Consider the following 144,179-nt stretch of genomic DNA (forward strand, 5'->3'; position numbering starts at 1 on the left):
GGTTAACACAAAAATAACATAAAAATTATGAGAACGTATTTTGGGCTTGAGAGAAGAAAATATTTTAACAGAGATAGTCAATGTCACTGAATTCGATGGCTAGAGGTCATTTATGTATGCGTATTCAGTTGTCAAAATTATTACTACAACTTTAAAATAAATGACACCATATTTAGGATTTCCGATTGTCAAAAGAGCTCCTTGAAGTCTTGGCGAGCGTGACAGCAAACTGTTACCGCAGCAGAAAGGGGAATTGTACAACTAAAGGGGAATTGTACAACTAAAGGGGAATTGTACAACTAAAGGGAAATTGTACAACTAATTCCTCAGGAAAGCACAGAGAAGATGGAGCTCCGTTTTTCTTGCGCTATTTCGCATAGCCTGTAGCCCCAGTACAATAGACAAAGGACTCAAAAAATCCTGGGGACTCCACGTCATTCAATTTTCAAAACTCGTTGTTGTATTTATCAGTCATTGGACGATCGGCACATACGCGGAAAGCTAGGTTTACCATTTAACCTCCATTGCAGAAGCTGTGGGGGCCTTTCAGAGAAGGAGGCTGTTGAGCACTTCCTCTGTAAATGTCCGAGTTTGGCAGCTAGACGATTAAGATCACTGCCTGTTGGAGGTACTGTATTTACTTTAAATTTCTGTAGGACAATTCAACGTTTTTTTACGAACTTTTATTATACCTATGTTACGGGGCCAGAAACCATATTTGAAGTGGCTTTCTGGATAATATTTTCGATAAACTATTTCCTCTTTCGCCCAAAACTCTAAAACTTTAGGCCTATGAAGCAGTGCTGCTTTCGGTCTTTCATAGTTATTATCATTTACTTTTGTTGAGTAACATTTTTGTAAAAACGTTGGGATATGTAATGTATCGCTGGCGCAATAAGTAAGGTTAATATTACCGCCATGGCGGTTGAAGACCTTGAAGTCAGTGCTAAAAAGTATTATATCAACTATTGAAATTAATAAATAGATATATAGGTAGTTGGCAGGTATTCTTCGAGTCTGAACAGAAGAGGTCTGAGCCAGATACCAAAGTGTGCGTTAGTCCTGCTTCAAAGAGAGCAAATTTAAACAAAGCAGACCTAAGTTTTTATACCCCATGCAAAATTCTGATTAGAGTCAATAATGGTTCCTGCATGAATATTTCCTCATACTTAGTTAGTTTGCTGGTTCTCCTATATTCGAAAGATAAATTATATTTTTTAGCATTTCTCTACCCCTGCGTCACTTGGGGATTAATCAAAGGTATGTTCACAATTCACAAAAATTTCTTCACCATCGATTAATTGACACAGAAACGTATAAACTACAACAAATAAAGAAACTTTCACATGTATATATGTATTTATATAAAGAAGGGGATAAGAGGAGATAGCGTAGGATTTTTCACGGATCGAAAGTAGCCTTGGCACACTCCAGGTCATGGTATACTCGTATGTGCGTGTAGAACTCCACGTATAGTTCTCGCTTACTATTAATAAATCTAAGGCCCTTAAACAACATCTGTGCTCTCTTTGTCTTTTACCTTTAATATTAATAATTGGGATATAGTTTGCTCTAATCTTTTAGAGAGAATTAACTTACGAAATCTTTTGCAATCAATTTTATAGATATTATATTATACTTTCGAGTTGGTCTGAAAGAAACTTTGTATATTCATAGAGTCAATAAATAAATAAATATGTTCAACTTTCACGTTTATGATATTAGAAGGATATGATAAGATTCAAACTACTTAAAAGCCTCCCTAAGGGCGAACTGAGAATGTTCACAGACATTCTTACTGGTCATTTGTCATACCGTGTTGATTATGCGTATTTTTACAGGAAACAACGTCACGATTGATTCTCAAATACGTTGCCTTATCCGCCTGGTATGATCGGAAGAGAGTCGTATACGCCCAGCCCAACCCAATACCGTCTTAGGTTTATATAGTAAAAACTGGGTTCAAATGACGGATTGCGAAGAGCAGAAAGCACAATAAATTTTAAGGTCAAAGTAATAGAGATAATTTTCGTTCATTTCACCTTTGTACACTCTAGTGGTCAATTTTATTGAGCTCTGAATGTCATTAGATACATAAAGACTCTTCTATTCGCCTTTTCCCCGCCCGCTATCTCTATGCTGGATTAACTTGGCGAGAAATTTTTATGCGAAAGCAACAACGAAGTTATTGTTTAAGATACGCCGCCAGCGATTATGGCTATAGCTCATTAGACGCACTGCCCTTCCAATACATGTAATTTAAGGCAGCTCTCTTCCCGCATTGCCGAACTATGTTCATTTGTACCAAATGTTTCATCTCTTCGCCATTGCGAAGTCTTGGTGAAAAAAAGAGGCCCATAGTTATTTTTCTGATTTTAATTTTCACTTCAATTTCTCGGTCAAGTCGGTGGTCAAGATCGGGTCTTCCAGTCTATTAGACAACCTTATAACTATTATTGAAAATTATCACAAATTATCAGCTTCAAAGTAAAGGAATTGAGAGCGTAATGTGACTGTTGACTTAAAGGGAAACTTATTAATTCCTGCTGAAAAGTTTTAACTGTCGAGAATGTGCAACAGCTGATTAAAGACAGTTGGCATTTAATCAATCAAATAAAGCGACAAACTGATTTTAAAATGCATAGTAAATAGAAATGCAATAAGCAGATTATTAGAGTTTATTTAGTAAGTTTGAGCTGTTCAAAAATTGTGCCTGCAAAATACCGCATGAAATTAACGAAAGCATGGCGCTAATCTGCTGTTATAGAGATTTACAAGTTTTTACAAATTTGGCGTTCGCGTGCTTTTTGGATATTTTTCTATTTAAGAGAGAATTGTGCGCTACTCTCTTGCAAGTTTCTGCTGAACTAACTATTTATTACAATAAAATGTTCTGCGTCATAAAATTTAATATCCCCCCATAATTTTTGCATTGCCTAAAAGTTTTTAGATCCATTAAACCTACTTTATAGTACAAGGGGATAATAAAAATATAAAAATAGCACGATTATAAAAACGTTGTTTTATTCCCCAAACAAAGGCAAACCCTGAATTAACTATAATCCGGGTTCAATACTGTTTTTCGTGCTGTAATGGTTTTTTTCGCTTTTCAGCTGTAGTATTTGACCTCATTTTTATTTGAACATTTCTTTAGATAAAGCTTTACAATTTTTTTTTCTTGCTGTAGGTCAGTCTCAAAAATAACTGTATTTACTGCATCAACGCGATTTAAGTAAATAAACAGAGTTATCATATGTACTTAAAAAGAAATATGTAAAAGTGTGGGGTCACACTGCACAACAGGTGTATGCAAAAAGCATCGAATGATTAAGTATATAAATCAGTACTGCGAGCTTTAGCAGAATAATTGTAAACGGTTAACAGAACAGAAATCTAGTTAGCAAAAACATGGTTCGCGCAGTTTTTGGAATTGTTGTGTTGATGTTGGTTGTGATGGTAAGAAAGTATTTACATACATATATGTCTGCACTTAATTTTTGCTATCATAATAAAGTAGTAGCCTAATGTGTATAAATATAATATTTTAATTTAACTATTTTATTGCAGACATTCACATTTGCCTCAACAGTAAGTATTCTCTTCGAGCAGCACGCCCACTTTTTAACATTTATGTTATCTCTAGCCACCATTGCCGTGGGGTGTACCTGGGATTAAAGAAACACTAACTACAACGCAAAAGCCCGATACCCAAGATGCCTGTCCCGAGCCCACTGAGGAATTGAAAGCGGTATGAATAATTAGAGCCTCACACAAGCACCAAAATTTATGATTTCAAGAAAACTGTAACTAATTTTTATTTATAACAATTTTTCTTTCTTTTTTTTTTGTTCAAATGATCCGAAAAAATTCCCTTCGATCACAACTTATTAGACATGAAATATCAAAGGACTGACCATCCTTAGAGCTCAAGCATATTTCATAAAAGCTATTTACGCTCAAAAAGGGTGTAAAACTGTCTTGCATAGATTTACACTCTCTTAGTATGGTGGGGTTTCGTAGATTGATTGCTTTCAGTTTTTATACAACAAAGAAGCATACCTGAAACGTCCACTAGAAAGCATGCTGAAGCTTAAATCATTTGTTTTCCATACAAGCTAATTGTCCAAATACAATATAACTTCATATATGAGTATACTAAAGAGCTCATTATCAAAATCGAACCTATAGATCTTTTTGTGAATTGTTCCGATATGATTTTTAAAACAACTTAATCAGACCGAATTAAAGGTTGATGCAGCCGACTTCAAATATCTTCCTTTTTAGCTCGACTCTATTCTTGATAATACTCTTCCTCTATGTGTGGACCAACATCAAGAAGCACCGCACAAATAGGAGGAGGAACTCGTTCAAATACCCCAAAAGGGTATAAGCGCCAATTATTTTTATTTTTTTTATTTATAGAATAAATTATTATCAAATTGTAACATTCATTTTAAAAAACTAAGTACCGAAGATAAGCCAATCACTACTTATCGAAATTGCTTCTCTCTTGTAAATATCAGAAATTTAGCAAATTCTGTAATCGCTAAGAAAACCATTCGAGGCTCTCATTATTATGATATGTAAATGTATATTTTATATTTCACAGTGCATGCGTAAATGGGCTTGCCAAACCTTGATACGTCTCGATTTACGGTATGTATTAAATGATATTATAATGAATACTCGTAATAATACATAATCTAATTTTTAATATTGGACTATAACATTATTTTACAGTTGTCTGCTGAACTTGAATGGTCTCCCACTGGTTGGTAATGCTTTGGGTGGTCTTCTGGGTGGTGGTGGTGGTGGACAGTCACAACAACCAGCTCTTGGTGGATCAGGTGGTGGCTTACTAGGAGGTCCTGGTGGTGGTTTACTTGGTGGCACTGGTGGCATACTCGGTTCACTACTAGGATAACTTCCTTACTTTATTTACTTCTCACTTTTACTCTATTGCACATTCATCGAAAATTAAATAAAAGTGCATATTATGTGTGTATACATATTATAAATTTTTGTTGTTTAATGACTTTGCCTGCGATATGAAACCATTTCAGAATCAATGACTGTGTTAACATTTAATATCCGAATATGGGCGTATGCGTGTGTCGTTGACAACAACCACCAGGTGGTAACGCAATAAAAAAGTTAATTCGTTCGTTCGATATTCATTTTTTTCCACTTTATCTGAATTATCAATGTACCAATTTTGCCAAGTAACTCCCAAATTGCTGTCGCCATTGATTGCCAACCGTGGTAGCCCTGTAATTAAAGTTTACACGGTTTCAGCCATTACGAAAGGATAAAATGATTATCACCATCTCAGTGCGATGGTAGCAGTGTTGGTTACCAGCAACGATGAAGTCGTTTCCAATATTCGATTATCACTGTAGAGAACATTGCGAATTTTAGTTAATTTTCTTATATTGCACAAACGTAATGCTGATAAGCGCGAGTAGTAGGGAACAGTTAATTAGTGTACTCATATATAATACTTATAGAACTTTTGATTAATTATTGCACACAAACCATCACCAACTAACTTGTTTTTTCTATTATCCTCATGCGGATCTTTGCATGTACTCCAATTAGTAAGTTCTGTTGGGATATTTGTGCATAAATTGTTTTTAAAAGATTTTATTTGCAGTTGCCCAGAGACGAACAACTGCATAAACTTTACATCAACAAATATACGTACGTCATTATAATTTACTATACTTGTAAGTTAACTATTTTTAAAAATTTTGATTTACATGTTTTTGATTTTTTTTTCAAGTGCACCAATCCAGTATCTGCACGCACTTTACATCTACATATACAACATTTTTATATTAGGCGCATTTTTCCGTCACGGCGCATTGCATTCGATCCACGTAAATTTACAAACACGCCTTAGTTTTTTCTAACAACTGTACGAGAATACTACAACTGAATTATTTTAGCAAAGTATTAAACTTTCAGATGTATTAGTTCGAATTTCCTAATTTAATTTAAGAGTTTTCCAATAACAGGTGTTATTTAAATATAAAAAAGGCTATCAAGAGATGTTTAACGACTTTTTATGGCCGGAACTGGATGGTGTTGATCTGGACAATGTTTATTTTCAACAAGACAAGCAACGAAACCATTGATCTTTTACCGTAAAAGTTTCCGGACCATGTTATCTCTCGAAGAGGTGATCACAATTGGCCACCGAGATCTTGTGATTTAACACCTTGTGACTTTTTTCTTTGGGGCCACGTGAAAGAAAAGGTCTACGCCAACAGCCCAGAGTCGATTCAAGACCTCCAAGATGGAATTCGTGAGGCTATCGAAGACAAAGGGCAACCACTTTGCAATTCGGTTATGGAAAATTTCATAAAAAGGATATTGTCCTGTAAGCGTGTTCAAGGTGGTCATTTGCCTGATGTTATTTTCCACTATTGTAATGAAATAAACATCCGTTCATTTATATTAAAAAATAGCATTTTTTTTTTAATATCAAAATATCACCTCTTATTTCAAAAGCCTTTAATAGAGTTGTAATATTTGTTGTAACTTTTTTTTTCTTGCTCACTCCTCTCAGGAGCATAAAGCCTCGACAAGACTCTTCCATCGTACACGGTTCTGTGCTCTTTTTTTTTTTGCACCGTCCCATCTGCTAGTTCGCGCAGTATCGACCTTCTCCTAGTGTTTTTGGTCGACCGCGGCCTCTTCCTCCTTGCGGGTTCCAGTCCAATGCCATTCTTCTGATGCTATCTGGTGGTTTTCCTAATGTGTGACCTATCCATCGCCACTTTCTGTGATTTGCTTGATTTGCCTAAGGATAAGTTCCTCGTTCGTTAATCTCCACAATGCGTCGTTACTGATGATGTGTGGCCAGAATATTCTGCAGATGATACGAAGGCATTTGTTGATGAAGGGTTGGTGATGGTGTTAGAGACCAGCCATATTTCGCTTCCATACAACAATACTGCGTTTACGTATGAGCCGAATATTCGTAGTTTAGTGCGCCTGGAGATTTGCGAACTCCCCCATACTGTATGCATTCGTCCGAATGCCGCCCTTGCTTTGTTTGGCCTGCAGTTAACATCATCATCTGCTCCACCATCTGCCGTGACGATGAAGCCGAGGTAGCAGAAGCTTTCAACGAATTCCACGGGCATCCGTTAACCAAGATCTGCGTTGCGTTATTGTGGTTAGCTCTCATGGCCTGGGTCTTAACGATGTTGACCTCCAGTCCGACAGTGCGTGCCAGCGCGACTAGTTTATCCAATCTCGTTCGGCTTTATGGCAACTTGCATACTTACATATACATAAAATTTATCAAGAAAATGTATTCAAGCTCCTTGCACTTTTTTAACCAAAAACGATCCCTTTCTTCTGAATTTGGAGAGCTTTTCAACTTACATAGTTACCAGTAGGTACCTATTTCGTAACGGTTAACTTTTAGAATCCATCAAAGTAAGCTAAACCAAAAATACAAAAGCTACAAAAATGCTTCTCTCAGCTGTCAAGTAAGTGTTTTTATATATCTATTTTCGGCATCGTTTGCTAAGCGGATTTGATATACGGTTATTTCACTCAGTTAATACTGATGCGTTGATCAAAATATCAAATCGTATGTAAATTATAAAAAACGCAATATTATCTGGAAAACGGACATCGTTCGAGGTTAGTCAGTCGCCTTCAAAAAAGGCTCCATTCGAGACAATACACATATGTCAACGATTAGTCCAGTCATCAAATCACCTTTTAAACGCGTTTGAAGAGATCTTCTTCAGCTCCTTCTGCAAATTCTCCCAAATGACCTCTATCGACTCAAAGCGACGTCCGCGGAGTGTCAATTTAAGTTTTGGGAAAAGGAAAAAGTCTCAGGAGGCTAAATCCTGTGAATACGGTGATGATATTTGCCGAGTTTTTGGTCAAAAAAGTGTTCAAAAGATGAGCCTTGTGAGACGGTGCGTTATCATGCACGGTGCAAGATCCATGAGTTTTGCTTCCACAAATTGGGCCGTTTCCACATTCTCTCTCAAACGTCGCATAACTTCCAAATAATATTCTTTATTTACCGTAGAAACATTTGAAACGGATTCCGAGCGCACAACACCATGATAATCAAAGAAAACGAGTAGCATGATTTTCACTTTTGACCGACTTTGACGTGTTTTTTTGGGTTTCATTCAGCCGCCTGTTAAGTGGTTTGCATGTCAAACTCATCACCTGTTATGATGCGCTGGATAAACGTTGGGTCCGAATTTACTTGCTCAAGCATGTCGTCAGCCACCTTCTTCTGATGAATTTTTTGAAAGAAATTCAACTGTCTTGGAACGTGTCGAGCAGCCACACGTCTCATGCCCAATTGATAGTGTAAAATGTTGCGAATTGATTCGTGAGACACGCTACGGTCACAAGCTACCTTCCTGAAACTTAAAATGGTTTTCCACCACCATTTCCTTGACTTTTTGGACGTTTGCTTCCGTTGAAGGCGTTGATAGGCGACCAGATCGGAGCAAATCTTCCACGACTTCTCGGCCTTCTGCAAAAACCTTATACTACTCATAGACCCGCACTCGCCATAGGCTTTCTGCAGCATTCTCAACGATTCGGCACACGATATCCCGTTCAAAACACAAAATTTAAGACAAATTCTTTGTTCGATATTTTTATCCAGTGAAAATAGCTGAGCACACCTGCGGTTGGCTGATATAATTAAATGTCAAAAGCAAGCTAAGCAATAGGAAAAAGTGTGAAATGTTTTATTTAGCCCAACGAACTAATCATAACATAATAAATTGTGCAAAAAATTAAAATATGCTGGAGTCTAAATCTGCAAGTGGAACACTACGGAAAATATTTAACCGCACCGAACGTATTTTTTTGTGAAAAGTAGCCTCAAACCCTCAGATTTCGCCAAGAAATGTTGATAGTGGGCTAAGAGAAGAGTGGGGTGTCGAAGTTTCTCGCGAAACCGTCAGCCAAGGTTTTTGAAGAATACAATTATACTTCGCGTGTTGTTCGAATAGGTCTTGTTCTCTGCACAGCAGAACAGCGGTTATCTTTCGCTAGAACGCCTCTACCATTCGGAATTCACAGAGAGAACGTTGGTTCGCATCTCGGTAAAACACCAAAATTAAAAAAAACATTTTTCTAATAGCGGTCGCCCCTCGGCAGTCAATGGCAAACCTCCGAGTGTATTTCTGCCATGAAAAAGCTCCTCATAAAAATATCTGCCGTTCGGTGTTGGCTTGAAACTGTAAGTTCCTCCATTTGTGGAACAACATCAAGACACACACCACAAATAGGAGGAGGAGCTCGGCCAAACACCCAAAAAGGGTGTACGCGCTAATAATATATATATATACATATAAAAACACGAGAAACTTATATTTAACTTCTTTATTGCCCATTTTCAAGAAGAACAAGTATTGCCATTCTGATACATTTTCACTATTTATGAATACACCTAACAATCCCTTGTAGTCTTTTAATTTTTCATTTTGGTATTACATATACTTGTATTTACTTATTACATAATGTAGTACGTCAATATGCATGGTTGTTACATATATATTGTATATGTATAGTATGTTTACTTATATATTGTAGATCTCTACTCGTTCCGTTAAACATATTGCAACTTCCTGCAATTGCATAGCCATTTTATAATTCGAGCATTACGCTCAACAATAGATGGTGGCTCAGAGGGTCGATATGGTTGTGCGGTTTGTGGCTGTGTTTCAGTGCTATCCGGAAGTCGCATCGAATCCACAGTACTCACATCAGAGAAGAAAACGGTACTAGAGCCTTCTGAGTCGGTATCGGCGCTCTTACGCCGCCTGGGGACACTGTATATCTCGTGAAACTTCTCATCATTTAAACCAAGTCGATCAAAAAATTTTTCTAGTTCTTCAAAGTTCCCTTCTGCTATACCTAGTACTACAGCTTCGCGGTCATTTGATTGACTACCATTTAGTTGCATAGCTAAGGCTGACGTCGCCTGAGATACGGGTTCTGCATAGTTTTTCCCTAGTGATGTATATGAATCCGTAGAGAAACACCTTGGAAAGAAGTACGAGTGTTGATCCAAGCCAGCATGGTAAGGTTCCACACGTTCCACACATTGTGCCGCAATGCTACTAGGAAGTGATGGAGCGTTTGGCAGTGATATACGATTTCGGCTTTTAAAGCGAATGCAACGTTGTCGTTTGAATTCTATAGGCGGTGGACTAATGTCTTCAACGGAAGGTGCTGAGCCAGGACTTTGACCTGCTGGACTTTTAGGTGACTTTACACTACCGCTACTATAAACAGAAGTACTAAAGAACTGCTGCTGGTCTTGCTCTCGAGTTTGTGTCTGTTGTTGCTGATGAAGTTGCAGATTTTGAAAGCTTGGTATATTAGAAAAACGCGACTCGTCTATATCATAACGGGGCACTGAAGGCGAAGGTGGCGTGTAGTCATCCTGAAAGGCCTCCGGTACTTCTGGTGTCGGAAAATTAAACAAATAATCATCTGACTCGAAACGTACAACATTCTTGCAACGGCATTCGGTACAATCACCGATCCCCGATCGCAAAAACGAAGGTGAAGCATAACCTACTCCGGCGCCATTTGAGTTAGCACTATGTTGTGTTGAAGAACCAGAATCCCGACGGTACTCCATAGGCGTGGAAATAGTGTTAATACAACAGTTGTCAGTATTAGCCTGTGCATACATATCGCGATCGACACTGTCGCGTTGCTGTCGATAACAAGGTTCGCTACGGTGAGTGTAGTGGCCCGAAGAACCGCCCGAGTCACGATTAAGAGACGACTCACCGGCAGATTTGATTGAGCGATTGCCTCTACTGCAACAGCTGAGGATTTCGCTATGCGGGGAATGACGACTTATTTGCGAATGCAAGTCAGGTAATGACTTATGACTATTGATGTTATACTGAGAATTACGATCGGCGGCAATTTCGTGTGAATGGGAATGTGAACGCTGGTAATTATATCTGCAAAGAAAGTGTTCAATTACACATTTGCCAAAAAATTCAAACCTGTACTAAACGACATACCTGAAGCGGGACTCGGTTTTGTTAGACTCTGCTGCGTATTCGGCTGGCGGACTAATAGGTCGGTAGTTCTCAGTCAGTACAAGTGGTTCATCGCCACTACTATTTTCAGCGCCGTAACTGTAGATATTATCAAATGACTGCGGCGTTATAAAAGTGGGTGGGGGCAGCCGTATGGTTGCATCATCGTCATTGGAGAAGCTTACAGACGTTAGCTGCAAAATAATAAGCCCGTAGTTAAAAATTCGAACATGCTTATGAACTAAAAGGGATTCACCTCTTTGCCAGCAAGGCATCCGCGACCACTGCTTTTGTTCTTGAAATCGATTTTTCGCAAAAGATCTCCACGATAACTCCGCCCAATAACTCCGATTGTGCGATCTCTTGCCGATTCAATGCTATTACCGCCAGCCAACAACATCCGTACCTTATTTTGCAACAAGCTGCTGGAAGAAGGATCACTGTGTCGTGTATTGCTGCTTATGTGCGCATGATGATCATGATGATGATGGTGATGCTGAAACGTACTAGGGCGACTACTTTGATGAAGAGTTCCAGTGGAAGAAGTTGGAACGCTAAAACGATGTTCCGTGCGCATATCGTGTGCATCTACTATTTCAGTTGGATAACCAGGTGGCTTGTACCTACTAACACTTCCCAATTCATCTCGTCCATCACACACACTGCTACGTCCCCGTTTCCCAGCACTGGCGATGGTAGCAGCGCGATAGCTAGATTGATGTAATCTTTCCATAACAGTGTCTGACTTTATAAAAAATGGCTTTGTCTCAGCCAATAGCTCCACAGCCGATTTTCGTTTATTGTGATGACGACCACCACGATAGAGGCTCGGATGACCCCAATAGTTGCGGCACGGATCCGCTGACACCGGTGCCTGGGCGCTCGAGTAGGAATGTTGATGTAAACCCCCACCACCAACACCAGTAGTAGCCATATATGTGATAGGTGGTAAGGAGGTATTAAAGGACTGAGACTGATGAGTGGTGAGAGCAAGAGTGCTACTGAGTGTGCCAGCGTTACCACATGCACCCAAACCTCTTTCCACACTTCCAATTCCAACACCATAGAGCTGATGATGCTTACTAATCGACGTATTGGATCGCGAATATTTCGGTATTTTATTGGTTGTGGAATACATGGGTGTGGGTGGCGGATGCTGTGAACGATGAGCCAAACCAGCGCACGAAATGTTGCTGCCATGATGTTGACGTGGACTAGAGCCACTACCACAGCCGTGCACAACTGCAGCCATTTACGGGATGTGAAACCAATTTGTTAAAAAGGTGCTGTTGAAAAGAAAATATTGAATGGTCAATATCAAGCAAATACCCTAATCCGATAAGTATTCAATAGAATATTTTATTTCGAATGTCATTACAAGATGTGGCCTTTACCAGTTCCGAACAAGACCTTGCAACAAAAAAGCTCGCAGACACAGCAACAAATAAAAGCACTTAAGGGAGGCAAAATAGCCTGGTAGTGACATGCGCAGCAGCAAGACGGCTTGAGATACTGAAATGTTGCTTTTTTACATGTAAAGGAATTCAATTTGCCACAAATTTCACTATAGAAAATTCCACAACTAACTTTTTAAAGAATAATTTAAATAAAGTTCGACAGATGAGCAATTTTTAATATTTTACATTCCTTAAAGTTTCAAAACAACTATATGGAGAACACCTGGTTTATTCAACGTACCTGATTATTCAACGTATTATTTATTTCACAGCGATAATTATATACTGTGTCTACATATAACTGAATGTCTTTCAACCATTTCGTACACTAATTTAAGTAATCCGCTTTTCCATAGAACTACACATATTTAGATTTATTTATTTAGTAATTATTTACAAATTTCCTTAGCCGTTTTACTGCGTTTATCTGAACTGGCTTTTTGGTCTACTGACAACATTTGCTCAATAACTTTTTGCTCAGCTTTTGCATGATGAGAAAGAGAGGCAGGCCAGGCCGCCTGGTGATTTTAAAAAACTTTTTCAAAAGCTTCGTAGTGCTTACGCCTTTTTTAACTTCATGCACAACTACACATGTAAATGGCTTAGCCACATTTATGCAAAATACAGTTGTTCCATAAAAAACAGTTAAGAGTTTAATATTGAATTGCCTAGTTTTGTACTATTATCGATATATTTAGACTAAAAATCAAATATTAACATAGATAAATAAGTAATGTAAAAATTATTTTAACCATATCAGCCCTGTCGACATTAGTGATATGAATTGTTTATTATATCGTCCTTTTTACTTTTCATTAAGAAGCTTTGAAAGTTTTAAATTCATATACGTACGAAACACTCCTGAGTGATGAAATCTGCTGTATCATATTTGCATTTCTATCCGAGCATCCAATGAGTAAACAATACTTTGGTGGTTTAGATAAATGGCAAGATGAGTGTCAGGAAGGTAGAAATATAAACTGTTGAACGCCATCTCCATTCTTGTGGAATATACATAGCTGTTGAGGCATTACTTCAGATACAAGGGCGAATTGGAAGATACCCCAAGCCATGAAATTCAAATAGGTTAAGAGCAACGAGGTGGGACTGAATGTAAATCCACCATTGTACTATTTACAAGGAAATATAATCTTGATAATCTAAAATCGAATCGAATAGATGGAACAAATATTAAAAATCAAAACGTTATTCATCTAGGAGAACCGTTGAGTGAAGTTATTTTGAAACTAACACCATTTTATATTCACATTTAGACCCAAGCGAACAGGAATATCCCGATGATGACTGGTACGAATATTGGCAATTACGGATTTTTTCAGATTTTTTAAGAACCTTAGCAGTTTGCGCATGAAAAGAGAACATCGATTCATATATTTTCCATCTACGTCTGGCGAAAGCCCGAAGGCGACAGCGAAAATGATCTTGACTATCCTCATCCTCCGCAGAACCGCAGTCTACCAATTCATCAACTAGTTCGTTGCCTTGATAATGCTAAATAAGGGTGGGGTTAAGGTAGTAGTATACGCCGATGACTTTGTCCTAATGGTATCGAGACCGTTTCCCTCAGTCATGGCTGATATTTTGGAAAGGTCAATGGCTGTACTCAGTCGCTGGGCTACCCACTTGTGGTCTCGGAGTCAACTGTGACAAAACGGAGCTGGTGCTATTTACCAGAAAATATAAACCTCCACCCTTTCGACGCTTTCATAGGAAGTTAGGTATCTTGGAATAATCCTTGACTCCAAGCTCTATTGGAAGCTACACAGGAAGCTACATAAGGACGGCCAGTATAGCCTTCTATTCCTGCAAATCTATGTTCGGTAAAAAATGGGGATTTAAGCCATAGGTCATAGATTTTGGAAAGGTCAATGGCTGTACTCAGTCGCTGGGCTACCATTTGTGGCCTCCGAGTCAACTCTGACAAAACGGACCTGGTGCTATTTACCAGAAAATATAAACCTCCACCCTTTCGACGCTTTCATAGGAAGTTATATTAGGTATCTTGGAATGATACTTGACTCCAAGCTTTATAGGAAGCTACACAGGAATCTACATAAAGAAGGCCAGTATAGCCTTCTACTCCTGCAAATCTATGTTCGGTAAAAAATTGGGACTCAAGCCATAGGACATGCTGTGGATGTACAACGCAGTGGTTTTGACAATTTTAACGTATGAATGCCTGGTTTGGTGGTAAGCTATTCGGAAGGGCTATAATATCAAGAAACTGAGGAGTGTGCAAAGGACTACATGCAGTGGCATTACCGGAGCATGTAAAACTTGCCCCAGTGCTGCCCTGAATATCGTTTTGCACTTACTTCCCATCGACTTTTACGTTATTTCCTCCGGAGCTCAAAGTGCAATCAGGTTAAAAGAGGTTGGCCTCTGGAGGCAATCTCTCAAGGAATATGGTAGCATTTTCGGGCGGTTAACACCGTATTTCTCCGAACTTCGGACAGATCTCTCTATCCGCAAACTAGAGTTTGAGAGTCATGCTAGGGCAATCTTTCCAAATGGGTAGGATTGGATCGAGGGAAAATTTGCACCGAAGCTTGCATCTCTATCTTCACTGAAGGTTTCAAGATGGAATCGGGAGGCAGAGAAGGGGTTTCCTCTAAATCAGCCAATTTATCTAATATATCTCCTTTAGACTGCCGAATACTGCTAGTGTTTTTCAAGCAGAAGTCTTTGCGATCCTGCAGGCATGCAAAATGCTTAGGGAACGCGAAAGCGAGGGAGATATTAACATTTTCTCCTATAGTTAAGCCGCGATCAAGGCTCTGACGACGCCATAGTGCAGAACGAAGTTAGTAAACTCCTGTAAAGAGATCAAATCTACTGGGTGTGCAGATAACATTTCTCTGATCTGGGTTCCAGGACATAGGAACATAGAGGGAAATTAAATTTCTGATGAGCTTGCCAGGAAGGGGACTGAATTGGCCTCAGAGACATCCTCCCCGGTCATGGAAATCCCCCTGATAGTTGTTAAAGGGAAACTGCACAAATTATTTCTCACGGAAGCGCAGAAAGATGGAGCTCCATTTTTCAGTGCTATTTCGAAAATCCTTTGGCCCCAATCTTATATACGAAGGACTCAGAATGTCCTTTGGACTCCTCGCCTTTCAATTTCTAAACTCGTAGCTGTGTTTCCCGGTCACTGGACGATCGGCACACACGCGAAAAAGCTAGGGTTACCATTTAACCCACATTGCAGAAGCTGTGGGGACCTTTCAGAGAGGGGGATCATAACCTTGTATGATAACTATATACACAACACCAAAACAACAGAACTTGTCACTAAGCCAAACAATAGCTACCTATATTACTAGTAAACAGACAACGACCGACGTATCTCAATAGTGTAAGTCGCACTAAGATTTATGTAAACTAGTCAGTCTAAAGGTTATGAATAAAGAGTGCACATTTCAGTGTAACCAAAAAATATTATTTTTGCTCAAATATCACCAAATGATATTAACTCGCGTACCCCCGTTTGGTTTTTTGGCCGAGCTCCTCCTCCTATTTATGGTGTGTGTCTTGATGTTGTTCCACAAATGGAGGGGCCTACAGTTTCAAGCCGACTCCGAATGGGACATATTTTTAAAGAGGAGCTTTTTCATGGCGGAAATATACTCGGAGGTTTGCCATTGCCTGCCGAGGGGCGACCGCTATTAGAAAAAAAAAACTCTTTCTTAGTTTTAGTGTTTCACCGAGATTCGAACCTACGTTCTCTCTCTGAATTCCGAATGGTAGTCGCACACCAACCCATTCGGTTACGGCGGCCGCCTTCCGTGTATAACATACTTATTTTTAAAAACAATGATCACCGAGCTTACTATGTTTTGAAGTATTGCCAAACCAAATTTGCTTAATCTTCCGTACAAAAAGTGTGATTTCGGTGCTTTTGGTGAGGATTACATGCTTACCATTATAAAAGAGAAAACCTCCTAAACCACTCCAACGATGTCCTTGAGACATGAATTGCTGTATTGCCCTGTTAGAAGACGCAATCATCACCCATTTTTCTTTTCCGTAAAAGTTATAAGGATGCTTTCTAACATTTTGTTAACGTTGTTGTTAACAACGCACTCACTCCTAAAGCTTCTTTTCAACAAATTAATATTATTACTTCGAACATAATGAAACAATTTCGGCTCGTAAATTCGTCGAGACTACTCAAACTACTAAGGATGATCTAATAATAATATTTGTTCTCCATACTTGCGGGCAATACATACTAATTGCTTTATTTTTTTGGATCCGATCTACAACCAAACCTGTATAAATGCGTAATAGTAATATAGTAAAAAATAAAGAATTTCACAGGGTGAATTAAATTGTATAAATTAAAATATATTGTATTTAATTTGTATTCTCTACTTTATATAAAGAGTACTCTAGAAATTTAGTGAATTAATACCTGTCTGCGTTCTTGTACGCAACGTAATAAAAATTGTTTTTGCTCCTCTTGAACAGTGATCAAACCATGGAAGTCTTGCATTAACTTAACCGCTCTTTCTGCCGTATCATTAACTGCTTTCAGTCCTAGCAATCCTTGGAGCAAAGGTTTTACGTAGGATGTCACGATGAACAGACATACGTCCAATAGAGCTGCCTTATCCTTGTTTGAAATTCTGAATTGAGAGCTAAGTAACGATATTTTTAATGAATAAATGGCTCTCGCCTTCCATCGAGCCTGGTGCATAGCACCTGAAGGCCGAATCTTATATTTCTTCTCTGAATCTCCGCCAAGAAATATAATTGAAAGCTCAATTAATTCGCGATAGTCATCTCTAACGATTTCTTTGGTTAATTCAGTTTTGTAGAATTCTAGCAGCTTGTCAATTTCCGAAACATTAAAACAAGATAGCTTTTCTGTACGGCTTTGTTTTTTCTCGGGATCGACATTTTTCCAGTTTTCTCGGAATTTCTTGAATAATGGGATGTCTGGGCTTGTAGTTACTTGACTGATTTTCGCTTCACACGCCTTTAATTACTAGTTCGTAAACGTGATGACGGCAAGCAAAAATAAGCACTTCTCTACCCAGTTTTTGTTCGAGAAGCACACATGCTCCATTTATGCGGCCTGTGTTAGAAGCAGTAGTATCACAACAGAGAATCTGCGCTTTGTCTTCAAGGTTCCAGTTCGTAATAGCATCCCAAACTGCGTCTGCCTGTTCCCTTCCTGTCGAGCTATCCAATTTAGGAACAGCAATAATTTGTTCTTTACTATCGTACGTTATAAATACCGGTAGGCGTTCTTCTTTACTTTTACGTAAATCTAGAGCTGGCAACAGTTTTGCGTCCCAGTGGACAGTTACCGTGTTCGCATTTCCGTACGAACTCTATGGATGGAGGACTTGCTTATAGGGAATTCATCCGTATTGTGCCCCAGAGTCTCAATAGTAGCTTCAATTATAAAGACAGAATCCCTCACACTTAACTGACACCTTTCTAATGCGGCAACTAACTTGGGAGTTATGATATTTTTCCGCATAGAAGTTTTATCGGGCTGAGAGGAGGCTTCTCTTGCGCTGGGCCTATTTTCTTCTAATTCTATTATTTCAGAATCAGAAGATGACTTTTCTAGTGGTGGTTCACAAGATGATGTTGATGGTGCTAAGGATAAAAAATTTTTACCACGTCGCTTTTCCTCCTCGATGATTCTAAGGCGCGTCCTTTCCTCTTTTTTTGTTAGTTTTTTGTCCACTCCGGCTAAGTGACCGGGCCGACCTGGTTCTCTTTGGCGCTGGAAGAAGATCTTATCTTCATTTATTTTAATCGATTGAAGAGTATGGGCATGTGCGATGTCAAACAAATTGTTTAAGTTTGAAACAAACTCCTGTCGACGCTGTTCAAACACTTCTTGAGTTTTTTCGCATTTTTTTGCAATTCTCTCCAAACTTGGTATAAGTTAACTAGTTTCTTAACACAGTTAGATATTGATCTGGTCGGTATACGTGCCTTTTCCCAATAAATAATACACTCACGAATTGTGAGATTAGCACTTTCATTGACACTTAAGTTCACTTCACGAATGTTATAGAACAAAACTGCCAGTACTTGCCCGTTAGAGGGAAGTTTAGAACCGGTAATTTGATGTTTTACGTCCACTATTAAAAATATCTCCTTTTGGAACTTCGAAAGTCCACTGACATGTTGACTACATGAAAAAAACGCGATTACTAATATAACAAACAAGTAATTACACGCAATCAATCCGACAGTTCGCGCGCGCCGTACTATACAAGTACCGTTAGGTTTCCGCGCAACTCGGCACGGGTTGCCGTGATTCTAAATAGACGAAACTTTGTTTTTAAATGTTTTGAGACCATTCAAACAAAATAAGAGGGTATGCGTTAAAAAAAAAACACTTTAATTTTTTTGGGACACTCTACTGGTTATGTCTTGCGCTTTACACTCAATGCATTGCATTCGAGTTATAAGAGTAAATGCAAAACATTCGTGTTATAAATAAGACTTATATTCAAGTACTTGTTTGGAATCTTCTGGGCGGCGCTGAACATAAGAGGATATGAATCTGAAACTAAAATAGAAGGGAATGCTCACCCCATTGCAAAAAATAATACACGATTGACCAGAGAAGTTTGAGCCAATTTAAGCGATGACTTTTTACCCTAGATTTTTTTGCACATTCTCTTTTAAAAAAGTCAAAGTACCACTTGAATAAAAATACGAAAATCTGAATACAACGAAAGCAAAATGTCGAAAAGGCCTTCGATAAGGTCACTACCATGTTTGGTAAGTTTTGTCAGATGAAACAGAGAGACAGAGCTAGAAGTCGACTATTTCAGGCAATCCCGGAAGACGCTGAAACAGCAATCATTCCAAGTAAGAAAGAAAAATGGGAGGAACTACGAAGTGATCTAAACAGCAACCCCTTGACTGAGCTATAAGATCGTAACGGGAAAGCTATGTGCAAACTTTACAGTCCCACATCTAGACAGCAATACCATCAGCAACATCGTAGACGAGATGCTTCCGCCCTTCACTAAAGAAGAGCTTAAAACTGCGGCAAGAAGTCTCAAAAGGCATGAAGCTCCTGGCCCAAATGGTATTCCAGCTGAAGTCCTCATGCTTGTGGCCGAAAACTGATCAGACGTGATGCTCGAAGTTTATAATTCGTGCATTGCTCAAAGCATCTTTCGAATGCTGTGGAAAAGGCAGAAGTTAATGCTAATCATATAGGGTGAAGGCGACCCAGATCAACCGTCAGGTTGGCGAGCAATTTGCATGCTGGAGAACGCCAGAAAACTTCTGGAAAAAATCGCAGATTAGCAGAGTCTGTTTAGTGCGCAGGAGGAATATCTGCAACGCAATACAGCTTTCGACCCGCGCCCGAAGCGCATCGTCGTCCTGGCAACGCTTAATGTACGAAACGCATTTAATAGCTTACAATAGGCAGACTTGATAAAAGCACTGCGAGAAAGGTTTCGAATACCCGCATACTTGATAAGGATCCTCTAAAACTATATGAGCGAGCGTGAACTTCTGTACGATACACCAGATGATCAGAAAACTAAAGGGGTAACATCTGGCGCAGCCCAAGAATCTATTCTCGGCCCCGATCTCTGTAATATGAGCTACCATAAGACCCTAAGCATAGAAATGCCAGAAGAAACATATTCCGCAGGATACGCGGACGATATAGCGGCGGTCATTTCAGCGCTAGATACCGAGGACGCCAGGAGAAAGTTGAAGAAGCTAAGACCGGTGATATTAGACCTCAAAACTACTTTGAAGAAAGCTTTTTTAATTATTCATAGTATCTAATTCTAAAATTGCTTTAGTGTATGATATTTTGTAAAACAGTTGTTTTTGTAATGCTACTTTACAAAAATTACACAGTTTCGTGCTTCCAAATATCGATGCTTCAATTCATGTATCTATTGACCAATAACTACGTAATATAGCTTTTTTCATCTGACTCATTAAATACAAGAAATCGCTTAATTTCAAGAATAATAACACCAACCCACTTCAACATGTTTTTCTCAATTTTAGTCCTATGTTTTTGTATCCATCTGTTTCACGGCCCAAATATGCAAACAATTTTTCGTTAAAGGACAAATTAATTATATCTGCAATGTTTTCCAAAATTGTAAGCAATTCTTGGTATGCCCTCATATGTTATTATTTAGTTGCATGCACGCGTTTACATAAGCATCTATAATATAAAAATGAATCGCAAAATGTGTTGGTAAGCGCATAACTCAACAACGCATAGACCAATCTTAACAATTCTTTTTTTAAAATGTTCCTAGAAGTCCAAGGATGGTTTGTACGGCGAGAAATTTCCGGGAAACCCCTAAAACAGCCCTTTTCTTTTTCCCATACAAATATTGCGCGTTCGTGTGTGTGCGTGTTCGCATTGGATGATCTAATGCGTTTACACAAAAGTGATAATATCGTGAACCTGACCAAATTGAAAAGTCAGAAAATGTAAGAGCTATTGATTTAATTGGCCTCGCAATATTCTTCCTTCTGTTTTAGTTTCAGAACGAATTAAGGAATATTTCATACACAAATAATATATAAAAATTGTTAAGTAAATTCTAGGAATAATCATGCAGGCTGAACAAATCCAAACATATTTTAAGAATACCAAAAGATAAACATTATTAATTAATCTAGAATTCAATTGATTTACAATAAAGCGATTACTAAAAATACTTATATACGTTTTATTTCATTAGTCTTTATTATATCGGTTATTAACCCTATGTTAATAATAATATTAAATAATTAATTATCTCTATGTTTTGTCATTGAAGCACCCACTTTATAAATATTTGTCACCTTTAGGTTCCCCTATCCATTTAGATTATTTTTCAATCAGGTTTGAACCTTAAGTTCCCCTCTTATTTAGTTTGAAGCCCTCTGGCAGACATCCCAGTCGGGGTTTTTGGTGGGTCCCAAAAGGGTGGCCAAATTTCGAGTAAGCGAAGATACTTAGGTCACCCGAGCTGACCCTTTTTCTTAATTCTCCTGAACAGAACCGTCACCACGATGATAGGGTGGTGTGTGAAAACGATGATAGGTCAGCAGAGTAAAAACTTTTTAAGGTCGACTTATAAACTGCCACATTCAAAATCTATTTGACAGAACGAAGTCTGTCGGGTCCGCTAGTATATACATAGATGCATGTACTTAATAACTATCGTAATTTCTAGTTTCGACAGCTCGTATATACTGGCCTTCTTAACTCGATTTTCTATGTACAGCTTCCAGTGGAGCTTGGGGTCAAGTATTACACCAATATACTTGCCTTCCGATGCGAGTGTAAGACACTGGTTTTTTAGCCTTGGAAGCTTAAAAGGCGAAGGCTTGTATTTCCTGGTGAATAGCATCAACTCCGTTTTGTCAGAGTTGACTCTGAGACCGCAACTGGCAGCCCAACTACTGACTGTAGCCAGTACAACTTCCAAAATTTCAGCCATTACTGATGAGAAGGGTCCTGAGACCATTAGGACCAAGTCATCATATGCTACCATCTTTACCCCTCCCCTGGCTAAGCGAGTTAACGCTTCATCAATAGCTACTAGCCAAAGGAGAGGCGAGAGGACGCCGCCCTTCGGTAAACCGCTATGTACGAACCTAGTGATTCTATCCCCTCCTGCCACAGCATTTATTTCCCTATCGCCAAGCAGGGACGAGATCCAAAGATAATAGATAGGTCTTGTTCCAACGAGATTCTAATTTATGAACCCCATACCTGAAGTGAGAATCTGGAAGGGCTGCAAAATACGCTTCCACAGCTTTTATAACCTCATCATTTGATGAAAAACGCTTTCTATGCATGAATTTTTTTTTCATGTAAATGAAAAAATCCTTCCTTCCGTACCGTAGTATCGTAGATTTTATTTCACGATTTTTGAAAATTCCCGTAGAACCATGTCAGCTGATTGCTATCTCACCACACAGTGTTGCCAAGCAGTACATTTCGAAATCATTTACAAAACAAACTTAGAAAAATTATATTTTTTATTAAAATAACTTAAAAACACTGTTAAATAATGTTAATTATAGATAAATGAACTATTTGCATTTGTTGGTTTTTGGCTTTGGTTTATTAACCAATGAAAAATTGTAACTGATAACGCGGATGTGTGAAAAAGTTTGTAAGGAAAAATATCAATGGCAACATTGTGTAGATACAACCAAACACATACACACAAACCGATGTATTGTGTAAATATGTAACTAAAAGAACGCAGTTGTTCTCTACGAGATGAGTTTTGCTCAGTTTTGTGCTTGTTAGGGGCTGTGGTAAGGGGCTACGTACGTCTATCACTGTTTTCAGCATAAGATGCTCGAACAGGGTTGACATAAAATAAATAAAAGCATTTTCTAAAAGTAGTTTAGTTAAACAAAATTATATTATTATTTAATATATAACATCATTAAAAAATTTATATATAATATAATGAAATGTACTTAAAATAATTTATAATGTAATGTTTTAATATAATTGCATGAAATAGGTTCGCTTATCTTATTTACCACCCTGTTTGGCCACACCAGTTTGATATGTCATAGAATTAGTGGCAAAGCGTGCGCGCTAGAAATAATGTTTCATCGTGTCTTTCGTTGGGAAAGTTTTAACTTATTTGTTTTGATTCTAATTTTATTCAAGAAGTAAAATTATAGGCACATGTATATTCGTAACAATGAAGTAATATGAATTTTGTGAATATCTGCTAGAGGGTGTTAGTTAGTGTTAATACACAGAACGTTGGTCAATAATGTCTGGAAAGCGTAACATATCATACGTAAAACCTCAAGATCCAAGTTTTTTAGTAAAGTTAAAAGCACAAATCGGGTTTAAAGAGTCCCCAACTGTTGAAACTAAGGTAAGAGGTGTTCAGATGGGTTATGGTGCATTAAATAAATTAAACTTTTAGCGTCAAAAACTTGATACCGATAATAACAGTTCAGATAGCGAAGGGTGCCCAGATCGTGAAGACGAGAAGCCCCAAATCGTGGTTTTGCAGAGTGGTGATTTAACCGCCGAGGAGGTATTGGAAGAGGAGACACGAATCGCAAGAGGTAAATATGCATTTGTATAGAACAAAGATAAAAAAATTTTGCGCCCAGAAAATCTGCCGTGTATATGTAGATGCACAAAGTGATGCCCCGTTCCCTACTTCAAATTGCTTGTTCGTCTAATCTGTTATTTGTTATTGTATTTTTTCTTCCTTGTTTTTTTTCTTCGCGTAGAGTGTTGCCTGATTGGCTGCATGCTGTCAATTTTAGCTGTCATTTCAGTTCAGTTGAGTCAGAGTCGAGCGTTGTGTCGTTTCTTTGCTTTAACCGTTTCGTCCACGCTTTTTCCTCATTTTCGCCAAATGCAAAATTTAATTTAACAAAAAAAGTGAAAAATCCCAAGGTATATGAAAAAGTGCAATTTTTACATTATTTATTTGTGTTTAAGTAATATTTTTCTTCAAATGGAGTTTTAATAAGGATACAAGTGTTTCGGTCTTCAATCTTGATTGATAATTCAAAAATTGAGAAAATAAAAAAAGTGTTCCATATAATGAAAAATCCAATTGGGAATAGTAAAAATTTGCACTCACCACAACTATTTTTATAATACAAATCTGTTGATGTTTGTCAATTTTAAGTTCTTTGAAAGTTGAAAATGCGCAATGTCCTCGGTAAAATATACCTAACCTATAAATTTTGGCCCAGAGGAGTCTCATTTTCGCTGTATCTCATACCACCTCCTGCTTAATATTTTCGCAAAGCCACGCCTCGGTGGTCTGTCGTTTTCTTAGATGCGCGCCTGCATCTTCATCAAGGCTGCGTGAAATGCTGTACATCAAATTAAGGCACCTCCACTACCACTGTCGTATATTGTATGCCAGCGGAGCACCCTTGATGCGGTCACACACGCACACGTTTAGACAGCATACTGGGGCTCCGCTAAAGCAAACGGACCGATGAAAATGGTGTTAAAGAGAATTTGATGAAGCAGGCAATAGCTGCAGTAGTAGCAGATGCCATTGTAGCTATGGTGTAGTGAGAAGTTGGAAGGGAAAAGAACAGCAAACGGTCGTGCAAAAAGCAAAGTAAATGAAAGAGAAGTGGAAAAAACAGTAAATGAAAGAAGGAAAGAGAATGGCAAGTGGTTTTGTCCAAGCCAGTAATGAATAGAATTTGGAGCGTTGAATGTGGCAGACGGTGCGCGGTGGATTAATGTTATAAGGCGTGAGGAGTGAAGAGCGTTTTCCATGAGGTAGCGAGTTGGCAGGCTGAAGGCTGTCACCACAAATCCAAACTATGCAGACTGGCATTTTCGACTCTAGTACATATGTATGTATGACATTTGTAAATTTGTAAGCTGGTAGGCCGAACGGGGAGGGAAAACAGATCAATGAAAAGCCAGTAACCGAAAGAAAGTCAAGAAGGAATAGTACAAATTACGAAAATATTACAAACGTATAATTTTAAGATAGTTAAAAGGGGATAATAGCGGTGTGGAGTAGTTCGGGGTAGTACAGCTTGGCCCGTGAGTAAGTTGTACGCGGGCGAAATCCATGTGATGCCAAAAAACAAAATTTCATGGGTTCGGGTTTTTAAGATTTTAAGTTTTCAATGTGTAAGAAAGCCAAACACTACTTAATGATAATAGTAAGAATTCAAATTCTATATATCTTCTTTTATAAATGATAAATTTATTACATCATATACATATATTTGTTTCTCCAAACAGAAGCAGCGGAAGCTCGGTCCGATCTGAGTAGGCCAATAGTGTTCCAGAAGCGTAAAGAAAACTGGAACCATACATCAACGTCCAATTATACCAGCTCAAGATCTACAAACAGCAGTTTGAAAGGGACTAGATCGAACAACCCAGAAGAAAGAAAACAAATTAATAAGGAGTTAAAATCAACTAAAAATAAGAAGAAAATTCACAAAAGTACATTATCATTTAATATTGACGAGGAAGACGAAGAGGAGTAATCCTCTTTAAAAACTACAACTTTAAATAAGGCATTGTTTACAAAATAAACAGTGTCCTCCACTTCCATTTGATGATCACAATGTAAGTAAGAAATCATAATAACAGAGTAGTTTACGGCTTAATTATGCTATTATTTTTCACATTACATTTTGCATTAAATCGAAAATGCTTAATACAAAGGTTAACTCTTTTTGTTTCTAAAACCCAGCAGATGAAAATGTCTTAGGTGACATGTAAACACCTAAGCCATCGGTTTCAACCGAGCTCCACTTTCTTCAAGTTTCTTGTTTCCGAGACCAAACAGGCAATATGAAGTTCGCTCCTGCGTCTTATATTAGGATGTACATTATTGTACTATTCCGTCTAGAGTTGGTCTAACCGATCTAACGGTAGGCCCAAGAAACGTGCTGTTTCGACAGGTTGGGTCCAGAAGGAGAGAGGCTTTAGGCGAGTGGGTTTGAGAGGGTATGTGAATAGGTGGTTAGAATCGTGCGATGTGCCTTCACAAGCAGGGCATATATTGAGTATGTCGTGGTCTATTCGGAATAAGTAGGAATAATGAAATAATAGGAAGTAAGTTTAACCTATTTCAATATGCAGATCGTAATTGAATCAAAGTTACGTGTGTTTCGCCAAGCAGATGAAAATACGGAATACTACGTTTCCACGACAGTCGGTTCTACGTTACCGAAACGACCCGGATTTATATCCGGCCAAGGACTGTCACTCCAGCAGCATTCTCTGTGTGTTAGTATGCGGAATGTTTATGCTGCTACAATAACAACAACAACACCGGTATACTGAGCTGCTTGCTGAGCAATTTGCTAGGCTCCTTAATCGGGAGCATGTAAGGCTCTGGTTGCACAACTGTTGCAGGGATGACATCAAGAGGCATTGCATGGGTGTTCTGGTTTCAGTATTTTGACAGGTCTGAAGCTTTGTCCACTATGAATCACTAGTGGCCGGCCAATCGCTTTAAATATCGCCAGCCATATTTCTTTGTCTGCCCCAAGAGCTACCGGTTGGTAATTTGAGGACCTTGTTGCGGTTTTGGTCCTTAGTGTTTCTAGTATTTGCGGTTGTAATGCTGAAAAGGAGAGCAAACTATCGAAGGTGACACCGAATCGAAATCAAAAATTAAAAACGCTCTATTAAATGTGTGCCAACCTCAACAATAATTTATAATCTTCATTATTACATTATCTAACTTTTGCACATTTTTTAGTGGAAATTGTATTCCGCTGCGAACACTTTTAACCAAAACAGGGTGCAGCAAATGAAACCACTCAGTATAGCAATTTACTAGTTTAAACAAGAAGATTATGAGGTGGTGGCACCACCTTGTATAAATTAGTTCGTCCCTCATAAAGCCAAAAGCTGGCGGTTGAGTATCACAATAATTACTTATCGTTACATCGAAGTATAGTAGAATTGGTAGTACAAAATATTTGTAACAGTTTTATCGACTTAATGGTTGTATTTACCGGTTCTACGTTACCGGAGCGACCCGGGTTTACTATACCTATATCCGGCCAAGGACTGCCACTTCAGCAGCACTGTCCGTACATGTATGGGAAATGTTTTTGCTGTTGACGCACAACATAAATTGGAGGAGTTGCTCGGCGCATGTAGCAGGTGTGTTCAAAAAGAATGAGGCTTTATTATTACAAATCAGCAAGAAATTTCAGCGCTGATAAATTGGTGTCTCTGCAACGGCCTTTCCTAGAATTTTTCAAAGTGTGTTACATTTTCCCGTAAAAATGTTGGTTTAATGTATAAATCGTGGATTTAGGAGTGTACTTAGACTAAAAACTTATCTTCGAATTTCACGAGAATCTAATGCATGAAATGTGAAATTCTAAACTTTGTTTTCTTTAATGAAATTCGAAGAATTTTTTAGATTCGCATACGCTAGTCTTTATTCATGTTTGCTGAGATCTATTTTGGAATACGCGTGCATTATTTTGTTACACATTCTAACCGCATTGAAATTTCCCTTTGAAGGATGTTTTCTTGTCATTCTATACCTTCTTATGAACTGAGGTGTAGGATTTTGAATTTACAAAATCTTGTTAGTCGGAGAAAAGCTTATGGTGTTACTTTTTATGTAAGACATATTTGACAACAAAATCGATTCTCAAGAGGTACTTTCGCTTCTTCCATTTTTATGCGTCGGTACGGTGTTAAGAGAGAAGTACATTTCCAACGTTTCAATGCGTAAAAGAGGTTTACTAATAATGAGGCGATTCACAAGTCTAGTCCTTATGTAATTCTGTTTCTATGTGGATGCCTTCTTTATATATGTGGATGCCTTATTAAAATTGATTTTAATTATTTTCTAATTTTTTGTTATTATTTAATTTGTTATTGATTAATTTTTGTTTAGTTTGCTTTTGCTTTTGTAATAGCATAAACATTCCCCATAAATGTTTAGGGAATGCTATTGTAGTCATGGTGAACAGAATTTTAGAGGTGTCTCCAAGACCATACCGTTAGCCGGCTCCCAGCGATTTTGAAAGAATCAGCTGATCGACTAAGGTAAGAGGGGTCATGACGGAGGTTTGTTTATAAAAAACTGAGATTGTGTTGGTGATATACGGAAAAAATCAATACAGTCTACGCTCAACTGAACAACGAGCAACTGACTGATTGAAGGAGTGTGTGATATGAGTAGACAGAATTCTTCTGCTGAGTCCCCGATGATTTGGCAGTCGTAGTTACTCGCAAAATTTTCTTTTCCGCTATAGCTGATGGCCAATCCTGGATTTTTTTTGGATTTAAATCTAAGTTGTTCTGGTAACGTAGAGCCGACTGTCGTTGGAACGTATAGTTTGTCTTTTTTCTCTGCTTATATGTGAGGACAGGGGTAGATGAATAAATCCGCTTAATATGGAGGCTGAGGCATGATTGTTTGTTGTTTTTGGCAAGCAACAATTAGTGAGAATAGATAATTAACGCATTTTAGGGCATGTACAATAAACGACAATTTTCAAAATTTTAATTTATTGTATTTTCCCATTCATTGGACATTAAAATAGGGCCAAAAGAAGAAAATATTATAAAACGTAAAACAATAAGTTATGTACATAATTTTTAATGTCGACTAAATCCTGACAAGTATTCTACGGAATGGAGTACCAGGTATTATTTACTGTTTCCCATAGTTCATCTTTCGTTTTGGATTTATTGGTCCAATGCGTTCCTGTAATATTTTCCACAAATTCTCTATAGGATTCAGGTCTGGAGATTGTGCAGATCTCTCCATTAGTTCCACTCTGTTGTCCAAACCCATTTTTTCTCCAAAGCTGCCGTTTATTTTGCCTTGTTGTGCTATTGGTATATCCATCTTAAAGGCATTTCCCGCTTGGTAAAGGGCAGCATTGTTTCCTGAAATATTTGAACGTAAAAAATATTACCCAAAAGTAATGGATTTCTTTTCCCTAAAACCAATATAATGCATAATTGGTATGTACATCCCTCATTGGGTGTTTGGCTGAGATCCTCCCCTAATTTGGGGTGCGCGTCTTGATATTGCTCCACAATGGACGGACCTATAGTTTTATACCGCCTCCGAGTGGCAGATGTTTTTATGAGAATATTTTAATTCCAAAAATACTTTACATAAAGACATAGCATACTACTTTTTAAAAGCCTGTTAGTGCCACGTCATATTTTTTAGGGTTTCCGACAACACTCCGTACCATATTTCAGGTTCGCGCTCCATAAAAGACCCCTTAAAAATATATGCTCACATAACTATTTACTACATATTTGTATACGAGTATGTATGTATATATCGATGCACAATTTTATCAGCTATAAAATATTATATAACTAAAAAATCGAGGTCAATAAGAATGAAGAGTAAAGCTCATATATGAATATTACTTATGCACCGGTTGCTATAAGAAGGTGTTTTCATTTACATTTCATAGGATTTATATTTTTAAAGGCTAACATTTCATAGGTCGGCGTGCTTTACATGTTGGTGTTGTGATATGAAAACGAATCAAAATCGTGGCATAATTGTTAAATTTTGAATGTTTTTAACCAATAAAAACCACTTGAAACCTTTTTAAGTACAAATGTGTTAAAGTGCTTATGTCAAAATGACCTAAATAATTGTATTGACATGAAGGGCAAGAAATACGCTGTCATTGGCGTGACGACGAAAATATTGTAATAGTAATATAAATAACAAATGTATTTGCTTTAGAATGAGTTCCTGATTTAAAAGAGTAATCAATGGTCAATGCGTGCTTCGAAAATATTAAATAAAAACTCAAAAACAAAAATATAATGATATACCGTGTCTTGATAATCCCTGTGAATGGAGGGAACGGCAGTTTTATGAAACTCCGCGCGGCAGATTGCTTTTACATTTCCTATAAATTAATGTTGCACTCGAACCAAATACTTCAGACTGACAGCCGATCTGCTATGCACTAACAATCGGGCATAAAATGAATTTACATACAGATTTTACATTTTTCAAAATATGTATATACATTTATTATTAATGATTGGAACACTTGCCTATATGCACAATTATATAGTAATATAATAATTCGCTATCCTGATGGTTCTATTTAATAATGTGATAATCCGTCCAATATTATTCACATAGTATGTATTAATAGAATAAAACTTACTTTTAATCATAATAAAAAGTGCATCGAAAGAAGCTATCGACTTGAGTTTTAAACTCGCGTGGGTTTAGGATGCTTCCACATAATATTTATGGCCGCTAAAGTATATATACATGTACTTACATATTTATTTAAAAATGAAATGAAATCAAAGAAATCTCCAAAACTGCAGCTAAAACTCACATGTTTGGGCGAGTATCGGTTTGTACGTATACTTAGTCATTTATACGCATATTTGTGTGTATGTATATACTAGATCTTAGTAGTTCAGCGCGCCAGCAAAGAGCGAAAGAAACACCACAGTCATCTACTTTGTTTTGTTTACCACTTTCGCAAGCAGTTTTTACCTATTTGACATTCTGCTTTGGCCAAGTAAAACATTGTGTTTGCTTTTACACTTTTCTATGCCGCTATGCTCAATGTTTAGGAGCGAAAACTAATCTGAACCAGCTGCCGTTTGAAGCATGGAGAGGCCTTTTAGCGTTTTGTTTCTGATGCTCATCAGAAAACAAATGCGAATGTCAAATAAGCCAGTCAGAGAACAATTCGATTCGGCTACCGGTGAGACTATGCAAAAAATACAAAGTTGCTTTACTCGAGAGAAATAGAATCTGAATATTTTATATACTTATTTATGTACAGTTAAGAAAAGGAAACGGAAATAAAATTTTGATGTTTGCGTTATCAAATTTACTTTTGCGTATTTAAATCTATTATTTCTAAAATATCCCTGGCATTCTATTTGTTAACTAAAAAGTCAAATTGTTAAAGATTGAATTTTGAATAAGTTCTTCAAATCGGAATGATCAAAACATCATTATTTTATGTTTATAAATGTTTGTGTAATATATTTTTTACCATTACCATTTGATTTTATAAATTTTTTCTTCAACATAATTAATTTTTGATTCTCGCTTAAGAGTAATAAAGGCCACTGGTTTTTATTCCCTTATATAACTACAAAATAAACTTTAAATATTGTTGATTGTCTCTGATGTCGACATATTACTACTCCAACGATATTTAAATAGCAAAACAGCAACCCTGGTTGCTACTAGTTATATTGGTTCGCCAAGCTGATTAGACTCTCGCGCCAATATGGTGTCTTCAGTAGGTATCATAAGTTGGCAACGAGTACGGTGAACGATTGTATTTGTATTTACTTCCTCCGATCATTAGACGTCTCCAATCACTGGTTACTTTTAAGTTCAATTCTACATGTTTTGCGCTCTTTGTGCTACAAATATTGCCGCCAGTTCTTTTTTTTTATGTTATCTGTGCCTTCATATTTAACTACAGGAGCGCTAAATGCTGTAAACTGCGAACAATAACAAAAAGTGACTAGAAAGCGAAACAGGGGTATATTTGTTGAAAAAGAGGGCACAGAGGTGAGAAGAAGCTGTCGGCTTGTAGGGTAGCGTAACTAAAACAACAGCGCTAATAATTGTAGCGCACATATACACGCTCAAACTAGCTTTACGTGAATGCAGTGGATGACAAAATACTTACGAAAATATATATATTTATTTATAAGTAAAAAATATATTCAAAACATGCAGACAAACAACATTACCACTACCAAAAATTTGCACAGCATCTTGTAAATTTTTCAGGTATGTCTGAACATCTCCTTTTTTTTGTTTACAATCGTAGATACATATTTACAAATGCCGGTTATGTAAAATTATTGTTAACCAATTTATATAAAAATTATAAATTTAAATTAATTAATTTCGAACTGATATACATATGTATATGTATGTACATATGAACATGTATGTATGTATAACTTATAGATATGTATGTAAGTAAGTACGTATAATATAATAAATGAATTTCTACATACATATTTATAGTGTATACGCTCATATTTCGTAAGCATACACCAGCGAGTATGAAACTCATTAAAGGATGCAATCTTATAAGAAAAATAAGAACTATACAACTCCATATACATATCTTGAAAGTTGTTGTCCAATGATTGCCGTAAGGATTTATGAGTTATTTTTACATTAAAGATTGCAATTTTCAATTGGTACCAGATTTGTTTCTATTATTATTATTATTAAAGTTCTCTTGCAACACTAAAATCCATTCGACATAATGTACATAAATATATATTGCATGCACTTATGCACAGGACAGCATTTGAGTTCATATGTGCATAAGTACTATTTTAAAAAATGTATTTAAATATATGTGCTATATGTGTTTTATATAAATATGTACAGTTGCATATACATAAAAATTATATTATATTTGCATGCACATAAATATTTAGTTGTATCAATTTAAGTAGTTGCGCTTAAATTGCTCCAACTAGAAATATAGATAATCGTAAGTATGTGTACTTATGTATCCCATGAACATAATATCTACATACATACATACATACTGTATACGTATGTATATGTAAATAAGGTGCATTAACTTCATGTCCAAAATATGTATGTACCTGGAAGTTTCCAGTATCCTGTTTCTATCTATTATATCCATACATACATATGTACGTATAAGTACTTTTACATGTTAAAGTTTTAAGTTGTACGAGTATATAATAAGTGCATAAATATGTAGGTAAGTATGTACATACATACATATGTATCCAACTACGTATACATACACAATCGCTTTTGCGGACTTATCTACATACCTATAAAGATACATACATATATGGATGTATATAGGAATATTCGTCTATATGTATGCGAATGAATGTACAAACTCATGCGGATACCTGTACATTTAATGTTATATACATTTATATTTTTATATGTCATATATGTATATGCATATGTATGTAGGTAAGTATGTATGTATATGCCTGCTAACGTTTGTATAGAAAATCCAATATGGCGTCTAATCGTTTGTTTGTCTCTGTCGTTCCGTCCGTCCGTCCGTTCAACCATTTGCTCAATTCTCTTTTTGCGTCTTTTCATATTCTATCCCACTGTTAGTGGCTATATCTTATGTGTGTATACTTGTTCGTACTTTCGAACGTCCGTCCATAAGTCCGTCTAATAGTAAGTTATTCTTCTGCAAGCTATTCTTTATAGCTTCTATTGGCCAACCATTTTTTACCAATTTCATCGATTTTCATCGAAAATTTCCTTTGGCCTTGGCCATTTTCGACTACTTATTTTATATCTTTATGTGTATTTATACATATGTATGTACATAGTATGTATGTATGTATGTATTCCCACACAGTTTTCTTCTACCCTTTCGACCCTTATTCTTACCATCATATACTGCCGTAGACCGAAATATTAACTGATATGTCTATATGTTTTACTGGTTATATTATTTTTTCTAAACGTTATTTTACTTTTAGATCTTGTTTTTTTTTTTTGTTATTCCATAGTTTTTATTTTTAAATGAAGTGTACATGTACATATGTATTTAAATATATATATATATATATAATTGGCGCTTACACCCATTTTGGGTTTTTGGCCGAGCTCCCCGCGTGCGTATTGATTTTGTTATACATATGGAGGGGGATCTACAGATTTAAGCCGACTCCGAACGGCAAATATTTTGTATGAGGAGATTTTTCATGGGCAGAGGTTTCCCATTGCCTGCCGAGAGGCTATCGCTATTAGAAAATACTTTTTCTATCATTTTAGTGTTTCATTCATACATATGTATTTACATACACGTGTGAAAATATCACGAAAAACTTAAAACGGTTTAGTTCAATGCATTTTATGGCGCTGGAGAATCTAACCCTGATCCTCTAACAAATAGGATCCATTCGGCTTATAAGTAAAGCTGGACTATGCTAGAAAAATCCTCCAACAAATAGGATCCATTCGGCTTATAAGTAAAGCTAGACTATGATAGAAAACTATTTGAAATTCCAAGCGGCCTTTCTGCATATTTTGTATTCGTCTTTTAATGTTTGTAGTGCCCGGCCCGCATTTATCAGCTTGAGTTTAATATCTGGATTTTAAAATTAATTCCGTGTGAAATGATTATCATCCATCTTGTGGCATCACTTAGCCTTGAGACTGGCTGTTCATTTATTACTTCCATCTTCGGGCTGAGACAAAGAAAATGCTCGGTTGAATCTGTATTACTTCTGATTCTTAGGTTGATGGGGCATAAACACGGTACTGTGTGGCCATCTTCCGCACTTTGGCTTAATTAGTACATATGTAGTTTATCCAAAATTCAGCTACGCATAGTTAGCATAGATGCACATTTATCCAAAAATTAACAGTTGGGTATGGGGTATTGGCGCAAACAAAGTTTAGCATATTGCGAAAGTTAAATAAATATTCAGATTCGTATTCTTAAAGGAAAAGTCAATTTATGCACATAAGGATACCATATTGTTTAAATCAAAAGCTTCCATTATATTTGTTTTATTCAAAGTTTTATAATATTTTCTTTCTTTGCAGTTAAACTTGGTGGGAAAATAAAGGCGTTGCAAGCAAATGACTGAAGTCGATGGTATAATGCCAGAGGCAACAACACAACCCGTTTCCTCATCTCTCGGCTTAACTGAGGAACATTCAGCGCCCACCAGTAGTAGTTACGCCGATGGAACTACATCGGCAATAGTGTCAAATGATCGACAGGAATTGACAAAAGAACAACATAATGGATTAAACAAAGTCATTAATAGTAGAGACGTCAACTCGTGCATTGAGCAAATGGACGTGGATGGCCCCGATACCGAAGAAGAGGATTCTCAGATGACGGCGTCATCAACTACGGAAAATGGTATTGGAGTCGATGGCGGTGGGGGTGAAGAGGGCAAGATGTCAACATGTGAAGAGGATGGAAGCGCAAATAGAGCATTTCCTGAAGAGACTAACCGGCTCAATAAAGAAATTAAAGCCGACACATTAGCCACTACAACTGCTCCCATTATTGCAACTGTAAAAGAAAATTTAACAAGCATTTGTAATGACGAATTACAGAATTCTAACACTTGCACGGACAAATCAGTTGGTGGCGAAAGTGATGGAGATGTCGACGACACTCAGCGATCGCGAAGTACTCCGGTAGAAGCGAGTGATCCTAAAGACAGCAGTAATGCTCCGAGCGAAAGCGTAGAAAGACCAGCCACAGTCAGCAGTAACACAGATAGTGTTAGTGAAGTAGAGGGCGCAGATACCACAAGCCAAGATGAGAAGGCAATTAATTGCAAAGAACTTCAACTAAATGCACCAAAAGCTGTAAACGACGACAGCAGGAGCGTAAAAGGTCAAGAGGCGCTGGATATCTCAACGGATCCACTTTCAATAAGCAGTGAGTTTAAATCAAAATCTCAAAAGAAAGAGAACGGTGTTAAAAAAAATGAAGCCAGCGGCTTTGTGGACTTAGGAGATGACTCAGACGACGAAGGGACAATCCCTAAGGGTACTGCTGCTGATACTACAGTTAACATCTCTGGAAGCAATACAGCGATATCGAAGACTGCTTCGGTGCGTAAAACGCATTCGGTATGTAGCGACTCTGATGGCGCCGTAGTTATAGCTTCAGATTCAGATACAGAAGCAAATATGTTGCCCGCAAAACTAAAACAATCTAATGAAACACAAATCATTGACGACGACGAAGATGATGATTGCGTAGTAATAGAGGATGATACACCGGCACCACCACACTCTCAAACGCCAAGTGATCTGAGCAAGCGCAAGAGTCTTGCAATTGACTCGCCACAGCATTCGGATGATTCGCAGCCACCAAGTAAGCGTCAGCGCAGCGTGGGGCCTGGACCCACTGTCAATCAAATATCCATCAAAGATGCACGATCACTTATGACTCATGAGGCAGCAGCAGCCACTGCAGCTGCTGTTGCCGCTGCCAAAAAGGTAGCTGAGAGTAATATATATCCTGTGAACATTACACCAGCGGTTAGTGGTACAGCATCTGGAGGCCCACCAAAGCTCATGCCTGTCATAAATCCAGTGGGCATTCCAATAGCGGGTTCTGGTATCACCAACCCTACATCATTTCCTGGACTTAGCTCTGCAAATACAGCCAATTTGCTTCCAGGTTTAACGGACGATATGTTTGTTCTAGAAGCACCTTCGTTCATCGTTCCCTATATTTATGAGAAACCGCCGGTGGACAATCTCAGGGATATTGTTAAAGATATCGAAGAAAAATATAAATTGTCAAAAGAAGATCTGGCTGAGGCTGATAAACCAGAAGAATTTGATATGATGACGGAGCAGAACAAAGAGGATAAAGAGGAAAAAAATGGTAAGAAGAAAAAAAAGAGACGTGGTGCGGACGATCCCGACGAATCATGGTCAGAGGAATCAGATGAAGACGATGACGATGACGAAGATGAAGATTCAGGATCAGATGTACGTACTAAAGTCCTAATCAAGGAAGTTTCCGACGATTTGCCGGCACTGAAAGGTGCTATTAAACCGGCAGCGGCGCTTGTGCAATCGCCCAGCTCGTCAGCACAAAATGCCATTGTGGCCTCGAAACCCGGGCAAGAAAATTATTTCGAGAGCCCGCTGGGTAAATTTTTCATGGACATAGGAGTGGGCCTCGTACAAGAGTTTGTTCAATCGGATTTAATACGATTGCAAAAACGTAAAATGCGTAAAAGTCTTGGCAAGAACATTACCGAGTTTGAACGGGCTATATCAGCACTATCTGGCAACTTAGAAGCATCCCAAAAGAAAAATTCACCTTTCAAATTCACCATGAAACGCTGTGAGTTCTGCAATTTCAAATCGGAGTCTGCTCTTGCCATGGCGAATCACTACGAAACGCCACATATGAATGGAGCTCTATACAAGTGTAACTTTTGCGCTTTTGAGATACGTAACGCCACCGAAATTGTTTATCACATGGAAGCGATACACAACATCAAGGCGCGTCTCATTAAGCCCCTGCCGTATCATCAGTGCCCCAACTGTGGATTTGAGGATAATGGTAAAGCTAAATTAGCACGCCATCAACCAGTTTGTGCGAAGAAATTCCGGCCTGAGATAAACTTAGCTCCTCCTGCTGATTGGGAAGCTCCAGCAAAGATACCACGAATCAAGCCACGTCATGGACTTGTGGGTACTGCGACGGCGTATCAGGTAAGCCAAGTGTTTCTCGTTCAAAAATTTCCACAAGCAAACTAGCTAATTGAAAAAATGCTCATATTTGCACATAACTAAAGCATCAACAAAGATCATTTTAAAATATTGCTTTGTGGAGCATTGGGCTTTTCCCGAGCAACAGAATACGCTGTATATATAATATTTATCGAATCTCTTTTTTTTACGTCTTTTAGGCAATGGCTGCGCAAGCTGCGGCACAAAAGGCGGCACTTGCTTCAATACAACAACAGCAACAAGCAGCAGCACAGGCACGCAGCATGCAAGCGGCTGCGCTAGCTGCCCAAAACGCAGCAAACAAAGTACGCGGTCGGCCACCAGTTATGACGTCACAAAAAACTGGTCCCTTGCCAGTTGGACCAATGCTCCGTGGGCCGGCACCGATAAGATCCCAAATGGCTACAAATGTAGTTCAACCCAACAACTATCAAGTACCAGGAGGACAACTGTTACAAGTATGTCTACAATGCAAACTGTTATTAATTGTAAAATCTAAACGATCATTATTTCTCTACAGGCAGCCAATGCTTTTGCAAAAAAGACGCTTTCCGGTCAACCGAGTATTTCAATAACTCCACTACCTCGCCAAAACAATGCGCAGTCGGTTGTGACATCGCCATCGACAAGCAAAATGCCGCCAGCTGGTATGAAACCTGGCCAGAGTCCTATCGTTGCTGGTGGAGGTAATAGCAAAGCACAGTTTGTCATCTGTGAAATATGCGACGGTTACATTAAGGATCTGGAGCAACTACGCAACCACATGCAATGGATGCACAAAGTGAAGGTAAGACTTGTATCTAAATATGGGCTAGTTTAAAATATTGATTTTATTTACAATACAACTAACATATCTTACACATATTTTTTACAGATACACCCGAAAATGATTTACAACCGGCCGCCATTGAATTGTCAAAAATGCCAATTCCGATTCTTCACCGATCAGGGTCTGGAAAGACATTTGCTGGGCTCTCATGGTTTGGTCACAAGCTCGATGCAGGAAGCCGCAAATAAGGGAAAGGATGCTGGCCGATGTCCAGTTTGTGGCAGGGTAATATACTGGGCATTTTCTTCAATTAATAGGAAATGGAAATATATTTGTCTTATTCCATACAGATGTATCAATGGAAATTATTGAATCACGTGTCACGCGACCATCATATGACATTGAAACCAGCTCATTTGTCCTACAAATGTACAGTGTGTACCGCCACTTTCGGCATGTACAAACAATTTGAGACACATGTGTATACGGCGCACAGCACCGTAGCAAAGAAGGCCATGGATGGCAAAAAGAATAATACATCTGCTGCCGTGACAGGAGCTACTGGTATGCCAAGCGGAAGCGGAATCGGTATTGGAGGCGGACTTAATCATCAGCAGCGCGGTGGTTTAATGACAACGAACGACTCGTTACTAAAGCCGCTGAAAATAAATGACGAAATCACAATTATACCACAGCCTGCGTCAAAACCACGTATCACGAATATGGAAAGTCACATCATAGGTAAGATGACCTTTTAATTGCGATTTTTTAATGGCATAAACGAACTAGGAGGTTTGTCAGTGCCGACCAAATGCTTATTGATGTTTTATGCTCGTATTAAGCATATCTCGTTGTCTGATAAAATATTGTGGTATGCCCGTAAAAATCTCAACCCACGTCGGTCTGAACTCCATCAAGACAGGATATATTCAAAAAATATCGTTAATATTACTGAAGAAAAGCTCTCAAAAGAATTCGTCTCTGAGAAAGTAATCAATATCAAAAAATTATAAAGAAAACTGACGACAAGCTACGACTTTGATTGCATACGGCGATCTGAATACTTAAAGATAGGCTGTAAGAGAGTCAAGGTACAGGAGTACACTCCAAATCCCATGAGTTGTAATTTTTAGGTAGCATATGTGTGTGTGCTTGCATGAGCCGTAGTAATTCGACGGTAGTTCATTGAGAGTAATTGGCGAAACAATTTTGTAGGCGGATTCATGGTATTTTTTAGTGTCGATTTAGATGTTGAATCTTAATTGGGATCATTTACATCGTCGCCTGATGAGAAATCGCTGCAACTTTCATATGAAACATACTTTGTTTGTACAAAATGAGTTTCCCTTTCGTATGAAAAACGATTTGAAGCAGTGTTCCTATGTACACACCCTAAAGGCCCAAAAATGTCACGTGCAGCTGCAGCAAATTATTTGAAGCAGGCTAAGACGTTCATAAATAAATGTAGGCAACGGTATGCCGATTTTAAAAACATTGACGATTTTCCTAAACGAGGCCAAAGAAAAAAAAAATACCTCCCCAAAGCAAGGTCAGGAGATTATTAATTTGCTTGTGACAAAGCCGAACTTATCGTTGCGTGAAGTTGAAGCAGTTTTAAGGAAAAGTGGTGTTAATAAATCCAAAGAAATGATACGGAGCACATTGAAAAAAAGCGATGATCTCATTATCACGCATTGAAAAAGACATGCATAGGTTAAGGCAAATTCAGAACGGAATCGGGCAAACGTAAGCAGTTTGTTAGAATAGAATGGGTAAAATAGTTTCTAAGTTGTGTCGGCCACGCTTCTATCAAACAGGCTGTACAACAAAAAAAGCGAAAAAGCTGCTACTGGCCTTGGATATGCGACAAAATCATACTATATATCTCGTGGAATAAGCGAGATATCGGAGAAATGATAACATTAATCGGAAGATCTTATTTTAAAATATATAATTGATTATACTAAATATGTTATTCATCTGTTTCATTGAGATCTCCATTATGTTGCAACAAAACCAAGTAAACCTAAGGGGTGACAAGTTTACCGGAACGACCCGGATTTATATCTAGCCAAAGACTGTCACTGCAGCAGCATTCACCGTACATGTATGGGGAATGTTTATGCTGCTACAAAAACAACAAGGGGAACAAGTATTAACTAACGATTTTCTTAAAACACTGGAGCAATAAAAACAAATTAGTATAATCCGTATTTTATTTCCCTCCTTGGGAAATAAATACCATTTTTACTTCTCCCCATTTCTTGGGATATAATTAAGTCGTATCGCCGCCTCAAAAATCAAGGCGAGTATAGGTAATATTTTTTGTATGTTTCATATCAGTTGGGATGATTCCATCTGGCTGGTTTGAAGCTGCCAATGGCAAATTTTATGTTACCCTTCGTTTTAAATATAGTGGGGTATTCCCGTTGTGAACTATCTGCTGTTTTCGTTGCAGAGATCCTGTGTCTGGATTAGTGTTTTTTCACTGCTAGTTGTCCAATTGCCATTCTCTTTTTTTCTTTTTAAGTCCACCATTTTTTTATTTGCGTCGGCGCTGTACGCGCATCACTCATTGAATTTCGGTCTAGTTTTATGCCTTTGTTGACGAGGCAAGCTCGGTAATCTTTAAATTTTATGGGGATCTCAAAAGTCCGCCGCGCCAGCGCCCCTTGCCCCGGTAAGGCCACAGTTACTCCTCAATTCGGCCTGGTGTAGACGATGCGCCGTTAAAATACAGCCGAATATACCTCCTGGCTGCAAATCATGCGATGGTCACGGTGACGCATAACACCCCGGATTAGGAGGTGGCAGCTCTTGGTCATCATTCTCAAGCGGTACCAGACATCAGTATGAGTGCCAAGGTGCCTGCCGTAGCAAGAAGTTGTAGCACTACATCAAGCCCTGCCGATACGGTATAGTCTCCGTCGGTCATTTTCGGAGGTGCTCCGGCCTGCACACCACCCGTGAGTGGACACGCGACTACGTTGCCCCCTGCTGCAGAGCTCTGCACCCGCAACCGCCCCCCGTGACGCGGCCATCTGACAACATCAGGCCACTCCCCATTTTGCGGAACGCACAGCAGGACCAACGCAGACAACATCACGCATCCCTCACCCCCCGAATTACGACGACACTACCGCGAAGCTTCAAGCTTCTGCAACGGACTCACGAGTAAGATTGGCGAGATAGTCGACTTCATGAGTCGGTTCGGAATCAAGATAGCTGCGATCCAGGAGACAAAACTGCACGCTAGCTCCCCCCTGATTACCAGGGACGGCTACAATGTGCACCGAAAGGACCGCGAGCGAGACAACGGTGGTGGCCTAGCGTTCATAGTACACCATTCAGTGCAGTATCGTCTTATTGATGAAGGCATCGACCGCAGGGACAGCACCTTAGAACGTCAAGTTATAGCTGTCCGGTCAGGCGATGCCGAGCTCGAAATTTACAATATTTACATACCCCCTGTCACCTGCTGCCCGGCAGGATATCTCCCCGATATTGGTGCGCTCATCAGGGGAGAAAACCGATTGGTAGTAGGTGACTTTAACGCGCATCACGATCTTTGGCATTCAAGCCTGCCAAATGATCGTAGGGGACAGCTATTGGCAGAGCAGATAGACGATTCGACGTTCAGCACTGTAAACGACGACGCCCCCACCAGGGTAGTGGGCAATTGTAGCAGCTCGCCTGATATAACAATTGCTAGCGCTGGACTGATAAATAGCATAACCTGGCGACCTATGCTATCGCTTGCATCAGACCACTTGCCCATTATCATCTCGATCGAGAGACCTGCCGATTTTGTTTCCGCGGATCACCGGTCATACATCAACTTCAACAAAGCTGATTGGACCAGATTCGCGGAATTTACTGAGAACATCTTCGCAGCCCTACCCACTCCCACCGATGTGCGCGCAGGCGATCGCGCATTCCGCAAGGCGATTACAGCCGCCGCGGCTCGCTTCATACCTGCTGGACGGATCCGGGAATTACGTCTCAATTTCCCAGCCGAAGCAGCCGTTATGGCAAACGAGCGTGACCGCCTACGCCAGGCCGATCCCGGAGATCCTCGTATAAAGGATCTCAATTTGGAGATCCGGCAACTAGTCACCCAACACAAGCGGGCCAAATAGGTAGAGCATCTGAAGTCCTGTAACTTCACCTCTGGTGTGAGCAAGCTCTGGTCCACCGTAAGGTCCCTGTCGAACCCGACGAAGCACAACGACAAGATGGATATCACCTTCAACGGTCGTACTTCGTCGGACCCGAAGAGATGCGCGAGCTATTTTAGCCGGTCGACAGATCTAAACGTTGTGCCACCAGAAGGCTGCGCAAACTGCCCTACAACAGTGCACCGCTTGCTTTCACCAGCGACGAGGTTCAGGGGGCCATCAAACATATGAAAGCATCAAAAGCCATTGGCCCCGACGGACTAAACATGCTGATGCTGAAAAAGCTGGGTCCATTGGGAGTAGAATATCTCACAAAGGTCTTCAACCTGTCCATGGCCACTCTCATCATTCCTGATAAGTGGAAATTAGGGAGAGTGGTCCCACTGCTGAAGCCTGGGAAACCCGCCAACCAAGGGGAGTCTTATCGTCCGATAACTCTCCTTTCCCCAGTAGTGAAGACACTTGAAGCCCTTCTACTCCCACTCCTCACTGAACACCTGACTCCAGCCCCACACCAGCATGGTTTCCGTAGAGTGCACAGTACCACCACGGCACTCACCGTCATAAACACCCAGGTAAACCGCGGACTAAACCAAAACCGCCCCTGCGAGAGGACTGTTCTAGTAGCGTTGGACCTACAAAAGGCTTTCGACACAGCCACGCCACGCTACTAGATGACATTATACAGTCGACACTCCCGCCAGGGCTGAAGAGGTGGACCGCGAACTACCTCAGTGGTCGTCACTCGTCGGTAGTATTTCGAGACCAAACCTCAAAACAGAGAAAAATAAAGCAAGGAGTACCGCAGGGTGGTGTCCTTTCACCCTTGCTTTTTAATTTCTATATTTCGAAACTCCCCCAGCCACCAGAGGGAGTCTCACTGGTCTCATATGCCGACGACTGCACGATAATGGCGTCGGGCAATGACATTGATGGCCTATGCTCAAAAGTAAACGACTACCTCGCCAGCCTTTCTCGCTTCTTCACTGCGAGAAACTTAAAACTTTCTCCCACTAAATCCACGGCGACCCTTTTTACTACCTGGACAAAGGAGGTCAAGCTGCCACTTCAGGTGCACGTCGATGATACCCCAATACCGACGGTAAACAACCCCAGAATTTTGGGAGTCACCTTTGACAGCTTGCTCTCCCTCAGCGCACACAACCGCTATTGCAACGAGAGTACAGAATCGCAACAAGGTCCTCAAGTCGCTCGCCGGCAGCACTTGGGGCAAAGACAAAGAAATGTTGCTGTCGACTTTCAAAGCAATAGGCCGACCGGTTCTGAACTATGCCGCGCCTGTCTGATCGCCTGGAACCAGTGATACGCAGTGGGCGAAGCTTCAGACCTGCCAGAATAGTGCCATCAGGACCGCGACAGGATGTCTCCTGATGTCTCCTATCCAACATTTGCATGACGAGGCGCACACGCTCCCGGTTAAGGAGCACAACAAAATGCTTGGCAAGCAGTTTCTGCTTGGGTGTCACCGTAGGCCTCACCCATGCAGACACCTGCTCGAGCCTGAGCCACCTCCCAGGCACATCAGGAGACACTTCCTCAACTACGTGGTCGAGATCCTGGACAAAACGGACAGACCACTCCAGGATCAGACAGTATACAGACAGGCAATTAACGACATTCATCGGGAGACCCTTACCACCTTCTTAAGCTCCCGACCCCCGAATGCCGTTATCGGAGTTCAACCACCACCTATCGCAGACGAAGAACTCCAGCTTCCTCGAGAGTCCCGCGTAATCTTGGCACAATTACGTTCTGGATATTGTAGCAGGTTAAACTCCTACCTATCCAGAATCGACCCCGACATACTAAACATATGTCCAGCATGTGAAGGTACCCCGTACGACACTAACCACCTCTTCACATGCCCCATCAAACCCACTCATCTAACACCCCTCTCCCTCTGGACCCAACCCGTCGAAACTGCCAGTTTCCTGGGCCTACCGTTAGATGAGCTAGAGGAAGACGACCGGTAATTACACTACACTGACAGGGCGAAGATACTGCTACAACATTAGGTATTTAGTCGATTATGCCGGACATATGTATACAATGAAACCTCTCCTAACGGACACCTCTGTTAGACGGACATTATTCCCTTGGGCGGACATTTTTTCCTATACCCAGTTTTAAGTATAAATTTCGGAACAAAATACTCTCTCTTAGCCGGACGCGGACAGTTATTTTTTCATAAAATTTACACAGAAACCTCTATTCAGCGGCCCTCTTATCAAAACACATTAAGATTTCTTTTCGTAACAAATCAAACGAAAATCTCTGTTGAGCGAACGCTCATAGACCTCGAAAAAAATATAAGTTACTTACATACATACTAAATGAAAAAAGGGGGCTTCCCGGATATAGTGTAATGTTGGTAAATTAATTTAAAAAAATTAAAAGTTATTGAGCGAAATCTCTTTTGGGCGGTTTCACAGTATTGAGTATGTCGGAGTCGATTCTGGATAGACCGGAATTTAAACTACTAAAATATCCTAAATTTTCTTAGTCCCTGGATATACATATATAAAATAAAAGTGCAAAATAAATTACATTTAAGCAATCAAAAAAATTACAATAGTTTTTATTTTATTGAATACATTGAGTGCCATTGGCCGTAGCCAATTCTTCTCAATAGGACCATTCACGATTAAGTGCAAATAACCTAGCAAAGCTAACTAATGCTTTCCGTGTAAATACAATTTTCTATAGTTCACTTTGTATGATGGTAGCGCTTTGTTTTAACATGTAACCCGTATTTTTTCGTTTCAGATTAAACCTGCTACAGTTTATCTAAAGGGCAGTAGAAAATATTAAATAATAGGATGTATGCAGAGAATAGTGAAAGAAAACCGCGTGGAGGCGTAAGCGTTCAATAAGTTAACCGATCAGGTCGCATTTTGTACTTTGCTTTGTTTCGACGCTACCAGAATCCAACCGCACACCTGTTGAAGTACATACCACACACATGTAAGCTGTAACATACGTACGAATACCAGCAGCCAAGCTACACTGAATCCCAACTTAGTTTCGATGAACAGAATGCGCAGTCATCTTCATTCAACCTAAGAAATACTATTTTAGGCGGCATGTTGAATGGATGTCGAGCCCAAAATAATTTTAAATTTACCTATCATTTTAAATAATTTGTCCAAGGCAAAAACACACTTAATTTAAAAAGTGTGGTTGCTTCACTAGGGGGTGATAAAGCAAATACACATTGTGTGTTTTTGTGGGAACATAATTTTATTTATTAATTCTGTTAGTATGTAATGAAATCTTAAAAATGTGGAAAACCAGCGGTAAGCACATTAATGGCGTGTAAATTAGTAAAATAATGAAAGATAAAATATAAAAGTATAAGTGAATACATATTATTAGTTTATAGAACAAATACAAATCACACACCCAAACTCACACTCAGAATTAATATAAAAACTTATAATAAAATCTTAAATTAAAGTTTTTTTAGAGCCAAAACAAAGTAATTCATTTAAAAACCCTTCTATTCGGAATGTGTTATGAGGTTCTTAGGCAAAAATTTAAGACTTGGGTGAGTTAGTGAGAATAGTTAGTGCATTTAAGGAAACATTTTAAGGCTAATATGTTTGAAGGGTTCGGTTAACGAGCGCTTTATTCCTACGCTGCTGGGTAAAATAAAATTGCACTTCTTCTCTCTGCAAAACTGCGATCTCTTCTAATTTTCCAAGGAATTCCTTTAAATCAATGCTCGCTCAGAAGTGCTTCATTTGCTGAGCGCTCTTTCTCTCTTTCTGAATTTTTTCGACAGAGAAGTAAAGAGCGTTGCTATGGATGACTAAATGAGCAAATCGATAACAAAATATTTGAATGCTTTTTTTTCTTTTCACTGATTTAAATAATGATTTTGTTTTTAATATAATTCTACTCACCGTCCTCAGAAACTGCTTTCAAAATAACTGTAAAACTTCTCTAAAACATGTTAGGGCCACAAAATATCCTAATGAGAACTTATGCATGCGCAAAACATTAATTGTCATTCATACTGTATTGAAAGCGCAAGGCTTAGGCAGTGGCTTAACATACATATACATTATTATTTAATATATGTAGGTACTCGTATAAGGCACTAATTATAATAATTATCTATTTTTTAAATAATGATTAAAAATCCTACAAACAAGTATATGATAAACATATACATACAAAGCATAAATAAAAATAAATTAAAGAAAAAACTTTGCAAGGTATACAGAAGGTAACTTTATGCTATTATTTATATATTATATGTGTATATCATAATTTTAATTTCAATTTCTTACTTCACGTCATCAATAATAAATAATAATAAACACAAAATAACGATTGCAGACGTTTTAAATAAAAACATTAGTTACTATTACAGAAGCAAAAACAATGAGTTTATTTATTTATTTATTCTATACTTTATAAATTTATAAAGTATATGTTGGGGCTGAGCAACTAAGGCCATATTGCCCCAAGGAAAGCTGATTTACACTTCATGAAGTAAGTTATGTACACTAAGAGCGTCTTTAAGGATTTTCATAGCACTTTCCTGGCTACAGTTTAGGGCTTTTATTAGATTGATGTTTTGGTCTCCTGATACTGGACACTGTTTGAGTATATGTTCAACGCTGAGGATGGTTGAGCACCATGCGCATTCTAATGGCCTTGGCTGTTGAAAGTAATGTTGGGATGAGAACTTTGTTACGCCAACTCTCATGCGAGCCATGATTATGCAATCTGTTCTGGATAAGTTTGGGTTGTATTTGGGTCGGTTGATGCCGGTGTTGTGTTTGTTCAAAAAGGATTCTGATAGAGACCATTTTTGATTTTCATTCTCTTGGACGTATTTTTTGTAATAATTTGTGATAATCGTTCTTAAACATGGAACTTCTGATATTACGGGAAATTGCTGGCATTTTTGGCGGCATCATCGGCTAGCTCGTTTCCCTTTATCCCTGAGTGACCAGGTATCCATAACACTGTAATGTTTGCTTGGCCTGGCAGACCATTTGTAAGATATGTGAACTGCTCGCTGTTTTCATTAAGAAGAGATACAGCTACGCTGAGGCTGTCGGTGCATATTAGTGCACAATTATGTTTTGTTGCTGCATAGTGTGCTGCAAATCGTATGGCTGCCAGCTCCGCGTTGTGAATTCCAGTATTAGGTGGTAATAGTGATTCGTGAACGACATTGTATTCATCCTTAGAGTTTTGTTCGACTACTGCGTATGTTGCTGTTTCGTCGAGCAGGGAACCGTCTGTATATATGGTTATATCTGGAGCGTGCCTATTTTTGTATTCTAGAAATGCTTGTTGGTAGATGATTGCGTTGGTGTTGTTTTTTTTTGTCTACTTAAGGAGATGTCAATCATTAATTTTGAATGTACTGTGATCTGTTCTATGGGTTTGGCCGGTATTGGTATGTTTGTACTTCGCATTTTCGTTGCTATCTATCTAATGCTACACCAACTTCTGTTTATTTTTTCTTTGTTTTGATTTTTGTTTATTACGTTCCAGAATTCTGTATGCAGAGCATGTACGGGAGACTTTAGGGCCTTTGCCACCATATTTATAGACCTGGTGCTCAGTAGCCAGTCGAAATCTTTAAAGCATGCCTCTACTCTGGTGGCATCTAGCGGTGTTGATATTAGTAGCCCAGACGCTGTTCTGAAACAATTGTTCATGGTTGTGTTTATTTTGCTTTTATTTGCCTCGGATGTCCATCCGTATAGGGTCACGCAGTGCTGTACTGCTCCTTCAGCTAAAGATCTACATATTGCGAGTGCCGTATCTATATGTGGGCCTTTTTTCTTTGTGCATATTATCTTCAGCACGTTGTGCACCTTGCTAAGTTTGTTAACTATATTTTTGACGTGGTCATTCCAAAGAGCATTTCTAGTGAAAGTGACACCTAAAATTCTCATATTGCTTTGTAATGTTATCGTGGTGTTTCTAATTGCAATATTATTTGCGTGGCAGCTTCTTTTCCTGCATATGGTCTTCTATCTTGTTAGCTGGAATCACTGCTCCTGTCATGTTTGCCCAGTTTTGTATCTTCCTGTCCAAATTATTCAAGTTTCGTTGTACTTCAGCTTCAGCTCCTGAGACTAATGCAAATATGTTGTCTGCGTATATCCCTATAAAGTTTACACCGAGTGTGTTATTAACCAACTGGAAAGTGTGTTTGTGTACGCGCTGAAGAGGAATACTGACAGAGGTGAACCTTGTGGGATGCCATTGTTGAGAGTAAAGGGGCGTGAGAAGTACCCGTCGACTTTGACGGTGATCCCTCTATGTGAAAGGAAGGATAGTATAAGCTTTAAAAGCATTTGGGGTACACCCCATATATTTAATTCTTTTATTACGTGTGTTGATATGACCCTGTCAAATGCCTTCTCGATATCTTCAGAAACTATGACATTGTGGTTCTGATTTCCCAAGCAGGTTTTCGTATTTGCTTCAAGTAGGTGACAAAGGGTATATACCCCGTGTCGAGCTTTGTATGCGTGTTGCGATGCATGAATGTTGTGTCCATAAGCTTTCCAGAGCCTTTGCGTTATTATTTTGTCCAAAATTTTTGCTAGGACTGTTATTAAGGAAATAGGACGATAACCTTCCGTGGAGTTCTGATTTTTTCCAGCTTTTGGTATGGGTGTGAGTGTTGCATGCTTCCAGTCGTGTGGATATGTTCCTGTTCTGAGGATTTCACTGTAAAGCTCGCATAAGCGGTTTTTGATTATGGTCGATGCGTTTTTGATCATGGATTAAGTGATTTTATCCTTTCCGGGTGTCTTTCCTTTCACACGCTGGAGAGTGAGATTTAATTCGATCAATGTTACTTCGTTCATTATTCCATTAGTGTTATTGTTGTCACAAACATTGCTGAAATTTATTTGTTTTTTCGTGGATTAGTTGAGGACTGAAATTATCGTTTGATGCTATTGAACTCCATAAATTAGCGAATTTCTCAGCTATTACCTCTGGGTGTGACAGTATGTCATTATTTTCAAAAATGGGAGGGAAGTCTAGTGTTTTAGATGATTTTATCTTTTTGACCTTGGTCCAAATTGTTTTTGTGTCAAGGGTAGGGTTAAGTGAGTTAACAAAACAAGTCCATGTTTCCTTTTTAGCCTGTTTGCATGCTCTTCTAACTTGAGCTGAGATCTTTTTGTAGTTTAGACTAGTTACTGGAGTTTTTTTCGCTTTAAATTTCTGCCATGCTTTGTTTTTTAGAATCACGAGCTTGCTTATTTCGGAGTTGAACCAACTTGGTGTTTCCTTTTGTTTGAGGGGTTGGTCAAGTGGCATAGATTCGTTGGAAGATTTCCGAATTATTTTTTGATCTGTGCCGCTTCCTTATTCACGTTTCTAGTTAGTTCAAATTGATGGTTTAGGATGTCATTTTTCCGCTTGAACAGATCCCAGTTGGCTTTACGTTCCTGGAATCGCTTTTCAACTTTTTTGAGGTATTTTGGTCCGGTATTAGTTATGAATATAGGAAAGTGGTCTCCCGCGATTGATTGAGCTGGGCAGCTCCAGTTTCGCGTTGATGCGAGTTCAGCGTTTGCCATAGATACGTCGACTGAAGTGAGAGTGTTCCTTGTGCTTAAAAGTGTTGGCGATCCGTCATTCATAATGGTAAGATTTCGTCGATCTGCGAATTGTTCCCACAGTGCACCACTTCTTGAACAGTATTTCGAACCCCATAAGGTGTTTTGGGCGTTTAAGTCACCTCCTATGAGGTGGTGACCTGTGTTTATTTCGGGTATGTCGTCGAGAAGTTGTGTAGTTAAGTTCACATCAGTTTCTTTGTATATATTTGTAATATGCAAGTCTTTTACCCCGTGTACTGTAATTGTCTGATGTAGAAGATTACTAGTAGAAGTCCTGTGATTGGATGTGTTGACTGTATTTTTTACCAAAATCGCTATACCGGATTTGGCATATGGTGATGTTTTGTTGTGATGATAGGCTTTGTAGTTTGGTAAGTGCAAAAAATTCAGTTTTTTTTGTACAATGTGCGTTTCTTGTAAGAGTAGAACGTCTGGCTTATGTTTGTTTACGAGGTATTCGAGTGCAAATTTGTTATTTGAGTATCCTTGTATGTTCCACTGTAATATTGATAAGTTAGTACCAATATCCATTTGAGTCAAGGTTATGATTATTTTTGTTTTGTTTTTGGTTGAGTGTTTTGTATTTATTTAATTTGTTGCTGTTGGTTTGAGTCTGGAAGTGTGTGTTTGTATGTTTTAGGTGTGATGATGGTTTTGAGATCTGGAAATCTCTTATAAAGTTGAGAGCATGGAGACATTTCAATGTCACTACTCTCTGAAGGCGAAAATTCAATTTCATTGTTTTCTGTTTGTGTTTTTTCAATTTCTTTTGTAGTAGTAGATGATGATGGCGTGATGTTTTGAGTTTGTGTATTTGGTTTCGTTGTAATTGGTGTTGTAGTAGAAGTAGATGCATTCTTTTGATTTTGTACTGTTTCGCTTGATAGTTCTCGTTGCTTATTTTGGTTGTATTTGATGTTGTTGGTGTAGTTTGGTTGTTGTTTTTGTTTAGACTTTTTATATTTTTTGTAGTTGTGATATTGTTTTTGACTATTGTTGGTTTTTGAAACGGTGCTATTTCGTAGGCTGATGGGTTTGTATTGAATAATTTCCATGCTTGTCTTACTGTGCACCTGTTTTCAATTTTTATTTTATTTATTGCTTTGTGTTTGAGAAAGCTTGGACATGCGGGATCGCTGGAGGCGTGCCTGTCATTGTTACAGTTCACACAGAATTTTTTCTGGCAAGTTTCATGTGGTGGTGGTTCTGCGCATTCTTTGCATAGTTCTACGCCTTTGCACCATTTTTTCGTGTGCCCTAGCTTTTGACACATTTGGCATCTCATGGGATTTGGAATGTGTTCCTGCACGCGAACTCTTTCCCAACCTAGCATGAGTGTGTCAGGTCTGCGTATTAGATCGAAAGTTATCACTGCGGCGCCGGTTGGAACTAGTTTGTCCTCGACTTTCTTCATAATCTTCTTCACCTCGACGACTTTTTGTTTAGCCAAACCTTCCACCAATTCGGCTTCCGTTAGGGTGATTATATTCCTCGAATATACTCTTCCTTGAATGGTATTGAGTGTTTTGTGCGATGTGATTTTGACGGGGATTACTCCGACGTGGGTGGCTTTCATGAATTTTTCAGCCGCTTTTAGGTTATTTGTTTTGATGAGTAGATCTCCAGACTTAAGTTCTGATACGTGAGTGTATTCAGTGCTTATGTGCTTTAATCCTCTTTCAGTTTGGAACACATTGTATTTGGAGAGTGAACGTATGCCGTCTTCCACAATTGGGCCCGTTGCCGCTGCCACAAGATAACGGGGAATATGGTCGTCGGATTGTTTATGTTCTGGTAGGTACATAAAGTTCGTCTCAGTTTTTTTTAGTCGTTTTCCTGGGGGGTTATCCGGATCGAGGTCTCGGAACCGGTTTCTTTTGGGGTGGTCAACCCCACTCATTTTGAATTTAGTTCATTACAGAATACGTGTGTAATTTTTATTTCGTATGGAAAAAAAAGAAACAACGGTTTTTCTCTACCACGAAAATATCACTATAACTTCTAGTTACTAACACACCGATTATGATACTCGTTCTTAACGCGGCGACTGCCCGAATAAGACTGTGAACAATGAGTTTAATTCAACTCCTAATTTTCCTATGTGAGACGCTTAGGGTGGTTGAAAGAGGTCAGTATGAGAAAGTAATGTATGAAGATACGCAAATTGCCTGCGTTGCAAAAAATTAAAAAAAATGTAAATTTTACAGCACTGTAAACGTTAAACATTCTAAAATGCCATTTTTCTCTCAAGCGTCACATATTATTTGCATCAAAGTTATTTCGCTGAGCTTTTAACGTTTAAAAAATGTCTGTTGAAAAGTGAGTTGACAAAATTTTGTGTTTTGGTTTTTAAAGTAACGATTTCTTTAATGTTTAAATTCTTAATATTTTTTTGTTTTTAGCGAAACCCTATTCGCCTCTCATTCGCGATTAATATGGAGGAAGAAGTTCGCTGTTGGCTGCAGGAAAAAAAGCGTATTTGAACGCGTTCTGCAAAACATTTCCTAGTGAATTGCAATGAAATGGTCAGAAAATTTCAATTACATAATAATTGCATACTGTTTTTGTTCAATTTAATTTTGTAGAAGGTTAATTAATACAACTTATTTTAGTTTGATATGCGCACTTTCATTTAATGTTTTTAAATTTAAAAAAATCCTTACTTATACTGTAAAACAGATTATTGATTTTTTATAAATCCTCAAAAAATGCGTGGACAAAACAAATGTAGCACCACTTTATAACGGTATTTTATTTTTACTTTTAATTTTGTTGTCACTGGAAATAATTCATAACTGTACAGTGGAAACAATTCATAACTGTCAGTCGGAAGTGAATTGCAGAACCAGCCCGATTATGGAATAAATTGTAGAAGTGGAAAAATTAAACGGAGATATACTCGTACAAGAAAATACACAAAGAAAGTTTTCAAAAGCGGTATTGACACACAAAATAACCTTATGGTTACATTACGAATATTTTAAGGTAAAAAGTTATGCAAAAATTTATATTAACACGCATTTGGCTCAATGACCAGTTTTTAACGAAATTTCGAGAAATCATAAGCCCGATTTATTTACGCGTTCAAATAGTCGTTTGATTTCGCAATGAAAATTAGATTTTTATTTCTGGTGATTTTACCGATACGTACTAAAGTTCCCATGACAGTCGGTTCTACGTAACCGGAACGACCCGGATTTATATTCGGCCAAGGATTATCACTTCAGTAGCATTCCCCATATATACATATGTGAGGAGACAAACAAAACAACAAAAGTATATTTAAAATCGAAAGGAACTACCTCCAATAACACTAGAGATGAAAACGAAGCCGCTGTACCATTCGGTGTAGTGTAGTGCACCGCTATTGCCACTAAAGTACAAAATCGCTTGCCGGCAGCACTTGGGGCAAATACAAAGAAATGTTGCTATCGACATTTAAGGTAATAGGCCGGAAGGCCTGACGAAGCTACAGACTTATCAAAACACTGCGACAGAATGTGTACTGATGTCCCCACTACTACATCTACATGAAGAGGTCCATATGCTCCCTGTAAAGGAGCATAATAAAACGCTCAGCAAGCAGTTCCTGTTACGGTGTTACTGAAGGTCACACCCATGCAGACAGCTGATTGAGCCTGAGCCACCTCCCAGGCAAGTCAGGAGGCACCTCCTTAACTACGCGGACGAGATCCAGGACAAAACAAACCGACAATTACTGGATCGGACAGTGTACAGACAGACAATTAACGACTTTGGTTTCTGATGTTAAAAAGAGACATAAAATTGTAACTTTACTGAGTACTACGCACAGGACAAAGCAATTCAATGAGAACGAAAAGAAATCAGAAATAATTAACTTCTATAATTGAACGAAATGTGGCGTGGCACATTGGTCGCGATGGTGGGGACCTATCGCAGCAAGCGTGAATTAAATCGGTGGCCCGCAAACAGAGAAATAGGTCTGCCTTGTCCGTGATAAATGAAATTCGTAGCAATCCACGACTACCAAAACATCTCCGAAAATATCTGGCCCTCGCGGCATCTCTTGGTGCATCATACCCCGTCGAAGAAACGCACTTGGTGCCATATACATAGAGGCCAAGTCATATGCAACTATTGCCTTTTTACAGCATAATTACATATTTTTTAGTACTGTTGTATTTTTTTTAGCACTTTGTAAAATTTTGATTGTATGTAAAATTACTTTAGATGCGTACTTTTATTTAATGTTTAAATTTAAACCAAGTCTTTTCTTATAGATACAAATAATACGTTTTTTATAACACCTATCTCTTTGTTTGGGGTTTGGCCTTTATCAGTGGTGTTCGTCTTGATGCTTTTATGCAAATGTAGGATCCTACGGTTGAATACTGCCTCCGAACTGCAGATGGTTTTTACGATGATCTTTTTCATGCTAAAAATACACTCGGAAGTTTACCCCTGCCAGCCGATTAGAAAACCACTTTTTCTGTCATTTCATAACCGGGTTTTGGATGGAACCTGTTCTCTACCGAATGGTAGTCACGCACTAAGCTATTCTGCTACGTCGGCTGCCTTAGATTAAAAAATTATCGCAACATAGGTGTCGGTTCGGTTCGGGCTGCCATGTAGTCAAAATTTTAAAGCTACGCACTATATCCATTTACATAATTTTTTCGAGAGAACACCTGTTTTAAATAATTGTATTTTTATTATGTTGGAATTCCGTTTTCTTTTCAGAAATAAGTGTTTGATTTAAACAAAAGAAAATTGTATATATCGTCTTAAATCCCTTATCCCTTAGTATTAAAATAGCCTATAAATTTTTTGATGCTTTGAGAAAATGAATTTCAAACTTTTTGTCGAAAGTAGCTCTCACTCAAATCTCGTTATGTCTGTAAATATTTATTATTTTTGACTGACGTTTTGACGCACTTTGTGGAACTAGAATTTGACCAAATTTTGACCACATATAAAATCGACGATGGAGAATCCAAAAATTCAATAAAAAAATAATAGCCTATGAGCACATAGGCTATTGTTATACTAAGGGGACGATATATGCATATTTTCTTCTCCCGTGGAAACTCTCCAAAACGGGTTTCCTCGCATAATAGCCCTTTATAGAAGTGGAGAAACATTATCATATAGGAAAGATCCGTGAGAGAAGGAGCAATTTGTTTGCTATCTTTGAATATTACTATTAAAAAAAAAAAAAAAGTAAGTATTTTGTGACGAAAAGTACTAAAATTCAAGGGGGTACCGATACAATTAGAATTTTTTATATCTCATTCTTAATTTACAAATATATCTGTGGACATTTGACTAACCACCCTTTCAAAAATAATAATTTTTTCAGCAAGGCGAAACCTTTTATGCTTAACAAAAATACTGGAGAACTAAAGTTCTCAGGCGATATGAATAATAATAAGAAAATTAACGTAGTTAGTTTTGGTGTTCTCAAAAACGAATTTTTTTTTTTTTTTTTTTTTTTTTTGCTTTTAACATATTATTATTTAAAAGATACATCCACACCAGCACAACTGCAACTGGCGGCCACACTGAGGGTTTAGGCGGAAGGTGGCCTTCAAAAGGATATAGAAAAGATAGTCGTAGTACGTTTGCATGCTAATTATTTTAGACAGTTATTTTGCTGTCGATGGATAGACCTAAGCATGACGGAGTACGAGACAACGAAATCAAAATAATGTTTTCTTAAATATTTTGCGCACTTTCGCGTTATTACCCTCACGAAGCGTCCCGCAATATTCTTATGGTCTCCCATAAGTCTGAGGATGAGTAGAGTTCTTATGTTTTCCCATTAAAAAAGTCATATGTTAATTTTGTTACTCTGTTATTGCGTTCCTCAGAACATCGAAATTCATTTTAGAAAAAGTGGAAAAGAAGCCGTGAAAGTGGGCACCAAATGTCGAATTCAGAGTCACTGAGAAGTAAATTACAGATTGTATCCGTTTAATGTAAAATAATTTTTATTATTGCCTTCCCATATATGTACATATATATTTTTGTACCTACATCAGTTAGTGGTCAGTAAAGGTGAAAAATGAGATAAGTAGTTTTGTGGGAAAAAATTTTTAAATTCTGTATTTTCATGTTTAAAATTGTGTGCTGGAAACAGTTCAGTTTCATATTGAACTAATAATTGAGCTTATACGTGTACATTTAAGATTAAGTCACATTGTAAAAAGGCATTTTAAAATAATATTGTCATTAACTCATTTCTATTTATTTTTCCCGAAAATTTTCTTTTGGAAAAAACCCACCCATATCAAGAAGCCAAATCAATTGATTTGACTGTGAGTATATCCTTGGAATTGCCACTTCTAGAAACATGTTGATAAGCCCAGAGACGGGCATTGAATTTGCTAGTTTAAAATCATGCAAAATGTCTTATTTCAAAATTACTACAATTGCTACATGCGTCTCCGTACAATAAGCGCATTAGCCACATTTAGAATCCTATTGAACTCAACATTTGAGTGGGCTCTCCAATACTTGCAACGGCCCCAAATAACAGCAGGAAAGTTTGGGCTTGGTATGCCATGAAAAATGCGAGCAACATTACGACCACAGAAGTTATTATCGGGATACATGCCAATGAGCGAAAGAACGTCGTGTTCAATATCTGCATCGGATATATTGGAGGCCTGTAAATTAGGAGAAATTAATGCATGTGTTGGATTTGAAAATCGTTAGTGAAGAATTCACACTTTACTTACATCAGCTTCTAATTTCAGTTCTTTTGGATAATCGTTTTGGAAATAATCTCGAATAATGCCTTTAAGCTGATTCGAACGATCTGGGGCATAGTTCGCATTTGTGCACGGCACATAGGTATTATAGGCCACCGATGATAGACCTTGAAAGACATACTGGAGTTGTATCAATTGCGTTCTTTCTTGCTCGACGGTGCGATTATAAAGGGTGTCAAGTGCATCATCTATCTCCTCTGGTACAAAGTCTCCTGGCGCTTTCAAACGAAAACCAATGTCATGAAAGTTTACGTTAATGGGTGAGCGGCGCGGATTGCCATCAACTGCAATTTAAGGTGTAAATATGAAGAAAAAAATAAGTTACGACTCTAATATTTGACGTTGAATACTAATGTTTATTAATGCATTCATTATTCCGTTTCTGAATGACTGATTCAAATATAATCTGAATATATGATATTATGTGCTCGGTAGTTCGAAGCTTAAGCCGGACGATAATCAATTCGTTTAATTAAATACAAAAGAACGTAACCGAGAGATTAAGTTCTGCAGTTCTCCCACATGAGATTGCAGATTGAGCAACTGGCAGCCCGTCAGCCCCCGCAGTTATGGTCAACAGAGCTCGTATGATATTTTTTTAGAAGTCAAAAATTTAAAATAAAACCAAAACATTTCCCTTTTCAGAGAAATAAAATTATTTAAAGATTGAAAAATATGAGGGGAAAATATGAAATCCATTATTTTTTGCGCAAATGGTTTAAAACTGTTTTATGGTCGATCTTTAACTCCTGCGCGATGCTACGACAATTTTCTCCTTGCTGACTTCCATTGTTAACACACTGTAACTCACAACTGAATGGAACAAACAAAAACGCAAAACATGTTTTTAGTATAGAATGTCACCTTGACAACAAGTATAAACTTTAAGTTGTTTGATCGATACTTTACGAGAAATCAATCACTGCATCCATCTACCGAGAAAATAATGGATATCTTCTTATGGTCTCACTTGATGAAACGAGAATGTTGCGACAATTTTATGTTTACGAATTACCTTCAGTCCATTCTAAATTTTTCAATTGATATTTCACAATGCCACTATTCCAACCAATTGCTGCAGCAACATCAATCACGGAAAATTCGATTATATTTGAATCTTCAACAAATTTATCCTGTTTAATTTCAAGCGCAATAGCCATAGCTAATGGTGGACAATTTTTGGCGGCATGTCTGGAATATTTCAATGTAATAATAAGCAAATTAATTTCAACTCGCCTTTTTAGTTAATTATACGAGTACTCACTTCAAATACTTTGCACCCCCGTATGATATGACCTTAGCCATGGTATAAGCATTACTGAGCACATTAATGTTCCAACGAGCATCCAATTCTAGATAGCATAGCAATGTAGAAATATTTTCTTGTGGTATGTCCAATTCTTCAACGGTGCGTTCGACAGAAAACGCAATCTCGTGGCCGGGACACATGCGATCGTTCTCCTTCGAGTAAGCCTTAACCACCAACTCGCTGCTCGAAACTTTAGTTTTATGATATTGCTCTTCCGAAGTACTCTTCTTTGAGCAGGCACACGGAACAAATACATGTTGCAACAGTTTGCGTATTACATGTCGATCGATTGAGTTGGCAAAGATGTGCCGCCGCAGCTCACATTTATCACCTCCCCGTGCATCTAAAAAGAGATGACAGTGTGCCGGTTTGCCATCTCGTCCAGCACGACCAATTTCTTGTACATAACTTTCGTAGTTGCGGGGCATATTGTAATGAATAACTGCACGCAAATCTGGTTTATTGATACCCATACCGAAAGCGATAGTGGCCACAACGATACGGAGATCATTACGCATAAAAGCGTTTTGTATTGTGCGACGACGCGAGGCAGGCATGCCAGCATGATAGGGCTCCGCAGCCCAATTAACGCGCTTACGCTTTCGCTTACCACTCTCTGACCCATCCCTTTCGTTACATTGATTTTGCATGCAGGTACGGAGATATGACGCTATTCGCTCGCACTCATCACGACGCGTGCAATAAACAATTATTGATTGGCAATCACTGAATCTGAAATTAATATGAAAATTGTCTTATGTAGGAATATGTTTATACTTAGATGGTTTAGGATATAAATATATTATTATGGTATTATAGAAACACCTACAAAGGATGCCATTTCAGCAAAAGTCGTTCGAAAGAATTTATTTTCTACAACTCTAAATTTTCACTGTTATTCGAGCTTCTCTGATATCATAAGTTGACGATTGTTCGATATTAGCGTCCGACATGGCATTGATGGTTTTTGCTCAAAAGTAGACGGTAACCTTTGCGATCTTTTTCGATTCTTTACTGCGAGGAACCTTACATTCTTTCCTACTAATACATCCACGGCAACCTCAACTTCATTCTCCAAAAGTTTGCTCTCCTAACTCGTGCGCGTGAAAACAGACAAACTGGTTCTACTTCTAGGAATGCCGTATGCCGCTAACTGGACCTGTGTAATGGTGTCACTGGCCTAGGTTCGCTTTATTCGCGAACCCAATCTAAATAATCTTCAAAAACCTTATGAAATACTCCACAAACCTAATAAAACTTTCTTGAAACTATATCGATGTCTATGAAAGCTCGACAACCGCGATTTCCTGTATTATTTAAAAAAAATTATGAGATAATAAACTCTTTCAATTAAATGTGTTTTAATTAAGAGATGGTCTTCCATAGAAAGATTCCAACAAGCCTCAAACATAAAATTAATCTTCCAAAATGATCTACAATTTACTTCTGAATAAAATCTTTTTGGAAGATCAATTTTTTGGTTTGTTTTTCACAGTCTCTCAATTATTATAGTATTAATTTTGGTATCTTACCGATCACTAGTCAGCAAGGCTAATAACGCTGCGTCCTTATTCTCGTCCTTCGACACGGATAACAGAAGATTATCTGGCAGTGGAGTGTCACTTATTATACCCCGTTCGCCATCTTTAATTCCTAAATGACTAATAATGCTTAACCTCGTCGGTAATGTTGCTGTGGCAGTCAAACCCAAAACTGTATTAATTCCTAAGTTCTGCTTTAGAACTTTGCAAATCATCAAGTAGCTAGGGCGAAAATTGTGACTCCATTGGGACACACAGTGCGCCTCGTCAATACAGGCAAATGCAATTGCAGGCAGTTGTCGCAGTATTGCACCAAAACCAGTGGAACGTTCACCCGCTACTACTGCTTCAGGTGACACCAATAAAATATCCACCTCTCCAGCAGAAATCATTTCCATTACCTTAAGTCGCTGTTGGGGTGTTTGATTTGTGTGCAGGCAATGTGCGCGCAAAAAGTGTGGCACACCTGTCACCTGATCTTCCATAAGTGATACCAGTGGAGATATAACTAATGTTATTGCTTGTCTTCGATGACTGTACAAGTAAGCAGGCAATTGGTAGCATAACGATTTTCCGCTACCGGTGCTGAGTGTAACTAATGTTGAAAGACCAGACAGAATGCGCATAATTGCACGCTCTTGGCCCTTTCGAAAACTTGTATGCCCGAACATACGTAATGCATCTGTCACTTCAGCAGGAATGTCATCACGTACATTTCCATTGGCATTCAGCTCATAAAGAGGTGTAGTGCCACCAAACTTCGTGTCGGGTGTTTTGGCTTCTGCAGATGACACATGTAGACCAGCTTTTTTAAGAAAATCTTCTGGAATTTTATGACCCACATATTTTTTTATAGGTGACTCTTGAGTAACTGGTGCAGAAATAACATCAAGGGCAATATTTTCCAGATCCTCGTCGCTTTCAAAGCACATATTATCGTCATTATCACTAGCACTATCACTCAAGTTGTCCTCACTTTTATTACCAACCATTGCTACTTGATCTATTTCTTCGTTGTGATCATCCAATTTTTGTAGATCCTGGCTCACAAAACCATCATCAGTGCTCTGATATAAAGCTGTATTTGGGGCTTCTGGTAATTTCGATATATTTCTGCTGTGCAGCACGGCGGCACTCTGAGCTGCCATTCGTTCAGCCTCTTCGAGAGTTGGAAATGGCGACGGATCCTCCTCGAGTTGTGCTGACAAAGGTAGCAAAGAATCACCCTTCAATTTACACTGAGCAGCAAAATGGCCTACTTGCCCGCAAGTGAAGCATGTGAGGACACCTCCGTCACAGCCACCCATATCCATATCGGGGCCAATGAGTGCAGCAATTTTCTTTTTGTGACGCCATTGCTTTTTCTTAAACTTAGAGTAATTCATATGGCGTTTTCCACGAGCGAATATTTTTTTTTGCAGGTTTATTGAGACATAGTTTTCATTCAGTTTTCCTGATGCGATTTTTTCTTCGAGCTTCTTTCGGGCTGCTGCACGTTTCTCATTAATAATTGGCGTGTGTGAGGGTTTACACTTCGCAGTTGCCTCTCCTGCTGTTGCAGTTGTCACTCGTGCACTATTTATATATCGCTGTGCTATATCATCCGCACTCTCCAACTCACAATTTGGCACGCGGGGAGTACAGGTGAGATCTCCACGCTCGAGCAGCATGGTATAACGCAACATGGCTGCTTCCGGTGGCTTTTCTTCTTGCTCTTCTGATTCTTCTACATTCGTTGCTGTAATATCCAAGGTATCTTTAGAGTCCGCTGCTCTTGAATTCTTAGCTCTACCCCGAGTCACTCTTTGCGACGCTGTTTGTTTTGTGCCATGTTGTTTTAGCTTTGACTTTGCTTCTCTGGAAACTTTTACTCCACCAACGAGCTGAGTTTTAACTTGTTTTTTAACAGTTTTAGTGTTTTTGCGAGTTGCCTTAACATTTTTAGGTGGAGGATATTTTGATTCCTCATTGTCATCGAAATCAAAAACATTTTTACAATTTCCTGATACTTGCTTTATTTCGCTTTCTATATCTTTAGTAGGTGAGTTCCTCATTCCATTGCTGTGATTTTTTTCAATGGTCTTAAGCACTCTGCGCCTTTTGGCTACGTGCTTATAAATCTGATCCTCCTCTTCACCAGCACTATCCGAAACAACTGAGTCTGAGTCCCCATTGGTGAGTGTACTTAGTTTAACCGATACGTCTTTAGGGCTTTCCGATTTAATGTGTATTTCCTTTTCCTCTAAATTATTTTCATTCTTTGTCTCGTTAGCATTGGGAAATTGTTCTAACGTTTTCACATTAATATTACTCAGACCATATCGTTTTTCTACAATCGGTGTTTTTGGAAGGGCGGAACCAACCGATTGGACGAACTTAGTTGCAGCTGCTACACCTCCTTCTAGTCCCTCATCAATGGTATTACGATTAAGCCAGCCGGAATCCACTTGTATCTGTGAGGGAACTTCTTTACCTGAAAAAAAAGGAAATGCCCCATTATATACATATGTATTTATAATTGTCAGTCAGCATGGCTCGGTAGCGTTCGTCATTCACCGATTTCGAAAGAAATTTGGAAGCGTTGTTCTGGCATTGAACGATTCATGATGACCTGCCAAACCTTACTGAATAGAAATATCAGTTTGCCAGTCTCAGCTGTCAAACCATAGTTATCGATATCGTTAATTCTCATACGGCTAAACAACACACCCTATACCACACTAAATCTGTCAAAAACGCGCATTTATTAAAAAAATTATGGGGAAATTGAAAAATGTATATTAAGTATTATAATAAGAGTTGTATACGAGTTTATACGATTTGTAAGTTTGTTGATCAACTGAAATAAACAATGCATTCGACCACAGACTTTGTATACTTATATTTAAGACGTCTAGAAAAAATATGCATGTTACAATAAAATTATGTATATTTTGATTAACTCTATACCTTACACTGCTATATTTTGTTGGAAACTTCTATGTCGTATAACTTCCGCACATTGTTTGCTCATTGAGTGCACCTGCTTTTGGTAATAACCTGGAGGAATCTTGTACCATTCTTCCTAGATGATCTGCTATAAAGAAGTTGTTGTTGTAGCAGCATAAACATTCCCAATACATATCCAGGGAATGCTGCTGAAATGACAGTCTCCGGCCGGATATAAATCCGAGTTGTTCCGGTTACATAGAACTGACTGTGGGAACGTTTAATGATTTTCTCGTCTCTATTGGTGAAGCTTCCGTGCCAATTACCAGTTTGTTACACTGATGGTGTAGTACTAAGCCCTATTTACTCAGAATGCACACCTCCAGTAAGTAGGTTTTTCCTTGACCCAATATCTGGTTCAGAGATTTACAATTTAAAGAATAATCTAAAAAAGCTCTGATCCAGGGGGAAATGATGATATTTCAAACCAACGTTAGAAAAAATAACTACTTTAGACCAATGCAATACGGTTTCAGGCCTGGAGCTTCAACTGAAGACACTCTTCTTGAACTCTATTGAATTATATAATATATAAAGCAATGGATGATAAAAAAATTACGCTACCAATTTGTTGATATAACAAAAGCATTCGATATAGTTGATCATAACGTTCTTTAAGTAAACTTAACTCTGATTTAAATATTTAATGAATAAACACTTCCAATTTTGTTTTTGCTTTACATATATTAATTCACTGTTTTCATTACCTTTAATGTGAAAAATTAAATATTTGCTGACGACTTGGTGATTACATACGGTTCAATCAAGGCTTTCAATCTTTTTGTTGATAATATATATTAATCACCTGCTAAGAGAGTGGTTCGCAAATCATAGGCCAATTGTAAGCAATAAAACTAAATTAATGTGTTTTACTCTTCGTAACAAGCAAGTGCCGAATGGTGATGTTTTTTCCAATCTACAGCGATACTTTTTTATCGGTAAATTATTTACCCATTGATGTATTTAAAACGAATCTCGCATCAATTTTGCACCGAAAACAGTTATTGACAGTAAATGTTTTAAGGTCGAAGTAGTTTCTAATTTCAAGTGTCTGGAAGTTTTAGTCATCGCATATAACTACTTTGAAGCGATATATGTTATCCACTGCACGTTCATTTTATCGTCTTAGAAAATTGCGTTCAAGCAGTGTACTAAAAATGGTATATTATGGGCTTGTACAATCTAGATTACAATATGGTATAAGCTGCTAGGGGGAGTGCATACTTTATTTTTTTATGTACTACTAAAAGTCGTCCGCTATTAATTTCGACCTCTATGAATCTTTTTAAGGTATCGTGAGACACCTGTAGTACAACAAAGTTTTGAAAAATTTCTTTACAAGGAGTGGATATTTACGAAGTCCAATATACCATTCACACAGATTATGAAGTAATTCTTTAATCACATGCCGCAGTTCTAGGTCTTATTCACATTACCCTTTTCCATAGTTTCTGAACCATAATATCTTGTACACTTTTCAATAAACTTCCTAAAGATATACAACTTGTTAGAAGATTAACCTTTTTCTGCTTTCACTTGGCTTTTTAATTTCAAACATGACGATATTGAAGTACTTTGTGCCTGTCACACAACCTATCTTTTCATTTAAAACCATTCCAATATATTGTCCTAAATTTGTTTAATACATTTTATTGCATAATTAATTAATTTATTTAATCTACCATTTAATTTCATTTAGATTTTTTATGTCTTCAAAATGCGTGCCACATCATTTAGCATCCATTAATATATTATATTTATATCTAAGTATACTCATAGATGTTATAAGATAATGAAGAATTGTAAACAAACTAAAACAAAACAATTTACCAGGGGAATGGCACTAGGCACTGATGCTACCATAACGATATAAAGACCTCACGTTATTGTAACAAGATTAATTATATTTTACCATAACTTAGTCGGAATCCCGGTACAGATACTTTTACTCACCTGTTAACAAAAGATTCACAGTAACGCCTCCTGCTCCTTGCTGCTCTTTCGCCTTTTGCACCAATATTGTTTCTAAATCAGGCAGTACTACCTCAGATCGTTGACTAATATGTGGTGCACTTACTTGTCGCGTTAGCTGTGCACTGATTTCTGAGTTAGCACGCGAAAGTGATTTTCTTGGATTGCGTATGCAAAACGATGTGGATTTGAAAAGCTTTGCAGATAAATTGGATGTGAATGGTTTTTTCAATGTACCAGAATCATTTAAGTTTTTTCTCCCACTCTTTTCAACCTGCTTTTTACTTTCCTCGGGGCCCCATGCTTTTTCATTCAACTCGCGTATTTCTGTATCTTCAAACTCTTTGATACCCTTTTCTTCGTTATCTGCACACATTATATCCTTTCGAACACTTATTGTAGGATCTTGTTGTTGTGCAGACTGTTCGTATTGATTCAATTGCCCAAGAACGTTTGTGCACTTTGTAACACCCACTAACGCTGCGATGCTGCTGGAAATACCCGAACTTTCATCATTATAGTTTTTTGCAGTTGTATCATTGTCAGGCGGTGATATTTCTAAGACATTAAATCCGTCATCGTCAAAAACCTCGTTTAATGTATCCTCCAAAAATGATGTTTTCAACTTATAATACATTTTGTAAGCATCCCGTATTTCTTGCGGCGCCTCACGAATATCATACTGAAAAAATTAAAATATTGAATATTTCATAAATAATTTATCGAGTTGTTTACTCACTTTGGACGGAACTCGTGAATGTTTACTCTTGAAATCTCGCTCCCATGTTTTTACACGTATTTTATATTTCTGGTATTTATGTTTATATACGGAATCACTCATTGCCAGATCAAAAGCTTAATTTTAATTTTAACTGCTGTGAATTACAAACAAAATATTACCTAATTTCGTGTGTAGTCAGTCCATGCAAATAAAATTCAATACCTGATATTTTGTAGTTCCACATCAAATGTCAACTTTCGCGCCATTTAAATTTTCCCTAAAGCAACCCCCAAACAAAGTAATTCATGCATTCAACTAATTGCACAACTAGTTGGATGTTCGGGCGTAACAACTGCGATACAAACGACATCTAGGCTGTATGCAAGCTGATAGCATAAGCTACAAAGCCAAAATAGGCAGGTGTTTAATTTTCGAAATTTGGTGGCTTTAATGTCAAAATCATGTAATTGTTTTCCATTAATTCTACGACCGTCAATCAGATTGGAAACAAATATATTACTTTGGCAAATACCAAAACGAAAAAAAACCAAATTAGCTGTTCTAGTAATGCCTCCTGGAAAGAACCGAGGCGAGTTCCATGTGTTAATTCGCCTAAAATTTAGTACTTAAATTTAAATCCACTTGAAATTTCCAGCAGGAGCTACATCAAATTTCGCATGCAGTTCAAGCAAGGTAACGACCATTTAGCAAGATAACGACAAATGAGCAAGATAACGCCGATTGAGCAAGATAACGACGATTGACCGACACATTTTTTCGTGCGTGCAGCCGGCTAAATCGAATTATAAGACGTTATCACGTCAAAAAGCAACAATGGCAAACCTCCAAGTGTTTTTTAGCCATGAAAACCTCATAAAAACCACATGCCGTTCGGAGGCAGCACTAAACAGTAGGCCTTCCTCCATTTGTGAAAAAACATCAAGATGGACACCACAAATAAGAGAATGAGACATAAAGAATTATTGTATACTCATATTTCATTTGAGAGGTATTTTGATGTTGAAGGGAAGACAATTATTCAAATTTCAAACTAGTTCAATATAAAGCAAAAAATCAATTAAAAAATGACGCCAATATCCTCCTTAATGTATGCTATAATTTTGATGCTGAATTAAAGAAACGTATTAAGCAGCGAGAATATGTAATTTATTTTATTTCAATATTTAGCGATTTATATGATTTTTCTTTTCGCAATAATGTCGCATTTGTTTCGCCCTGTTTTTTCTCAACATATTCATAGGGTAACGTTTTCTTTTCTCAAACTGTTGTACTCTGCCCAAGGTGGATTTAATAAGGTGACAGCATTCACCCAGCTGAATTTTTCGCCGTAGGTATGGCTTACGTCAAAATGATATGCCTTGTTTGTATGCATTGGTATGTTTACATTCGTATGTTTACATTTGCTTGCTGATTTTGACATGATGCTTGCACCAAACGCAACAACAAATACATGTAGGGTTTTACTTATATGTGTTTGCTGTCACCTGTAATAAATTCGCCTTGACTCTGCCCAAGCGAATATGTGGCATTTTCTACCTTCTAGAAAAAGCATTGTTCAGGTGATTTTTGTTTAGCAGTGTACACAAGTTTGTCAAAATAGTTGTACAAAAACTTTAATTGTTACAAAAAAAAATATTTGTTTGTGGAAGTATTAAATTTTACTTGTTTACTTTCATATCAAATACGCAACATTTTCACAGGGAGTATGGCAATATTTTCGTGAATAGAAAGTACTAAAGATTAATAAAAGGATGAAAGTTAAGTATTTATGAAGGCGAACATGAAAGACGTCATAGAAAGACTTACGCTTCAACAACGTTTACAAACCATACAACTGTATTACTAAAATCTACGCTCTGTGAAAGGTTCATAGCGTTCTCAGGCCAACTTATGGTGTACATAGAAAAGGTCCGTTTTTGGCTTTTTGCTACGTCAAAAAGCAAAATTGCTGTAATTGGGCTGAAGAGCAACCTGAAGCCATTCAGGAACAGCTATTACATCCATTAAAAACAACCGTTTGGTGCGGCCTATGGGCTGGAGGAACCAGTGGCTCGTATTTCTTCAAAGACGAGGCTGGCGCCAATGTAACAGTGAATTGCGAACGCTATTGCGTCATGATAAACGAGTTTTTGATGCGGGAATTGAAGCCCGTGACGTCCACAATATTTGGTTCCAACAAGACGGCGTTACTTGCCATACAGCCCGTGAAAGAATGGATTTACTGCGTCGTCGATTCGGTGAGCAATTTATCTCTCGACTCGGACCAGTGGATTGGCCACCAAGAACGTGTGATATCACACCTTTGAACTTTGTTTGTGGGGATATGTAAAGTCTAAATGCTTTGTGGATAAACCAGCTTCGATTAAGGCATTGCAAACCCACATTACTAAAGTTATTCACGAGATACCGACCGAAATGTTCCAGCGAGTCATTCAAAATTGATATTTACGGATGACCGCAGTTGCGGGATTATCTTAAAAAAAAATTAATTTCATGAATGGTTTTACACAAAAGTAATAAAGATCATTCGACAATTTGATGTTTTATTTCAATTTAAAACCCGATCTCTAAATTGATCACTAATTATAAAGACAAAAGTTAAGGTGAATATGTAGACAAATAAAATAATAAAAACAAAGATAGGGATACAAATCAAGTAAAAAGATAGGTATTGCATTATTTTATCTCCCATCTGCAAAAAAAGTACCCGAAATTGTTTTCTTTTATATTAGCCACATTTGTTCCATTTTGTTTTTGTTTCGTATTATTTGTTTATCCAACAGAACGTAAACAAACAAGCTCAACAACATCAAAAATCATATCAAGATAAACATATCAGATTTTCTATTGCTGTCTCCTGGTAGGGATGCATCTTGGTTTTATTTGCGTATCTAGCAGTTTGAGGTTTAGCTGGAATTTCTCATGTACTTTCCGGGGGCTCATACACAATGGTCTCGTTTTTTACTATACGCTTTCAACTCAAACGGGTTATATCAACCAAAAATGGGATCTTTTCTGTTATTTCTTTTCATGTAAAAATTCCCTAGTGTTGTTTTGCAGGTCGGATGAAAAAGAAGACGGCTTAAGATAGAGAACAGGATAGAAATAGAGAAAATATAGAGGAATGGAGATAAAGATATAACTGGTTCAATTTCAACAAATAAATGTTTTTGATGTTTTTCCACAAATGGAGAGACCTACAGTTTCATGACTACTCCGAACAACAGATATTTTTGTATGAGGGGGTTTTCCAAGGCAGAAAACACTCGAACGCTTGACATTGCTACTAAAACATACGTTTTCTATCAACGTATATTTCATACCCACAGTTGGTTTTGAACCAGGGCCCTACCGAATGGAAATTAAATAAAACTACTAAGGTCCTAAGAACGACAAATGGGGTATTTGTTATAAATATCGCTAAGGTCTCCGTTGCAAAATGATGGAATATAAATGGGCCCGATGGTAAATTTGATGCTACCACCAAAAGTTTCGAGATTGGTATGATTTATGTGGTATGAAATTTTATGAGTATCGCAGTGCCTTGTTTTAACTGAGGATTTGATGCTGCGTTAGCAAAGTAGCACGCATAGTTCCTTGGGAGTATAATTTTGTGTGTGCTCAATTAGTGCAATTGGTGCGGAGGGTTCTTATGGTAAAAGGTTGCAGATATTTCAAACAGGATAACCTAGTCATTGCCAGTTTCTGTAGGGTCTTGGGCTCGGAGTAAAAGTTTAAATTTTAAGCTTGTATCACCCGCCTTGGACCTGGCGAGAGAATTCGTAAACCCGTGTAATTATTCCTCTCCAATTCACTTTCGACTACTTTTTCCGACACTCGTTTTAAGCAGGGTGGATATATGACATTTTTTGCTTTTTAACTGGATTCATGTCAAATACTGGCAACGCGCCAAATCTATTTGGTGGCCTATCGGTAGGGCTCGACATGCCTCGTGATTATTATTTAAAGACTAAATCTAAAAACAACTATTAAAAGGAAAATATAAGGGAGAAAAAATGCGAGTTAATATTGAAAGTAACGGAATTCAACACAGTTTGAACGATAGCCGGCGACTGTCTTTTTAATAAAAATAGTAAAACATGCTATGTATGCATACAGATACTATATTTGTACACACAGGAATTCCAGCAGAAAATCGCATATGAATAAAAAATAACATGTCAGAAAAGACTAATAGCTCGGAAAAAACACAAATACAATATTTTTTCCATTAAATAAATCAAAGTAGTATAATCAATGTGGAAATATGTCGAAAAAAAAAACAAAACAAACAACAAACTTTTTGTGAAATTTCAAGTGTCAGGTTTTCAAAAGAATTTTATTTATGAACTTTACGGAATGCACTCCGTACAGTTTTGTAATGCTTTTAGACTTATTAACTATTTTCTTATTTATTCAACCAAATAATCTAGAGAACCAGTGGTGAATTTAATTGTATTGCTTTTATTCGTGGTTTGAATAGTGGCCCAGAGTTAAACGGAAACCAAGGATTGCACTCTTCGAAATTACGTCACCATGAGATTTTTACAAATTCATTCTATTTATTCTTTCTTAGCTAAATAGGTGTAGCAAAAATATTAAATTAGTGTCGCTACGGCAGAAAGAAATATGTAGGGTGGGGATGAAAAATATTTTTCTATTATATACGTATGTATATATAAGTCGGAAAAATTTGTACATATGTACATGCGTATGTATTGTTTTCTTTTTCATTTGTGTAACTTTGTTGTGCTATAATGATTACCTAAGCTGCTAAGGCATCTCAAAAGTTTCAACACAACTTTGATTACCACATATGCCGATTAAGGTTATCCATTATAGATCATCCCAGTGCCAATTGTGTTGTAGTAATATTCCTGGTTTTACAACAACTATTTTTCGTTATATTGTTTGTTCACTGAATAACGAAGCAAACTACTACGTTTTATTAGTTTTTGTTGTGGCGAAAATAATAGTACTAGAACCTTTATTGTTTCTATTCGTGTTATGTGCTGAATTTTGTATTTTGAATGTCGCTTAGAGCATTTGTATTGCAGTTTTCTTTAACACATGTCAACTACATCAAAATGAGCGCCACATCTTCCGGCTTCATAGCTGGACAACGCCAATTGTATAGATAATATTGTAGATTGCCATCACCCGTACCGAATTTCAAAGGAAACAAAAAATTCTTATTCTCCATTAAATCAAGTGCATTAAAAACATCCAAGTTAATATTCTTCGCTGAGATCAGAGCATCATTCATTAATTCTAACCATGGTGTCTTTGTGGACACATTATAGAAAGAATAGGCAGCACGTACAGTCTTATGTACAGGGTGATGCATAACCGAAGATGGCAAGCAGTAATAACTAGTCATGTCGGTAATGTTCCCATGTTCATCCTCTACAACGAAACAGTCGATGATACCTTCTTTCGGGGTAAACCAGTGACGGAATTCCTCTTTGGAAAAAACTGGGCTCAAGGAGAATTTTCTGAGATATTCTTCGAGTAGTTTCTGTGCCTTGTCCATATCCTTGGGTTGAATACGTCGGTATCCTTTGGTTTTCGGCTGATCGGGTAACTTGTATAGTTTTATGGTCCGTTGCATAGTCATATTACGTGCAAGTTGTGAAAATTTTACCTGCAAGAGAAATTAATACGATAAAATATGGTAAATACACTCGTTTTCTTTTCTAAACGAAATATTGTGCAATACTACAATTTCTGTGAATATATGGGTGTTTTTTTAAAAGCTTGAGAACTTAAAATGATAATAGAAAACGGAAATACTATTATCGGAATGAATTTTTGAAGCGAAACTTCTTAGACGTCGATGGACGAGCGAGAATGGAGAGTAATATTTCAAGGTCATGCAACGTTTTGGGCATTTTCGTTTCGCGAGAGAGAAAAAAGATGTAACATAGAGGAAAAGGAGAGAGAGAGCTATACCTTATATATATCTTAGATACATTTTAGGCTATTTTTCCTGAGTTTTTCCTTGTGGTGCCATATTTCTAGTGAGAAATAACACTGCCTACTTTTTGACGCTTGTTTGTTGGTGCAAACTTATAGGAAATAAATTTTGAGTGCCTACTTTTTGGCGCTTATTTCCGTTTCCTGGCTAGTGCTAGTGCGTACTATAAAGTGTTATCCATTCCGGCGTCGGATTTATTGGTATTGTGTTGCGGCAATTTGTGCCGTTGCTGAGGTCCTGGAATCGCTGCATTTGTGCGGGTGATAAACGCTCGGAGTAGTGCGCGTTGTTGCCACCGTTTGTTTCCGGCGTTTACCTACACCGGTCGACCCTTCTCCGTTTTTTGTAAATTTTGTCTATTTGTATTCCCTACAAATGTTGTGAATTTATTTAGATATATAATATATTCTATTTCTCTATCTCGGATGGATTGAAAATGCGCTAATTGTGGTAACAGCATAAACATTCAACATAAATGTTTGGGGAATACTGTTCCGGCAACGTAGAACCAACTGTTGTAGGAACGTTGGATTACAATGTCAACGTGGTTACTGAAAGTAAATTTGCGATAGCTAGGGCAGTCTTTAATAGGAGTATTTCTTTTTTTTTATTGATTGGCCTATGATTATTCATAGACATCAGGATACAGTGAGCGGGATAATGACATGACAATGCATCCTCATACTCATGCGCCCTTGTAATTTTTCCTATATAACGGTTGTATGCAACAGCATAAAGCAGCACCTATTTCGAATAGGTAGGACATATACCATATATACCAAAATGCTTTGAATGATGAGAAGAGTCGATTTAGCCGTGTCTGTCCGTCAGTCCATCTGTGCGCGCTCTAACTCGATAAAAAATGTATATATGTATTTCAATTAAACTTAGTACACATATTACTGTTTGGGAAATGGGCGAAATAGTTCAATAACCAACCCCACCTGCCATATAACGTAATTTTCAAGAAAGCAGAAAGAGTGATATTTCTGTTAGAAATAAACCTAAATTATTCACATTCGTTTATATTTAATTTTAATTGTTTAATTTTGGCAGTTTTCGTAGAGTAATCCCTAATTAAGACAAATTAGTCAAATTTAGGAACCAGCATTAACACCGATAACAATGTCAGCCTTGAAATCCAACGTAGAATCTCTCTTGCCAACAAGTGCTACTTTGGACTAAGTAGGCAACTGAGCAGTAAAGTCCTCTCTCGACGAACAAAACTAACACTCTACAAGACTCTCATCATGCCCGTCCTAACGTATGGCGCAGAAGCTTGGACGATGACAACATCCGATTTAGCGACGCTTGGAGTGTTCGAGAAAGATTCTGCGTAAGATTTTTGGACCTTTGCACGTTGGCAACGGCGAATATCGCAGACGATGGAACGATGAGCTGTATGAGCTTTACGACGACATAGACATAGCGCAGCGAATAAAGATCCAGCGGCTACGTTGGCTGGGTCATGTCGTCCGAATGGATACAAACGCTCCGGCTTTGAAAGTATTCGATGCGGTACCAGCTGGTGGTAGCAGAGGAAGAGGGCGGCCTCCCCTGCGTTGGAAAGATCAGGTGGAGAAGGACATGGCTTCACTTGGTGTGTCCAACTGGCGCCGGTTAGCACGAGAAAGAAACGACTGGCGCGCTTTGTTAAACTCGGCCAAAATCGCGTAAGCGGTTATAGCGCCAATTAAGAAGGAGAAGAAGTCAAATTTAATATCAAGATCGGTCCGGAAAAAATAATATGATTTACAATTTGAATATTGTATTGTATATTAGTTTTTCAGTTTTCGATGAACTCCGGAGGTTTAAATAAAAATCTAAAACTTTATATGGAGGAAGTTGTCCTGATTTTTAGTTTAATTTGGATTTTTAATTGAGTATGGTAATAGTTTCCTCAATATTATTTAACTTTTTAAGCTAGAAATAATATTTTCTAGTGTGGATCACATAACAAATGTAAAATTGATTCAGTTTGTCATATATTCGGTAATAAAATTATTTATCGCGGCTTTAGGGAAGATCTAAATTCATTTTTAATCACATTTTTGTAATTTTGTATGTACGGACACAAATGCTAACTAAGATTGTTGAAATTTTAAGCCTGGAATTATTGAATAATTTTTTTAATGAAATATGATTGCTGCCCTCACGTGTTATATTAAATGGCTTGTTTTCGGTATTACATTCCGACCATTCCTTTGTAAACTTTTTAATATGATGTGATAAGTGCGACGTTCCGCCCTTAATTTAAAGTAAAATTTGAGAACGCTTGAATCCGCAGGACAACAAATTAAGGTGCGAATTTATAATATATAGGTATATCGTAAAACGAAACCGTTATTTAATTAATTTATACAATTTCATTACCTCAACAAGCTTCTTGGGGTTCAATGAGCGATGCCAATAGCGACATGTAGATACTGGTTTAGGTAACACTACTCCCGCTGTATAAGCTGCTTGAAAAATCCCCGTTAAATTCACACGGCGAGTAATTTCGCGTATTAGTACAGGTGCCACTCTTTTGCTACGTAACTTTTTATGAACGCATAGAAAATTAATCTCAACCGTAGTGAGCACTTTATCATAGCAATTCAACTTGCTGGGAATGGCAGATATGAACCCAACCAAACGACCTGACTTCACAACACGCACACCCACATGCCAATCACGCCTCCATCCGGGTGGTTGCAAAGACCACTTGAGAAATTCTGGCTGATAATCAAAACGAAACATGGCGTCATCATCCTCCACATAGTTTTCATTTAGCAGAGTATATAATTCAGTTAAATCGGTGGTACTATTCAAATCGAGAGTATCCCACTTGAAACCTTCTGGCAAGGTGTATGGATCAGGGCGAATTTCTGAAATATCTTTATCGGGTTCGATACATTCATTTGTAGTGATATCTTCATTCAATTTGGGCACCGGCTGTGTAGACCAAAACGCAAATTGTTTTGATTGTCTTCCAGCAGCTGCAACCTCGGAGAGCACCTGCAACAACCCTTGCTTTCTGAGTAATCCTGAAAAAGAGTCCAATAATAATGTGTCCACCTTAATATTCCTGGTATATGTGTCATTAATAAATTATTTTATTACAACCGTGTAATACTGAGGTTATATGTCTTCCAGTACACATGGCACAAGTGAATATAACTGGTTTGTAGTCTGTAAGCCAGTATATTTAATATAAATTTAACTACCCTGACCTGCCGAAGTTGATTTCGAATCAGCACGTTTCTTCTCCAAATCATCCGATCCAGAATCTGTATTATTGGCGTTTGGTGCAGATTTAGTGCCGGCTACAGCGGCAGCAATTAATGCCTCTGTAGCGGCGGCTACAGCTTGGGTGCTTTCTATCGCATTCGCATTGCGTTCATTATTTTTTTGTACAGCCTCCGGATCTTTATCGTTATTAGGCATTGCAAGAACTTATGTTTTCTGCTTTAAAGACAAATTGATTCAGTCTTGTCAATATACTACTATTCTGTGCGTAATTTAATGACCAAGAAGAGAGAATCTTTCTCTGTCAAGAATGACTCACATCAAAATATACTTTGACAAATGGACAAACTGCACTCTGCTTCTTCTGTTATGTTGAAATTCATTTACAATATAATCACACGCATTCGTTCTACGCACGTCGGACTAATCAATGCAGTAATTTATAAGAAGTTTCACATTCTCTACCTCTGCACAAGATGAAGCAATAAGGGGTGGTGGCACTAGAGCAACAACTGTTACATGTGTTTTGTTTCAACAATTTTGTGTACTGACTGTCAAAATTTTCATGAGAATGGAAGCAAACAAACAAGATACTAGGAAAAAAGCAGGCAACTTGACAATTAAGACACAAAATTGAAAAATAAAATGCCCTAGACGTGGCGTATATCGCAAGAGACCAAATCGTGCAGAATACTCATCCGAAAAGTTGGCAATACGAACATTTGCTTACATTTCCACCAATACATTTCTGGCTAGAAGAGAGAAATACTTAAAATAATAAACGAATACAAAACCAGTAAAAACTTGCAAGTTTAACGGTCAGTTTGTTTATATTGAAAATTAAAATGAAATACAAAAAATTAAAAGCACAAGCAATCGATTGATTAAATGTACTTTTGCTATATATACTTATGCTATATTACAACTTTCTGATTTATTTAAATTGCAGCTACCATTTTTTGATCAGCTGTTTTTCTTGCTGGAAATCCCCGTTGGTAAAAAAACATGATACGCTCCCGGTTTACGAATTCTCTTTATAAACTTAAAACTATCAGGTACGCGAATTGACCTAATATCAAAATGGCGAAATGTTTACTTGTTAATGCATATTGTGAAAAGCCAAATGAAAAAATGGCAGCTATTTTCAAGTACACATATACAAAAACAGTGATGAATTGTCCTTAACAACAGTTGTCCTTCGTCTTTGATGCCAATATGATACATAAGCATAGTTTTGATTAATCTGCAGACGCATTTCAGCATTCGCTATGGCAAAAACTCCATCGCTAAAAATCTCTTAATCAATTTTAGCTGCTTTTTAGCGCTGAACAAAATTAAACGGATAATATTTGTCACAGGTTCCTTCAGATTTTAGCATATTTGCCTTCGCTGAAAATCTCTATTTAGAATCAAATAAATAAATTAATACACATACCATTGTTTTTTATTTGTCTTATTTAATATAAAACCAACTAATTTTGTGGTTGGTTGTGGGATTATCTAAATTTAAAAATTATAAAAATATTCCCAACATTTTGTCTGGTAGATAGCTTTGAGGAGTGATTATAAATACTGTGAACTAAGAAATTGAATTATTGTAATAAAATAAAAGACTTCATATGATAAAAATATATTCACAGAGCACTCATGTTGGCAACACACTAATTTTCGAAGCGCTCCTTAAAATGTGAAGTTACTAGAGCGCTTGGGGATTTGAATGCCAAAATTTAAATCAGAATGTAAAAAAACAAAGCAACAACAATAATCAGATCATATGGACAACCAAACCATCAGGTCTGGCGTAGCAGAATTTTCCTAAGACATTATTGGCTATAAAAATTAAGATTTAAATTTAAGATTAATTGCCTAACATTCTGATAACTTGTAGCGTTTTAAATTGTGGAGTTCGTTAGAGTTTTGGGGCTAGGTAGTGTTGGAATCCGGAAGCTGAATTGGTAAGAAGAACTATAACACTACTTTTTATGAGCGACAGCAATTATCAGCCAGTTTGCTACTGGGAGTTTTTAAGCTCGGTACGATACTGAAAAAGTTTGGACTGTGGCAACACTGATACCAAATAACTCCTGTTATCAATTGTTTACTGAAATATTAAAAACAGCTGTTCAAAGAAAAATAATACAGATATGTGCAAGTAACGTAAATCTATTAAAATATGTGCATATATATAAACATTTTGTACCAGGAGAAATATAATTATCGCGCATATAGTCGAAAAATGGTAGAGGTGTAATGATACATTTTTTTCAACGCACTAGTATTGCGCCGGCTATTAAATAGCAAATGTGTAAGTACGTATATATTAAAAATAAGGTGAAAAATGTTTATAACAGAAATGAATTTTAATTACTTTAACCAGTCGTCGTACAAACGCATTTTGCCTTATTAGTGAAATCTGAAGGTTGTCAAGTTTAACAAGTAATCCTAGTTTCTTATTTACAGGGCGTCTGCATCCAGCTTAATTCGAGACGGATATTAATCTTAAATTCTCTGTTATATAAAATTTCTCAATAAATTATTGAAAATGCCTCTTATGTCTCCCGCCAAAAAGAAAATTAAAATCATCGCACTCATTTCGATCTCTCTTATATTACTCGTCATTCTTTATCGGTCGTTAACAACTATTGTTTCTGGTGGGAGTCAACCAATTTCAAACTCCGTAAACTATGATTTGCCACTCGCGGGCTCAAGTTTTAGTGAAGATGTAGAAAAAGATACTTCTAGGGTGCCAACACATACACAAACGCAGCTCCTGCACCAGCTTGCACATGCAAAAGCTCAACTTGCAATTTTGGAAGATCGAATACGTACTTTGGAATCAAGTACACCTCGTAAATATCCACAGGTTAAATATTTAAATTACAAAAACCGGAAGCGTATTCTAATCTCAGGCGGAGCCGGCTTTGTGGGCTCACATCTTGTGGACACCTTAATGGTGCAGGGTCATGAAGTCATCGTAGTTGACAACTTTTTCACAGGTCGTAAACGCAATGTAGAGCATTGGTTGGGTCATGAAAATTTTGAATTAATTCATCACGATATTGTTAATCCACTGTTCATAGAAGTAGATGAAATTTACCACCTCGCATCACCTGCCTCACCTCCGCATTATATGTACAATCCGGTGAAGACAATTAAAACGAATACCATGGGTACTATCAATATGTTAGGACTAGCCAAGCGAGTTATGGCGAAAGTACTTATAGCTAGTACATCTGAAGTATACGGTGAGATTATATCTAACATTAAAAATATCATTGTGATTGATAAGTTCAAGCATTTAAGAAATAAGTACACAGGGGTCATATGAATGTATGTATATAACTATGTGATTAACAGAAAGAAAACTCTGATATTCCATGATTTAAAGAATTTAGGAAATAAGCGCGGAACCGTCCTCTTTTAAGTAAATGTCAGGATATCTAACACAACTTCAAATTAGTCTTGCTAAGCTTGCTTTTGAAAATAATTTAAATCGGACAAAACCTCATTTATGTGAGAAGCTCTGTTGTTGTAGCAGTTTACCTTGCGAAGTGCGGTGAAGTCATCGTAAATTTCTTCTAATGGTAGGCCCAGAAAGCATGCTGTTTCGGTGGGTGGGTCAGGAGGGAAAGGGGTGTTAGATGAGTAGGTTTGCAAGAAGGGTCACGAGAATTGGTGGTTAGTGTTGTGCTTTCACATGCCGGACATATGTTGAGTATGTTGGGGTCTGAATATGTAGGAATTTAACCTGCGAGAGTATAATTGTCTGACGATCAAACTATTAAAGGTCTGGGAGTGACCTTAGGGTTATTAACAGTCGGTATTGGTGTACCATCGACTGCAACCATCAGTGGAAGTTTACCCACTTTCGTCTAGGTCGTAAAAAGGGCCACCGTGGACTTAGTCATAACAATTTTAGGTCATTTACAATGTTGGCACGCATATAAAATTGCACTAAGGAAGTTATATAGTATAATTTGGAACTAAATAGTAGTATTTCTTTGATGATGAAAATGGACTTACACCACTTTCAAAAAAAGCGACTCAAATAGTAGCGGGAGCTACATAAATGAATCACATTTAAACTTTATTTGGTAACTAATTTTTGTAACCTTAATTTGAAAATGAAATCAAACTAAGCTTTAATCTTTCATATTTGCTTACTTAACAGGTGACCCAACTGTACACCCACAACCAGAAACATACTGGGGTCATGTAAATCCTATTGGACCACGAGCTTGTTATGATGAAGGCAAACGCGTCTCGGAGACACTCAGCTATGCTTATGCGAAACAGGTTATATATTACACAAAACCATTTGTTATTTTGTTTAGCATGTTGAACGATTTTTCTCATATCCTTAAACTATATGAATCCAATCCTTATGTAGTCTTCTCTGGTCGTTTATGTGAACTTAGTTTCTTATCATTCTCAGTGCTGCATCTCTTCAGTAGAAACAAAAAGTAATTTGACTTTATTGTGAGTGCACACGCATTTTTTTAAGGTCGACTACGTAAAATTTCATCAATATCATAAAACTGCAATTCTCATGTAAGTGTAAATTCTTATTTACCTTAGAGTACCAGGAAGGTAGGGAATAAAACCTGTAGAATGTTTTTTAGACGAAATTGGCAAAGTTTTCATCAAAATTTGTTATGTAATTAACAAATATATAATAACGAAGTACCTCCTATCATCAAACAAATAGTCGGGGCACTCACGTATCTGCATCTACATCACTGTTGACAGTTATGATTTCGAAGTTGTAAGAGACTTCGTTTATCTAGGAACCACCGTTATTACTGATAAAAATGTTAGCCTTGAAATCCAACGAAAATTTCTCTTGGCAACAAGTGCCACTTTGGACTTAGTACGCAATTGAGTAGTAAAGTCCGCTCTCGACGAACAAAGCGATAAAGTGTTAGTTTTGCCCGTCCTATCGTATGTCGCAGAAGCTTGAATGATGACAACATCAGATGAGGGATCTCTTGGACTGTTCCAGAGAAAGATTCTGCTGAAGATTTTTGGAGCTTTGCGCATTAGCGACGGCAAGTATCGTAGGCGATAGAACACTGAGCTGTATGAGCATTACGGCGACATAGACATAGCGCACCGAATAAAGATCCAGCAGCTTCGTTGGCTGGGTCATGTCGTCCTAATGGGTACAAACGCTCCCGCTCTGAAAGTATCCGATGAGGTACAAGCTGGTGGTAGCAGAGGAAGAGGAAGGCCTCGTCTGTGTTGAAAATATGAGATGGAGAAGGATTTGGCTACACTTGGTATTTCCAACTGGCGCCGGAAATAAATATATAATTGGCGCGTACACCCTTTTTGGGTGTTTGGCCGAGTTCCTCCTCCTATTTGTGGTGTGCGTCTTGATGTTGTTCCACAAATGGAGGGACCTACAGTTTCAAGCCAACTCCGAACGGCAGATATTTTTATGAGGAGCTTTTTCATGGCAGAAATACACTCGGAGGTTTGCCATTGCCTGCCAAGGGGCGACCGCTATTAGAAAAATCTTTTTCTTAATTTTGGTGTTTCACCGAGATTCGAACCGACGTTCTCTCTGTGAATTCCGAATGGTAGTCACGCACCAACCCCTTCGGCTACGGCGGCCGGGTAAATAAATACGATTTTTATAAATAGATGTGTTCATTAACACACATGTTTTTAATAGTTGCTCCTAGTTTTTGCAAGTAAGCGTTCGCTTTTTCTTTTTGGCCTTAAAGTTATCTATCTTTAAAAAATTGAGAGAGCAAAGTGACAGTTCGATGCAAGAGAGACGCTCATTTTAGCCAGGAAAAACTATCCATCACAAAAAGATAGCATCTGAAAGCATATGATTGAACTTTTTGTAAACAAAAAAATTAATTTTTTATGAAATTTGTCATTTTGTGCACTTTTTCCTTTGCGCCGGTGTGAAATTTGCAATTTATAGTCAGAAGCGATAAGATGGAAAATTTATTCCATTTATATTATATTTAGAGTATGTAAAGTATATTTCAGAAGTATGTTTTGGACAACACAAAATTTTATGAACAAACTCAGCTGGTATATCTTCTTCAACCGGTTTATACAAGTTACAGAAAGTTTTCCGTTCGTTAACTTTCTGGCTTTTTCTTCTCTTTGAGAGGAAATTTTCCTTTACGCTCTTGATTTGGATTGCTAGCTGTTGATTGGTAATTTTGTTATCGAACACAACTAATATATCAACCCCAGCGGCATCAGATAATCCAATTTTGTATAGCAATACTAACCTGAATATGAACCGAGTCGCAGCATAAATACGATTTTTTGGCGTATCCCGACACCGGCGTTACCTGATAAGTCTAAATAAATCTCTTAAATCTTAAATCAGATAATTGGTATAGGAACGTACAGACTTCAAGCAAACAAACTTTCACTTTTACTTACATATTTATTTATTCAGTCTGCAGAGAGATGTCGTACAGACTAATAAAGGGTTTTCCAATAACAGGTGTTATTTTGAATAGGATTTCGCTATCGATTAACGATTTTTTATGGTCGGAATTAGATGGTATTAATCTGGGCAACGTTTATTTTCAACAAGACAGCGCTACGTGCCACACAAGCAACGAAACCATTGATCTTTTACGGGAAAAGTTTTCGGACCGTGTTATCTCTCGAAGAGGTGATAACAATTGGCCACCGAAATCTTCTGATTTAACACCTTGTGACTTTTTTCTTTGGGGTCACGTGACAGAGAAGGTCTACGCCAACAGCCCAGGGTCGATTCAAGACCTCAAAGATGGAATTCGTGAAGCTATCGAGGACATAGGGCCGCCTCTTTGCAATTCGGTTATGGAAAATTTCATGAAAAGGATATTGTCTTGTAAGCCTGGTCGTGGTGGTCATTTGCCTGATGTTATTTTCTATTATTAACGGCATACCTTCCTCTTAAAATGAAATAAACATCCGATCATTTATATTAAAAAATAGCATTTTTCTTTGAATATCAAAATAACACCTCTTATTGGAAAACCCTTAAAATTAGTTAAATTTTACAAATAGATTAAGTTTAAATTTCTTAATATTAACATTAAAATATAAATATAATATTGCTGTAATTATTATACAATCGGAGCATGATGTAAGTATATATGTACATATATATAAGAGGATTAACCTTAGCGCCAGATCAAGAGTTCCAGAATTTAAGAACGTAACTTTCGCTTCTTTGCAGGAAAATGTGAAAGTACGCGTAGCACGGATATTTAATACATACGGTCCCCGGATGCATATGAACGACGGTCGTGTTGTTTCAAATTTTATACTCCAAGCACTGCGTAATGAAACTATTACTGTTTATGGCAATGGCAAGCAAACTCGATCCTTTCAGTACGTCTCTGACCTAGTGGATGGATTAATTTCCTTAATGGCTTCCAACTATAGTCAGCCTGTCAATTTGGGTAATCCAGTGGAGCATACAATCGAAGAGTTTGCGTGGATCATCAAAAAATTGGTGGGGGGTAAAAGTGAAGTAAAACAAACAGATGCGGTTGAAGATGATCCACAGAGGCGCAAACCAGATATAACGCGAGCAAAGAAGTTTCTCAATTGGGAACCGAAAGTTCCTTTACAGGTTGGACTATATCGCACGATCGATTATTTCCGACGTGAGTTAGAAAGATCTGACCGATTTCAAAAAGACTCTAGGAAATATTTTGATTTTCCTGACATAGAACGTAGCCAACAGAGCAGGCAGAATTTTGTACAAGAAAATAATTAGTGTAGTTCGACCAGAAAGGAGTAAAGTCAGATTCGAAAATTAAGTTATATATTAAAGCTGAAATTTCAAATATTAAAGAGAAAGGATTGATGAGCAGTAAATAAATAGTGTAAATAAATGAAGTCATAAATCTAATTAAGTAATTTGATATAGAGATAAAAAAATTAAAAAAATTTTAAGAATTACAGAAATTATAATAATATTATAAACTTATGGATTGTAGCAACAAAAACGGTGATTCCAACGATTCCGCTCTAACTTAGTTAAACAATAGTCTCAAACTCCCCAAGAATTAAAGATTAGTAAGATTAGTAGGAAACTATTTGGAACCATTGGGGGAAGGGTTAATTATATCTATACTAATTTCATCGCTGAAATAAAGCGAAAAAACGTTGAGAATTTCAAATTAGTTATTTAGCCTATTTCTCACCAATAATACTTTTTGTATTAAATATATACATCTAAAGCACCTGCTCGTAAAAAGAAAGAAGGAGATGTATCCAAATCTATCTCCAATAATAATTATCTATCCAATAATAACTAGATGGGAACTATAATGAAAGCTGCAAAATACCATATTTTTTTGCACACTTTTGTGAAAAAAATGAATTGGACGGGTTCGATGAAAATTATTCCGAAGCAATTAAAGAATCAAAGAAATAATTTAGAAATTTTCATTTATTTATTATAAATATAAATAATCATATTAAAAAATCAAACCAACTAGCAGCAGAGGCTACCGGCCTGAAATTTAAATTTAAAGAATAAATTTTCAGTGCATACATCTTGCCATAACTAAGTTTGAGAGCCGTGGCTTAACATTAATGGAAAGCCTAACTAGTCTACAATCTATTCGTGAAGCAATTACGAAGTTGGATAATCAAATCTAATAATAATACTCTAATAAAATGGAATTAATACTCGTATTGCTGCTAAATGCTAAAACCGACAGGTGATACTTTTTTTAACAAACTTTCTCCTATTAAACTTACTAATTTTTTAAATATTAAATTTTTGTGTGATTTGAGCGCATATTTTCAGTATAAGGGATTTTTTGAAAAAAACGTACGTCTTTTTGTTTGGAAATCTAAAAACACGCTATAGAGAAGACACAATAGAAGACTAAAGCCATTTGGGAGTATTTTATTTATTTTGTTATTGCCTTAATTGAATTAATATTGTTTTTTATGTATACATATGTATTTTTGATTTTTGATTTGATTTTTTACTTTAATAATAAACACAGCTTAACAATGAGTCTTTTTTAAATTACTTTTAAGTTTTAGTAGAATTTTTGCTAATTTGAGCTTTTTTAGTGCTTAATTTTGGTCGTCCTAATTATAACACCGGACATGGGGTCGAATTTTTGACAAACTTTAGAATTTTGGTGAGTTTTAACATCTTTACATTTTGTTATAAATATTAAAACATTAAATTCCAGAAAAAACAGAAGTTTCCCCCAAAATTGTTTTTACCTTTAGCCAGGTACTCGTATATCCGCACCCAAACACAATATTATTATTGTTTGATTAAGCGCCGAGGTGCATAGTGGCAAAGTTAATGATTTCCACTTTCTTCTATCTTTGGCTGTTTGTTTGGCTTTCGTCCAGGTGAGATTGTTGCTGGATCGTCCCCAGCGCCTGTAACCTTGAGGGTTCCACTCTAAGGCCATCGCTGGTATTTCTTGCGCTGGTTTTCTGAGACACCCAATTTAATTAATAGTTCATGATACTTAATCCTTGTGGCAATTAACTTTTGAGCACTACTTTTTAATAAATCTATTACGTCATATACAAGTCTTGCTCCTCACCAAATATCGCTTATAGTAAACTGTTTTCTCGTTTTGTTTTACACGAGATTATAAGCTCTTTACTATGAATATTTTCTCTGCCACAAATTAGGAGCTTCATATAGAATTTTAACAAAAATGACGGTAGCTATTCAATACCTTTAGTCGGACTTTTTATTCAAAATGGTTAACTCCCGTAAATCGTGTGACGGCCTTTTTGGCTAGTGCTTTAATAAAAGATTGCGCTTGTTACTTAAATTATGGTATTGATGGAAGTTTTTTTAATGTAAAGTATTCAATAAATAAACACAGTAATGAAGCAAGTAGGTTAGGTTAGGTGTTTTGGCAGTTGGTTTAGAATAGCCAACTCACTTAGACCCTGTAGGTCCGTTGTGGTACCTCTATGTAACACGGGAACCTCAGTGTTTATTCATAATTGGAACCATTTAGACCCATTTTATCCCAACACCAGATAGTTCCGTAAGAGAGTCGAAGGAATGTTTTCCTAACAACCTCGCTCTACTCCTAGCTAAGGCTGGGCAATTAAAGAGGAAGGGTTCTACAGTTTCTTCCTCCATCTCGTCTCTAAAACTTCTGAAGTATTCATGAGAAAAAATTCTAGCCTAGAAAAGTGACTATCTAACGGTCAATGACCCGTAACACAAGCCACGACTTTCGAGATATTCTCGCTTGAAAGGTTGAGCAATTCTCCTAACATTTTCTTATCTATTTGCGATCAAGTAGAAGCAAATATGTAAGGTTTAATTCGGTCCGAACCGAACTTTATATACCAGCACACATTTTATTACAATTTAATTTGGACTGGCTGTTAAATTTAAGGATCAAACTCCTATGCAATGAGAGTTACAGATTGTAACATCAGACGGACGGAAATTTAGTCTCAACATATAAAAAAGTGAGTGTTTATCGGATCTCAATAGTATCCACGTCAGCTCTAAATGAGGAAAGCAGCAATACATGTAAAGTCATTATACATATATACGCTTTTACCTGAAAGTGGGCGCAGTTTTCAAATATAACTTTTGTCAGATAGATAGAGATATAAGGTTGTTTTATTTTTTGAAAATTAACAATACAGTAGGTTCTGTTTTTATGCGGCTTTTTTTTATGCGGTTTTGAAATAGTGCGGTTTTTTTTAAATTACAAAATGCATGTCGACCTATCGGGAATTGTACATATAAACAAGATTCTAAGCCAGCTAAGCAAAAACTCATCACAGATTACATCAGAAATGCTAACCCTACAAGTATGGAACCGCCTGCATCACCATCCATATCAGGCGTGTACATTTCCTCAAGTGACGGAAGTGATTTTACGCCAAATCCTAAACGAATGCGCAACATGCGGGTATTGTCTGATTCTATTTCTGACGATGTAAATTTATTTTGCGATTCTGACGTTTCTTAAATAAAGATATAATTTTCAAAAATACAATATTTTGTTTATGCGATTTTATTTAATTATTTCAGATTCATGCGGTCTATGGAACGTATCTATAGTTATAATATGGGACTAGTGCCCTTTTTTATGCGATTTTATTACATTATTTCAGATTTATGCAGTTTTAGCACTTTGAAACGTATCTATAATTTTACTATAGAACTAGTAGCTTTTTTTATGCTGTTTCTTGCGGAACGTATCTACCGCATAAAAACAGAACCTACTGTATATGAGAGGAGGCCGTGGTTTTTAACGATTTCGTGCATTCTGGTCAAAGAGAGTACATATTACTCATTCATTTTTGCTCGAGTTACCGCGCACAGAGACGGACGGACACACAGATATGGCTATATCCGCGCCATTAATTATTCTGAACACTTTGATATATGTATGTACATGTGTCTGGTCTAGGAATTAAAAATAATAATTACAAACCGAATTTTTTCTTGAATATTGGTTCAAATGTTTTATTCTGTTGCTTTTGTACACACCACACAGCTTAGCTGTCGTTGTTCAAAAGTATGGCATGTTTTTTATTTGTTGGCAGAAGGTATTTATTTTTATTCTCCTTCATGACCAGCCTCATTTGCTTTCCTTCTCTATCTAACTTAGAAAAGGCGGGACTAACCGCACGGTTGTTGAGTAGACTCATGCATTGAGTAAGTAATAATGACTTACTATGTCAATATCGTCGGTATATGCCAGCAATTGTTCGCTATGCACAACTTAGCTGGTATTGTCATTGCCCAAAATTATTATTATTATAATTCCTATGGTTTCAGAAACAAAGGGCCTCAACCTACCATATGCAATTTTACGCAGTCGTTTTAGCTTTGTGGGCATCGGGCTGTTGAAAGCAGAAGTGTTAGGAATGTAAGATACGTATGCATGCATACCACCTTGATCAAAAAGTTGCCGGAATATATTCGGAAAATTAAAAATACAAGTTTATTCCTCAAAAGTGATATAATCGCCTTGAAAGTACTCTCCACCAACTGCAACGCACTTATGCCAGCGTTTGATCCAGCTCTCGGAACATTCCGGAAACTCTGGAAGACGGTCATCAGAGCCATCTCCGAGTTTTCCATACTTCCTTTCGACTGTTAAAAAGCGTTCCCGTAGTGGTTTTTTTTCTCGATCAAACAGAAAAAAAGTCGCATGAGCCATATCAGGTGAATTCGAAGACTGTTGGATGGTATTTGTTTCGTTGGTGGTCAAAAATTCACGGATAGTGTGCGACGGTGGGTTATCATGGTAGAAAATCCATGAGTGATTTTCTCATAAATCTTTTTTCCTTTTGTGATTTTTTGGCCATACTCCCCACTCACTCTCCTGATGTCTGGCGAGTCGTACTCATAAACCCACGTATCTTCTCCAGTAATGATGCGTTTGAATAATAAAGGTCGGATTCAGCCTTCGAAATTATTTCTTTGTAGTTTTTCACATTACCCCAACTGTGGTTGTGTACACATGTCAGTTGAGCAACAAAATGGCAGCTCTTTAAAAAGTAGACGACACAATAAAAAATATAATGCTATTTTTAAATGTATTTCGAATCATCTCAGTAATAAAAAGATCAAATGTCATCACCGAGCTCCACTGGATTTTAATAATTTATAAAGTGTTAAAAACAGAATTGAAAATACTTTATTCGTATATAATCTTACATATGAAAATATTAAAAAATTCTAAAATTTCCTTATGTTCCGGCATTTATTAAAAATAAATAAATATGAAGTTACGCGTACATATAAAAAAAATTGGGTTTTCGAAGCAGAGTCCAATTCAAAATTCGAAGAATGCAGTTTTTTTCTACTTAAGTAAGCCCGAGAAGAATTATATTAAAAAAAAAAAAATGTTTCACACAGTGTAATATTATAGTGACAAATATAGTGAATAGAATTATTTCTGGAACATACTACTGATAGTTTTTTTGTTTATCAGGTTATCTTTTAGTTTATATAGTATATCTTTTTTTGTTAATTTGAAATAAAATAATTGTGATAAGTAGTTTTTTCATTTAAAAGGAGAGAGAATCGCACTCATATAGGAAATTTCGCGGTCCACTCTATTGAGCTTTTGGCTTCCATGCAATCGTCTTCGTAGTGTTGAGTTTGAAGGTATGATTTTTCCCTCATTAACAAGTGAGGCCACACTTCTTTTTCATAAGGTCGAAATTAGTCTGCATCCATTTAACAATATTTTCATTTGAACAGGAATCATCCGTTTCTGTGCACTGAGCGTTCAAATACCGGTTTCTTATTACCGTTGACCTCAATTATTACGTCAATAACTCTCTTCTAGATGAGAATCATTTGTTCTTTAGTAAATGGTGATTTGCCTAGATCGATAGGGAAAACTCCCAGTCCTACCATGTCAGCTACTTGGCTGAACGTCGGCTTGGTTGCATGGGGGAGACACTCTAGACTTTTTACCCACCCTTTTAGCCTCAGAAGCGCCTTTCGCGGTTTGCAGAGCCTTTTCTCTAGTCTGGCCGCTTAACAGAGAATTTTTTTTTCGGCCGAAGCCTGATTTCATGTCCAGAATTTTGAGGTCTGAACCTATGCCAGTATATCCCGACTTTTCGAAGATGACACCAATTTTGTCACCACATAAGTTGTCAAAGCTCGTGGACTCGAGACATGAATCTTGTTTCGAAGGTTTTGGCCTAGAAGCCAAGAGTGATATATTATATCATCACCAGCATATGCTGATTGTTGTTAAACAACTACTCCTGCAGGCGTTGTTAACAAGTGGCTGGGTGCATGTCCAACAACGCTGTACGTAGCCGAAACGGTCATATTGTCCTTCGTCCTTTTTTTTTGTCCAACTATTTAATGTTTTGTATTCCATATAAGATCCCACGAGTAGTAGGTAAAGGAAATCACCCCCAGCAGAGATCTTGTACTGCGAGAAGGCTTTTTTGAAGCCGGAGGTCACCAGGTATCCGGAGTTCGCATATTCATGGCTAAGCACCCTCTTAGCTGGGCATCCTTCGGCATATGTTGTGGAGCCGCTAACACGTCGAGGTGATAGATCAAGCTTCCACCAGCAATACAATTATGGCACACACCAATGTGTATGTTAGTCCCCTTGAATTACTGATGGCTTAACAGCCCAAACCGTTTGAACGAACCTTATGAGATTTACCGTTTGCGCTTCTACATACTATGACTTTTAGGGAATCGGTGAAGTTCTTCAATTTCAGTCGATTATCGAGTTTGTTTTCCAATTGTTGAACAAAAATTTTCTTCCTGTCGTGTGTATCTGCGCTCATAAGTTCACCGCAAACGCTTATATAGGTATTTCTAAGCACGACATTATTCTCCTACGTTGGGTCGTCAATGAATTTATGTGAGACAGATGATGAAAGGCCCAAACTCAAAAAGCCGAAAGCTTGTCGGATGAATTGCGTATCCATTAAAAATAATTCAATTTCATTATGAATTTTCTTTTTTAAAGTTACTTCTCGTATGATTTTCATAATTGGCTTTTTTGCATAAAGGCACTCGGAGATTTACTATTGACTGTCGAGAGGGAACTCATTATTAGGAAAAATATTTTTTTCTAAATATGTCCACGTTGATGTTTCGAGAGCCACCAACAAGCAACCTGTTGCGGATATGAGAAACAAGACTCGACTTCGCGACCTACAAAAAATTCTAGAAATAAATCAAAACATATAATTGAAATCAACGAAAAAGCTCCATGGCTCTATTGTTTTATTTTCAAAAGTATACAAATACAAATTGTTCGCCAAAGTCTGAAATATGTACCTACTATATACTCTGCATCTACAGGGCCTTTCAAGTGCGAATTTCTTTTTTAGCATTGCTTTGTTTTAACAGCCGTCCCAGTTAACAGCTAATCTACAATTTACTAAAATTATTTTGATAAACATATAAGAATAATTAAAATCAACTACGAAAATTATAGATGAGCACGCGATGAAAAAGTTAACCGCGAAATTCGAGTTAGCTGACACGGTTACAAGGCACCAGTGCACGATCACGGATGGACCATGCAACTGAAAGTATCGCTGGTCGTGTAATTAGTTCATTTTTTTGAAAATGCAGCAAGAAATGAGTTTAGCTTTAATAAATTGCAATATCGAGATATGTTAGCAACGTTTTTTAGCCTTTAGCGATTTGTGGACGGTGAGAATTAATAAATTTATTGCATAACCGAATTCCGGGAAGAAAAACTTCACGATATTTTGCAGTAATTTGGCCGCTAAAATATCCGAGATGTGGACTTAATTATGTCTGAATGTCATCGGAAATTTCACTAAATTATTTGGATTTATTATTTGGATAATATTGTATATAAATCAAAAATTGTAGACCCTCTTTTATATGTTCGTCTGCCAATAAAAATATTATGTATTGAATTTCCATTCAAAATATGTGTTTAACTTGAGTTTAACAAAGAAATTCGAATTTGCCAGCCCTTTTGTATTTGCATAACACTTTACATGTACATACATTGCTACCACTTACAAACTACTTGATTCTCAGTTTAAACTAATTTCAATATTATTTACAAAGATTCTACTATAAAGTACAATACTTAATAGACAAATATTTTATAAGTAGTTATACTTATTTACATACATATAAGTAGGTATATGTACTTTTATACATATATTGTACATACGTATACATGTTTTTTATCGCTATATTTTCACCTTTATGTAAATGAGTGTGATAAAGCAGGCTTGTATGTATGTACTCGTATTCCGTAAGTTTTACAGTAACGGGGGTTGGGGTTATTGTTCTATTCAAATATGCTTATCATTAGACCAACACGAAACGCGATTAGGGTCTTGCATTTCTTATTTAAAGAGACATAAATATGAATTGTGGGTTTCACATTTTTTGCTTAGGCTTTAGGCTTTAGGCTTTCAATTACATACCAAGTACATATGTACATATGCATACATAAATACATGACTAATTCAGGACTATTAGATGAAAATAATTTGCAGAAATCTGAATTTTCTTCTTCCATTTCACACATTTTCTAAAGATTAATGATAAAGAATTATAACTGCATTAAAATATGAAATACATAGTATATCAGGGCAAAGCATTTCAATCGGTAAACTATAAAATAAATAACAACGTATATACAAGCTTGTTTGTGACGGTTGAAGTTTATAGTAGAATCCTGTGTATGGCTTGAAAGTTTTCTTGAGCAATAAACGGCTTAGCTGGATGTTCATGCTCTGTTTATTCGTTTATGTGTGCACGAATGATTTATATTTTATTTACGAATGATTTAAAAATCCTCGCTAGACCCTACGCTTCAACCGTGTAAGAAAATCTTTGGCTTCATCCAAAAGTACACTATATTGAAACCCCAAAAACATAGGCCGTTACTTATGATTTAGAGAAATCGAAATTGTAAGAAAATTTACACTGTAACATGAGGAGGTGAGCTGAAATAAAAATTAAAGTCTGTCGTTTGCCTTTTTTATAAGTATCTTACGAGTATAATTTTTAATGCCATTTCAGTTATGAGCGCATAAGTACTAGCAAATGTTGGTAAGCAAGTACTTACATATATGTACATATGTATGCAAACATTCGGAACTCAAATTTTGTTACTACTTATCACATTGTTCGAGCGCATAGTCACAAATGACAGACCGCTCGCACGTGTCCGTTTTGTTCGTACTGATTTAGATTGCCAACATCTTCTTATATATAATGATATTTATTTTTAATTCGAGCCTAATATGAAACCCAAAACGTACACTATGGGCTTGCTCGAGTTGCAATGACAACAGCAGTGTTGCGCCCGATATCTTCAAGTGTCACGTTCGATGAGAAATTCTGGCAGCTTCGGCAAAGTATAATTTTCTAACTGCCAAAAATTCATCTCTTGTTGCGCGCAATGGCTTTTAAATCTGTATCATAAAAAATTTGTTTGCACGCTTGTTTCATTCCTTTATTTGTCTTATTCAATTACGGTCAATATCGAAATTGTCTTGAAATATTTATAGAAAACTTCATTATTTTGATTTACACACGTATTCCCTTTACCTAAAAAGGTATCCGTTTAGCATTTGGTACAGGGTTGCAAACGTTTATTTTATACATGTCTCGAATAAGCCTTATATGTATGTGTATACAAGTAAATGCCATTTTTGGTTGTTTACATCATTTAAAAACTTCATGGTCTGATTTTCGTATCCCAATATTTTGAAAAATGCGAATGGATCACTCTTAATACAATATATGTACATATATATATTAAGGTGCAATCGTTGAATAATGTTTAGAAATGCATGTCATTTGTGTTATATTTCATTTAGGAATACTGCATTTAGATGATTTTGAAGCAGAGTAGGGCTAGATTATGGGTAATTTTCTAAGTTGTTAAATGAAAGAAAGAAAAACCGAGTTCCTTATGAAAATTTGTATGCAAAAGTTGAAATTTTTATTATATGTATAGTATTCCATATTTTATAAATTCATAACGGTATACAATATATATATAAGAATATATATATATAGTATGCAATATCATACCCGAAATATAGATGACTTCAAGGGCGCGCTAATACAAAGCATCAGTCTCTATTATTTCTAAACAATAGATGATGGTATCCAATAAACCCAACCAAAATATTTTCCAAATAAGTTACGAAAATTGAACACATGTGACCATTCAGAATAATTAATAGTTTGCATGAACGCGTTTATTGAAACTCATTTATATTTATTTTAATTTTGTAAAAAAATGGGTCCTCGCTGCGGTACATCTTAAGTGTAACATTTGCCAAATTAAAAACAAAATAACGAGTTTCATCTCTCGAAAGAATTGTTAATTATTCAAGGAAAGAAGAATTATGAAATTTGTATTTGTATGTGTGATTCATTTTTTCCAAACCAATAATATAAACGGCAAATTCGCATACAAATTTTATAATTAGTACTAAATTCGATATGTTTACGTACAAAACTCAAGCCTTGAAAGCCCCGCCACAAGCACTCTCACCGATACACAATCGAAGAATTTATATTCCCTACCACTACATTGAGTTTCTGTTTTATTTATCTACTATTGCTTTGTTCACGCCAAATTGTTTTTCCATTGCGTATGAGAATTATTTATTTACAGCAACATTCATATCTTGCGCCCTGCAGAAGGTCATTCTCACCTGGATACAGGTTCAAGCATCTCAACGAACAATTTTTTTACTGTTATTTTACCCTCATGACAAATGTCGCGCCAAAAACGACGTAATATACCATCTGCTTGACGCAATGCTGGAAGCAACAATAGTAATTGCTGCTGATGTGAAACGGCTGATCCGTAACGCAATAAGCACACAACATCATTTAATGAATTAAGTATCGATTCACGAAATGCACGCAACGAACTTTGATCATCTAGCAAAATATCACAATTTGATAAAATCAATGCTTTAAGCAGATAATATTCCTCTCGCCGTGGTGATAACCGTTCCAAACGCTGAGCGATTTGTACGCAGTGATAATAAAATTCAGCGAAGCCGCACTCCTTAGCAAGCAATTCGTCCATCCATACATCTGTGGCGAAACATAACCGTCCGTTAAATGGCAAAGAACGAAAGCTTAGCTGCAGTGTTAGTATTTCCGCCCATGATACTTGTAAAAGCTTCATCTGGTCGTTTAGTGGCAGCTCAGTGAAGCCGGGTAACTGTTTAGCCCAGCCAATCACGCTTACTAGCTCCTTATCATAAAGATCACTGAGCATGGCGAGAACTTCGCCTGTATCACAATTGTTGTTTTGAAAAATGCATATTGGCTGAGAAGTTGGTGCTGCCAAACTGGAAGATAATATCTCACTGTTGCTACTATTATTACTGGCACCACTTCCACAATTACTATGTTCCAACTTAATTAAGCGATTCTGGGTGACTTTGCCATCTGTAGTGGTATGCGGTTGTTGTGGTAGCTGTTGAACCGTTAGGGTATCTGGTTCGTAAGCGTTTAGGATCTCTAGGACTTTGATATCTTCAAGGGAGGTACTATTAGACTGGTAAAGTAGCTGCATTGTTTGGTATGAGTTTGAAACTGGATTACGGCGGTACTTTTGTCTACCTCCACGCACCCGATCTAAACGTACACCTTCCTGATGAAGAAAATTGAAAATAGAAAATTTTGGATTAACATAATATGAAAAATGTATTAAAAAATGTTAAATTTTTAAAAGTATTCGTAGAGGGAAAATTGAGAATATAAATACTTTCAATAAAATAAATTCAGAAATTACTTGAATTTGTTTGTACATTACATTTTTAAGGCAAGAGGCTTCGGAAAATAGTCTCCATTAGATGGTACTGCACTCGAGTATTGCCGTGCATCAATGAGAATAAATTAGGTTTTCTTTGTTTATTATTATTTATTATCTCACAAAATCGATATATCCTTGACTATTTTAAATTCTACAGATATATAGGTACATACATCTATTACTTTGGTTTAGAGCAAAATTAGGGAAGCCACTGGCTCATATGTGTTGAGTTAAAAATGGTCAACTTTCTATCAGGCCCACAAGGCGGATACGCAAAATATTCCTTTTTACTTTGCTTGAGGTATGGTAGAGCTAAAAATCAACACTGGATTGAAAAGATTACATGATAACCCCACCTTTAGTATCAAAGGATCGTATAATTTTGTCTCCGTTGCATATAAAATTGAAGTATAAAACAATTTATTAAAGGTCTTGACAAAAATGGAAATTGTTTACTTTTGCTATCAAAAAAGTTCCCAAGACTAAGTGCAGAAAAATAAGATCGAGCATTTTTGGTGGACAAAGACATGGATTCAGTTTGTTTGACATGTTAATTTTTATTTTTTTTATTTGCCTATCATTTTGTTAAAGCATACGTATTAACACTAAATTCATATTTGTGTTTAATAGATTTACTAGGTTGCATAAGAAAAGGATATGGCATTTTCTATATTAAAAATTAAAATAGTACAAAATACCATTACAAAGAATATGGTATTCGAGTATGTTCATGTTGTGAAGTGAACAATATGAATAATAATAGTAGAAAATATTTATTTAACACTAGAATTACGAAGATTTACCATATATATTACCTATTTCAACTAACCGGTCATTTTGACCGGTTTTTTTGTTTAACTACACAAAACAGTAGAAATTTAGAAATAAAACTAAGAATTCATAAGATAATTAAATTTTCAAGCAAAAGAAACATATTTTATTCATTTATTGTAATTACATATCAGGTTTGTTCGGCATATATTGCGTGAATTGGCATCTCGCTTTAGTTGGAAATAATTGCTCGTCGATGGTAATATTTTGTCCCGGTATGTAGCAGTTTTGACTATTTTGAATGAAAGATTCCCAAACATATGTTACCATTGCAAATTTATTTGTTTGTAATCGCTGACTTCTTTCATTTTTTTTATCAAATCGGATAAAACGTAAAATATTAGTGAAGTCATCCCTTGGCATAGTTTTTGAAAAAAAGGCAGGCCCCCATTTCTGGGACCATAAATAAGATAATTTTAAGTTCTTGGCTTCATAAGCGCCACGCGCAAATAAAATGGCCAGAAAAGCGTTGAATTTTTCTTCTGATAAATCCAGTTCTTCACCAGTAACTCGTAAACCTTCTTGTTTTGTGCATGTTATGATATGATGTATAATATCACGATTAATTAGTAATGAGAAAGCACTACTCACAACATTCTTTACAATTTTTTTTTTTGTATATCCTGTAGGTCCTACTTTTTGTTTGAAAATGGTATGTTTTGGTTTTCTCCCTGGATAGGATCCAGCTTTGATTTCATTCCAAATAGTTCCATTAGCAATTTCAGTTTGCTGATCTTCACTCTCATCGGAATAGGACGGAAATCTTACACTTTTTCTTTTACATACCTTGAGTATGTTCTCCTCTTCACTATCACTGGATACATAGACTTTCTCTTTATCAAACTGGACCGCTGAAATATTTGTTGATTTGCAGACAACTTCGGATATATCTTCGCATATATTTGTTATATCTTCAAGAAATTTTGTTTTTTTCGAATGTGACGCCATTTTCAGGGTAATAACTTCTAACTTAAAACTATAATTTTATTTCCCTTTCTAATAATGAAAAAAATATTCAATCAGAAACCACTTACAATGTATGCAAGAATAATGTGAGATTATAAAGAAATATAAAAAATATTCAATTTATTGTCATTTGCAACTATACACGGTAAGTAAGAATACTAAATTGAAATGTTTATATGCTACGATTTATGATAACTTATCAGTATAGGGGTTACAGACTGACTGTAGAAATTGTATTCATATTACGGATTTAGTATAACTGTATATACCATATTACAGTTATACAAATTTTCGCATAATATATGGAAAACGCAAAATCTTTGAATTCCGGGAATTTTCCATATTCAAAAAGAATATTTCAAGAATATACAAAAAGTATTCATGATATTTTTATGACCGATCAAAATGACCGATTCGTATATTTAGGTATAACACATAGTTAACTCTGAAAATTGGAAGCGTAAGAACAAAATAATCTATAATATTATTCTATACACAAATTTAATAAAAATCATGACATTATCGAAAAAAATGTAATTGGAATATTTAAGAGGAAATGGGAAATAAATGTTCCAACCGGTCATTTTGACCGGTTCGTAGTTCTAGTGTTAAAGTAAAATATTGATTAAAAAATAGAAAAGATCGATACGAAGTTAAGGGACTAAAAAAATTAAATACAAATAAATAAGAAAAGAACTATGGTTGCAATATTTTGATAAAAGTTAGGAATACAACAACGACCTCAGCAAGACTTCTAATTCATAGAGGTTTAAATTAAGCCACCATTCGGGAGAGCGTATCGAATCTCCGTTCATGGAACAGTTTTCGCCCCTCGGCAGGCAATGGCAAATGTCCGAGTGTATTTCATAACAAACCATTTGCCATTCGGACGACGACTTAAAACTGTGGAACAACATTAAAACGCAAGCCCAAATACGAGGAGCAGCTCGGCCAAACTCCTAACAGAGGTGTACGCGCCAATTATTTATTTATTTATCTTTAAATTAAACAGATACATTTTTTATGAAGTAAACCAAGTGTCTAATGACATTCACAGAGGCAGGAAGAGAGTTCAGCAATTTGTGGAACATGTACATTTTTGGGAAAATTGTAAAATTCGTATGGAAAGCAGCTAGTTAGATTTAATGTACTTTCAATGTCAAGAGAAAGTGTACGCTACCTATTCACAAGTTTTCATTATTTATTTTTTAATTTCAATTATATTTTTATAAGAATATACTTCAAACTACAACAAAACCCCTATAACGCCAAATTTTCAACTTTGTACACAATTTATAAAAATTCGACAATTTTCATCAAAATTTCAAACTATTTATTTAGAATCTTTAGATAAAATCCGGGTAAACAGTTTTATAGCTCATTGAATTTTGGTATAATAAGGTGCAAGTTTCAAGTGATTCAAAGATGGCGTTGATTGTTAAGAACTTTTTTGCTAGCGGTCTTGTGCATTTTCTCCATTTAACGCATACTCGACATTATTTATATTCCTATAATTAAAATATTATATTATCATACGCCCTATACAAATGTTGCGCATATGAGAAAAGAACCAGAAAAATGCTACACTCCCAAAAATTCTTTATTTAATGTAAATAAATTTATATGTACTGAACATTATAAAATATAACCACGTATTTCCATTTGTAACAATTTAAGTCGTCGCACAACTATTTTTAGGAATTTGTGCAGATAGATAGACTAAAATCCGCTGAAAACTGCTCACCCTCATTTTTTTAGAGAGTAGAACATACTATACATTCGCCTGGTCAAAGTATAACAACTTAAGAAAAGAACAAAAGAACACGCAGCCCTATAAATATGATGAGCAGTAAAATGCGACATTATTGCGAGAAAAGAAAAAAAATGAAGAACAGGGTGAACGATTCCACCAGGGTCCGAGGGTAGGAACGCACAAACCTCCTGTAAAAAAGTCTTATGAAAGAAAGGTTTTTTCAACTTAACAAATTTATACAATAGGATTAACTTTAAAAATGTTGTGATTTAATATAAAAGGGTCCATGTGTCATATTTTCTAAACTAGATCTGATACGGAAATTTCTATCACAGATTTGAAAGCATAATTAAAAACAAGGATAGTTTCATGTAACACAACCCTATTGTCAGAAAAGCTGTTGCGCAGTGCAAATTGCAAAAAAAAGTATATCAGCAGAGTTATAGCCGAAGAAAGGAGAAAATATAAATTGCACTTTCTAAGTGTATAAGCCAAACAAGCACTCAGAAATAGCGAGACAACCAAGAACACCAGAGATATTTTAATGAAAAGCGTCAACATCGACACCTCTTTGTAGAATGCAGGGCATGCAGGCATAGGAAACTTCAAAACTCGAATGTAACGTTACCATCAACATCCATTTCTCACGCTTCCGAGTCAGGTTTACAACAAGCTGAAAGGTTTACAAAAAAAGATTGTGGTATGGGCATTCGCACTATTCCTTTTATAAGTTTCAAATTTCGATCTTTCACCATTAATGAGTAATAAAAGTTTATCTTTGCCATGCTTGCAATTGTAAACTGTTAACATAGCTTCTCACATCGCTTAGTTTAGCTGAGATCAACTAATACCTGACATTATTATGAAATGTTGGTAATGATTGAGCGTTACTATGGTGGTCCCCAGAAAGGATCTAGACCTCAGAAACTATGTTTCCCTTTTTCTCTTTAAGAGTACCTGCAAGTGGGAATTGGTGGCGAATATGTGTGATCAAGATTCATTGGCATTTCAATTATTTACATTTACAGGCCGCATTTAGAGCGCGTGCTATGCCCGTCACGACATGCAATAACCTAGATAGACGGCGGCGCTAATGGGGATTACCGGCGCAGTTAATTCCGATTAAAACTGTAATGTGACAGACTTTAGACTAGTTACGCGGATTAGTGAACAGCTGATTTGCTTATTGGATAGTTTTGTCAGCAAAAGATGGACCGCTGGGAACAAATACGGGTATTTGAAGCCCTGATACTAAAACGTAATTATTTATTTTAAAAAATTTAAATTCCAATTTCTCAAACTGCTCCGAAATACCAAAACAATTAATGTGTTTTCGAATTAGTGCAAACTACCATTGCATCTAGTCCTTCTTGTTCTTCTCTTTAAAAGTTTCATTAGTTTTCATTCACAATAGATATTAACTGTCATTTTTCGGAAATGTTGCCATCGAAAATTCCCTTAATCCGCTTAAATTATAAGAATTAAGTCTAGTTTTCAGTTCGCATTAGTTGCACTTCATTCCTGAGATAATTCCGAATTAAGTCGTTAATAGCCATTAACGCCATCCTCTTTTTCAGGCAAGTCCCGCACATGCATCTGTGCAGCAAAAAACAAACGTAGTGGAAAACTGGGGGTACAACAAACTGCAATTCCCACCTTCGTGAAGAACCTTGTAACAAAAGTTGGCATATTCGCCCTGTTCGCCCATACATATACATGCATACATGACCTGTAAACTGGGAAATATCATTGTATCCACTTACCTTCAACATGCCCATGAGCAAACATTTCTGGAAGCGACACGCCTGGCATGCTTTGCGCCGCCGTTTATTGATCTCGCATTCATTATTAGCGGGACACGTGTATTCAATGTTTCCTTGTATTGTACGCTTAAAAAATGCCTTGCAAGCCTCACAACTGGCCACGCCGTAATGGAATCCTGACGCCACATCACCGCACACCAAACATAGGCGACGCAATTCGTCACGTATTGACCCACCGGTTGTGACTCCACCACCGTTCATAGAGTTACTGCTATTGGTTATAGAATTTCCATTGTCTCCACCACAATCAGTTTCTTTCAATGTAATCGGTATACTTGCTTCACAGCCAGTCAAAGTGACGCTGTGCAAGTCAGCCGATAACGCAGTAGTTGAGCTACAAAGCTGTCGCTCTGGGGACACGGAAGGTGATGATTTATTACCGCTAGTAGATGTATTCCCGCCTGTGCCTCCACCGCTTGCAATACTGCCACTGCTGGTAGTGCTACTTGTACTACCGCTGGTCCCGTTCGAATACGAATTAGACCGATTAACACCTAATGTTGTGGAGGTGCTTGGACTGCAACATGATGTGCTGATATCCAACTCCTGTTTTATATGCAACACACTGCTATCGGACATTTTAGAAGCTTTTATTCCTGGTTTTGAGTTTTAGTTGTTCGTATTTTTTGGCTTCCTTATTTAAATATCCAAACATCTATTTGAGGAAAAGAAAATAATTATAATTAGTGAAATATAAATATATTAAAAAACGTAGGAACATTTTTTCTTTAATTAAATATTTGTATGGTGGTTTAGCCTACTAGCTAAAAACGCTGTTTCCCCAAACCTTCCAATGGAATTTTCCTTTACAAATTTTTTAACAGCTTCCTCCATTGGAGAGTCAATTGTATATATGTATGTATTAGATAAACATATAGATGTAGTTGTATGCTAGTACCCGTTTTCTTAAGCTATATAATTAAAAAATCAGCGCAGAACATTTTACGTGATAAAGTCCGATTTGAATGAGAAAATGCAAAAGTTGTTAAAACTTACAAAATAATCTCATTGCACTCATACTGATAACTACCACAAGCACAATACGAAACCGGTAGAATAACAAAAGCAAATGCAATTCAAATATTTTAACATATGTAGCGCAGAATCAGAATCACAATCATGTTTTATTTTAAATATATGAATATACAGAAAACAGCAGGAAAAAAAGAACAGCACTAGCTCAAGGCCATCAGCTGGTTTTACAATAAACTAGGATTAATTACAATATTTGCTAGTCTTATATTTAAAATAAGGAATATATGTGTAATACAAGTAAATAAAATATGTCTAAGTATAGGTATATTAAATTAAATGAGCAATGTTACACAGTACAAGAAAGTTAGATATAGTATTTACATTTGATAATGTGAAGGGAGAGCTGTGCCAAAAATCCTTCGCCTGGTATTGGTAAACTGGGTGCATTCGTCTAGGATATGCTTTACTGTTGTTCTAGATGACCTACAAAAACAGCAGGATGCATCTCCAGAGTTTAACAAGTAACTGTGAGTGATCTGCGTGTGACCTAAACGAAGTGGTGAGAACAACAAAATGTCTGGATGTTTAGATTCCGGTGAATAGGTAAGCATTACTCTGAAGGGATTAATTGTCGTGTAATGAAGAAAGTACTCATTCCATTTCAATAGAGCCTTGTTATGTAGGTACTGTTTTATTGGACGTTTTAAGTCAGTTTTTTCCAGAACGTCAAAATACAGAGCCGGTTCCTTATGAACACTTTTCGCGACACAATCAGCGAACTCATTGCCTTTAATTCCGCAGTGAGCTGGTATCCACAACAATTTAATTTTGTTTGTTTGTTTGACAAGTAAATCTCGAACATGAGTTAATACAACACTGTTATTGTTGAAATTTCTTACGACATCGATGGCAGATTGACTGTCGGTACAAATGCAAAATTTACCTTACTTTTTGGAGGCTATTAGAGCGGCTTGATATATAGCAAAGATTTCACTACTAAATGTCGAGCAGTGATTGTGCAGCAAACCTTTTTCTCAGATCTTGTAGATCCTCAGATATAACCGCGAAAGAGGTTGAGAAGTTAATTTTGGAGCCATCGGTAAATATAAATTTGAAAGATTTTTGATTTAACTCTCGTTTGTGCTGAAAGAATATTTGTCGGTAGATAAGACCACAAATGTTTTCCTTTCGATAATCTTGAAAGCAATTAACAAATGACGAGAAGCCAAGGTGGGCACTTACTGCGGATTTGACGAGTAGGTTTAAAATGGATACTCATTTTTCTAGCCGAGACCACCACATGATATAACGCCGACAGCCTCTTTGGAAAACATTTTCTATTTGCTGCATTGATTGTGATTTTATAAAGGTGATCATTATTGCAGGATAACACTTTGTACATAAGGCCAGCAGTCATATATTCCACCCGCTCACTTTAAATAGGAAGTCCGGATTCAGCCAAGATGTTACAAATAGGAGTAGTGGGGAAGGCACGTAGGCTTCTACGCACATCAGCACGATATGGAGCACACAGAAGGTTTAAGTTGCTTTTGGCACAGCTTCCATAAATTGGTAAAGCGTAGTCAATTACAGATAAAAGTAGCGATTTAACAATGTAACAAAGTGTAGAAGTATGTACAAAGGATTTTTTTGATGAAAAGTATTTTACAATGCTAAGACGATTAATTAATTTATTTCTAATGTAATTGCAATGAAATTTAAAAGTGTATAGTATTTACAATCAAAGAAAATCCCTAATATTTTTAAATGGCTTACGTTACTTATAGGTATATTATGGTGTCTTAGTTTTACACCCTAACAGCACTTCTTCCGACAAATATATAGGATATTGGATTTTTCGCATGATATAATCGCTCCAGATTCGAGCGACCATACAGCAATGTCCTCAAGGATTTTGTTAAAGATGGTTCTAACCGACACTAAATTATCGGGTATAGTAAATATTAAAACATCATCCGCGTAAATACAATGACCAATATTGTGCTTATCTATGATTTTACCTATTTTGTCAAACGCGATAACAAATAAAACTACCGAAAGAGGCGAACCTTGGGCAATCCCGTTTTCTAAGTCGTATCTGTCGGAAAAAGACCCGTTTATCTTAACCATAAATCTTCGGTTTGTTAGGAAGCTTCTTACAAAGTTGTATGTTTTAGGACCAACCACCAATTTCCTTAGTTTCCTTAGAACAATGTGTATTCCGATGCGATCGAAGGCTTCTTCCAAGTCAAGGGAAAGTGCTGTAATATGTTTCTTATTAGACAAGGCACATGAAAAGAAATGGTCGAAAGATAAAAGTGCATCGACAGTGCTATGTCCTTTTTTGAAGGCAACCTGACTGGGGTTTAAAAACTTATGTTTGGACGCAAACCACATTAGTCGGTTAGCAACTATTTTCTCTAAAATCTTGCTGGTGCATGGCAATAAGGAAATCGGGCGAAAGTTGGACGGCTTATCTGCTGATTTGTTATGCTTAGGAATAGGTGATATACAAGCAAATTTCCAAGTTTGAGGTATGATACCAGAAGTGAAAATGGAGTTGTATAGTTTTAATAACCTAGTTTTAATATAATCAGGTAGATTTTTAACCATAGAGTAACTAATGCGGCCATAACCAGGAGCGGAATTTCTGGCCTGGTTAACAAAATGATCAAACTCTTGGATGGTGATGGGATTGTCAATCTCTCTTGCAGAGCGAGTGAGATTTTGTGGTGCACAATATATTTCATTTAAAATTCTGGATTTTTGTGCAACAAAGTCGTGAGAAAAATTTGTGTTAGCTGAGTACTCAGACCAATGTTTAGCGAAAGAATTTCCAATTTCTTTGGGGCAAGAAATGAACTTGTTATTTATAATAAGTTGTGGGACAGTAAAATTGCTATAAGACCCCGACAGCTTTTTGATACTTTTCCATATTTGTTTTGGAGAGGATGACGGATTGATACTGCTAGAGATGCTAATAAAGCATTCTTTTTTGCCCTTTTTGCAAAAAGCTTAAACTTCGCATTTGCTGCCTTATATAACATAAGGTTTTGGTTGGAGCGTATGAGTTTAAAATTATACCATGCATTTTGCTTTATTGTACGTAACTCGGCAAGATCCTTGCTCCACCAGGGGACACATTTTTTATGAAAGTAGGGACGGGATTGAGGAATGGATAACGTAGCTGCGCTGATGATAATCTTTTTAATAGAACTAACTCCCTTATTGATATTACTACTAAAAGGGTGAATTTGACATTGTTTGTGGCATTGAAACCTGTATTTTGCCCAATCTGCTTTATCGGTTTTAAATCTTGGCATGTGACCAGTCTTAATTCTCCTTTCACAATTTAAGTGGAAAACAATGGGATAGGGGTCACTACCACAAAGACTCTCTAGAATTCTCCAAGAAAGGAGTGGGTAAATGCTAATGGAGGATATCGTAACATCAACATGCGTAAATGAATTATGTGTGGAAAAGTGTGTCGGGGATTTATCGTTTAAGACAATTAAATCTTGGGTGAAAATTAGATCTTCAATTGCTTTACCCCTCTTGTTTTGTATGGTAGAGCCCCAAAGTGGACTCCAGGCATTGACCACTCCACAAAGAATAAGTGGATGAGGTAGTGAAGTCAAAATTGATTTAAACTCACCAATATCGAAATCTTTACCAGGTGGAAAATAAACAGATATCACCGTTAAGGTTATATTGGTCTTAATTTCAAAAGCAATAATGTTTAAATTTGTTTGAATATCCATTCTTTTATGCCAAATACCCTTTTTAATAAGGATATCAGTCCCGTGTTTATTCGAGTTACTTGTGTTATGGAAATAGGCAGTGTAAGGCGAAGGAGGAGAGGGATTAATGGAAACTGCAAGGTGGGTTTCTTGTAAAGCTACAAGATCGGGTTTAAAATCTGAGAGAAGTAGAAGAAGCTCATGGTAATTGTTAAAAAAGCCGTTTATATTCCATTGCAAGAAAGTTAACATAGTGATTGGTAAAAAATGAAATTATAGAGAGAATTATTTGTAACTGGAAATTTACTATTTTGAGCATCATTCATCAGAAGAATTTGCCATATTAGATAACTGAGTAAGAGAAAGAACTCTACTCATAGATGGAAGTGGTGAGAATGTGCAATTAATGAAGCTGTTGTTAGTTATAGCTTTGGCATTATTAAGAGAACAACTAGAACTACAATGATCTACCTATATCTGACTGGGCAGTGGTGTGATTATTGCTTTTTGAATTACCAAGAGAAGCATTCTCTTCTTTATGATTTTCTTTTAGATTTTGAGAGTTATTTAATTTAGTATTATGTGATTTATTGTAGTTGTTGTCTTTGTTTGTTATTGTTTTAGAAGTAGAGGTACTTTGTGCAAGATGAGCACGCGAGGTTTCTGCTAATGAAAATTCAGTACTTTGAGATTTCGTTTGTTTGTTATTAGATGATTGTAAGTGGTTGATTTCTTTATTTAATGTTGTTTTTGGAGTAGAGGTATTTTGGATAGTAGTGGCATTTGGAGTTTCTGGACAGCGGCGTAGGATGTTGCAGAATTAAGTGGGGGTAAAGTTATTTGTGTACGATAGATAAGAAATATCTAGGAGCATTTATTTTTTGTTTTTATAGCTAAGATGTCTTTAGCTTGTTTAAATTTTTTGCATTCATTTGAGGATGAAGGATGTTGTTCCGAACAGTTTGCACACATAATACGAGTGCAATCGTCTGGTTGATGGGGAGATAGTGCGCACCCAACACATATTGGTTGATTCTTGCACCATTTTGTGGTGTGACCAAGCAGTTGACACAGTTTGCACCGCATGGGATTAGGAATGTACTCACTAACTTTTACAGAATGCCATGACACATCAATTTTGGTAGGTAACTTGTAAGAATCAAAAGATAGTAGGATAACACCACTGGGAGTTAGTTTTCCATTGAACATTTTATTGAATCTATAAATAGAAGTTATACCTTGGCTACTGAGTTCATTCACAATTTCTTCATCAGATACTTTATTAAGATAAGGGGCATAGATTGTCCCCTTGGTGATGTTGAGTGAAGAATGAAATGAAAATGTGACACGACACACCCCTTGTAATTGCGTGGTAGACAAAAATTTTTGTGCTGTTTTCTTGTCCTTTACCAGTAGCAGAAGGTTACCATCTCTGAGTTCGGAGATCGGAGAATTGCCTTATGGACGGCAAAACATGAAGTCTGAAATTTTTTTATTTTCATCACTGCAGGATAAGACCAGAAACTTAGGATCTGCCACAGTAACACTTGGTAATTCAGGGAAATAAGTGATGAACCTTTACTTAATTTATTTTTTTTGCGTAGGGTATTGCTTGCGAGCAAAGCAAAGCGATTCTCCCGGTTATCAGTTGCCCCGGGGGGCATTATCGCAATTAGAAAAAGAGAAAACTTACCAAATCGGAATAAAACTAAGATTTATATTTTAATAGAAATAAATAACGCAATGATTTTAGCTAATCAAAGAAGAGAAAAATATAACGGAACAACCCGCACTAAATAACACAACGATAGAGCACCTAAGACGACCAAACCCCTTGAATGCTAGACGCTGACCCATATATGTAGCGCAATTTGTATTGGTAGTATTGCAGGAAAGAAAAAGCTAGTAGTTACAGGGTCGTCGAGAAAAATGCGGAATAGTGAACTTAAAAACTAAAACAATAACCTACTCCAGCCGGAATATAAAGCGGCGACATGTACATCCACTGTGGACATCACTTCCGATATGGTGGTCTTCAGAGCATCCTTAGTGTTATGAGGCGTTGCATTAACATTTGTTTCAGCTACGTCTCACACGTAATAACCTAGGAGGTTGCAGACCGGGATTGAATGTGTAGGGTTACTGTGAAGCCAAGCCTGTGTATTCCTTGCTTTGTGAGCAGGTATGGAGTCTTGCTGAAGCATGTATCATCTTGTAGCATCGTAAGTTGCCCCACATTTATGTCTTCTTAAAGCGTTATCTCCGAAGGGCATTTTCCACTGCGAGGCAATTCCAGTATCCTGATCTCTGTTCTTGCACAAGGACCTACTACCGCACTCTTTTGGCAATCAGGAAACGATACAATAACAATACATATAGTAGGTACCATTGTCAAAAGTTTTGGCCCCAACATCGCTGGTACAAGCCTTCCTATATGTTTTCCGGATTCGTCTAGATGACCCTGTAGAACTTACAATGAATGCCTAAATGCATACACGTATAATAAACCTTTACAAGGAAAAACATTCGCTGAGTTCGAAGTATTTTTTCAAGGTATGTAATTACAAGAAGAATAAAAATAAACAAAAATTGAGATTATTTCATATTTAAAATTAAAATCTATCAAATTTGGGCGCGATTTAAAGTTGGCGGTATTTCTGGGGGCTCTCTAGTTTACTCGTAGATAAAATGTGGCTTATCCGTTCATCGGTGCCCTTTTCATCGGCAATATTTGCATGCCTCACATGAACAAAACGTTCGGTATTTTGGGAATAACATGGATAAACTGTGAAAATAATTAAATTTGGCAAAGAAAAGTACCAAATTAAGGTATTTACCTTTTGCTAATCTGGTAATTCGGTTATTTCTTTTGAATATAGTAGGACTTTAAGCTGGTCTTGCTACTTGAGGACCGAACATTTGACGAATTCGTCCCGTTGACCTCTGCCGGCTACTGTAATATTCGTATAACCATCTGAATGTACTGAATGTACTATATTATCGGGGTGGAAAAAGTACACGTTATCTTTGACGAACGATTGATGATGATTGGGTTTGTTTAACATCTTCCGGTAACTGGCGAATGAAATTGCAGGCAAATAGAAGCATGTGTATGTATCGTAAATCTTAGTAAATCTCTAAACTGGCCAAAAATTTACAAAATTAATGAATCTTGCGATAGGCTACGAGTACGAATTGAGATCAAAAGAACAAACCAAAAAAGAGGAAATCGACCATGGTTCAGAACATTTTTTAAATTTTACATTCCGCATATTCTTAATTACATCAGCGTCAAATATATCACCAGCAACTTAGCAAATTGACTTAGAATTGGGTATCAAAATGAATTTATATTACTAAAACTACAAAATGAGCTGATAAACACTTTCTTTGTTTAGTCAAAACTTTGGGCTTTATCTGTTAATAAGACACATAGGAGCATTTTATATGCAAGTATTTATATAGATACATATATTTGATCTAGAATTTATACTTTTTTATAAAAACTCATGCGTTTAACGATAATAAGTTTTAAACACTCTTCGTACGATATATAAATTCTGAAATGTATTTTCTAACGAATTTACTTTATTTCGCTTTCATCTCGTAAGTCCTATCTGCCGTTCGAGGTCGGCAAAATGACAAGGCAGATGCCATAAATTGGAGATGTTCAGCCAACAACAAAGGATGCACATGCCAATTTTTTTTAAATATTCATAAACATGTTTTCATATAAGGTGACGCAAAATTAGTCATGCCCTTTTGTTTTTGAATAACTTGTTTGCTAGATATAAAATGATTTAGAGGATGGAAATCTTTATTTAGGCTTTTCTGATGGGTGGGAAAGAGGATATTTAAAGTGTCTGTCGCCAGTGTTGATTCACATTTGTGCCCGTTTTATTACATTTTGCATGATTTTCCACAAGATTTTCGCATTCCTGTCGAACACTCTCCTTAAGGGCTGCAATTATTTTAGGTTTATTGGCAATCCCGCAACTTCAAGTAGTCCAAAAGAAAAAAGTCTGGAAGGGTTAAATTGGGCGATTCGCTGGCTATGCCAAATCGCCAAAACAGGATATTACGCGACGGGAAACGCTTGCTTCCTAATAACTTGTTGCAACCACATATTCACCTTGCTCAGCTCATTCAATTCCGGCAGTATGAAGTGGTGTGGTGGTGGCCAATTGTGTGACCCGTCGTCTGGCTCATGTATGTGTATCTACGTCGATATTCACCATCACCACACACCGATTATTGGTAAAAAAAATCAGCACTGTTATTCCACGTTCTTGCGGAAGCTGTCTAGTTCACAAGTGTCGAATATAATTGACGTAAGAAAAACTTAAAAACTTAAAACTTAATGTTATTTTATTATTAAGAGAGTATATATAAGATAAGTATATACAATAGAATGGAAATATGTAATATCGTATCGTTTTCAGACATTAGCATCCCTCAAATATTTATGCCGTTACAGCAACAAACACACTTACGATCCCGGTTCTGATGAGAAAATATGAAATCAAACTCCTCCTCCAATTTTTGTAACGGGTCTGAACTTTTTTCCTCAAAAATCAATTCGGCTGAGCGCGAATGAAAGTTGACGACAACATTTTGTACAAATTGTGAATAGCTCCACTTACGGGATGTTTTCAATTGTCATAATTTTGTAATCTCACTACAGTGTTGACTCTATATTTTGATACAAAAGATTTCCTATGATTGCAAACTATTCGCCTATTTTGTGATAATGTATGTGACTAAGAATACCATACTAATTAATTTAAAAAAACAGCCATAACTTTTGTTTCTGTTTTCAAACAATTATTACAATTTTACCAGATCAGAAAAACAATATAAGATTAAATTTATGTAACTATCAAAATATTTTACATGCATGTAGAACGCAGTACGAGTTTAGCCCTGATTAATTCTTCGCGTTCTATATACCTATGTACGAGGTGTGTTAAAAAAATAAGGTGAATTTTCATTTTTCTCAAAAAATATTTATTTATTCATCAATTTTTATTTTATCTGCTTCAAAGTAGTTCCCCTCAGATATTACATTTGTGCTAGCGATTTTTCTAATTCTCGAAGCAGTTCTGATATGCACTTTTTGGTATGTCCTTGAGCTCTCTCAGCGATTCAGTTTTTAACTCGTCAATCGTCGCAAAACACCGTCCTTTCATGGGTCTCTTCAATCTTGGGAATAGGAAAAAGTCGCAGGGGGCCAAATTTGGTTTTAGTATAAACTCAGTAAAAATTCAGCAATTTCAGCGTCGTCATTCACATCTTCTCGACCTTCTATGAAAAGTTGGTGCCACTTGTAAACATTTTTTTAATTCAGTGTTTTTGATGCAACTTCTTTGATCTATTTTTTTCGATAGCAGAAAATCGTCGAACGCAAAACACTTGTTTTATTTATGCCTCTCACAAATAAACTAAACATGATACATTGCCAAAATCGTGAATATATCTTCGAGACAAGTGTACTAACATAAAAAATAATAATCGAAAGTCGAATATACGTAGCCAGCGAAATTTAGAAATTCAACTTATTTTTTGAACACACCTACGAGGAGGTCCATTAAAAATGGCTTACCATTGTGCCACAACACCACAAGCTATACGGCAAACCTTAATTCTCTCTAATCAGAGCATATTTTTGGGCTAACAAATATAGGAAATAAATTCTCAAATTGTATTGTCATGTGCGTTAAAATAGTAAAAGCACTTACATGTGTAGGTCTTTACCTAAGCACTTTGTTCTGTTAGCAGAAGACTTTTAATTAATTTTTTTTTTTGGTTATGTATCGTACCATCAATCGACTGTTAGAATCATTTTAAGCGAAGGACCAAACGTCCGAGCATTGCTCATACGAGTCGCCGAAATTCTTTGAGGCAACAGAAAATCATTACTAGAGAGCTGGATATGTCTTCCAGATCCATGTCAGGATTAACTCATAATGGCCTCCACAGCTTTTTGCATGTGCACTGGATAGATTTTAGTTCTACCATCGAAACAAACAAGATTAAAAAGATCCCAGAAACTTTCGGAGTGGCACGCCAAGAACGCCCATGAAAACTCTTTTTTACGGTTGAAAATTTTTTACATCATGGTTTATTGAGAAGTATCCCATAAAGGTATCAGTTTTCTGCATTTTTGTATAAAGGGCATAACAACTAAAGCAAAATTGTGCCAAGAAATTGCCTTGGAAAGCCAGGAACTTTTTTTAAATATACTTTATTTATTACAATTTGTTAAATATTAGCACTCTTTCGCTCTTTTACCAATGTAAGGAAACATTATTATTATTTTTTTTTCTGTTACATTAATTATTATTTCTTAATTATACTGTAAATCTTTTGTTAATTCAGTCGATGTCAGAATATCCCGTTCCAATTGTCAAATATTTGATAACCCTGTATATATCTAATATATAATAGCAGACTGCCGAGCTCTCCACCAAGCAACACGCAACTCTGAGATTTTGACTTTATCTTCATCATTCATAACGTTACAACGCGAAGTGCATTAAAGCTTCCTTCTCGATGCTCCTCCAGAGCGGACGACCTCGAGCTTTTGCTTCGTAGTTACGAGTTTCCAAATCTTTGAGATCGTTTTCTACTGCGTCTTTCCATCAGTTCCTTCGTCTACTTTTGCCCTTTACGCCCATTAACTTCCCTGTAATGGGTTTCTTCACGGTACAGTCAGCAGGCATACGGGTAACGTGACCTAGCCATCTTATGCACTGTGCTTTAACAAATCGCACAGCTGTCTCGTTCCTAGTAAGATCGTTTAATTCCAACGATGTCAAAATCCAACAAAAAATCGCTGAAATGGTTAAATTAAGACCCAGCACCGTTCAATATACTGTCGAGTTTTATGTGCGCATAAACCGTGTGCAAAAAATGCAAAAACTGCACATTACAAAATTTCTAAGCCAAAAACCGTACTGTCAAATTGAAGTTAGCAAGAGACCATTTATGTTGCATAGTGCCTCAAAATTAAACATTCGGGATAATGAATGGCAAAAACTTTCATCTGAATATTCTAAGAAGTTGACGGTTCCAAAGAAGCTCTAAGCTGTTATTGACAGAAGTGGATACCCAACAAAATATTAATTTACTACCACCTCAAAGTTATTGCGCCTTTGACATTTGCATAATACAAATGAACTCTTGTTCGTAACTCTTGCCGTATTATTTTAATAACAATAAGTATTAATACAACAAGTGGCCGCCGTAGTCGAATGGTAATTCAGAGAGAACGTAGGATCGAATCTCGGTGAAACACCAAAATTAAGAAAAAGTTTTTTCTAACACCCCTCGGCAGGCAATGGCAAACGTCCGAGTGTATTTGCGCCATGAAAAAGCTCCTCATAAAAAAAAATCTGCCGGTCGGAGTAGGTTTGAAACTGTAGGCCCCTCCATTTGTGGAACAATATCAAGACGCACGCCACAAATGGGAGGAGGAGCTCGGTCAAACACCCAAAAAGGTGTACGCGCCAATTATATATACATACATATAACATTGAATTTTAGCATTGTCTTCCACACCAGTGATCTCACAGATGGTGGAATAGCCTGGCTTTATGTGGATTTTCATCCCGCCATATGATGGCATAATTGTAAGATGTTTAATGACGAGGTCTACTCTTTCAAAAGAAAAACATTGCATTGAAAAATATTAATGTTGCAAATTAAATTAAATTGTAAACGTTAAAGGGGCCACTCTTATAAAAGAGTACACCGACAACCGAAGTGAAGAACTTGACCCACCCGCCACTTCTTTACAAAATTTTGGAAAATCATTATTCTTATTAAAAAAATTAATCACCCCGAAAGCGCGTGTTTGATTGCAGGAGACCTCAAGCACTGATTAATTCCAATCAACAATATTGAATCTTTAACTAAACGTGAAGTAGCTAAAACTAATCATAGGCATACATATGTATGTATGTACAAATCACAAACAAAATGTCTTATCAAAAACACAAATAAAGTTCTTCATTTAAGTAAAGGCAGGAAAAATATTTCTTATGTGAATGACATTGATTCCCTTCTTGAACGCATGTGCATAAAGATCGTTTCTTAAATAAAAATTGTTAATACTTTTTAATAGAAGAGTACATAAATACTTTTGATATTTGATAAAGTCTCGATAACACATAAATCTAGTGCAAATAAAAATATAACTTTATTCTCGACAGAAAATTGTATACTTAATTTTTTTTTATATATTTATTGCTAAAAGTACTCTTAGTTGAATAAGCCAATGCTTTAGTAGTTGCTCATATAAGTGAGTACACACATAATATGTCTGTCAACCTCGAAACTACTTGACCAATTCAATTCTAACAAACTACATTGTATGGGCTTAGGTATAATATTTATTGTACAATATACATATATTCAAAAAAATCTTTAGTCATATATAATATTTGAGTCATAGTTTGTGTTAATTTTTGCGCTAGTTGTTGTCAGCTCCAAATCAGTCGAATTCGCCTTACTAGCTGTTTGACCGTCCATATTTGTGTTGCTTTGAGTTTTGGCTTAACTGCCCAAAAATTTTCAATAGCGTTGGTAACAGACGACTGTGAAGATCCTTCCAACATTTCAACCCAATTTTTCTATCTCCACTCTGCACACCTTCGGCTTCGATGCTTGGGATCGGTTTTTGGTAAATTTTATTAATCAAAACTGCATTTAAATAAACGGCCAGATCCTTTTTTGGAGAAGCAGCCCCAAATGTGAACCTTGACTAGATACTTAACGGTTCGTTGAAGTTGTCGATTATCAGCAGTACACCAGCAACTAGTCGCCCAAAAGGAAGATTCATCTGTGAATATTACGTTCTGAATTCGCCTTAGCCCATGCAAGTCGTCCGGGAAAGGCGTTAACTTCGGTATACCGTTGCACCCATTTATTTATGAATGCCATCGACTTCTTCAAATATTTTGCTGAAGATGCACGTGACATTTTTGGAAGTAGGATACCGCACAAAAGTCCTCCTTAGCCACTCTCATAATTCCTGACAAGTGGAAAGCAGAGAGAGTAGTCCCACTATTGAAACCTGGGAAACCAGGTCCGATAAATCACTTTTCCCCAATAGTGACGACACATGTTGCTAGAGTCTGAGCCATCTTAATTCGTCGTCACTGAAATTACTTAATTCGCTTGATTCATTCACTTCACGACTTCAACTAATACTTCCGTGCCGCCATCTTCTTCGGAATTTTGATCTTTTTATATACATACATACATACATACTATATATATGTGCATGTATATGTGAACTTTCAGGTCATACACATTAAAATGTGCAAATATATAATATTTACTAGCTCTTCTTCTTCTTCAATAACTACCGTTTTTCCAAGGATTTTATTATTTCTAATATGCCGGTTTCAAATGTAGTTTTCTTTTGTTTACAGACTGTTTTGTCAAGCGCACTTCAGCACACATTTGGTCGGTGCTTAACCGTTGAAAACCTGACCAAATTACTTTCAAATATTCGCAACGAGGTAATTTGTTAGGGTTTACAGAGCTTCGTTTTTAAATTCTTCAGTCAGATGTAAGATAATTGTTTAAAATATAATAACTAATTTTATAAGAACCGCCACTTTCGGGTTTCTTATTGTAATAATGCCATGGTCGGACACGAGATATTTTTCTGAATTTAAGCAGCAGTTCTATAAATCAACTGTTTTTAGGAAACAAACCATAAAATTAATCAATTTCATAGCAAGAACGTTAGTTTCAAAAGATATGTTATTATTTATAAAGAAAAACTGTATGCTTCCCGTCTGCCGCCAAAGCTCGAATTGGACTAATGAACACGTAGCCAATGCAGTTCCAAGCAGTTTCTCTGTTAAATTTATAAGATGGCTATCATGTATTTCCCTCCAATCCTCCCCCCCTAGATAAGCCTTCTCATCAGCATATATTTTCTCAATAGTAATATGCGAAAGGTTGACACTCGTAATCGTACAATTGATTTAACATTATGGCTTAAACCCAGGTTAATCTTTGATAGCAAATTTTCACACTACTTCACATCCTGAAAATTACTACACAAAAACAAAATGCATCTGTTTCCCGGTGAGTTACGGTCATGCAGGAGCGTGTTGAGCATGATCACCAGCTTCATCAAGATTGTTATGTTGTTGTTGATAAAGTTGAATGTGATTAGCGTATAGTTGATCAATAGAAGTGTTTATATTCCTATCATTATTAAACAAATTACTATACTTTAACAACAGCTTGGAAAATATGGATATGCAATTAGAACTTTCACACCAGGTGTAATTATTTAGATATAGCGTTTTTGACTTAGAAATTCAATAAGGCGTTACTACATATATTTTATACAATGTATATGCGTATTTAGTTATAAATATACTTACAAGATATGTTTTTGTAGAAGCGATATTTTTTTAAGAGATGATTTTCCTGCTTCATAGAAGCAACCAATTCTGAGTTTCTAAAGCACACTTAACTCAAACGTCTTATTATACCCAGCAGTTAAATGAAATAATTTATTTAGATGCACTTGGCGAACGTTCCAAAGATTAATATTTTGTACAATGTAATTTGCATACATCGATTTTTTCCCCTACTATCTTCGCCTGGTATGGATAAGCACTAACTATCACGTACTGTGATATTAAAAGCCACTGTTTAATTTCTTTACACTTTCAACTTCATTATTCACAATGCATTACTTTTTACTAAAATTAAGAATAAAACATACCAGAAGTATAGTTTCGGAAATAAAAATACTTAGCAAATTAAGCGAATACACATAAAGGCAGAATTGCGTAAATGTCAGACGGAGTGAAATTAGAAAATAATTAGGCACATTTTAGATATGTCAAGTATTGAATTGAACTGTGGTATGTTCCCGTGACTTATTTGGACCTGTATGAAGAAACGATTGTGACAGATTTGTGCTAAGCGCGTATTGCGATTCTCTTTATTTGAAAATTGGTATAAGTCTATAATTGGTATAAGTCTATAATACCAACCGTGTTAAAACTTTTAAGAGGAAGTTAAAAAATACCAGGATACCGAAAGTCGAAATTCACAATATTAGCTTCAATTTGATATATTTGCACTATAATGCATATACAAAGCTTTTCCAAAAATGTCATATAATTGGATTGAGTCTATTTTTGCAGCACGGTAGCAGGCCGCTTAAGCTTTAGTTCCATGAAAATATACAACAGAAGGCATATTAGGTCTTAGGCTGATGATGGTTATATTTTTGAATTCTCGCCAAGGTCACCTCCGTAGAAGAATAGCGTAGCCAAAGTAGCGTGTGCCCATTTTAAACGTACTGTAAACTGGTGTGCTCTTTGACAAAAGCTAAATTAAAAAGTAATGCACATTTTTTCCTTTTTTCGATTTTTCTGCCTCCCATTATTAAAACTCAAAAAAGTGAGGGACAAATTTTAGAAAATAGTCACGTATAGCTACTCTTATTGTCAACGTGCGCGGGTATATAAAGTTCGGAATGGACCGAGTTTATCTTTCCTTTCTTGTTCATTAATATAATTACTTATTGACAGTTAATTTGTAACAAAAAAATTTTTTTTTGCACCTAAATGTTTTAAGTGCGGTACGATCAGCGAAAAAACCTTTATCGGTCCCATAAAAACTTCACTTTTCCTTGTTTTCACCGTTCCCTTAAGTCCTCTCGCCTAGAGTTGCGATCTGTCCCAAGAGCGGTCCTAAGTTTTGGAAAAAATATGAAAGTAACAAACTAAACTCTCGACCATTCAATCTGATTGCGGGTGCAAGGGTGTCTTAATTTCCACCAAGCAACACATATCTTTAAGTACTGTGGACTCGTCATTTGCGTGCAACATTTTTATCCAGATCCCGATCATTGACTATAGGATCTGTTAACGTCTAGAAAGTGACGTCACGGTCAGAAATGTTTTTTTTTTTTTTTTCCTCGTACGTGATCTTGTAGTGTTGGGTCATGATTATTAATAGTAATTCCAACAAATTTTCATTTAAGCGAACACACCTATTCTACAGCAAAATATATGTCAAAATCAAACTAATGTTTAGAATTACTAAAAGTTAACTTTGTATAGTTGCGGATGTTTCATTATCTTTGATAGCTTCCACATTGGTCATCATTCGCATTAACGGGATTATAAAAGTGAACTAGGTATTTAATTCGGTTTATTTTTCCACTTAAAATTATTTAACAAATTGTTTCAGATATGTCTGACCAAAATTTAGCACCAAACGAAAAGGAGTATGTAATTGCACAAACGTCTGATACATCGAACGGGACAGCATCAAAGAGTCCATCAATAGGACCGTCTATTCAGTCAGAGATTATTGAAACACCTCTACCTTCTATTGAAGATGTGGTTCTTATCGATCCAGATTGCTTGGAATTAGACCTGAATCACCATCGTATTGATAAGCTTGAAAATTTCGAGCCACTAACACGCGTGGAGCGAATTTGTCTTCGATGGAATCTTATAAAGAAAATAGAAAATCTCTCCACTTTGACAACACTCTTGGAATTAGAACTGTATGATAATCAAATCACAAAAATTGAAAATCTTGAAGCGCTGGTTAATCTTGAAGAGTTAGATTTGAGCTTCAATCGCATAATGAAAATTGAAAATTTGGACCAGTTAATTAAATTGGAAAAACTGTATTTATGTGCGAACAAGATTCCAGTTATAGAAAACTTAAGCATGCTGAGTAATTTGACTATGTTAGAATTGGGTGATAACAAAATTCGTAAAATCCAAAATATTGAAATGCTCACAAATCTTCGAAAGCTCTATCTTGGCAGGAATAAGATCGTAAAAATTGAAAATCTGGACACCTTGGTCAATTTGGAGTGCTTAAGTCTGCAAGCGAATCGCATAGTTAAAATAGAAAATTTGGAGAAATTAGTTAATTTAACTGAACTTTATTTATCTGAGAATGGTATTGAGACGATTGAGAATTTGGATGAGAATAGAAAACTCGAAACGTTGGATGTTGCCAAAAATAGATTAAAATCTATTAACAACATTGGGTATTTGAAAGAATTGGAAGAGTTGTGGATGAATGATAATGAGGTTTCAGACTGGAATAATGTTGAAATTCTTAAAGAAAACAAACAACTTAAAACTGTTTACTTGGAACACAATCCTGTTGCCGAAGATAAGATGTATCGCTTCAAATTACGCTCCATTTTACCATGGCTTGAGAAGATAGACGCCACCCTTTGTCGATAAAAATTAACTTATGGTAATGAAATATGTATGTATGTACATAATGTTTGTTTGCTGCAAGACTGTTATGACTCAAATTAGGTTCTCATGTAGATATATATTTTTTATCTTATGGCAAATTAATAAAGTTATGCAATATACACCTAATTATTAGGTAATTTTCATAACAAGCCATACAAAGGAAGTTGGATCATTTCGGCTTATTGATTTATGATGGTCTTGCTTCAAATAAACTATATGTAGTTTTTTAAATATGGTCTTATGCAAAAAGCATAAAATTTCTGAATTGTTTTCATTTGTAATAATTAAAGAAAAAACATTGTGACTTTACCATGTGGATGTGTATGTTCGTGACAGAGTTTCAGACAGAGCGGTTACACACATACATACACAGGTGCATTTATGAAATAAATTACTTGCTATATCAAATACATAAATATTTGTTAAGCTATAATTAACATTTTAATAAAACGAATTTCACAATGTACTACAATAGAACTTGATTCATTTTTAGCTTAAAGTTGTTAGTAAAAACCAAGTATTGTGTTGTAAATTTACGTCGATTAATTGCATCGCGCCGTGGTGGAAGAGTGTTTTCAAAATCAAAATTCTATTATAACGTTTTGTCTCCATAAAAAATGAATTGTCATTTTAAAGGAAAAACTAAGCTTTCAATTGACCCGGATTTATATTCGGCCAAAGACTTGTACCACGACAGCATTCCCCGTACACGTATTGGGAATGTTTATGCTGCTACAACAACCATAATTAAAAAAAACGAAATTTTATTACCAAAAAAGTTAATTTTTTTATTATTGGAAAGTTCAGGATAAATCTAATAAACATAGTTATTTGGTTTCCTTTTATACCGAGAATTATTTGATTAGCAACCTGAAAATCCCTTCCTCGTGCTTGAACCTTGGCGTGGTGGTTGGGCCTGCGCGCATCTGCGAAGGGCAGATTCCCGGAGAGTCAGACGCTCGTACCCAGGATTCAGGGGCGGTGGTCATGTTACTAAAACCCCAATTGTTCAAATGGCAACTTCAGGTCTGGACAATTGGCAAGCTATTGGGGTGAAACAACCTATCCTAAGACAGGCTAAAATAAGTAGCCATTCTGAAAGTAATCTGTCAGGTCGAACAGCAGTTGGCAACATGGTCTACACCACGGACAAAGAGGTAAGGCAAGGCTGAATCTGAAGAAGGCTTTCAATGTAGTCATCCACTCCACGCGACTAGATGGCATTATAAAGTCGAAACTCCCGTCAGGGATAAAGAGGTGATCCGCGATAAGGTTCACTAGACAGGGCTGGTTTACTGGGGCGGCAGCCCTTGGTCGGGAAAAACCCGACTCATTCCGGTAACGTAGAACCGGCTTCCATGGGAATGAAATTATAGATTCCTTGAAATGAAAAAGCGAGAAAGGCTGATGAGGTAATCGTAGACTTTGATTGTTAAAACAAAACAACAACAACGCACAGGCCATCGATGTCATTGCTCGAAGCCAGGGGACGGGACGGAGACCAGGGAGACTCTCTCTGCTTCGATATATAGAAGATGAAAAGCAAAAGTGAAAGGGCACCAACCTGCCACCTAACAGGGCATTGTCTGATTGGAAGGCATGCCAGTAGACTGGGAGCGCCCTATAACGACTATTACAGAAGCGGTAACAACATTGAAGAAGAAGACACTATAGAACACTTTCTATGCGGGTGCAAGGCTCTGGATAAAAGAAGGTTCAATATTTTAAGAAAAAGTTCCCTGAATAACTTGGCAGAAGTAGCCAATATGAAAATAACTAGTCTTGTTAGATATATTTAAGCCACAGGCCAATGAGGAAAATGTAGAGTGAGGAGCCGGTTCCCATGGCAGCCGGTTCTACGTTACCGGAATGACTCGGGTTTTTCCCGATCAAGGGCTGCCGCCCCAGTACACTAGCCCTGTCTAGTGTATCGTATATCACCCCACCCCTTACGTCACAGGAGCAAACTCCCGCAGCTAACCTGCTCCAAATACTTCTCCTCAGGGCTGGAGTCGAATCCAACCCTGGGCCAGAGGTATTCTACTGCTGCGTCTGCCATCAACGGCTCCACCCGAACTCCACCTCGGTTAGGTGCAATAAGTGCAACGGGTGGAGCCACCTTAAGACCTGCTCAGGCCTTAAGTCGCACAGGGAGTGGTCCACACGGTATGTGGCCACGTGTTGCTCCCGCCAACAGGCGTCTGATGCCTCCACGGCTACCACACCCCCTGATAGGCCGGCACTACCAACCGCCACCACAACCCACACCTCCACGGTGAGGAGCCTATCGGAGCAACACAACTCCCCTCTAACCCCTCCTATCCCTTCCTGCTCCAACCCCAGTGCGGGGACAAACCAGCAGCTCCTGGTCCCCCGTACAGTCTGTTCCGTGTGTCAGACCGTAATACCTCGGAATCTGGTATCAGTCCAGTGCAATTCCTGCAATGGCTGGTGCCATTTTCGGAGATGTTCCGGCCTGCGCACCACCCGTGAGTGGACAACTGCCTACGTTGCCCCCTGCTGCAGAGCTCTGCACCCACTACCTCCCCCGGAGGAGCGGCCGCCCACCACCATCAGGCCGCAACAACCACAGTGGATTGCACAGCAGGTCCAACGTAGACAACCCCACGCGTCCCTCACCCCCCGGATTACACTGACCTCACCGAGAAGCTTCAAGCTTCTCCAGTTTAACTGCAACGGACTTACGAGTAAGGCCGACGAGATAGTCGACTTTATGAACCGGCACAGTATCAAGATAGCTGCGGTCCAAGAAACAAAGCTGCACGCTAGGTCATCTCTGATCACCAGGGATGGCTATAACGTGCACAGACACGATCGCGAGCGAGACAACGGTGGTGGCCTAGCGTTTATAGTCCACCACACTGTGCAGTATCGTCTTATCGATGAAGGAATCGACCCCAGGGACAGCACCTTAGAATGTCAAGGCATAGCTGTCCGGTCAGGCGATTCCGAGCTCGAAATTTTTAATATATACATACCCCCTGTCACCTGCTGCCCGGCAGGATATCACCCTGATATAGGTGCGCTCATCAGAGGTGAAAACCGATTGGTTGTAGGTGACTTCAATGCGCATCACGATCTTTGGCATTCAAGCCTGCCAAATGATCGTAGGGGACAGCAATTGGCAGAGCAGATAGACGACTCGACATTCAGCACAGTGAACGACGACGCCCCCACCAGGGTAGTGGGCAATTGTAGCAGCTCGCCTGACCTAACAATAGCTAGCGCGGGTCTGATAAATAGCATAACGTGGCGACCTATGCTATCGCTTGCATCAGACCACTTGCCCATTATCGTCTCGATCGAGAGACCTGCCGATTTCGTTTCCGCGAATCACCGGTCCTATTTTAACTTTATAAAAGCTAATTGGGCCGGCTTCACGGAATTCACCGAGGACACCTTCGCCGCTCTTCCCATCCCCACTGATGTGCGCGTCGGCGAACGCGCATTCCGCAAGGTGCTCACAGCTGCTGCGGCTCGCTTCATCCCAGCTGGATGTTATAAGGACATCCGTCCCCACTTCCCAGCAGAAGCAGCCAGTTTAGCAAACGAGCGTGACCACCTACGCCAGGCCGATCCCGGGGATCCCCGCATAAGGGATCTCAATTTGGAGATCCGGCAACTGGTAAATCAACATAAGCGGACTAAATGGGTTGAGCACCTGAAGACTTGTAACCTCACCTCCGGAGTGAGTAAGCTCTGGTCCACCGTTAGGTCCCTGTCGAACCCGACGAAACACAATGACAAGGTGGCTATCACCTTCAACGGTTGTACTTCGTCGGACCCGAAGAGATGCGCGAGCTATTTTAGCCGGCTGTTTACACTGCATCCTCCGGGCGACAGAACGAAACGTCGTGTTACCAGAAAGCTGCACAAACTGACGAACGACAGTGCGCCACTTACTTTCTCCGGTGATGAGGTTCAGGGGGCCATCAACAAGTCGAAATCATCGAAAGCCATTGGCCCTGACGGACTTAACGCGCTGATGCTGAAGCATCTGGGACCCCTGGGAGTAGGATACCTCACAAGGGTCTTCAATCTGTCTCTGGCCACTCTCATCATCCCTGACAAGTGGAAAGCAGGGAGAGTGGTCCCACTATTGAAACCTGGGAAACCCGCCAACCAAGGGGAGTCTTATCGGCCGATAACTCTCCTTTCCCCAGCAGTGAAGACACTTGAAGCCCTCCTACTCCCACTCTTCACGACCCACCTGGCCCCAGCCCCACATCAGCACGGATTCCGACGAGTGCACAGCACCACCACGGCACTCACCGCCATAAACGCCCAGATAAATCGCGGGCTTAACCAAAACCGCCCCTGCGAGAGGACTGTCCTAGTAGCGTTGGACCTAAAGAAGGCTTTCGATACAGTCAGCCATTCCACGCTACTAGATGATATTTATCAGTCGACACTCCCGCCAGGGCTGAAGAGGTGGTCCGCGAACTACCTGAGCGGTCGGCACTCGTCAGTGATTTTTCGAGATCAAATGTCAAAGCAGAGGAAGATTAAGCAAGGCGTACCGCAGGGTGGTGTCCTTTCACCCTTGCTTTTTAACTTCTACATCTCGAAGCTCCCCCAACCACCAGCGGGAGTTTCCCTGATCTCATACGCTGACGACTGCACGATAATGGCGTCGGGCAATGACATCGATGGCCTGTGTTCCAAAGTGAACAACTACCTCACCGACCTTTCTCGCTTTTTCACTGCGAGGAATCTCCAACTTTCCCCCACTAAGTCCACGGCGACCCTTTTCACCACCTGGACAAAGGAGGTCAAGCTGTCCCTTAAGGTAAAAGTCGACGACACACCAATTCCGACTGTGAATAACCCCAAAATTTTGGGTGTAACCTTTGACAGCTTGCTCTCCTTCTCTGCGCACACAACCGCAATTGCCACTAAAGTCCAAAATCGCAACAAGGTCCTCAAATCGCTGGCCGGTAGCACTTGGGGCAAGGACAAAGAACTGTTGCTTTCGACATTTAAGGCAATTGGCCGGCCGGTTCTAAACTATGCTGCGCCTGTCTGGTCGCCTGGTACTAGTGATTCGCAGTGGACAAAGCTTCAGACATGTCAGAATACCGCCATTCGGACAGCGACCGGGTGCCTCCTGATGTCACCCATACAACACCTGCACAACGAGGCACAAATGCTCCCAGTCGCGGAGCACAACAAATTGCTCAGCAAGCAGTTCCTGCTGGGGTGTTACCGCAGGTTTCACCCCTGCAGACACCTGCTTGAGCCTGAGCCGCCTCCCAGGCACGTCAGGAGACACCTCCTCGACTACGCTGACGAACTCCAGGACAAAACTGACCGAGACCTACTGGACCGGACAGTATTCAGACAGTCAATAAACGACATTCACCGGGAGTCCGTTACCACCTTCATGAACTCCCGTCCCGTGAATGCCGTAATCGGAGTCCAACCACCACCCATTGCAGATGAAGAGCTCCAGCTTCCCCGTGAGACTCGTGTAACATTGGCACAATTGCGTTCTGGATATTGTAGCAGGTTAAACTCCTACTTATCCAGAATTGACCCCGACATACCAAATACATGTCCGGCATGTGAAGGTACCCCGCACGACACTAACCACCTCTTCACATGCCCCCTTAATCAGACTCATCTAACCCCCCTCTCCCTCTGGACCCAACCCGTCGAAACAGCATGTTTCCTGGGCCTACCCCTAGATGAGCTAGACGAAGACGACAGATGATATACCTACACTGACAGGGCTAACTATGCTGTTAAAACAACAACAACAACAACTATTACAGAAGCGGTAACAACATTGAAGAAGAAGACACTATAGAACACTTTCTATGCGGGTGCAAGGCTCTGGATAGAAGAAGGTTCAATATTTTAAGAAAAAGTTCCCTGAATAACTTGGCAGAAGTAGCCAATATGAAAATAACTAGTCTTGTTAGATATATTTAAGCCACAGGCCAATGAGGAAAATGTAGAGTGAGGAGCGGGGACAGTCCTGGTGATATCACAATGGGCCTACAGCAGGCCTAGGTGTGTCAACCGACAACCAATATGCCTACCTACTTACTACCTAGCTTTGCTCTCGAAAAATTATTGACGAGTGCCGACCACTCAAATAATTCGCAGATCACCTGATATACAATGCTTTTCGACTACTATATATCGAAGCTCCTCCAGCTACCAGAGGGAGTCTCCCTGGTCTCATACGCTGGCGATTGCGCGATAATGGCGTCGAGCAATGACATCGATGGCCTGTGCGCCAAAGTCTCAGATTACCTCACCAGTCTTTCTCGCTTTTTACTGCGAGGAATCTACAACTTTCACTCACCAAGTCCACATCAACCCTCTTTACCACCTGGACAAAGGAGGTCAAACTACAGCTTAAGGTTAAAAACGACTATAATAGTATTATCAATTTTATAATGTTCGTATTAATGTAATAACTTTCTATAATTTTGTTTTATGCCCACATTTCTACTGTCTGTATGACAAGCTTAAGTGTCTTAAGAAACTATGCTACGACGGTCATCTTAATACCCATTTTATTTACTAACCTAATTTTGAAATCCTTTGAAATTTATTAAAATTTATGAATCGAATGCGAATACCAAAGTTACTACACACCCAGCTATATACATATAGGCTGTACAAGAGGAATGGTAATGGGTCCAGGCTTTTTTGCAGCAAAAATGGAAAATATACGCATTTGATATGCCTTAAAAAGTCAAAAATGTGCAACAAAAATGAACAAAACATGCAAAAAACTTCTCACATTTGTTTTGCTCTTTTAATTTTAATTTACATTTTTGTTTTACATTTGCTTCGCCGCGTCGAACTTTCTCAGGGAGCAGAGAACAACATTTTTTTTGTTTTGCAACGACGTTGTTGTTGTTTGTATAGACGCATTTGGTATTGTTGGAATACTTGTTTGTTTGTTTATCTGCATTTTAGACTTAATTTCATTGAATATACAAATAAAAGCTATGAAAAAAAAACAAATTTGTTTCTCGGGTCCAGCGTACTATAGTCGACTAAGGAACACAGTTTTAGTAATATAAAATCCATCCATATCCCTTTTTTGTGCACTTTTTATATGGAGCCGTTTACTCTTTCTTCCTACTCTGTATACGAGCAAAGCCTTCGTTGGTCACCTTTATAATTCGACATGATGATTTGCCTACCCTCTTGTTTTCATACTTTTTACTCTACAAAAACAAGAGACCCAATGGAGTGGAAATGAGGAGCCAGTACTGGCATATAAAATATTATTTGCTCGAGATTGTGACTCTATGTTATTAATTTCTCAATGCTTTAATATCGGCTAATCGAGATTCTAAAGAATTGAAAGCTACTGCTTTCTTGCCTTCAATATTGAAAAGGCATTAGTGATTCAAGTATTTATTAAAATTACCAAAACACTGATGAAAATGTAATTAAATATGCATTTTAGACAAAATGTGTAAAAATATGCAAACAAATTGATTCCATTTTAACACAAAACGCTTGGTTCACATAAATAATTAATCTTTGTGTTTCCATGGCTTACAAAAAAAAAAATATATTGTAAATAAGCAGAAAAATCCGCAGTATACAACTTTTCATTACGAAGTAGTCATGGAAGAGGAAAAGTAAGTTTTTATTTAATGAATACTACTTTGAGGTTTTATGTTATTTAAACGGAAAATTAAATTCAAATAGAACAAAAAGTAACAGGAAAAGTAAGTTTTTATTTAATGAATACTACTTTGAGGTTTTATGTTATTTAAACGGAAAATTAAATTCAAATAGAACAAAAAGTAACAGGGCCGCAACCCAGATATACTCCACTTGTATCAACTTTTCCAATTCTCGTATTGCTTCTAATATGCGCTTATTATTATGGTGTTGGGCTCTTCCACCGATGTACATATGTACATATGTACCAAGTTTCGAACTTTGTGCAAGATTAAAAAAATTCAGTAAATTTTCATGAAGTGTTTACACTTTTTAGCAAGAATTAATAGAATTTGGAATAAAATTGTGCTAGTTTTAAGTGGCTCAAACATCGCGTTGATTTTTGATAATTTTTTTTCTTGTTGACGGTGTTATGAATTTTCTTCCATATAACGAATACTCAAATTTGATGAAAATGTGTTGTTTTTAAATTTTGCACAAAATTTTATAAAAAAATAAAATAGAAAATAAATAGTCAAAACTTTGCAATATGTCACGTTTCGATTATTGTGAGCACAGGTGTATATACAACATAATTGACACCTTCATCTTGGCATAACAGTGCGGGGTGGATAAATAATTAATAATAATTTTGTAAAGGAATTATGTGAAAGTGGTCTCGTAAGAGTTGTCTTCCTTATTTGGTGTTGGAAATTTCCATTGGAATCTCAATGTTTGCATTACATTCGCCCACACCCTTAACAATTTTTCTGTAAGAGGTTTCCCCTATAGGTGAAATATTAAATAAAAAACACTATATTCTATTTAATATTTGTTTAATTTTTTTTTTATTTAAATAAACTAAAACATGATTTCTTACATCTAAAACTAATTTTTTTTATTTGTTCTTCTCTTGCCGATACTTTGAAGTTTCACATTTATTATTGCAAATGCAAACATTATTTATGTTAATAAAAATGAAAATAAACACAGACATACATATATTTATATGCAACAGAAAAACAAATAATATTGATAAAAAAACATTTTCTATAAAGAAATTGTATTCAGTTTTAAATCTATTATGTAGGCATTATTCTCAATTGGTTTTACTTACCTGCACCCCCCTCCCGCCCTTTTAAACTAGTTTCCAATCTCAAATTTAAAATAGGTAATCAATTATTAACATCTAAGAAGTAAAAACCTAAGAAGTAAACACTAACGACATCTGAAATCAATACCAGCACTAGATACATTTTTTACATAAAATGGAAATAAATGTTTGGAAATTGTAAATTATATAAAATTGTGTGCACTGCCCTAAGTATATACAAGGAAAAACTGCATCACATTGCGACAAAAAAAAACCATTCGAATTTCCTTAATATTTTTTGTTAAAAACTTCGTTCATTGACAGACTTATATAGGTTATGAAGTTCATGGTGGTAACAGCGAATATTTAAACGTGCGACATATCTAAGTCAGTGTTGCCTTTTCTTCGCCTTTTACTGCAGAAGCATAAGTTGCCCCACCGGCTGTATTCTGTTTAGATGTATCTTCTTCAGTCGCACGTTCAGTAACTACTGCACCAGTACCTCCCAGCGGTTGCGGTGAATCAACTGTAATGGAAAAATTTACCCAGCTTAAAAATATTTGTAGCGATACTGTTGAAAACACCCAAACCTCTAATAAGTTTACCCAGCACATCTTAGATATTCTCATTCGCAACAAAAACAAATTTGCAGTGATTTAAAGTCGAATCGATTTCATAAAAATAACGAAAACAACGCTGGGTAAGCTTACAAGGGATTTGTGAGTTTATTTGAGTATCCCACATTTTCCTAATTAAAAAATTAAGATATGAGATCAAGTGCATTGATAAATAATATGAAGCCTTTTTATATGCATGATAAAATGATCGCAAGCAGTGAAGTTGTGGAATGTGTGTATGTAAGTACTAATAATGCCTGCCTTTAATATCCATTGCATAGGAGTCATCAAGGCGTATATCATGCTTTTTAATAAGCTGGCATTCAGCTCCTTCAATTGAGGGAATGGAGTACACATACAAGTAACCGTCTTGTGAAGCCACCAAAAGTCTGCAAAAAAGAAGGTAAATACTTTGAAAATATGTATAAATAATTTCAATATTATGTGTGTAAATATGTATTTAAACATACGTAATTTCAAAACAGTGATGGCCAAAAGTTTCGTATAGGCGAGAAAATCTCATACATTGAACAAATTTGTCTATTTATGTGGATATGTTTTTTTCGCACACCTACATTTTTCATTAAAATCAAGACAAGAGGTTTACTACCTGTACGACCTAAACAACTTTGGTAGTCATCTTGTAACACAAAAGCAAAACAATAGGAGCAGGCAATAGTTACCGACTACTCAAATTTTTTGTTTGTAGATTTTGGTGAGTATGCAACTTTATTTTCCTATGCTTACCTGTTGAAAATAATTTCTTATAAATACTTATACTTGTTGTCAAGAAGACATTTTACACTAAAAAAATCTTTTACTGTTCTTTGTTTGCTCCATTCAGTTGTGAGTTATAGGATGTTAGCAAAGGGAGTCAACAAAGAGAAGAAGTTTGCCTTTGATAAAGGCGAAAATGCAAGAAAGGCCGTTGAAATTGTGAATGATTATGTGCCCATACTGTAACAGCTAAATACGTGCCATTTTGGTTTCGTCGATTCCGTTCAGGCATTTTTGATGTTAATGACCGGCGTGTTAGTAGTCGTAGCATCGCCCAGGAGTTAAAGATCGATCATACAATAACAGTTTTAACAAAACATTTGCGTAAATATTTTTCGTAAAAATAATGGATTTCTTTTTCCCCAAACTAATAAATATCATTTGCATATATTATATAAAGGGTTTTCCAATAACAGGTGTTATTTTGAATAGGATTGCGCTAACGCGAGATGATTAACAATTTTTTATGGCCGGAATTGGATGGTATTGATCTGGACAACGTTTATTTTCAACAAACGTGCCACACTAGCAATGAAACCATTGATATTTTATGGGAAAAGTTTCCGGACCGTGTTATCTCTCGAAGAGGTGATACCAATTGGCCACCGAGATTTTGTGATTTAACACCTTGTGACTTTTTTCTTTGGGGCCACGTGACAGAAAAGGTCTACGCCAACAGCCCAGGGTCGATTCAAGACCTCCAAGATGGAATTCGTGAGGCTATTGAGGACATAGGGCAGCCACTTTCGGTTATGGTAAATTTCATAAAAAGGATATTGTCCTGTAAGCGGGGTCGTGGTGGTCATTTGTCTGATGTTATTTTCCACTATTAACGGCATACCTTCCTTTTTATAATGAAATAAACATCCGATCATTTATATTAAAAAATAGCATTTTTCTGTGAATATCAAAATAACACCTCTTATTGGAAACCCCTATATTTCAAAACTTTGTACTTAAGATAGATAAATAAATTCTGATTTCGTTGAATACTTTGTTCATTTGCAAAAAAAACCTATAAAAACAAAACTAAACTTCTAATAACTGGCAAGTAAGTACAGCGTCATTTGCCTCGAAAAAGAGGGTCTTCTTTTAGTTCCACATTTGGTTTTTGTTGTCCAAAAGTGGCGCCAAAAGTGAAAGAAGCAAGCATCGCTAACAGCTGAACGTATGAGCGGGGAGCAGACCGCGTTAGCTTCGTTATTCATGTGGGTTATTTAGTCGCCATGTCGCAGTGGACGGGTGAATAACCTGCGTCCGCAATCGAAGCGTATTTCAAGGTCAATGATTCGTGAGCAATTACTCGTCGTAGATTTTCTTTCCGTTATAAAATTTGACGTTTGCGTGATGCTCCAAGTGAAGATTTGATTCATTCATGGATGCGAAGGTTCCATCCAACAAATTCGGTGGCAAACAGCACACGGCCGGGGCCCGACCGAACATCGAGAACAAATGAAAATATTCAACTCGGGGCTGCAAGTTCCCCAAGAGAGCGACTCACTTGGGACTCCCTAAAACTTTTGCACATGAAATATTCAGAAAGTTTTTAAACTTCACCCCTTCAAAATCCAAATCGTGCAAGCGTTTGCTTCCGAAGGCATACAGTAACTCAGCGTTTTTACAGCGTTATGCGAAAGACTTTAAAGAAGAAACTTAGAAGAAAACAGAATCTTACGTTTTCAGCCACCATCTTGTATTTACAATCTTTAGAGCTCTTTGGAAATTTACTACCACCTCAAGGAGAGTTGATATTGAATTTTAAACATCAAGATCGCATTTAAGTCCATGCTTGAATCGTTTTATTCTTAGGCAAAGTTATCAAGTAATTTGTAATCTAGTATTGAAAATTTAAGCTTAGTTACTTACTAAGTATTACTGTAAACCAATAAAAATTGTATAACATAAACTGAAATAAATTAAATGAAATGAAACATGTAAATGGAGAGCATTTACTGATATCGAGGGGCGCTTAGTGATATATTTTGACCTCAGCCGAATGGAATGGGTTGACAGCGAGGTGCAAAGTTCATAAGGTAAATTAATCTAAGTTATCGACCGCCGTAGCCGAATGGGTTGGTGCGTGACTACCATTCGGAATTCACATAGGTTCGAATCTCGGTGAAACATCAAAATTAAGAAAAAGTTTTTTCTAATAGCGGTCGCCCCTCTTCAGACAATGGCAAACCTCCGTATGTATTTCTGCCATGAAAAAGCTCCTCATAAAAATATCTGCCGCTCGGAGTCGGCTTGAAACTGTAGGTCCCTTCATTTGTGGAACAACATCAAGACGCACGCCACAAATAGGAGGAGGAGCTCGGCCAAACACCCAAAAAGGGTGTACGCGCCAATTACATATATTATATATACTCGTATATCGACAGCTCTATTGAAAAATGGTTATATTTTAGAGCTTCCGAAATAAAAAAAATATGGCTAACATGCCAAAATTACAACATTAAACATTCTATTGGCGACGCCTTTTTATTACAACATTTCTTGAAAACAAAGCAGTCATGGAGCATTAAGTTAAAATGTTTAATCTGACCAAATGTTTCCGTACAGAATATTTAAATAATGTTATTTTCCATAACTATTGATACCAGATTCTCACTTCAGGGATGGAATTCATACATTGGAATTTTGGTGGAACAAGTGTATTGACGTATGGACTATACTAAATAATAAAGTGTACTTCAAACCATAAAATTGTGTTTTTCTTAGCGAACCGTAAAACTTGTTGAACAACCTTATCTATATCTATATTTACTTCTAATCCATTATGATCTTTATTTATTTATTTATAATAGCAGTATGCATAAGTGCACCAGTATAAAAATGTATTAGACGTTGTAAGAAATACGTGCTGCTCTTTGGAAATAAACTATAATAATTTGAAATTTGTTTGTTACTCGTAATTATCATTAAAAATAATACAGTGGTGGGGATAATTATGAACTCAAAGCAATTTTTTCTGTACTTAGTAATATCAATAATATTTATAAGATCAACCTTTAAAATTGATCACAGCAAGTAATCGACAAGGAACACTTTGAACGAGGTTCTTAAGAGTGTCAGTAGGAATTTCTTTTTACGCGCTTGTTATCATTTTCTTAAGTTCATCGACTATTTCAATAGTCATACGGGTAGCTATGAAGCTAGCTTTGAATCACTCTATTCTGGAGTTTGCCGTATGAATAGGCTTTTGTCCTGCTGGAATATAAATTATTCATCTTCGGAAAGGGTTTGGAAAGAAAAAGTGTGTCTTGATAAGCCTGATTATCCATTCTACCAGATACAAAAGCAATTTCGATCTGAACTCATTTTGGAATGATGCCCAGACCATGACAGATCCTCCTGCTTGAACTATTTTTGACATTGTCTTCTTCGCTTTCCGAAAATCGGGCCAGTACTAACTATATTCATCAGGATCATCTAGTATGAGTTTTTTGATTAATGAAAAGATACAGAAAAGACGCGGAATGGAATTGGATGAAATCGAAAAACAAAGATTTTAGACTTTGTAAACTGTGGAAAAACACAAAGAAAAAACACTTGCGAAGTCAAAAAATAACAAAACGTGCTTTGCTTGGATAAATGTCTGCCACTGCAGCTTTTCATCACCAAGACTCCGTTTCAATAACCATCTTCAAAAAATGTAATGCTAACAAAACAGTGAATAAGTTTAAATCATTTTACTTAAATTAAATTAGTAGCATTCCAAAGCATCATGTCACAAATATATATATATATATATATTTGTGGTGTGTGTCTTGATGTTGTTCCACAAATTGAGGGACCTACAGTTTCAAGCCGACTCCGAACGGTAGATATTTTTTTTATGAGAAGCTTTTTCATGGCAGAAATACACTCGGAGGTTTGCCACTGCCTGTCGAGGGGTGACCGCTATTAGAAAAATATTTTTCTTAATTAATTTTGGTGTTTCACCGAGATTCGAACCAACGTTTTCTGTGTGAATTCCTAATGGTAATCACGCACCAACCCATTCGGCTACGGCGGCCGCCTAACTTGTAACAAATAAATACAAATAAATTTGTTGTTTTGCTTAAATAACGAAAAAATGAAATTGTAATTTTTAATAGTTCCCTAATTAGCGAAACTATTATTTGCAGGCATACTTCTTATTTGCAGTAGGTTATAAAAAATGTATACCTCTACATGCTTTAAAAGTAAAAAATCGATGTCTATAATTATTGGCAACACTGCTACTAAAAGTGTGTGTGGCTTTGAAAATAAGGAAAATATATGATGTTATATATCATATCAAATATCTAAGGGAGATATTTGTGCCGAGGTAACAAGGCAAAGACGAACTTCACTAACCATGGACTGAGCAACTTACGCCCACCAATACTTTGCAATCAACCCGAGCAGAAAGAGGCCAGTCTACCACCCAAACATACCTCTCCGTGCGGTAAGACCCTGCACTAGTATGCGGCTTGGCCATACAGTTTTAGCCTATCATATCTATTACAACGCTCCTTGAGCGACGCCTAGACACATCCTAATGTGCTAAACATTACGTACACGTCGACAAGAGATTTTGAAACGCGCTGACGTTATCGAGATGCTGAAAAGCCCACCGTTACAATTACAATACAATTTACAATTAATATAAAACTTTTTAACTGATCTGCTCAGATGAATTTGGCACAATCGCTTAAAGCAATCCATAAATTTCTTCCCATAAGTTGTAAGAAACAGCCGAAGGCTTCCGTCGCCAGCGCTGCGAGTCATATTGTCTTTGTGTGATATTTACTTTATTGTACAAAAAAAATTAAAAAAAGGAGATATTGCCTGAAAAAAATTGTTCTCGAATGACCTTAAATGCAGTTTTTAATGACACACTGACAGATTCAAAATAATAAGGAGAAATAATATGTGATCGTTAGATGACATTAAATTTTAAACAATTTAATGTATAATTCCTTTTTGTGCAATAAATTTAAACATTTTCATATTCATAAAGTCGAATTGTCAGGTTTGTGAGATTTGCCCATGTGCTTATTTCTCATTTCGTTTTGCAACAGAAAAATTAAATAAAAATTAACAAATTTTTATAAATAATGTGGTTTGCACATACATATGTTTGTGTAATCTAACTTAGGTTAAAATTTGTATCCCTTAAAGTATTGCAACATTTACTTATAATTTCATTTTTAAAAATATTAGTACAAATAGTTTAATTATAAAGCATACCTTAGCTGTTTTTGTATTGTTGTAATCGCACACATACGTCGAATACCAGGTTCGGGCAATGTTACCGACGTAAATGCACGTCCTTGGCTGAATACATCCGTTACTTGTGTGGGCAGATAACTAGTCACAGTTTTGCTGAGATACCTAAAAAGGGAGTAACTGAGAGTATGAGAGAGTAGACATGGGGTAAAGCGACGACAAACGGTTGGATAATGATGGCAATATATGAAAGGTGGCGAGGGTTTCGAAATAGGGTGTTATGTAATGGTTGATATTGGAGTTGGGTGGTGTGTTGAAAACAGGTGTGGATGTTGAGAACGGGTGATGTGCAAATTTGAAGAAGAAAAAGAAACATAAAACAGATGAATATGTATGTTTTAGAAATATAAAAACAGCAGGAAATAAAAATTAGAAGGGAAACAGAAATTGCTACTCTCAAAACAAAGAAGAAAAAAGAACATGTTATATAAAATGACAACGAACCCCATCCAGTCGTCTGGCGATTGCTTAGATTCGGTCTGTTCAGCAGCCGATCGATCCAAACGGAAAATATGTACCGTTTCAGTATTTGAACTAGAAACTAAGTATCCAGAGCACGTACTAAATGAAAGTGACGCAATAGCAACACAACGCTTAAGACCACGGCGCAATTCAAACAGTTTTGTTCCATCAAGTGACGAAAACACTCGAATTACAGTACCACGCTCGCTAGCAGTGGCGATCTCAGTACCAGACTGGCTAAAAGCCAGTGCTGCTAATGGTGAATCGTGAGCAGGTATCATCGTTTTGGCATGCAAATTTATAGCATCGAAAATCTGTACTTCTCCAGACGTAACGCTTCCCGGGTAAGCCAAATAACAGTGCTCTGATGATGAAGAGAGCGCACAAAGACCGTTTAAATTGCATGGAGTGTCACGTATCGTATGCACTACTTTCATATCCTGGATATTATGAATGTAAAGACTCTCTTCCAAGCAGACAATCACTCGTTCTCGATTCAATTTAACAGCTAATATGGTGTTTGAATATGAATAATTACAAATTTCGTTCTGTTTCTTAAAGTGGCAAATCTACAAATTAGAAAGAAAATAATTATTTTTACTAAATATTTCGATTGCAAAAGGACTAATTTGTACCAAATATTATTTATTTACCTTCAATTTCCTCGGAGAGCGTTGAGAGACAATAGCAACCAGCGAACTTTCGAAAAGACGCTCGATGAGGAATATCTCATCCGTGTGGCAGCTGTATAATTTATCCAAAGTTAAATCAACCGAGCTGAGACTGTATAAATTATAGCCAGATCTTGTAGCTACTGCCAAAGATCTACAAATACGAGTATATACACATTAATATTTGTATATATTTAATGGAAATATAAGCAATTTTTACTTACGTGACATTTTGATTAAAATTCACAAATACTTCGCCCCCCTCAATGTCGGGACGCCCCAATAGATTCATCATTATCGTACGTAAAAAAATAGGTTATGATGGTCTTGAATTCCGAAAGCAATCAATCCTGGACTTTATCCGAGTTAATTAGACAACTGCAAAAATAATATCAATAAGTCAATAAGACAATAATTAAAAGGCAGTTTTGAGGATAGGTTTGTCATTTTTATATCGATATATAGTATGTATATTTTTATATTATATTTAATTAATGCCATCATCCCAAGAGAAAAATTCTGAGATCTGGTTTTAAAGTTCTTTGTGATCATGACTGGACAAAAAGGCTTTCAAGTCAGGTGAGATGATCTTTTATTGATTAATTTTTTTTAAGATAGAAATTCATTCAGCTGCCGCTGCGGATTATAATTTCTAGGAGCATCTGTTAATGTTTTTAGTGTTTCATTTCTTGCAATCAAGATATATTTTCAATTTGGTGGTTTGGACAGCTGATAAAGCGTATTTATTGAGTATATGCTTGACACTGAGATTCCTTGAGCCGCATGTATTTTGTATGTACATTTTGTCAGTATTTTTTATACACGTAGAGTGGATAAGTGTTCAGAGCAGTATTTTTTTGAACCTACTCTACAGCCGCTGAGCTAGACTATCGGATGATCAGCTCCTGGTGTGTGAATTACTCACATTTTCACTTCTGCAATCAATGCTGGATCGTAATGATTACTTTTGGAATTGTAATTAGAAATCAATTGCTTGCGTTCACAGGAAAGGAATTAATTACTTCTTCAGAATTTCCACGATAGCCGGTTTTATTTTAACGGTGCGACTCGGATTTATATCCCCACATTACAACATTTTTAGAAAGAAGAAATTTCTAAGGTAATGTTTTTAAGAGAATTTTTTGTATAATAATTTTTTTTTCAATTAATTAAATTAAAAAGCAAATTTTTTTGCTTCCAATTTTATTTACGACTCCTAAGTAATTTAAAAGTAATCCAACTTTAATACATAAATTTCATGACTGATGAATTGAAATCGCTTTCTTCAATTTCTTGGTCGAATGGAACTGCCAGTGGTTGACTGGTAAGAGCAGAAATTCAGAAAAATTAGAGCAGAAAAATTTAGAATTGTTCACAGAGCTCCTAACCACCGTTATTTATTGGAGCTCTATTGTTTTCTAAATTTTCCTATTGTTTTGAAATATGTTTCTTGCTCTCTGGTCTCGTTCATACAAACAATTTTCCATAGTGGTCTTTTCCAGCTTTAGTGGCAAAAAAAAAAATATTACATTTCCCTACCTGAAGCAAAACAAAAAAAACGGTACACCAAAGAGTTTTGCCTTTGACCTGTATTATCTCTAAAACCATTTACACTTTAAAATTGCCATCAAAAGTAACTAAAAAGATGTTTTATTAAGTAGAAACAATTTATTTTCATGTAAAACAAAAAAATTTTTTCACTTGCGCTGACAACACTTTATTTATTATAAGACCTTGCAGCGAAATAGTAGAAAAAAGCTTTTGAAATTATTTCTAAGAAATTGAAAAAATAATCAACTCCTTTTCTGAGGACTGAAGGAATTGATGCCAATAACAATTACTGAGGAATGTACTTATAATTGTAATACAATTGCATTTACATTTCTACATGAATAACACATGCGAGCCTAAATTTTCCTCCAGTGTAAGGCGTGATAGAGTAGCCAATCACAGGGCATCCCCACAGTGATCGGCGCTGTTTTGAATTTCCACCATACATTATGGGGCTCCTTCAACACCAACACTTGAGGTGAGGCACTTCTTGATTTTAGATTACCATATAATTAAGTTTTGAGCAGCAGTCGAAATACGCCCACTTTTGTCACATCTAACAGAGATGAGCTTCGATATCACACTAGGCTTAAGTAGTATCACTGGCGTGTTTCCGTTTCTGATCATCTCTATATTTGAATAAAACTCTATATAAGAACTCCAACCCTCACTCCACAAGCACACTTCTGTCTGCACACTCAGCCTACCATTAAGAATTCATGAAGCGAACCGCTCTAAGACAAAGCCTGTTTCTCTCAGTGATCTTGACTCATCGCCTAAAGCGGTAAACTTTGTTATCAAAATATATAAGTCTGTTCTTAAAACATCGTGCAATTAAGCAAAAAGAAACGTATCTTGGCCAACTTGTAAGAATGCCCTCAAAATATTCAAAAAATCCGTCAGAAAGACCTAAAAAGAAACCTGGAAATACTTCTAGATGGCATCTTTCCCGCTGAGTTATAAGCAGCCTTCTAAGTCCCCTTCATACATATGCCTATAAGGCTTGCGTCAGCCTTTACCTCATACCGAGAGGGTAGTCTATCAGAAGAGAGTTTTCATGAGCACCTCATGTGATGCCTATATTTAGGCCTATACGCCTCAACTCCTCTTTTTACAAAATTTTGGATCGATTATTGGACGTTCACGTACGACAACAAATTGAATCTCAGCACAGATCCTCTAAAGGTCAATCCGTTTGCATAGCTTTACATGAAATTGTAGACAAAACATTCGCCTTGATATGGTCACATCATATTAAAATTCCTTATTTTTTCTTCTCTTTTTAATATTATTGTTCTTGTATGTAAGAAATAGTTTTATCCTCAATTATGTAAATAAATATATTTGTATTACTTTGTCTTAAAAATGCTGTTCTCTCAATTACCTTATTAATCATACAACTGTTTATGAGAACTCGTAAACTATCAGGAATTTTGAAGGAATCAGTTGATTGGCTGATGTAACCGTGGTCATGACAGCGATTAGATTACGAAAAAACTTCTTCGTCGTCGGGGATTCGGCAGCAGAACTCTACTCGTTTATTTCACACGCATTCTTATGCTTGTCTAGTCAATGTTCAGACGGTAACGAAGTAACACGAACGGAGACTGTGTTGATTTTTCATGTGTAACTCTCAAACAATCTCAGTGTTTTCGCAAACACACCGCCGTCATGACCCCCCTTTACATCAGCCAATCAACTGAATCCTGAGAACTGGTTAACGGTATGATGTTATCCATACCTTCTGAATACTTTCCACCATGTGTTTCATGGAAATTGTGCTGAAACTGTAACTCGTTTGTTTACGTATATCTAAGGGTGTGTATGTATGTATATCTAAATTTTAAACGTCGGCAGCCAATCCGGTGCCTTTTATATTTTGCGCCAACACTACATGTGATGTGCTGTAATTCGATATTTTTATTGAAACGTTTGGTGTTTTTTAGCATAAACTTGCATATAACGTTTTCACTTACGAAATTTATTTGTTCTTTTTCCAGTGAGTTCAAAAATTCATCTGGGCCCAAAAGATGGGATTAGCTTGTACGATGATTTATTACGAATTTGGTCGTGGATTGTCGAAACAAGAGTGCATCGACCAACTTACTTCGACTTTTGCGTTGAAGCAACTACTTAGCAACTGTGAAACGCTGGTACAACGTGTTCCATCGCGGCCGTCGATTCTTGCAGGATGCGCTTCGTGAAGGCCCTCGAAAAACGGTTGTTCCGCCAGAAGCAATCGAGGATGTATAAGATAAATACATCTTTCGGCACTAGTGGGGCCAGCGTACCTTCAATATTGCATGAACATTCAGTCATCAAGAAGATTTGTTCTCGATGCATACCGGATAATTTGACAATTGCCCAAAAAAGGACTAGAGCCGATTAGTATAAAGAAATTCAACCAGGGTAGTTCAAAGCACGTCTATGGATCTATGCCGACAGATCGCAACTGTACTACTAGAGAAGTTTAAAACAGTCAATTCTGTTATCCGCCTTACACCCCCTAATTTGGCACCTTATGATTTCTTTCTGTTCTCAAACATCAAAAATAAAATGCAGCAGTTTATATTCATATATACCTATATATAATGTAGTTTTTATTGTATAGATAAATATGTATATAATTGGCGCTTACTCCCTTTTTGCGTGTTTGGCCGAGGCGTACTGCTTGATGCTGTTCCACAAATGGAGGGACCAACAGTTTTAAGCCGACTCCGAGCGGCAGATATTTTTATGAGAAGCTTTTTCATGGCAGAAATGCACTCGGAGATTTGCCATTGCCCGCCGGCGGTGGAGGTTCGAACCAACGAACGAATTCCGAATGGTAGTTACGCAACAGTGGCAGCAACAACAGTTTTTGATCAGATATAAATCCGGGTGGTTCGGTTAACATATCGCGGGAACGACTGTTGTTGTTCGCGTTATGTGCATTAGCCAAGCAACTTTGGTTGTACTCGTGTCTTGGTTTAGACAACGCATCAAATGAGTACATAGTGCTCCATAACCACAAGACATAACTTAGTGTTTTCAGTGAGCACATAGCGCTCCATAACCACAAGCAATAGTTTGTTCTCAATGAGGACATAGTGCTCCACAACCACAAACTATAATTTATATATATAACAATATGGCCACTGTACAGACTTAATTTTTAGCGTGCCTATTGAAAAACCCTTTACATATAAAATATTAATAAAAAAAAATGGCTACGAATAAAATAATTTTACTCTTTTTTGGCGGCATGAAAATATTATTTTCCATATGTAGAAAAGATTCACTGACGAAATCCTATCAAGATTCCACAAACCACGATAATAGGTAATATTACCTAGGAAGATTATACACTACAGTCCTTCCAATGACAGTATTATCCACTAACGCAGTATTTCTGCATAATTAATGTTACAGTAAACGAGATCTTTTGCGCTTTGAATTTATGCTATTGAATTTTATCACTTAAGGTACCTTAAAATATGTTTTCATATTTGCATTTATAATAAAATGTGTTAATATTATTTTTTTCGAATGAATAACTGTTGCAAATAAAAGGGTTGCACATGTAATGGAATATTTTATTAAAACACAATGACAAAGAATTACTTAATTCCGTGTCCATGGTATATGTATACCGATATAGCTCTTTTGCACATAATTGTTGACTTCTGTATTCCTTATTATTGCAGTATTCCATATTGTACTGTTAGGCACAATTTTTTTTCTATTTATGCGACAAAAAACATAATAGTCAAACAAATAAACATATATGTATTGAGAAAAGTTTGTTGACTGATAAAGATAAATTACTTAAGAAATATTTTGCAAAGGAAACAAAGCAAACGATTTGTACTTACTTTTCCTGCTTTTATTTCCAGGTAGATATGTTCTCTTGCAGGTTTTTGCACTTTTCTAAGTATAATCAAACACAATTTTGGTTTTCAATATAATTGTAAAGCAATAATTTGTTAATAACCTACTTGGTCAAGTGTTTTCAGTCGTCACAGTTGTTTTGATGATCTTTGTCATTTGTATGTATAGCTTGGTGTTTTGCTTTTCGATACTCATATACTCTTTGTTACACTGGTTTGCGCTGGTGGAATCTATTACCAAAAAGAGTAGCCAAGCGCTTATGTGGTATGAACTTTTAGTTATGGCTCGTTGTCACTATCGATTTTCGACTACACTGTCGATTTGATCAATGCAAACCTTGGCAGTTTATCAGTAAAAGTACGTTCACATATGTATTGATTACCAATAAATCCACACAATTAATCTATCCGTTCACATATGTCAGATTACCTGCAAAATTGGCAATCAGCTTTTCTTCATCGAAATTATTTTGGTGGAATATTTCGGTGTTTTTGGTTTGTTTCAATATTACTAACATTATGAAGAAAATACAAGGAGAAGGAATAGCTAATTTAGTTACGCAATTATGCAAACAGATGAAGGAAATCCGTAAACGAAGCTTACTGAGATTTCAAAAAATTATGGCAGCAATACGCATGCGAAATTCGATATTATCTTTTATAATAAGTAATAAGATAACAGACGTTTGTGGATACACGCTTTTTTCTGTTATATGAATGCATAATTAATAACACCTAACAAACATTTTATTAGAATTATGTCTACAAACCTTTTTTCTTTGCCGGCATCCATTTTTTTTATATACCTATTACACAGATACCACAGGGTTGTATGTGAAAAAGTATAGTTTATATCTAGGATTATTTTATAATCTAAGATTTTGAGAGGGAAATTTTGTGTGGGAAATCTCGCTTTGTAATAACGGATTGAGAGTTAAGCACGAAAAATAGAGCATCTACTTATATGTGAACGTATTATAAGACTAGTTTCGGTAACGCAAAACTGTAACTTCGTTGCCGTCTGTAGTGCGCCTAGGAACTCGTTTCAGTCGTACGAGCTCTGTTGTAGCAGCAGCTTACTAGTCACTTGTCCTCTTCGTCTAACTCATATAGCGGTAGACCCAAAAAGCGTGCATTGTCTCGCTATCTGCTGTTGCCATCAAGACCAATTCATGCTTGGCCTCCCATATCAGTAGACGTAGCAAAGAAGTGAGAGCCAAGATGTCTCAATCTTAGCCACGCTTGAGCAGGGCAGCTGAATCCACCTCATCATCCATACAGCTGATGCAAAAAGGACTTGAGCTACTTCCAAGTCTCCCAGCATGCATACCTCGTAGATAGTGTCCTATGAGAACACCCACGAAATTTGAGATCTGAGTTTTTGTCAACCTGAGAAAATTCCCCGAACGCCAACCAACCACACGTATCCACAATGACTTTGCGATCTTACAAGCTTGTATACTTACCCCGCGCTCTCTGAGTTGGTGCGAAGCCCATCTTTCCAGGAACAGACCACAGTTGGTTAAAGAGATCGCAATCCTTTCCCTACGCGGGAAAATCACATCATAGATCCCTTGTCTGGTCAGCTCGCTCTCTTCACAATGCCGCTATGACCAGGAACCTAGACGAGCCTTATGTAAAAAAATTCGGATTCAATCAAAAGTGAATACTTCTCCGCCAAGCCTTCTTTCCAACGTCGAACCATCCATGAACAGGTTCACCAGGCTCTGTCTCCAAGTGTATCCCCCTGTCCACTCCTCCCTTGGTGGAATGTGAGGGTAAAATGTTCCGCTTGGACTAAATGAGGGTGTACATTGATCCGTCGACGGAGGGAGGAACCCAAAGTTTCTAAGGATACTTGAGTATCCATAAGTGAGGTCGAGCATACGCGCCTATTGCGGTACATGCAGCGGTAGTTTTGCTTGCGATGTGTACAGATACCATATTTAACGTTGCGTTAACCGCTAGAGTAGGAGTTGTTCGAAGCTTCCCGCCCAACTGATTCCAGGGAGTGCAGTCCTTTGAACTCTCTCCAGCTTCTTCACCGATGTCGTCCTCTCCAGTGAGTTCCACCAAACTATGCGCCCATATAATGGTAATGGTATTATAGAGGCAAAACACAAATCTAGGCGAGAGGCCCCATCTTTTGCAAATAAGGCCCTTGCATCCATACAAGGCGATTATTGCCTTCTTTATTATCTCCTCAATGTCGGGCACCCACGTAAGCATCAACGGAGCGTCCCTACCGAGGGGAGTTGAGTTCTGGATATTTTATATTTTCTTATAGAAAGAGCGGGCATTAAGCACCCTGCAATCGGATATTCAGTATAACAGTGTGGATGAAGCCAGAGTGTGGTCGAGCACCTCTTCCATGTCTGCAGTAATAAAAGTTGGATCCTGCTGCCTATTCAAATATATCCTCGTATAAAATCAAAAAGAGACTTACCTCTCGCTTTGATGTTAGAACTTTCCCAGCAGGTCTGTGGGAATTCGCGGCAGTGCCTTTGATAACGCCGAATTTTCTGCGTCTCGCTTTAGCCATAACTTTCCAGCAGGGCCCTCCACATTCACCGTCACAATGTCTTCATTACTGAAATTAGGCAAAAGAATGACCCGATGCTTATGACGAACGGCGGTAATAGGTGGACGTCACTAACACTGCCACCCTCCTATGTGACTTATTCTACTTCCATGTCCACAAGAACTTACTCTACTGCGGGCCTTTCTTCTACCACTGCCTCCAGACGTGCAGGAGCATCCCCTTTGTCATCGGTTTGGTAGACCTTAAGAGCTACCCTCTCGAAACCATAAGTGATGACCCCCTTTTGTTTCAGCGATGGGACTAGGAGACTATGAATTCAGCAGAATCAGCGCTTGCCTCAGTCTTCTCCACCTTAACCACCCTCCAGTTGGGCGTGGGAAGTTTCGGATTACAGTAGCGGAGGATTTTCTCCATCTCCTTCAAAGTAGTGGGTTCGGAAGGGAGTCAGACACGTGCTCGTGGACTCAAAGGTAGATCCTTCTTGCCCACTGCCTTTAGTTTGGCTCCCTTCTTTACCTCTCCCACCAAGGCAACAACCGTCGTGTACATATTGTAGAAGCTGACCATTCATCATCCTCTTCTATCTGCCGTAATGACATCCGACACTCTCACAGCTTTGGAGGGTCCAGGAGTTTCCTTTACACCCTCATAAAAATTGCAGAGTTGGAGGACACTATTCTCTTCCATTCCTCAATGGAAATATCGCTGTCTTTCCTGACTTTGTGGATCACTCCAAGAATGATAGAACCTGCCTGTTTAGAAAACTTCGCTAAACGATTTCGGCGGACCGCCACTAATCCTGGGCCTCTTTTCAAGCCAAACATCCTCCTTTTGGTAACGTTGCCTTTTTACCTCCAAATCTAGTCGTGGCGCTCTCACATCCACTCCCTTTCCGTTACCTTCCTCTGCCCCACCGAGAAATCTCCTGGCTCACTCGAGCGTCCGAGAATGCTTCTCCAGCGCTCCAGGATTTCGGTATCCACAAGAAAGTCAGAGAAGGATCGTCTACTTCGCCATACCTGCCGTTTAAGCCTAGCTGAGGTTCCCTCTAGCACCTGAAGTTTTTGGTATGGTTTTGTTATGTTTGCGTTGGTGTTAATTTTTATTGTAATTGGGTCTCTACTCGAAATTTTTTGTAATGTGTAGTCGTCCTTTAGAGGTCCGATGGTTGTCAATGCCATGACAGAGAGACCATGCGAGGGTTGAAGACCGACCGAACGCAAATACGGGAATCATCTCAACTGCATCTACCCCGCCAATCTAATGACGACGGGTTTCGAAAGTACTCCGAGGCCTGCCAGGGTTTTAACAGGACGGGAGCAGTTACGGCATCAGCCCACCAGCCATTTCTGTTGAGTTTCCCCTCAACAAACTCAGGTGGCAGAATGCCGCAGCCACCAGATCAGGGATCAGAAATCAAAATAACATGTTGCTGTGAACCGTGAAGTTTCGCGAACCAACTGGCAACAATAGCGAACGAGACACCAAAACAAAAATATGAATTGGCCTCGAGGCGACAGCAGATAGCGCGACAGAGCACGCTTTGTGGGTCTACCGATAGGTGAGTTAGACGAAGACGACAGGTGACTACATCGCAAAGACTGGGTAAGGGTAGCTGCTAAAACAACAGAACTCGCCCGAAGATACGAGCTGTCATATCTAGAAATTACGATAGCTATTAAGCACATGTATATGTATAAGCAGATGTGCATGCGCATAGGGGATTCAGTAGGAAATTAAACTTGAAAGCAAATGAACGAAAAGTAATAGAGTGATTCAGTCTTAAGATGATCTTGGTGGACCCCGTGCAATTTATCCATCCGGTGCTTGAACTGGAGTAACCATCTCAATTTTGCATGGTCGGTTCTTAACTGGAATCGTTGATCGTACAAGTATTTGTTGGAAATGTTTTACTCACTCAACCACAGATAACAGATGTCCACCTATTCCGAATGCGCTAACATAGGCGCAGCACAAAGAGCTCTTCGTTTTCGGTTGGCTGAGGTGTATACTGCAATTGCGCTCTATATGTGCAGTCTTACCGCAGTTATAACACTTTAAATCCGACCCTCTTTGTGTAAACTGACTTTCGTCATGGTTTCCTCCATCGAGAAGAAGATGCGCCTAGTTGTGATTTAAAAAAAAAAACTGTAAAAATGTTGATTCTTTCAGGTGTCACTCGTTTTATTCAAAATGCGGCTCTGAACAATTATATGTAAAAATTTACATCACTTAAATGTCTACTATGCGCACGTCTACAAGTAAAATCCGGCAAACAGTCGATTCATGAATGCCTTATTGTTTAGAACGTCGAGATATCGCTGTTGAAAGTTTTTCAGCAAAACTTTGCGCTACAGCAGCATTATTCTTAGCACAACGTTCAATTTTTTTTTGCCTGCCAGTCCGTTCTATATCCTCGGCACAACCAGTTTCTTGAAATTTTTTCATCAACCATTGAATACTCGAGTCCACAAAAAAAAATTAAAAGATTTGTGATATGTTGTTCCTACGAATCAACCATATTCATAATAAGAGTAAATAATTAAACGTTGCTCTATCGTGTAAAATTGTACATCTGTCTACTTCACAAATGTCAAAGATGATATAAAACAGATATTGACATCTAAGCGTTACATTTGAAAGACCCTTTATATCAATAGTATCGATAGTCCGTCG

At 37.3% G+C, this 144,179-nt stretch overlaps 10 protein-coding genes across 17 annotated transcripts; 5 read left to right on the plus strand and 5 right to left on the minus strand.

Annotated features, from left to right (window-relative positions):
* The first annotated feature begins 3,378 nt into the window (after window positions 1-3,378).
* On the plus strand, window positions 3,379-5,009 carry LOC128861724 (keratin, type II cytoskeletal 60 kDa, component III). Its single transcript, XM_054100071.1, has 5 exons — window positions 3,379-3,456; window positions 3,568-3,588; window positions 3,644-3,748; window positions 4,610-4,656; window positions 4,741-5,009. Exons 1-5 carry the CDS (start codon window positions 3,409-3,411, stop codon window positions 4,922-4,924), a joined length of 405 nt encoding a protein of 134 aa, XP_053956046.1. The 5' UTR covers window positions 3,379-3,408; the 3' UTR covers window positions 4,925-5,009.
* Window positions 5,010-9,395: 4,386 nt separating this feature from the next.
* LOC128859896 (uncharacterized) lies at window positions 9,396-12,966 on the minus strand. Its single transcript, XM_054097033.1, has 4 exons — window positions 12,765-12,966; window positions 11,323-12,352; window positions 11,049-11,260; window positions 9,396-10,985 (listed from the first exon to the last, which is right to left on the minus strand). Exons 2-4 carry the CDS (start codon window positions 12,316-12,318, stop codon window positions 9,611-9,613), a joined length of 2,583 nt encoding a protein of 860 aa, XP_053953008.1. The 5' UTR covers window positions 12,319-12,352; window positions 12,765-12,966; the 3' UTR covers window positions 9,396-9,610.
* A 10,131-nt stretch (window positions 12,967-23,097) lies between these two features.
* Window positions 23,098-25,531, plus strand: LOC128859898 (uncharacterized protein KIAA1143 homolog). Its single transcript, XM_054097037.1, has 3 exons — window positions 23,098-23,415; window positions 23,467-23,611; window positions 25,281-25,531. The coding sequence occupies exons 1-3, from the start codon at window positions 23,308-23,310 to the stop codon at window positions 25,529-25,531; spliced, it is 504 nt and encodes a 167-aa protein (XP_053953012.1). The 5' UTR covers window positions 23,098-23,307.
* Window positions 25,522-45,512, plus strand: LOC128859897 (uncharacterized). 2 transcript variants are annotated; one of them, XM_054097036.1, is made up of 7 exons: window positions 25,522-25,613; window positions 34,588-37,245; window positions 37,443-37,721; window positions 37,784-38,050; window positions 38,138-38,317; window positions 38,383-38,773; window positions 44,998-45,512. In XM_054097036.1, exons 2-7 carry the CDS (start codon window positions 34,624-34,626, stop codon window positions 45,000-45,002), a joined length of 3,744 nt encoding a protein of 1,247 aa, XP_053953011.1. In that variant the 5' UTR covers window positions 25,522-25,613; window positions 34,588-34,623; the 3' UTR covers window positions 45,003-45,512. The 2 variants fall into 2 exon arrangements, with proteins under 2 accessions (XP_053953011.1, XP_053953009.1); XM_054097034.1 differs by lacking the exon at window positions 25,522-25,613 and adding an exon at window positions 31,305-31,794.
* A 10,286-nt stretch (window positions 45,513-55,798) lies between these two features.
* Window positions 55,799-65,368, minus strand: LOC128859906 (ATP-dependent DNA helicase Q4). The gene is made up of 7 exons (XM_054097046.1): window positions 65,148-65,368; window positions 64,391-65,090; window positions 59,441-61,922; window positions 57,864-58,640; window positions 57,615-57,790; window positions 56,567-56,883; window positions 55,799-56,494 (listed from the first exon to the last, which is right to left on the minus strand). Exons 1-7 carry the CDS (start codon window positions 65,247-65,249, stop codon window positions 56,261-56,263), a joined length of 4,788 nt encoding a protein of 1,595 aa, XP_053953021.1. The 5' UTR covers window positions 65,250-65,368; the 3' UTR covers window positions 55,799-56,260.
* A 4,093-nt stretch (window positions 65,369-69,461) lies between these two features.
* On the minus strand, window positions 69,462-74,793 carry LOC128859907 (glycylpeptide N-tetradecanoyltransferase). The gene is made up of 3 exons (XM_054097047.1): window positions 74,340-74,793; window positions 73,501-74,153; window positions 69,462-70,794 (listed from the first exon to the last, which is right to left on the minus strand). The coding sequence occupies exons 1-3, from the start codon at window positions 74,551-74,553 to the stop codon at window positions 70,228-70,230; spliced, it is 1,434 nt and encodes a 477-aa protein (XP_053953022.1). The 5' UTR covers window positions 74,554-74,793; the 3' UTR covers window positions 69,462-70,227.
* A 1,658-nt stretch (window positions 74,794-76,451) lies between these two features.
* LOC128859908 (UDP-glucuronic acid decarboxylase 1) lies at window positions 76,452-83,362 on the plus strand. Of its 2 annotated transcripts, none has more exons than XM_054097049.1 (4): window positions 76,452-76,664; window positions 76,816-77,600; window positions 78,527-78,651; window positions 81,560-83,362. In XM_054097049.1, exons 2-4 carry the CDS (start codon window positions 76,898-76,900, stop codon window positions 82,103-82,105), a joined length of 1,374 nt encoding a protein of 457 aa, XP_053953024.1. In that variant the 5' UTR covers window positions 76,452-76,664; window positions 76,816-76,897; the 3' UTR covers window positions 82,106-83,362. The 2 variants fall into 2 exon arrangements, with proteins under 2 accessions (XP_053953024.1, XP_053953023.1); XM_054097048.1 differs by having other exon boundaries at window positions 76,452-76,660.
* A 5,679-nt stretch (window positions 83,363-89,041) lies between these two features.
* Window positions 89,042-114,543, minus strand: LOC128859909 (steroid hormone receptor ERR2). The gene is made up of 3 exons (XM_054097050.1): window positions 114,139-114,543; window positions 98,955-99,669; window positions 89,042-93,479 (listed from the first exon to the last, which is right to left on the minus strand). The coding sequence occupies exons 2-3, from the start codon at window positions 99,591-99,593 to the stop codon at window positions 92,520-92,522; spliced, it is 1,599 nt and encodes a 532-aa protein (XP_053953025.1). The 5' UTR covers window positions 99,594-99,669; window positions 114,139-114,543; the 3' UTR covers window positions 89,042-92,519.
* Window positions 114,544-115,799: 1,256 nt separating this feature from the next.
* On the plus strand, window positions 115,800-117,472 carry LOC128861726 (protein phosphatase 1 regulatory subunit 7). The gene is made up of 2 exons (XM_054100073.1): window positions 115,800-115,913; window positions 115,967-117,472. The coding sequence occupies exon 2, from the start codon at window positions 115,969-115,971 to the stop codon at window positions 116,986-116,988; it is 1,020 nt and encodes a 339-aa protein (XP_053956048.1). The 5' UTR covers window positions 115,800-115,913; window positions 115,967-115,968; the 3' UTR covers window positions 116,989-117,472.
* An 8,012-nt stretch (window positions 117,473-125,484) lies between these two features.
* LOC128859910 (WD repeat domain phosphoinositide-interacting protein 2) lies at window positions 125,485-139,215 on the minus strand. Of its 6 annotated transcripts, XM_054097052.1 has the most exons (8): window positions 139,070-139,215; window positions 138,947-139,001; window positions 133,766-133,919; window positions 133,524-133,695; window positions 132,853-133,439; window positions 132,370-132,528; window positions 126,637-126,764; window positions 125,485-126,284 (listed from the first exon to the last, which is right to left on the minus strand). In XM_054097052.1, the coding sequence occupies exons 3-8, from the start codon at window positions 133,834-133,836 to the stop codon at window positions 126,142-126,144; spliced, it is 1,260 nt and encodes a 419-aa protein (XP_053953027.1). In that variant the 5' UTR covers window positions 133,837-133,919; window positions 138,947-139,001; window positions 139,070-139,215; the 3' UTR covers window positions 125,485-126,141. The 6 variants fall into 6 exon arrangements, with proteins under 6 accessions (XP_053953027.1, XP_053953026.1, XP_053953031.1 ...); XM_054097051.1 differs by having other exon boundaries at window positions 138,947-139,215; XM_054097056.1 differs by having other exon boundaries at window positions 132,370-132,513; window positions 138,947-139,213.
* Window positions 139,216-144,179: the final 4,964 nt, after the last annotated feature.

The sequence above is a fragment of the Anastrepha ludens genome, chromosome 4 (genome assembly GCF_028408465.1).
Source record: "Anastrepha ludens isolate Willacy chromosome 4, idAnaLude1.1, whole genome shotgun sequence".
Lineage (NCBI taxonomy): Eukaryota > Metazoa > Arthropoda > Insecta > Diptera > Tephritidae > Anastrepha > Anastrepha ludens.

What these genes read in the sequence shown, in the direction of transcription:
- LOC128859906 (XM_054097046.1), bottom strand. Translation starts at nt 65,249, where the DNA reads ATGAGTGATTCCGTATATAAACATAAATACCAGAAATATAAAATACGT. An exon ending in TGTGAATCTTTTGTTAACAG is followed by an intron (nt 61,923 to 64,390) that starts GTGAGTAAAAGT and finishes CTTTTTTTTCAG; the next exon opens with GTAAAGAAGTTCCCTCACAG. An exon ending in AACTGAAATTAGAAGCTGAT is followed by an intron (nt 56,495 to 56,566) that starts GTAAGTAAAGTG and finishes CCTAATTTACAG; the next exon opens with GCCTCCAATATATCCGATGC.
- LOC128859898 (XM_054097037.1), top strand. Translation starts at nt 23,308, where the DNA reads ATGTCTGGAAAGCGTAACATATCATACGTAAAACCTCAAGATCCAAGT. An exon ending in CCCCAACTGTTGAAACTAAG is followed by an intron (nt 23,416 to 23,466) that starts GTAAGAGGTGTT and finishes TTAAACTTTTAG; the next exon opens with CGTCAAAAACTTGATACCGA. An exon ending in GGAGACACGAATCGCAAGAG is followed by an intron (nt 23,612 to 25,280) that starts GTAAATATGCAT and finishes TTCTCCAAACAG; the next exon opens with AAGCAGCGGAAGCTCGGTCC.
- LOC128861726 (XM_054100073.1), top strand. Translation starts at nt 115,969, where the DNA reads ATGTCTGACCAAAATTTAGCACCAAACGAAAAGGAGTATGTAATTGCA.
- LOC128859910 (XM_054097052.1), bottom strand. Translation starts at nt 133,836, where the DNA reads ATGATGAATCTATTGGGGCGTCCCGACATTGAGGGGGGCGAAGTATTT. An exon ending in AATTTTAATCAAAATGTCAC is followed by an intron (nt 133,696 to 133,765) that starts GTAAGTAAAAAT and finishes TCGTATTTGTAG; the next exon opens with ATCTTTGGCAGTAGCTACAA. An exon ending in ACAATACAAAAACAGCTAAG is followed by an intron (nt 126,765 to 132,369) that starts GTATGCTTTATA and finishes TCTTTTTTGCAG; the next exon opens with ACTTTTGGTGGCTTCACAAG.
- LOC128859897 (XM_054097036.1), top strand. Translation starts at nt 34,624, where the DNA reads ATGACTGAAGTCGATGGTATAATGCCAGAGGCAACAACACAACCCGTT. An exon ending in GTACTGCGACGGCGTATCAG is followed by an intron (nt 37,246 to 37,442) that starts GTAAGCCAAGTG and finishes TACGTCTTTTAG; the next exon opens with GCAATGGCTGCGCAAGCTGC. An exon ending in GATGTCCAGTTTGTGGCAGG is followed by an intron (nt 38,318 to 38,382) that starts GTAATATACTGG and finishes TATTCCATACAG; the next exon opens with ATGTATCAATGGAAATTATT.
- LOC128859896 (XM_054097033.1), bottom strand. Translation starts at nt 12,318, where the DNA reads ATGGCTGCAGTTGTGCACGGCTGTGGTAGTGGCTCTAGTCCACGTCAA. An exon ending in GATGCCTTGCTGGCAAAGAG is followed by an intron (nt 11,261 to 11,322) that starts GTGAATCCCTTT and finishes ATTATTTTGCAG; the next exon opens with CTAACGTCTGTAAGCTTCTC. An exon ending in AAAACCGAGTCCCGCTTCAG is followed by an intron (nt 10,986 to 11,048) that starts GTATGTCGTTTA and finishes CTTTCTTTGCAG; the next exon opens with ATATAATTACCAGCGTTCAC.
- LOC128859908 (XM_054097049.1), top strand. Translation starts at nt 76,898, where the DNA reads ATGCCTCTTATGTCTCCCGCCAAAAAGAAAATTAAAATCATCGCACTC. An exon ending in TAGTACATCTGAAGTATACG is followed by an intron (nt 77,601 to 78,526) that starts GTGAGATTATAT and finishes CTTACTTAACAG; the next exon opens with GTGACCCAACTGTACACCCA. An exon ending in GCTATGCTTATGCGAAACAG is followed by an intron (nt 78,652 to 81,559) that starts GTTATATATTAC and finishes GCTTCTTTGCAG; the next exon opens with GAAAATGTGAAAGTACGCGT.
- LOC128859909 (XM_054097050.1), bottom strand. Translation starts at nt 99,593, where the DNA reads ATGTCCGATAGCAGTGTGTTGCATATAAAACAGGAGTTGGATATCAGC. An exon ending in TGCTCATGGGCATGTTGAAG is followed by an intron (nt 93,480 to 98,954) that starts GTAAGTGGATAC and finishes TTTCTTCATCAG; the next exon opens with GAAGGTGTACGTTTAGATCG.
- LOC128859907 (XM_054097047.1), bottom strand. Translation starts at nt 74,553, where the DNA reads ATGCCTAATAACGATAAAGATCCGGAGGCTGTACAAAAAAATAATGAA. An exon ending in TTCGAAATCAACTTCGGCAG is followed by an intron (nt 74,154 to 74,339) that starts GTCAGGGTAGTT and finishes ACTCTTTTTCAG; the next exon opens with GATTACTCAGAAAGCAAGGG. An exon ending in ACCCCAAGAAGCTTGTTGAG is followed by an intron (nt 70,795 to 73,500) that starts GTAATGAAATTG and finishes TTTCTCTTGCAG; the next exon opens with GTAAAATTTTCACAACTTGC.
- LOC128861724 (XM_054100071.1), top strand. Translation starts at nt 3,409, where the DNA reads ATGGTTCGCGCAGTTTTTGGAATTGTTGTGTTGATGTTGGTTGTGATG. An exon ending in TGTTGATGTTGGTTGTGATG is followed by an intron (nt 3,457 to 3,567) that starts GTAAGAAAGTAT and finishes ATTTTATTGCAG; the next exon opens with ACATTCACATTTGCCTCAAC. An exon ending in TTGATACGTCTCGATTTACG is followed by an intron (nt 4,657 to 4,740) that starts GTATGTATTAAA and finishes ATTATTTTACAG; the next exon opens with TTGTCTGCTGAACTTGAATG.